Source organism: Malus domestica, chromosome 04, assembly GCF_042453785.1.
Source record: "Malus domestica chromosome 04, GDT2T_hap1".
NCBI classification, from domain to species: domain Eukaryota; kingdom Viridiplantae; phylum Streptophyta; class Magnoliopsida; order Rosales; family Rosaceae; genus Malus; species Malus domestica.
In genome coordinates, this window is record NC_091664.1 from 4,074,067 (window position 1) to 4,211,374 (window position 137,308).

Genomic DNA, 137,308 nt, shown 5'->3' on the forward strand with positions numbered 1-137,308 from the left:
GGACTTTGTAAATTTTGTACTGTTATTCTATGATCTCACCCATGAGCGGTAGGTCTCGGGTTCGAGACTTGGAAGCAGCCTCTGCATAAATGGGGCTAAGGCTAGCCGACATTCACCTCTCCCAGACCCTGCGTAAAGCGGGAGTCTTGTGCACTGGGTACGACCATTCTATGATCTTGTTTAAAAAGATAAGAGTCCTTTCAATCAAGATTCTAAAAAACGTTAGCCACTAGTCGGACAACGGGTTAGGGCCTAGCACCTAGGCGGATTTAAGTAAATCTATTGCATTTCGTAAAAATAAGTGTCTACTTATACTTAATATATATATATATATATATATATATATATATATATATTCATCATAAACTACAAAACAGAATGACATATATATTATGAAATATTAGAACATAATGAAAACTTGGGGAACAATATAATGTGTGTTTATTTAAGTATGCAACAAGTCTCTTACAATTTACTGAAAAAAAATAAAATGCAAACATAAAGTTATCTATTTTCTGTTTAAGTGAGTTACGACCAAGGTAGGTCTAGGCGGGATCCCTCAGCAAGTCTAGGCGCTCTCTCTTAATTTTCAAACGCATAGGCATTAATCGGGACAGTGACTAGCCGCCTAGGTGGGGATTTTTAGAACAGTGCTTTCAATAAGGATCATCGATATTTCTCAGTTTTACTAATACATATGTTTGTGCATGCACAAGTATGTGATTTAATTTGAGATCACATTTTTTTTTAGAAGAAACTATAACAGTTTATTAAAATAGAAAAGTGGAATTACACTGAAGTGGATAAGAAATCCACAAAAAACAAAACAAGAAAATCTCTCAAGAGGATCTGATTACAAGTAGCAAAACCTCAACCAAAATCACTTTACGGCAGCTTCACAATATGTGAGAAAGAGAGTAATTCTTAAAATCATTTGAAACTAAAGCCCAGAGGGCTGCCCAATATCTTACTCTTCCCCATAGATCTGCTACCCCCACACCGTATAATCCTCAAAAATTCTTTTGTTACGCTCCAACCAAATGTTTCAAAAAACTGCTGACACCAGACAACCCCACAAAGCTTTGGCTTTCCTCCCAATTCCTAGATCCTCAAAATTGGTGCTTAGAAGCTCGAAACAACCATTTGGAATGTCCCAACTAACTCTAACCTCCTGAAACAATTTCCACCACAGTGGAATTGTGCAAGAACAATGGAGAAAAATGTGGTTAACATTCTCCTCCTTAGCTTTACACAAACTGCACCAATGGGGAGATAAACAAATAAAAGGGCTTCTCCTTTAAATTTGATCACAAGTGTTGAGCTTCCCATCCAATTTTGAGATCACATTAGATCAATGTATAGGTTTTGTGCTCAACTTGGAAGGATGATGGATCCACTGTGTTCTCTGGTGGTTGTGACAAGCAAGTTAAGAGTGGCCTTTGGCTGCTAACCAACCAGTGACCATTACATACATGATGCACCCATAAAAGAGGTTGCTTGGGATCCCGGAGGAATGAACTACTTAGTTATAATTAAAAACTATAGTTACAATCAAGATATTCGCCGATTTCTCCCTGAACTTGTAAGGAGCTATCAAATTTTTACCTGAACTTTAATTTTAATTGATTATCCTTTAAATTGTTATAATTGGCTAATTTCTCTTTGAATTGTAATTTTAGCCTTACTCCTTGAATGTTTATAATTGGCCAGTTTATAGTAATAAGGTTGTTGAGATGAGTAATTACTTTCTTATTTGAATTGGAGTCTTGAATTGAAATTGGTGAATCGAAATGGTTATGTGAATCAAATGACAAAGAAGGCTAATGAAATGAAATCACAACCTCAACATGTTGGTGAAAAAGCAATGGCATCACAATCCCAACACAGTGGTGAAAAAGCAAGACCGTGGAGAAGATTCTTTGATGTCCGCATTAGAGGTACAATTCAAACAAAAAATGTATGGAGTAAATTAGCAGAAGGGGAGAAGAAGAAAATAAAAATGATAAGTTGTCCATATTAGGGATAGAATTACTTTTTTGCCCTCAAGAATGTGCCGTGCACATGATCAAAGTGGATGAAAATTTTCAAAATCTAAACGCTTGGGGCGAAATTGGTCAATTATAAAAATTCAAATGTGTAATTGATTACAATTAAAATCCAGGACAAAAATAAACCGCTTTATACAAGTTTTGGTGAGGAATCGACAACTACCTCTTTGATTAAAGTGTTGGAAATTGAACTGAATATACTTACCAAACTTCAAATTAATTCACATAGCTTTCAACTTTTTACTCTTACCTACTTTGACCACAATCAAATCAAAACCAAATCAAACCTCAAAATCTCCATTCTTTTGTCTTCGGTTTTTTTAATTTCTCACATGTAATAAATAATAATGATGCGAACAAAGCCTACTTTAAGAGTACAACAAATTGAAGCGAAAGAAACGTCCAACCCGAAAAAAGAATAAACCAAAACAAAATATTAACTCACGAGCATTGATCCGCTTACCCATCTCAATTCTTCACCCACTTTTCACTTCCCATATTTCCCCAAAAGGATACACATCTTTTTTCTGGGGATCATAGGAATTCCATGATCATCACCGTTCATTGTACACAGAGTGTTTAACTTTCTTTAGGGACTAATTACATTTAATTTTAAATTTTAAATTTTAAAATGATTTATAACCATGTAATGTACGATGAACGATCCTTATCACAGAATCCTTAGAATCCCCACCCAACCCCGGCATCTGATTGGCCCGTCACCATGGGCTTGTTGTCGGTCGGTGACAGCCCCCAGCGCACAAGTTCCGTGTTTGTGTAATCTCAAAGCAATAAAATAAACAAAAATTAATTTAATTAATTAATTAATTTAGAAAATAATCAAAAATTAATTTAATTAATTAATTAAAAAGATACATTTCCACATAGAGACGAGAAAGTTAAACAAGCTCGCTCTTTCTTTCCAAACATTCCCCGCAGAATTCATCTTCTCTTCTGTGTGCGTTGCATATTCCTGGCATCTTTGGGAAGTTCGGATTCCCATCGAAGCACGAAAAGGAAGGTTCCGGAATTCGAATTCTCCTTAAATTCCCAAGATTTCTGTATTGTTTCGATCAGATTCTGAGAGTGGTGGGAATTTGCTGTGCTGCCGTGACTGTGGATCTGACCCAATCGAAGCCTCAGATCAATGCTCTGTTCGGAGGCAGTTTAGGTCCGTTCGTTGCTGCAATTCGGTTAGTAACGCTCGAATTTTTCCGTTTTATTGCAGCTCAATTTTTGGTTGAGAGTTCAGCAAGATCTGAGCTCTGTCTGCGTTTGTATTGTTTCTGGTTTTATTTTAATTGATTCGATTTAGGGTTTCTGTGAGGATCTTAGCTGGTTTTGAGGTTTGTGTATGGTTCTGGTTGTTCTAAAGGCAAGATCTGGTTGAATTATGCTGATTTGTGAGTGGTGGATGAGTTTGTTGAGGTGTTTGATCGGATTGAGCTGCCATTTGCCTTCTGTTTGGTTGCAAAGAAAGTGTAGGATAGGATAAAGAAACGAAAGGTATATTATAAACATGGATTAATAATATGGTCTTATTGGGGATTGGAAGGCATGTTGATTTGGTAGGCCTGAACTCTGAAGTATGCATTTTGAGAGTTTTATCTTTTCGCGTGTAGCTCGTTATGAATGGTTATGATAAGATGAATATTTCACCAAGAATGCTTGTTAGTGTTTAAGAGGGCATGTGATTATGGGATGTTTGTGTTAAATTCTGGATTTTTTTGGTTTCTTTTTTGTAGATTTTGCTTGTTGTGTAGAGTGTGACTGAGGGCGGGGCAAACTGATGAATAAAGGGATGATAGAATGTAGTGTATGCCATTCAAAGATTGTTGCCCCGAACAGTAAAACTTTCTCCAGGGCCTATGACCGCCACAAGAGCAGGGTGTCGTCCAAGCAACGTGTTCTCAATGTCCTCTTGGTCGTTGGTGATTGTATGCTTGTCGGTTTACAGGTTCGTTTTCATATTTGGACTTATTTTTCTCATCTTTCATGGAAATCAAATGATTGGTTACAAGGAGATATACGCAAATTCAAGTATAGAAGTTTATTACATGGTAGCTCGTAGCTGTATGTTCTGGTACATGATTTTATGCTTATAAGAAATGATGTGTGAAATCCGGAATTTTTAAAACATATAAGTGATATTTCTGCATGATTGAACATGTTTGAGCATGTTTTCTCAACTACTAAGGCTGCTACCAATGTCTACAGTATTCTTCTACTCAAACTAGCATGAACACTGCCACTACCATCATCATTCCCATAGAGGCCACGATATTACTATTGATTACATTTCCATCTATCTTTTTTTTATCTCCGTTACATTAATGGCTCCTGTAATTTTGTTGAATTTGATCTCCTGATTCAACATATCAGTTTAATTTGCTTGTTTTGGACTATGAAGATGAGTACCGTTGTTTGGAAGCATATTAAAATTGAAATCAAGTTGATCATTCATATTGCAGAGATAGTAGCACTAACAACTGTTTCAAAAAGTCCTTCAGGAAATGTATTCTTGCTTGTGAAAACTTGATTTGAGTTTATGAATGAACCTGCAAGCTGTTGCTATAAAGTTTTTGGGCAGTTCTTCATTCCAATGTCATTATTACCTGACATGCTTACATTTTTACTTTTGAATCAGCCTATTCTGGTTTATATGTCCAAGGTCGATGGAAAATTCGAGTTTAGCCCGATTAGTGTAAACTTTTTGACAGAGGCTGCAAAGGTTCTATTTGCTGTCGTTATGCTATTGTTGCAGGTATGTCAATGACTCTTTTCTCTCCCTTACTTAAATGTGCGCGAAAATAGTCAAAGACCTTTTGATTTTCCACTTTTCTTAGGAGATATATGAGGTAAATTAATAAAATTTAATTTTTATTAAGAGAAGGAAGATAAGATTGAGTTATTGTTATTCCTTGGTGCTGTTAAGTTCCAGCACCTTCTAACAATTCTGGTTAACCCGGAATAAGGTGCCATATGAAGTTTACACAAAATTTAAAATCTTGTCATTGGCATCAACTTCTGTGTTGTGTGCCGAGGTTCTGAGATGAGGCTAGTAAATACCTTAGTGCCATGCGAAGCACCTTCACTTGGGTGAGTGCCCTTTTTATGCTTGGGTGAGAACTTAGGAGCTTTCACCTTTTGAAGAACGTAGAATTAATTATGCCCAAAGGACAAACTTGCTTGTGTGTTTTTTGCAAGTTTAAAATCGAGGGGTATGGAGGGAGAGGATATCTGATGGTTGGTAATAGCTCTCACATTCTAGATTATATTAGTGGAATTTCGCAAAGTACTTGTGATGTATTTCTTGATGGGCGTACTTTTCTTTTTTTTTTTCTTTTTCTTATTGACATCTTTGTTGATTCTGCAGGCTAGGAATCAGAAAGTAGGGGAGAAACCTCTTCTCTCAATTTCCACATTCACGCAGGTTGTCTTTTAACTGCATTACAATCGTTAATTTCTTTAAGCTCTTGTTTTTATAACGTCTATCTGTTCATGATATCGTAATAAATGGAATTTGGGCACTCCATTAGTTTGTTCTGCATGGTCTGTAGGAGGACACTGTATGTGCTCCAGTCTGTTTTCTTCATTAACTAATTTCTTGGCATCCATGTTTGAGTTATATTGCTTAGCTTATAAGATAAGCGTGCTCTTATTTTGGAGTTTATACGTTTAAAAGGCAAACATGGTCATTGATGATCCAACAATATTTGTGTTTTTTCTTTGCAGGCAGCTCGGAATAATGTGCTTCTTGCTGTTCCAGCATTTCTTTATGCTATTAATAACTATTTAAAGTTCACCATGCAGGTATAGTTCTTTCATAGATCCTCTTAGCATGCATCTCTGTAATCGGGTGGTGTATATGGTTAACTTTCCAAATTTTAGTATGAGTGATGGACTCGTGCTATACCTGTAGAGTCAAATTTTGATATAACCAAGATGTTTAGCTCTATGGATTCTCCCCCATGCTCTTATCCCTTCGATTTTTATGTAGTGAATCATGCTGGTCTACTGAGAAGTAGTATTTGCAGTGTTTAGCTTAAGAAAACGATCTCATGGAAAAAAAAAAAACACTAAAAAATGGAGACAAATTATAGAGATATGTTGCCATACACCACTTCGTGTGTGACATGATATGGTTATACCACAACTGCTTAGTTGCTAGCAGTTTTATTGAAATAGTATGGCCTACCAGAATTGGTCATTGCTTAGGCTTCATGTATTACTGAATCATCCAAAGTTTATCCTGTTCTCCAGTGGAGGTTATTCATTGAATTTAGAGAGCTTTTTTACTTGATTAAAGTTCATAAAATAATTGATTAAAGTTCATAAAATAATTTAAGTTTCTTTTTTGCAGCTATATTTCAATCCTGCAACTGTGAAGATGCTGAGCAATTTGAAGGTACTTTTTGTTTCACAGTATTATTATTGGTATCTTATTGATGTTAACGACGATTTCATGATTTGATTAGTGTTGCTTTGTGACTTCTCTCATGTTAATTTTGTCAATCCCCACCCCCGGCCGCGAATGGCTGTATGTAAATTGTGATTTTTCTTCACACAATTCCAAGTTGACGATAATAAAAAACTCAGCTAAACATAACCTAATCAAATTGAAGACCGTTGCCAATTCCTATGTGTTAGGACTTAGGAGCATCATTATTATCTGGAATCTCAATAAACAACTAATGTGATTACTCAGTAAATTAGGGCATACTTTATATAAACAAACAAGCTCAAATCATAATACTTATATGCGCATACACATATGTATCTTCAATGCATGAAGATGGAATGCGCACATTGTCTTAAATGCCACATTTTGAAAACCTTTCTAGATAAACCAAGGGATCTTATCATAATTTAATTTTTTTTTTTTTAAAAAAAAACCTAGAAAGGAAGACGCCCTGAACTCTACAAAGTCAAAAAAGGTCAGAAGCTTATTCAATTACAAAGTTCATCCATACCCGCCTCCAAATAATCCTAAAGAATCTTTCTATTTCACTCGACCCAGAAAACTGCTGACACCCTGCAATCCCAAAAAAATTTGCTTATTCAATTACAAAGTTCATCCATACCAATCCTCCAAATAATCCTAAAGAATCTTTCTATTTCACTCGACCCAGAAAACTGCTGACACCCTGCAATCCCAAAAAAATTTTCCTTTCTTGTTTAATTGTTTCTGATTTGTGTCTGATCCCCTTTTGGATTTATCAAATGGGATCCCTCTTTATATACTCTCTCTCTCTCTCTCTCTCTACACACCAAATAGTCTGAACGACTGGTGTTGCTTCCATGGAAGCAGCTCCAGATGCATATTTGCATCCAGCATGAAAAGATAAGCTAACATAGTTTTGTCTAGTTCACTTAGTTTCACCTGTAGAAATTCTGCAGGTCTCCTTTTTAAGGAATTAGACATGTCATTGTTTTAATTCATCACCATTTAATTTATAAAGTTTTGATTGTGGACATGCAGGTGTTGGTGATTGCTGTTTTGTTGAAAATGATAATGAAGCGCCGGTTTTCAATAATTCAGGTTAGTACCCTTTCTGTTTGTTCATCTCTTTAGCCAAGTAAAAGATTACTCCAGCTTTTCTGTTCTTTTCCTGTTTCTACAAATGGGGAGTAGTCAGTTAGAACTTTGGATCATCTTATTTAAACACATTCCTGTGGATGCTATGATTGCTATATCTTATCACACTGATATTACTTTGATACAGTGGGAAGCCCTTGCTTTGTTGCTCATCGGGATTAGTGTAAATCAGTTACGATCTTTACCCGAGGGTACTATTGCTTTAGGTCTTCCAGTTTCAACAGGCGCATACATCTACACATTGATCTTTGTAAGTGATTAATGATATTTGTTGTTTCTACTGGTGATGTCCTCCTGTTTAACACGCACCTTTAGGTTCATAACTTTTTTCGCTGGCTTGAATAGAGTATTCTTGAAAATTATGTTCCAAGACGTTTATATGCATGTTGGACACTTATCTCAGATTCATCTTACAGGTAACAGTTCCATCGTTGGCCTCTGTCTATAATGAGTATGCTCTGAAGAGCCAATATGACACAAGCATATACCTCCAGGTGAGAAATAGGACTTGTATGACTTGTTTCTTTGCTACAGCATGAAAGTAACTGAGTTTATTATTCAAGGATGTTGAGGAATGGTTTTCTAAAGGTAGCACATAGTTATTTGCTTCTGTACTTGTAATCAGTGTCACTACTTACCCGATTTGGCCTAATCTAGCATCAACATGGATCTTGATTACTCGTGTTGTGATTTTATTTTTGGTGGAGCTATCTGTTTGGTTTCTCTAAATTTACCCAAGTGATGTATGGATATGGTTGTAACTTGTATTTGGGTTGGAATTTGAAAATGATGAGCATGCCATTGTCTCTTGGTACTTAGTTTAGTCCATGAAGTTGAAATGCTGCCAGAGTTTCTCTGGATTTTTGGTTGTTTAAGGAAAATAAGACAGTTTGCCGCAATTTTCTTGTATTCCACTGACGTTGAAGCGTATTACATACCGACAACATATCCCCGAGATGTCGGCAACAAGGTGGAAGGATACGCCTTTACCCTTAAACACGGACTATTTTAAATAATTGGTTCATCAGGGCCATTTTTCACTTTGTTTTAGATGCCTGGCTTCATCTGTGACCAATTTGCTTAAGTCTGAACCTAGACTTTCTTAACCATATCTTAGCAACTCGTGTCTCATTGTATATGCTTTGTTAAATTCAAGTTTGGACAGTTATTGAAAAATGACAAATATAAGTCAGTCCCATTGTATATGCGTTGTTAAATTCAAGTTTGGACGGTTATTGAAAAATGACAAATATAAGTCAACAATTTATCGTCTTCATTTTAAGTCGTCTTCTTTTGGCTATGCAGAACTTATTTTTATACGGGTATGGTGCGATATTCAACTTTCTAGGAATATTGGTAATGGCCATTATCAAAGGTATGAACAACATTATTTTTATTGTTTCTGCAGAGAAATAAAATGTTTAAATTTTTTTATATATATAAACATTCTAAAAGATAGAGGTCGCACTTGGTGCGATGGCAAGTGCCTTCGCCCATGAGCGGTAGGTCTCGGGTTCGAGACTTGGGAGCAGCCTCTCCATAAATGGGGGTAAGGCTAGCCGACATTCACCTCTCCCAGACCCTGCGTAAAGCGGGAGCCTTGTGCACTGGGTACGACCTTTTAAACATTCTAAAAGATAGTCCCATGTACAGAAGTAGTACACAACATTTTGAGTCCATAAAGCAAGTATAGAATCCAAATGCTTTGAAAGAGAATTTCATTACTGCTCTTAGGGTGCCACCTTTAAAATTTATCTTCAGATATTTAAGATGGCTTTAATAGTTGGTTGGTTTGATTTTCTATTTAACCACGTGGTTAAGGAAAAAATGGGTTTATTTGCAAAAAAAATCTTTATTAGTTGCTTTCAAAAATCTGGTCCAGATATCACAGCAGTAATAGAAGAAGCAATGAGCCCCAAACAGAGAAAATAAATCCTCACCTTTTCAAAGCTTAAGGGCATTTTTGTAAAGGATGAACCATGCTCTTGTACATATATCATCTCTTTACCAATACCTCTGCTCTCTGAATTAAACTATTCACTAAATTTATCATAAACAGTAGTTTGGATAGGAATGTCACCTGACCTCCTTGGGGCATTTTATTCTCCGAACTTCCTTCCAGGGGGAACCATATGCATACAAATCTTAATTGGAAAAATTAAGATCACTGGTTGACTACTCTCATTTTTCACATATAATATTCAATGTACAGATTCAAATTTATTGACTCTAGTAGCACCAGTACTTATATCCTTAGCTATATTTTACGAATCAATATGGTTTTGGATAGGGTTATTGTTCAATATAGTTAAATGGTATAGGAGGGTCCAATTTACAGATAAGAACTTCTTCATTGAGCTTTTGCACAGTGGTATTCTGTTGAGGAAATTTTATGAAATTTCGAAATAGGTCTTTTGAGTCATAACTTCATGTTGTTTGAATGTTTCAGGTCCAGGTAGCTTTGATATCCTTCATGGTCATTCAAGAGCTACAATGTTTCTGATAGCTAACAACGCAGCACAAGGAATTCTGTCCTCTTTTTTCTTCAAATATGCAGGTTAGTTTTCTGCAATAGCAACTTTAGGTAGGTTTATATGTCATGCCAGTTTGGTACAGAAACACTTGCTGTAGTATGGAGATTGCTCGTAAGTACACTTTAAGGAGAGCGAGATTTTGTTTTCAGCTTATGATTTCATCAACTTTGGCAGTTTTTTGTTAAATTTCATTTTCTCGCCACTCTTTAATCAAAGGATGCCATTCAATTTTTACAGATACAATTCTAAAGAAGTACTCGTCCACAGTGGCCACTATCTTCACAGGCATAGCATCTGCTTTGCTGTTTGGTCACAAATTGACTATGAACTTTGTTTTAGGAATTTCTATTGTCTTCATTTCGATGCACCAGGTAATCTCGATAAATGAGTCTTCTTTTCTCACATTAGTTGTTAATAGAATGAAGATCTATTTTCAAAAGAAAAATAATTGTGTAATTTAGAGAGAGCGTTCTATAGATTTCTATTTGCTTTCTGATCAAATTGTTTGCTGACCATTGTTTGTTTTATTTTTCTGTATAGTTCTTTTCTCCCATTTCAAAACTCAAGGAGGAGGAACAAAATGGGAAGCTGGAAATGATAGATGTCGATGATAAACACAGGTATCTGCTCATTCTTTTCACCCATGGCAGCATTAGTTGGGAGTTTGATGTACAAATTACTGTGTTCCTGTTGTATGCTTGACATAAACACCAAGGCAAGAATCAAATGTTTCATTGTTAGGCGCTAACAAGACTAGGCCACTAAGGATAATGATTTTAAGAATTTTATGTGCTTTCGAGGTTTTGCCTTTTCTATAACACCAGTTATATAGTATACATAAATCAACCAAAAAAGTGGGAACGATGGAACCTCAACTATGGGGATTTAGTGGAGAGGATAAAGGAGAAATTCAGGGAAATCCATCGTGGTTACTAACGTAGGTTGTTTTCTGGATTCAGGTCAAAGGATTCCTTTATTAATATGGCAGCAGGGGCAAATGAAGAGGTTAGAATTGCAAATTACTGTCTTGTAAATAAGATATATTTATCTTATATTTGCCTCACTCTTTTCTTACAAGTTTACCTTTTCCAGGCTAGTCACCGACCAGGCCCTGACGAAAGACAGCCGCTTCTTCCCATCTAAAAGTTAATTGGAGTATGTTATTGCTCTTTCACTACTAGTTGGATACATGCATCTGCTGCATATTTTACTTGACCATGTTGACCGACAAATTACCAACAAAAAAAAAACGCATTGAACAACAATTAAACTGGACTAGTTTTACATTTTGCAGCAATTAAATTAACTGTCACATCCAGTAACCAGCTATATAGATCCCTTTTTTCCCTGTTGTAAAGCTAGAGTGTGCTAACAATGTTTTCCGAGACATGCGAGACATTATTTAGTCGGTCAGAGAAGAAAAATGTTGAGCCTTCCTAAATGCCATGTACTATCAGCTTGAGATCTTCAATTGTAGCTGGTATAGCTGGCTTTGTTCCATGCGTAATCAGACTGTTTGTTATTTTGATGCAGGATTTTTTCTTTTTCTTTGAAGGAATTCTTTGGCAGGAATTGCAATGATACGAGAGATGAAGCAAAAAGCGAGGTTCCTCAAACATTCAATAAATTAATCGGAGAAGAAATACTTTTTTCTACTGTTTTTCGGGGATCCCTCTTCCTGTGTTACGGGGTCTCCCTAAGTTGGTGTGTAAAGCATTTTGTAAACGAATTGGAGGATACACACCGTTAGGTGATCCCAGTTTTTTGATGCAGGAAATTGGGATAGAGAGAGAGAGAGAGAGAGAGAGAGAGAGAGAGAACAGTAATATGTTTGTCGACAAATATTGGAATCCTACATGCACTTTACTTTAGCTTTACCAATGTGATTTGCAATAGCGTTTCTATGTATTCTTTGCCTAGAACCACAGGAGTATTTGACCCCCAATGTCAATTTTTGTATGCTTCTTTTTGTTTCATACGGAATTAGATTTTTCTTCTTAGCAAAATAAAGAAAAATAAATTCCTAGGAAACATTGTTTGTGTACTTTCGACACACTTGTTACAATGAACCGTTAGGTTTTATTTTTCTTCTCTCTTCCAAAGGAATCTTGGAAATCCGTTGTTGCCGGATGGAGGACGTGCATGGAACATGTTCATTAATATGTGGCGTTCTGATCCATACATCGTTATGTGTAAGTTTTGGCATTATTAGACTGTGAAGTTATAGCAACCGTAAACTTGTTCCATGTAAGCTGCTTCCCTTAAGAGGAGCATAAAAAAGATCAAATATCGTTATTCGCATAATCCACCAATTTTCAGGTTTGTTTAAGAACCAAGCAAAAACGGTGAAGGTTGAAAATTTGGGGGAGTCATAGCTAATTGCCTCATTTCAATTTGAGAATGTTACATATATATTTGGACACCATTGCCCGTCGCAACTCGATCTTGAAATCCATATCGAACTCAAACAAGCACTTGAATGTATAAATGGTTGTTCAGTAAGTGAACGAGCGAGCTTGGAATCACCCGGTCGTATTAGATCAACTTTAACAGAATGCCAAATGCTGTATTCTCCACGCCGAAATGCAAGACACCATCTACCGTAACATATCGCTTTTTGGTTCTGCTAGAAATGCTCGACGGTTTCAATTTCATCTTCTAATGCAACAGGAGATGCATCTTCGACGTTCACCTGTGAAAAGTGAGAACAATGTTATGCAAATGACAATCCCGTTCGAGGAACCAAGGAGCACGAACTTCTAATAGGAACAAGCAGTTAACTATCACATCCATAATTGAACGTCACAGAGGGAGCAAAAGGATGCACAACTAAGATGCCCAGTAGTAATAATAGAGTAACAAATCTGAGTCCTTTTTTCCTGTATAATTGTATGAACTAGAGTCAACGCGGAGAAACATGTGAGTCTTCGGGATTTCCTATAGGCAAACTTTTTACGCAAGTTTGTTGACCCATTTCATGTTGCACTTCTAAGATTTATCCTATAGTTCTGAGCATTCATCAGTTTGAATGTACCACAAAACCGAAACAGACAAACTATGCAGATTTCATTAAACAACAGAGTACATAAACATCACAACCGAAGTTTAAAAAAAAGTATCGAAGTAACCATTCTAAACTATCATGCCTGCAATCACTTTATAAAAACTTACACAGCCATGCTAGTGAATATGGTAAACTGAAGAGCATTTGGGAAAGAATGTAAATTTCCGTAGCCACTCTACTTTAAAATTGCATGATCAATGATAGGGCAGTACGACCACCAGCCATGTTAGTCCTTCTACATTGTTGGGAATGGAATATCGAGCACCCCCTTCGATATGTTTTAAAATTATAAAAAAGGGAACACACATACGCAAGGATACACATAGAAGGAGCAATGCACACTTACTATCTACATGATGCAGACTAAGAACAGTCATCTAAACAGAACAAACCAAAGGAAAACAGGAGCTGGGCTATTTAATTAAGGTTTCCCGTTGCTGGAGAACAATGGGAGAAAAAGTAGAGAGATTTCAAAATTTTGATTTTTTAAGGAAGTGAAGAAAAAATATATTCATAATATCTCTCAATAATGTTTAAGCCAAAACACCTAGATTAAACCAAAAATGTGGAGCAAACACTCGGTGATTAGCAGTACCATGAGGCCCATCTTTGGCGAATTCCTGAAAGGAGGCACTGCAACTTCCCAAGCTTTCTGCTCCAACATAAATTGACCATAATTAATCTAAAACATTGAATAAGGTTTACAAGGGTCGAAAAAACTACAGTATAAAAGCAGCTGCTATGGTAACTAATCTGCAACAAAATTTACACAGATGTGTCAAAAGGCAAACTCACCTATCCAGTGTTTGCAGTAGTAGCCGATGCAGAATCCCTCCGAATAGGGTGGGACGGCTTGTTGACATAAGAGGAATTCCATTCCCCTCCATCCAAAGCATAATAGTCCATGGGATAATCCCCAACAACATCTTCTTCCCCAACCTGATTTCCATTAGCACATGCACAACCACAACAACCAGAATCACTCTTCTTATTTTTGTCCCACCAAGGAGGAATGAAGCCAAGAGCAATGTCAGCCTCAAAAGGATTCAAAAGGGGCTTTGTAAACGCATCACCCCAGTCAATGGACAAGCGAGGACAAGCAATCTGAATCCAAGCATCCACTGAGTCTTCAAACAGAGCAATTCTTGGAGGACTAATCTCTGACATCAAAAACACGGTATAAGAAAACCCTTCGTCCTTCATTTTCTTTTCCAGTCTCTGTAGAATCCTGGGGTTGCCTTGCCTTCCTAAAGTCCCCAACACAACGCCCCAATTCGAGGCTTCCTTTGCTTTCAAAATTGCGCTCTTCCTCGACTCCCTCATCCCCTTGTGATCATATTCCTCCAAAAACAGTTTCCCCATATATGGGTCGTACCGAAACGTCTTCAGCCCAGGATTTGCTATCATAATCGCTTCTAAATGAAAACGCCCGTCCGCCACAAACACCACTACGCTCTCCTCTTCCTCCTCCTCGTTGCCTTTGGTTATTTTGCGTGAAATTTTTGGGGCAGTACAACCCAAAACCTCACCGGCAGACAAGGGTTTTGACTGTGGAATGAGGACCTTGAAACCATGGGTTTCTAGCTCAGGTTTGGCCGCTCGGATTGCGGAGGCGAATTGGATTGTTCCAGCAAGCACTAGGTTTTTACAGTGAGAGTTTTGGAGGTTGAGATGGACGGTCTGGATTAATCGGGAGACATCAATTGAGATTTCGACGAAGACGTAGAGACAGGGGATTGAGGTGACGTGGAGGGGGACAAGGCAGCTGTGGCCAAAGTGGATGAGGAGGTCAGCATCGAGTGCCTTGGCAGCAAGGTCGTCTACACAGCACGCACCGTAGGTTGCGTCACCGAGAACAAAGCACTGGGAGACACCGCCGAAGGTGGAGAGGATGTCAGAGAGGACCAGAGAGTACATGAGGAGGCCCTCGGGGAGTTGGAGGGCCACCCGTGAGGCATTGGTGGAGCGCACACGCCAGACGCACTTGTGGACTTCAAAGTTGTAGTTGGAGGGAAGGAGGGCTATTGCAGCATTCAGAGCTGAGTCGTGGAGGATTGAGTCCGGAATTTGGTTCCTCACAAACCGCTTTGGTGGCGCATGCGGCTTCCTTGTCTGCTGAGAATCAGGGAGAGGCAACAGACTAGACTCCTGCACATTGCCAGGCCTCTAAATTAATAACAACAAAATGTATTGTACCAATTCTAGGCTTTATTAATGGATGATTAGATAATTTCCCCTTCATTAGAACAAAGTTCTTCTCAACCAAACAAATGACTACGCTCAAAACACTTCAACAACAACATCCGCCTAAAGAAAATCTGAAATCGCGGATCTACCATTCAGACTAAAAATGATAAGGACGAGCATACTTCGTCCAGAAAAAATTTCAAGAACACAAGTAAATATGGCCACAACATATTGTATAGCAATTCCAAGAACTCTCCTTTATGCCTTCCCGTTAATAAAAGGGAAAATTTCGGAAAATTTTCTCTCCCTTTCCCACTTATTTTCTCAGCACCCAAAGAGAAAACAAAAGTTACAGGTGCCCCTAAATAACCAAAACCCATAAGCCTTAAACCCAAAATGCAAATGGAAAACATATATACATACAATTGTGGCACAGAAGAAGAGATAAGCATGATCAAAGAGCGTGTGAATCCTATATCTAACTCAAGCATCTGATACAGTAGCAAGCAACAAATTGAAGAGGATTGGATGTGGAACCGAGTCATCTCACCTGGCTGGGATCCATATCTTAAAACTCGGAGGGAAAATTGAACTTTAGCTCGTGCCTTACAGGGATGAGCATAACCGAAGGCAAACAGACCTCGGTCCTCTGTCTCAACCCACAAGAAGAATTTCTTAGCTCTGTTCTTATGTTATCACTTCAATGGCTGCCACACGCCTATTCAACTGCAACGCACCATGAAAGATTCTCAATGACGCCCGACTGCTATGGAGGAGGGAGGCGGCATCTGTGAAATGAAGCCCAAACGGAAGAAAAGGACTTTAATGTGGAAGAGAGAGGAGGAGGAGGTGGTGGGGGAGAGGGAGGTCGCTGCGGGAGTTGTTAGGGTTTAGGGAGGGGGTAACTGTTAAGCCTACGAACTAAAGAGGCTTTTTTTTTTTTTTTTTTTAAAGTAGAGTCGGGGTGGGGATATATATATATTTTTTCTTTTTCTTATTTAGTTTTTTTTTAATTCATTTTCTTTGGTTAAAAAAAAGGTAGAAAATTAATGAAAAGCCTAAAAAAACTTAACCCTTTTTTAGGGGGTCATTTCATTTTTGGATATAGACCGAATAGATTCAAGAGATGAGAGAATTAAGGATACCCACTGATGCGAGAATTACTTGACACACAAATTAAACCCTCTTTTTGACAATTGTAGCAAAGTATGTAAGTAGGGATCGTTCTAAACCGGGGATTAGGAGGGCTTGCTAAAACCTCTAAACTGACTCAAAAACAAAAAGAAACAAAGTTAAAAATGTAAACAAAAGATTTTAAAACAAGAAAGTAAAAGGGGGATTTGAGTTTGGTGAAGTTGAAAGTAAAAACGAATAAACTAAAAACTTAAATAGATTTTAAACAAATTTGGGTTGAATGGATAATGGAAGGCTAGCTAAGGGGTTCTTCTCCACACATGTCTTGCTTGCATACAAAATGATTTCCAATTGCTCTTCGATAAGTTATGAATACTCAACGCCCCAAATTAACCGTGAATTGCACTAATTAACTCTCAGTTTTTCAACAAGTTATTAGATTGGATGATTGCATACGACAACCCAAAACACTCCCTACAAGTTCCCTACATGAATTGCATAATAGAGATACAAGCAAGAATCATTAAGTTCTATGAAAAACATAAGCATTGACGAGGCACTCGTTACTATGATTTGCATGAAACTTATGCCAAGAATTTACTTAACGTGATTGTGACTAGCAACCTTCACTACTTGTGAATATAAGTTCATAACGATTAGGTGAAACTCCCTTATATTCTAGCGTCAAATTCATGCATGAAAATTAAGCGTGCACTCTCAACCAACATACACAAATTAGTTTTTATACGAACGGATAAGTAAATTGAATTCACAATTCAAGAAACGCAATTGGAAGTAATCAAATCATATAGCAAGCATAAACATGGTTTTGAATCCCCCCCTAGCCAAGGGGGGGTTTAGTTCCTCATTATTACAAAACAAAGATAAACAAATTTAACCATTGAAAAACAAAGGGAAGAAAGCACCTAAACGTTCCAACGATCCATGTTGGATAGCAAGCGCGTCCAAGGACTTTTTACTTCTCCTTGCCGCCACAACAAGGTTGGAATGATGTTGAAGGGTTGGTTATTTGGAGGAATGGATGGGAAGGGGTTTAGATATGTAGGAGAGGCAAGGAAAGGCTTGGAGAATGGTTAATTTCTGGATGATTTGAATGAGGTTGCTGCCATGGTATTTATAGGAAGAGGATGGACATGTTTAATGCAAAAATCTGGTGGAATGAAGTAGGTAAGGCATGGCAAGGTGGAGAATTGTTGGTGAGGGTAGGTTTTGAGTCATCCACTCACATGTCATGGTGAGTTAAGCATTGCATCATCCACTCAAATGTCATGGTGAGTTAAGCATTACATCATCCACTCAAATGTCATAGTGAGATAGGCATTGCATCATCACTAAAAAATCTGGTGGAAGTAAAACAAAGGGAAGGCCACGGCATTGATGAATTTTATGGGGTATGCATGGTTTTGAGTGAAGTTTTGGCCAATCCTTCTAGAAATTTATCCCTTCTTGCAACTTGTATTTGTTTCACCAGATTTTTAGCATGTTCCTAGCCTCTTTTGTCTTCAAATTCGTCCATCCATCTTGCTCATATCATATGTAATCCATTCCAAGCTCAAAACTGCTCCAAAATGCACCAAAATGCACTTTCTTGCTACCTTAGCCCTTTGGACCTACAAACACACGAAAATGGCTTAAAGTACTAAAATAACTAAGAACTAATAACGTAAATGCAAGAAAACTAGTTAACTAAGTCGCATAAATATGCGTCTATCACCCACCAAAAAGACTAATTCAATTCATAATAATGTGCCGCAAAATAAAACATTTTTGTTATCCTATCAACCCTCAAGAGAAGCAAATACAACATGTACACTAATTAGTAAGATTAATGAAGTTGCAATTAATGCAAAAACAACCAATTGGAAACAATAGTCTCCAATCTACCAACAAAAGAATTATACCATTTGATCCCTTTATTAGCCAAAAAATTATATATATAATTAAAAAAAAGCATCGAATTTTACCATGAATCTTTTTTTTTTTTTTTTTTTTTTTTACTTTACAAATTTTACAAAGGAGCATGCTTGCTGGATCATGCATCTATATGATATGTATTCAGAATAGATAGACCTATAGATTAGGGTTTAGGTAGTAATGATATCAACTCCTCCGTGTTCTTTGGTGTGGAATAAATATATTTTTACACTAAGAGGAGGAGGAGGAGTTCATCATCCACGAGATTCGAACCAAAGACCTCTTACTTTCAAGTAAAAAGGAATTCCACCAGATCGTAGTACTAAGTGACTATTTTTTTTTTAATCTAAAATTACCTAATGAACTTTCTTTTAATCATAAGGACAACAATCGATGGCAGTATGATAATTATATTGAATTTGAGCGCGCTAATACTAGTATCTTAAGACTATCTCTAACCCTTAGGTTAAAAACTACAATTTTTAGCTCATAAAATTTAGGTTTTAGCTCAAAAACAGTTTTTGTTTGATCATTATATTGAATGGAGGGGTCAAATTCGTCATTTCAATTCAAATTACATTGTATGCGGTGAACATCTAGTATGACTTAGGGTTTAACTGAAATTAGATTTTACAAAAAAATAAAAAATAAAAAATAAAATAAAATAAACTTAAACGCAGTGAAACTAAACCTATAAAACCATGTCAATGGCTAGGAGAAGAGATGAATGTGAAGTGGCGCCTAATTTCTTAGGTATGATTTCGTTTGGAAATCCTAATACTTTTAATAAACTTTTTTTTTTTAATACCAACACGCCTTTGATCATGAGTTAGAGACTTAGCCTTATTTGAATTTTAAACCTTCTATCAATTTGTACCAATCTGCATATATGCCTTTTAATTTTGTCTTTAATTCGCAGTGTGGTTTGATGCATGCCATAGTCTTGCAGTACACAACCTTTCAATGCACCTTGGAGACCTCCTAGAATGACCTCTGCAATATCATCAAATGCTAAAAATCCTTGGAGACCTTCTGGAATGGCCCCAATACACAACATGCAAAATCAACGAATGAAAAAGCACAATACCTTGCAAAAAAAAAATGATGAAGTGAAGGGAATTGATTTTGTTTTGTGAAAAACTAGATTATTTGTTTATTTTGTGGAAAACATTTTTAATGAGTTTTTGTTATGAACCAAGATATATTGTGGAAGACATACTTTTGTCTTTGTTTTTTTGTTTTTGTTTTTTTTGTTTTGGGTTGGATATATGTTTTTGTCATTAGTGTGCAAAATACATTATGGTATGAGAAATGATGAAGTTATTTTTTTCTTTCATGAATGGTTAATGTAAATTATCTCCCCTTTGTTTCAATTTGATTTGTACACTGGAATCAGATGCCAACTCACAAGTGAAACAAGTGCATGTCATAACTCACCTAGAAAGAACACATGTATACAGTATACCTAAGTCATGCTATATGTCCATGGAATAGGATGTAATTTGAATTGAAATGATGAATTTGACTCATCCACGTGATAGTCACATGAGTTTATTTAACGGCACACTAACGGAAGTTTAGATTTGGACCTCAATTGCTATTAGGGCTCACCACGGGGGTTTAATTAATAACATTTTCACCACAAGAGTTACATTAAAAGTGCCGTATCACCACAGGGACCAAAAAAAAAAATTTGGCCTAAAAATAATTGTAAACATCAATAAACTTAATCTGAATCATGTACGACACAATCAAACTCTAAAGAACATAATGTTGAATTAAATCGTACCTATCTCTACTAGAATTATTACTCATTTTTGTACCTGTTGTTTTATTTTTCAATTATTTCTTTAATTAAATAAATAAAACAATAAATAGTATGAAAGGGATAATCCGAGAAATCTTCCCAACCCAACTAACAATTAGTTGGATGGGCTGGATTGCCTAAACCCGAAACGAACCGGCCGGCCGGTCGCGCCCGCGAGAAGTAGGGAACCAACCAATAAGGAATACAAAGAAATGAAGCGCGGGAGGGAAATTGGACGGATGAGGAGATTGTCGTTAGTCATCGTAACAAGAAAGTTTCCCAACAATTCTTCCCCCAACTCCACACTCCACCGCTCTTCCTTCATCTAACCATACGCTGTTATACCACCGCCGCCGCCACCGCCACCACCAAATTTACAGACTCCGACAGAGTTAGCAGCTGAGCTCCAATTTCCAAACACAAAATTCATGATATGAACTCCTCCACCCCCGCTCACGCTCTCACCACTCACTCTCCACTCCACCGCTTCACCACCGCCACTGTCGCCGCCCCATGTCAGTCCTCCTTCTCCTGCTCCATGCCCCGTCCCCCCAATCGCAACCGCAGAACTCGCCGCAATCGAAACACCACCCGCCCCACCACCACCACCACCACCACCTCCACCACCATTAAACCCTATTTCTACGCTCCTTCACCATCCAACCCTGATACTCTCCAAGCCACCTTCGACCTCGATTACATCTACCACACCTCCCACTCCACCCTCAACCAATTCCTCTCCGACTCCTCCGACGCCCTCCAAGACTTCCGCACTCTCGTATCTGTCGACGCCGGTAATCGCGTCATCGTCTCCTGTCGCCCTTCCACGCTGCGTTTCGTCGGCAATTTGGTGATTATCACCTTCTCCGTCGTTTTGGGGTTTAGGGTTTTGGTTGCCTTGGTCAGGTTAGGGTTTAGGAGTCAGTCCGGGTATGGCAAGGAGGCGACGGTGGTGAGGCGGGATAGGAGTCTCGGGGGAAAAGAGGTTGTGGTAGGGAGAGTGGAGAAGGAGAGAGTTGATGCGAGGAAAAGAAAGAGTTTTGGGATTTTGGATAATCCGCTGTCAATGCCGAAGAGTAGGATGGTGGATGGTTTGGGGAGGATGTTAAAGAGTCAGGTTCGGTGGGCGAAGAAGCTGCCCAGCTGGTGGCCGAGCTCAGCGCCGCAGCAGAGTCTGGTGGTGGATAAGGAGTACTACCAGGGAGAAGCAGACAGATTGGTTAGAGGTTCCTTTTTCCTTTCATTTCTCACTTTTATATTATGACTTTCTACGGTACTGTTTGCATATAGATTCATGTCGAAATTAATTTGGTTTCGGTGGAGTGGCATATATAACTGCAGTTTACCAAAATCTTCAAACTTTCATTACAGTTGCAACTTAATATTTTCGAGTTGCTTAAATCCCACTTAAGGAGCTCATATTAACTTGATTTCATTTTGGGTTTTCCTTTTGTCGTAGGTAAAAGTTGCACATTTCTCAGAGTTTCATAATGTTTTGATCACAATTTACATCCTAATTGCCAACTCATCCACTTGATTTCCAGTGATCACAGACAATAGAATGAGCGGAAAGGACATTGGAGAGGATGACATTATTCATGTCAGTGCTTTTGTGTATCTAGTTGATTTATGCCTTACTTTTATGAAATTTACAGTCTCATGATTGGTTGATAAATACATAGGTAGGTGCTTTAACATACATGTTTTTGTAGGTTCACACACTTCTTATATGTATACATCATGAGATTTTTATAGATTTCTATGTTGATGTAGCAGTATCACTAATTCAGTTTAGGGCACTCTTTGTGAGGTTTCTGCTGATATGTTAGCCTAAAAAAGTGTAACATAACAATCTTGCTGTTAATAAGTTAATTGTTTGCAAGCATGTTTTACTCACATGGATACAATATTAAACTACTGTGCACCTAATGGAAGAGGAGACGTAGCTCTTGCACCATGTGAGAATGAATGTTTATATTATCTAAAGATTATGCAGAGTGTTACAATGTTTGTTACTATATTTGAAAGTTGTGGTTATTTTAGGGTTTTTACGATATCAATGTTCATATGTGAGAACCTTGTTGATATGGGGAATTAAGAGGTCATGTTGGCATCAATTTTATCATACGGCTTTCTTATTTGAACCTCTGAAACAGTTTTAGCATACAATATTTTATTAAATTGACTCTTAGATTTTACTTGCATTGTCTTTCACTATTTTGACCCTTGCAAGTTAAATTCCTTTTGTCTAAGTCTAACATATTGGCTAACCAAGGACATTTCACAGGTTTTAAAAGTTTCACCAAAATGGTATTCTCCCTATATGTATTGTATATATATATGTAGGATGTTTTGAAAGAATCAATTTGTAGTGCATCAAGTGAAGGTAAAAAAAGTACTAAATACGATTCTATAGGGTTCTCTCTTGAAATATTATGTTCTGAAATTGTTTTGATGAGCATGTTTGGTTCGATGTATTGTTTGTGAATTTCAATAGCTTGTTAAGTTTATATTTTGAGTTTTTTATTTAACATGTGCTCTCTAATGGATTGTTCACTGCTGGTAAACAATCCTGTCTATAAAATCTGAATCATTACCACAATTTCTTTCTTGATGGTTTTATTACAATTTTATGCTGTGTTAACTGATAATTCATAATACATTGTATGTCCTTTGCCTGAGTGGGTGAGCAGTTACGTCAAATATGCAGGACATCTGGAGTACGGGTCTCCTTTGATACAACAAATACACGAGATTCGTTCTACCGTGTGTCTGTTGAATATGTCTTAAATGTTTGCAGCAGGTGTGATTCTCAGATGGAATGCTTGAACATTTCAGTAGTTTCCAATATTTTTCTTTGTTTCGGCTACTTTGCTTTCTCCTGGTGGTATAACTTATCTGGTTATATGGCAGGGCCCCAAGTCATTCTACTTATGTTCAGATTGACGGAGAAGATGTTTGTCAATTCATTGCTGGGCTTGCTGGGAATATTGGGCTTGACAACATTCGTGCTGCAAGAATTATGTGTGCAGCAGTGGCTGCACGTACGCGCTCACGTTTTCTGCAGGCGTGGGTAATTTTTCTACTTTTGTTCTTTTGACCATGTTCGTGTCATAAGCTTGCAAGCAAACTGAAAAAGATGTGAAGTGTCTCTCGTTGCATTGACAATTATTTTGACATCATATTCTCCAAAAGCCAAAGTTAAAAGGAAAACTCGTGCACAATATTTGGTGGAATATTCTGTGAGAATGTAGAAGGTTAAATCAGAAATGAATGCTTTAGGGAATTTTAGATCTCTTTTCTGTTTTAGAGACATTGTGAGTATCAATCTCAGGCAGGTTTAGACCCTCTACAAGACTTACCCATTGAACTTTAATTTTGATTTGGAACAAAAATTAGCATGCCATTAACTTATGCTGTAGAATCTCAATAATTTAGAACTTATAGAATCTAGTAATCTAAGAAAATAAAAATACGAGGCCTCCAATTAAAAAGACATGAAGCCTCAGTTATTTAGCTAACATTTCTGAAAACAATTCATCACTTTGTCAGAAATGATTACTAACTAATTTTAGGCTTCAACTTGTCTGTTTGGAGTCCTGATATTCTTAATCTTTTTATTTATTGGATTCTACTAGTTCTGTATTCATGGGAGTTTTTCAGGCATATGTTACTTTAATGATGAATATTGAGTTTTGGACCTATATTTCGATGTTATCTGTTGTAAATTTTAGGTATATTCTTTTATGGATTTTTCTGGAAATATCCTTTTACCTTTCAGATAACACCTTCTCTACTCCACTTAATTTTTAAAGGTCTTTTCCCCAACTGTTTGATTGCAGGCATTGGTAATGCAAAGTAAACATGCAGAAGCACTAGTCGAACTGTCAAAGATATGCCTGCTTTTGCGGATATTCCCTCCCGAGGAGTCCTCTGTATGTGCATTTTTATTCATAAATTAATATACCATATCTAGATATTTTCTTTATACTTCGTTATTATTTTGGGGATTTCGTCATAATTTTTTGGTTCATAAACTCTAAAAGCATCTATATTGTTTGGTTAATTTTTATTTTGTGCTCGGCGCATGACCACCTAATGACAAATGGGTCATTCTCTATTTTTCCCTACTCTCTGACTCAATCCCGTACCCATCCCTTCTCTTATCATTCAAGAAACCTCTCTCTCCCCATCAATTTGTACTCGCATAAGTTGTTTTGGGCTGGTGATATGAACAATTATTCTAAGTAAACTTCCTTACCAAGTACAAATTCAAAATTCAGGGAGCAACGGGGCACATTTTAAAATTCAGAGGCATTGGTGTTGTTTGCCATTGTATAATGTACCTTGGTTGTTGTGTAAAACAGTTTTCTCCTTGCACGCATTTTCACATCACCGTAATGGTTTTACATTAATGCTAAAAGCTATGTTCTGATCAATCCTATAGCTTGATCTTTAAGACAGTCAATTGTGATCTGGTGTTAGATGTTTTCGTATTACTATAGTCAAATGCCTTTACGCATGTGACAGAACATTTTCTTTGGCCTGCTTTAGTTCCTTTTATTTACATATGCTGCATCACAAAATGAGTGGATTTAATTATGAGTTTATTTTGCAGCCTGAGATGGAGATGGTTGCTCGAGGCTTGGAAAAACATTTGAAATTGGATCAGAGGGAATTTCTAATGAGCATGCTCACCGGCGTTTGCAGTGAAAAAAGCCAAAGAAGAGCAGCAGAAGCTTTGGGTTTGGTGCGTGGCATAATTCTCAATTTGCAACTTTTATTTTACGCAAATAATGCGACAAATCTCTGAGAGTGATTAGTTATAACTTGCGTGAACCAACTAACTTTTACTAAGAAGTTTTAGCTCCATCGATATAGAAATCAGGCATAACACAAGAACTGATTTGCAGAGAATTGGGAATAATTAGGTCACTGATTTTTACTTACTGCAGTATATGTCGCCACATTTTCTGAACAGTTGGCAGCGTAAACTTTAGCAATATCTCAGAGTTGTCTCCAAAAGGGAATCCAGATTCATTTGGGTTAGCTCAAGTCCAGGCTTTGTGGTTTTGGTCTGAAGCAAAAAAATTGAAACAAGTCTTCTAGGATTCTTTGTCTCAATGTCTGATGTCTGGTATTTTGGTCACTTATTTATTTACTCATTTTTATGACAGAACCTCGACCAACAATTTTTGGGGCTGGACGGGGAAATCATGGATGCCGTGTAGACTACCCATACGGGGAGACAGACTAAACTTTCTAGCTGAAAGTGAAAGGTGTTCTTCTTGACCTGCTTATCCACTCGTTTTTCGTTGTGGATGCCGAAACTGTATTATTTTTATGTCATTATGGTTTTCTGTTGACAATTCTGTGCTATAAGTCCGACCGCATCAACTTGATTATCTTTATTTCTTTCCTAATAGTTTTCCTCATTTTCCTTGCAGATGCGATCTTCGAGAGGTCTTGGCGATGATGATGAACAATAAAAGTAGTTACTGGGTAAATAATCATCAGCAAGTAAGGTTGTGTATTTACATCTGTGATTCAATTCGAATCACCCACCAAGAAGAAACACATCGTCGGTGATGATGAACAGTAAAAGTAGTAGACTGAGAAATAGGAATCAAGAAACAACATTTCGTGTGATTTTACTCTGTATTTGCACAAATTTGTTCATTCTGTCATCACATTATCCCAGCAACACAGGTGAAAATCAAACAATTAATCCGAGAAGCGGAAGAAACATATGTTTACGGTTTACGAACGCAGGAAAACCTTCACATTTCGTAGCCTGTCATAACCGTTATTTCGACAGAATTGAGTGGAAGGTATGTTATAATCATCACTTATTTAATCCACAGTGACTGAGATAACGAACCTGATGACACAATCCAAAACATGCACTTATTCTTCAGGTATGAAAAGTCCTAATTCACCATCCCTGTAGGATAGTTAAGACATAAATTTGTCCATAAATATTCTATGCGCCAGATTTTGAGCCCGTTTATGAGATTTTAAGGGTATTCTATATAAGGACCCTTTCAAGGTAGGATAACGTATTAATGCTAGAAAATAATAACTTAAATCAAAATAAATTTTAAAACTTATTGTAAGTTTACAAATGTCATCAACAAAAAAAGCAGTTCATTTGTTGCTAATACGTAACCAATAGCTGACATCATTATCACCATAACTCGTCGAAATTCCCATCACCTCTGCAATCCTCGGCAACGCCATCATTCACGGTAGAAGATTTCAATAATTTCTGGATGAGCTTACGAGAGGTATGAACGTAAAAATGTGTGTGTGAAGAGCATAAATATTTATTTTTTTAATTTTTTTTTGGTGGTTTGAAAAAATATAGTAAGAAAAGTGGTGATGTTGTCTAGCCAATAAAACTGGAATAACGCCTATTGATTTCATCACCCGCGCATTTTAGTGGGACCATTTCTTGTTCGTCTAAAATACGCCATGGCACTGACCTTCACATTACTTAACCTCTCTCCCCTTTCTTCCTTTGTTTTGAAGCAGCAGAAAACCAAGTACGTACGTGTTTGTCACGCGCCATCCTTCTCTCTCTCTCTCTAACAAACCATTTCCGCTCCAACCGTCTCAGTCTGCATCACACTCTCATAGGTTATCTCTCTCGCTCGCTGTAAGACTCGACGCTCTTAAACTCTGTTTGGTTGCCGAGAAAAACCCTCGGAAAATAATAAAAAAATGAAATATTAGGGCTCGATTTTGACTTTCGCTTCCCGGCTTTCTTCCCGGGAACCAATCGGAGCTCTGACTGATCGGAATTTCTCTTCTACAGGTCCTCGTAAGATCGTTGTCGTGAAGCCGTGTTGGTTTGCGTCAGATTTCTTCAAGGTGAGTGTTGCCGCATCCATTTGTTCTGCGATTCTAAGATTCTCAATCGAAGCCCTAATTTTTGTTACCTTCCGATTCGCTTCCATTGATTCGTTTTAATAGATCTGCTAATTTCGGTGTTGGTTTTTGCAGTGAATTTACAGCGAAAATGGTTTCCTTCGAGATGAATGATAGAAAAAGTGAGTAATTTTAGTATTTTTTGCTTCTCGTTGTTTTTCAAGAGATTTGGATACTTTTGATTACGCTGTTTGATCAATATATTCATATGTATCTTGTTTAGTGAACAACTTGTTACATTTGGATGCTTTTAATTACTTTGTTCGATACGTGTATTATGTAATCTTGTTTATGTGATTAGTTTGTTTTTGGTAATACTGATAATTAATTATTTGAAAACTGGAAAGATAATTTAGTGAATCTAAGACACGAGATGTCTGTTACGATATTCTCCAATCTAAATTGTTGTTTGTGCAATTGGAACAGAGATTGGACTAGGATTGACTGGATTCGGTATATTTTTCACGTGCCTGGGAATGGCTTTCTTCTTTGACAAGGGATTGCTTGCAATGGGAAATGTAAGTGTCTTTTATAATTAATACCAAGGCTTCTTGCTCTTTTCTCTCTGGTTGTAGTTGTACCTTTTATTGTTTTAGTCATTGTTCTACTTGATCCGCGTGTTAACACTGCTCATTTGTTTGTGGTATTTAATCAGATCCTCTTCTTGTCAGGGGTGACTTTAACCATTGGATTTAAGCCCACGATGCAATTCTTCATGAAACGTCAAAATTATAAGGTTTATGACGATTAACCTTTCTCTCCATGCGCGCATGTTTGTCCGTACATGTATAACTTTTGTCTTTAACCAGGTTTTTTCCTTTAACTGTACAGGGAACAATTTCTTTTGGTGTTGGCTTCTTCTTTGTGATCATAGGGTGGCCTATTATTGGCATGATTTTGGAGGCATATGGGTTCATCGTACTCTTCAGGTCTCTAGGATTTTTTAATATGATCTTTTTGCATACTAATAAATTGATTTCTTCATATATGAAGTTGCTGATGGAATGTGTTGTGCAGCGGCTTCTGGCCAACACTGGCAGTTTTTATTCAGAAGATTCCAGTTCTTGGCTGGCTGTTTCAACAGCCATATGTTAGATCGGTATGTTTATTTGCTATTAATCATTCATAATAGTGGATTAATTTTATGCAATGTCTGCTCCAATTGCACATTCATGAAAACTATTAAAGTCAAAACTGGGAAGTCCTTGTGTCTTATTTGTTTTAATAACACGATTTACATCTGTATTTGGCATGGGGGTTAGCCTAGCCATTTTTCTGTTCTTAGAACCCTGGTCAATTATTGTTAAGCATGAAGACGAACGTATAGGAATGAGGAGCGCATTGTTCAGTACTAAGAGATTATTTGACGTGACTGATAGATAATGCAAACTTGAGCCTTTTTGCCTTAAGCTGGATAGTAGTTACAAAAGTAAGAGACCGTGTTCATTACACACCCTTCTTTTTCTAATAATCTAAAAACTTCATTGAAAGATAATTTGCTTTCTTTCTTCATTTGTAAAGGAAACTCTTAAAGCACAAAAGACTCGTATTCAACCTTATCTTCATTTCTCATCTTGTGAACAATTCTCAGCTTCTTTTGTTGGCAATTTTCGTAATCATAACTGTTTAGATCATTAGTCATAGTGAATTAGTTTCAAACACAAGTGAAGCACATTTTTTTTTCTCAAAAACAAAGAGTACACTGATATAATTAAGATAAGAGCAGTTCTTGATTTTTATGTATTGTCTTAGGATTATGCTATCATTTTTGTGAAAGCTGTTACTTTTCACTCTTTTTCGTAAGTCGAGAATTGTATTTCTTTTATGTCTTGGTGTTTGACTTGGAGAACTAAAAATGAATGAAATATCAAAAGGCAAAGGGTTAATTGACACATGGTGTTTCAGCAGGTTAATTGGATTTACCTGGAAACAAATTTGAAAGAGCTTTGAACCTTTTTTATAGTAATAAACAGGACATATTTGTCATGTTTCTTAACGTATTTTGTCCGAATCATGTTTAGTTTGACCAGTTGTTGCTTTAGTCCTAAATAGAGTAATGGTTGTAAGATTAATTATGGGGTTAAGTTATTACCTTGTGATTTGCTTAAAATTTCTTAGATTCTTGGAAGAATCACTTGCAATATTCACTTGGCTTAGATCCATGCCTAGTTCCATCTTTGATTTATACAACCTTCCAACAGAGGAGTCGAAGAATTTCGGCATTATGGTCCAAAAGCTTTAATTCCCTTTCTAGCTAGTTGGCCTATTTCATGTCCAATACAAATTTTCCTTGGTACCGTAGAGTCTCTACCCTTTAGGTGGTAGCACTTTATCAATATATATCATATATGACGCTGGCACCTCCTCGCACGACAATAAGTTCAAATAATCGAGGGTATAGTCTGTCTGTCTGTGACTCTATATGTTTATATTAGTATTTCTTCTTGCCTGAATATGAGCTTTATCTGTGCTATTCCCATTGCAATTAGATGACTTGTTTGTGTTTACCCCCTATCCCACTCTGATGTGCAGGTCTTTGACCGATATCGTGGCCGACGGGTGCCTGTGTAAGCAAGGAAACAGAGTGCCACTAATCTGCGGGCTGGCGAACCTGTAATTTCTTGTAAAATACTTTTTAGATGGCGCAGCATAATTCTTTTTATTCAGTTTCCAAAGTGACCGTAGGAAATGATCTCAGTGAATGGGCTTTTATCTTTTACCAAGAAGAAAAAAAAAAAAAAAAAAGTTGAAAGTTACATATGAGCTTTATGTGCACTATTTTGTCTTGGTTTTGCTTATTTTGTTACCTTTGCTAAGTGTAAAATTCTTAGAAAAAACATTTCAAATAACTATCTAATGTTTGGAAACTTGGGAATCTATCATGTCACTAGTGTGTTTAAAATATTAGTATAAGTGGAAATATTGATGGATCGGTATCGATTGTTTTCGATAAAATGGTTAAAATTTAAAATTATACTTTAGGGAATGTTAATTATTGTTGGTTTAAATGAAATATAAAAAACAAATTCGATATTTAATTGATATGTCGAAAATTTCGAAGAAATTTGTTGACTTTACCCCCTCTTGTCATCTCCTTTTCCGATTTTGTCAATATTTTACGGAAATATTAACAAGAAATTCCTAACACTCCATATCACTAGCATGAAGTGATGATGTGAAGAAATACTAAAGCTTTTTCACCCTTACGTGGTCTATGGGACCCTAAATCTCCAAATCAACCCCTTGTACCCAGTAAACTGAAGTTTAACCTGGCTAATAGGGATCCATTTGAAGATTCAGAATACATATTTGGAATGCTCTAGAATTTACTTCTGCTCAAAACACTTTTATTTTTATTAGGCGTGCATAGAAATCTTCAATAAAAATCCAAATGGAAGTGATCCTGAGGAAGCACACGTTAGTACTTCTCAAAAAAGCAATTCCCAGTTCCTTACAAACTATAATCACTTTTAGCTTTATGTCAAAACATTGTCGAAAGGGCTTTTGGTTATTTAGAAGCGCTATAGCCATTCTAATGACACTGATATAGATTACTAATATGCATACAGGATCGTAACGTAACGGACCATCTTTGTAACATCAAGGGTGAGAAGAAAACTCAACTGCGAAGCTTTCGATTTTTTTACAGACGATAGTAAGTGTAGCATTCGTCGAAGGATCAAAATACATTGAAATAGCCCATTCCAGCATTTATTGTGTTTCGCCCTTCGATTTTTTTTCCTTGTTGCGGCGTTGCCTTTGACGGAAAAGCTGGTGGGCTACAGCTTTCTTCTGGTCATGTGTTTTTGTGTAATCTTTCCTTCTTGTCGTTCTTGGGTGGAAAACATTCCCAGTCATGCTTCTTCTAGTCATGCTTCTTGTGAGAACACCTACACTACAGCTAGGCGGAATCTTGCGAATTTTCTTATTTTCTTCTGTCATCGGGTTCTTGTCCTCCTTAACCTTAACCTTCTTATGCTTAGCTGGAGTTTCAGTTGTTCCAGAATCCACATTTGGCACTGGACTACGATTTTCCATCTTTAAACCGATTGGTGATCCGGTATGACCAGAAGCATTGTCCCTGGATGTTTTCAGTATATCACTGAAAATGCTCTTTACTAGTGAACAATAATCAGAGTCTCCAAAATTTAAAATTGACAGATCACGTGCCCTTGTCACTGGTAGATCATCTAAAGAGAATGGTAAAGAGTTACTCTCGTTGGTTCCTGAAGAAACGTTGAACTTTTTATAAGCTGAATTCCTCATTGAAGAAACTATGTCGGTTGAATTGTCACCCGTGACAACAGCAGCATATTCCTCCCAGTCAAAAGGAAATCCAAGAAGAAAGTGATCGTATAGCTGACAGATTAGAAGGCATAATGTTAAGTTCACTAGGAAAGTTGGAAGAAACCTTAACCACTAACTTATATCTTCAGAAGTCCCGACAAAATATTAACTATATCAATTCAATCATAGAGGAGTGCTGACATTTTCATTCGTTTATTTTTATCAAACAGGGTTATGAAGAGTTAGAACATAGTAATCCCCTAGTCAATGACAGTACCTACTTGTGACGGGGCATCTCCTATTTTTTTTCAGTCCCTTGCATTTAGGCCTCGTTTGGTGTCTAGGATTGGATTGTAATGGATAACCCACTATGAAAAATCATTCGTAGTTTGTTGGAGGAAGAAGTTAAAATTATGTCCCGAATCCTGCTTGAAGGTAACCCACTCAAAATGAAAACTCATTCGCCTCCACCTTCAATATACCTTGAATTTTATGAATTAAGAAACTAAGTGGGTTGGTCTTAAGGCAAAGGATCTAGAAAACTCAGGGTTTAAGCTTTGGTATTCGGGCACAAATAGAACGAGAAACGGTATTGGCATCATTGTGGACAAGACCTTGACACAAGATGTTGTAGATGTCAAGAGGGTAGGAGATAGAATCATGGCAATCAAGATTGTAATAGGACAAGAACTCATCAATGTGATTAGTGCGTACGCACCTCAAGTAGAGTTGGATACGAGTTCGAAGGAGAAATTTTGGGAAGACCTTGGAGACTTGGTGCAAGGAATTGCTCAGACGGAGAAGTTATTTATAGGAGAAGATTTAAATGGACAAGTGGGCAGGGAGACAGGCAACTATGGAGGTTTTCATGGTGGCCATGGTTTTGGGGAGAGAAATGAGGATGGGGAAGCTATCTTGGATTTTGCAATGGCATATGATCTCTTTTTAGCCAACACCTTCTTTAAGAAGAGAGAAGAACATGTGATCACCTACAAGAGTGGGTCGTCAAAAACACAAATAGATTTTCTTCTAATGAGGAAAGGGATCGTATAACTTGTAAGGATTGCAAAGTTATACCGGGGGAGAGCTTGGCTAATCAACATCGCTTGTTGGTGATGGATGTACATATCAAAAGAGTGAGAAAAAAGAACAAGACTTGGAAGTGCCCAAAGACTAGATGGTGGAATCTAAAAGGAGAAAAACAAGTCATTTTCAAAGAGCAAATAATCACCCAGTGTGTGGGATAGAGAGGGGGAAGCTAGCCAAATGTGGGATTCCATGGCTAGCTGTATCCGAAAAGTAGCAAAAGAGGTATTAGGAGAGTCCAAGGGCTTTGCTCCACACCAAAAGGAATCTTGGTGGTGGAATAAGGAGGTACAAACAAAGGTGAAGGCTAAGAAGGAATGTTGTAAAGCCTTATATAAGGATAGGACCGATGAAAATGGTGAAAGGTATAGAAGAGCGAAGCAAGAGGCGAAGAAAGCTGTGAGAGAAGCTAAGTTAGCGGCTTATGACGATATGTATAAGCGACTAGATACCAAAGAAGGAGAGTTGAATATCTATAAACTAGCTAGAGCAAGGGAAAAGAAGACAAGGGACCTAAACCAAGTGAGGTGCATCAAGGATGAGGATGGAAAGGTTTTTGCTACAGAGAACGCGGTCAAAGACAGATGGAGAGGTTATTTTCATAATCTTTTCAATGAAGGACATGAAAGGAGTACTCCTTTAGGGGAGTTGAGTAACTCAGAAGAGTGTAGAAACTACTCCTTTTATCGTCGAATCAGGAAGGAAGAAGTGGTTGTAGCTTTGAAGAAGATGAAGCATAGAAAAGCAGTGGGCCCAGACGATATACCGATTGAAGTGTGGAAAGCCTTGGAAGAGACAGGTATAGCATGACTCACTGACCTTTTCAATAGGATTTTGAAAACGAAGAAGATGCCAAACGAGTAGCGAAAGAGCACCTTGGTGCCTATTTACAAGAATAAGGGCGACGTACAAAATTGCATGAACTATAGGGGTATTAAGCTAATGAGTCATACAATGAAGCTCTGGGAGAGAGTCATTGAGCATAGATTGAGGCAAGAGACACGGGTTTCGGACAACCAATTCGGGTTCATGCCAGGGCGCTCAACCATGGAGGCAATCTATCTCTTACGAAGATTGATGGAAAGATATAGAGATAGGAAAAAGGATTTACACATGGTCTTTATAGATTTGGAAAAAACGTATGATAGGGTCCCAAGAGACATTCTTTGGAGAATTTTAGAGAAGAAAGGAGTACGAGTAGCATATATCCAAGCTATAAAGGATATGTATAAAGGAGCAAAGACTGTTATAAGAACTCATGAAGGACAAACCGAAAGCTTCCCCATAACTGTAGGATTACATCAAGGCTCATCCAAATCCTTACCTTTTTGCGTTGGTAATGGATGAGTTAACAGGACATATTCAAGATGATATTCCTTGGTGTATGCTTTTCGCAGACGATATAGTGTTGATAGATGAAACTCAGGAAGGGGTAAATGCGAAGCTTAACCTTTGGAGAGAAGTGTTGGAATCTAAAGGTCTTCGCCTAAGCCGATCAAAGACAGAATATATGGAGTGCAAGTTCAGTGCAAATGGAGGACAAAATGAGTTAGGGGTGAGGATCGGAGATCAGGAAATACCAAAGAGCGACCGTTTTTGCTACCTAGGATCTATCTTGCAAAAGAACGGAGAATTAGATGGAGATCTCAACCATAGAATACAAGCTGGATGGATGAAGTGGAAGAGTGCATCCAGCGTGTTGTGTGATCGTCGTATGCCACTGAAGCTTAAGGGAAAATTTTATAGGACGGGAATAAGGTTGGCGATGCTGTATGGCACAGAATGTTGGGCGGTGAAGCACCAACACGTACACAAAATGGGTGTAGCGGAGATGAGGATGCTTCGTTGGATGTGTGGGCACACGAGAAAGGATAAGATTAGGAATGAGGATATCCGAGGTAAAGTAGGAGTAGCCGAAATTGAAGGAAAACTGAGAGAAAATCGGTTACGGTGGTTTGGACATGTGCAAAGAAGGCCTACTGACGCTCCGGTTAGAAGATGCGACTACGGGATAGAGGTTCAGGGCCGAAGGGGTAGAGGAAGACCTAGGAAAACTTTGGAAGAGACTCTAAGAAAAGACTTAGAGTACTTGGATCTAACGGAGGACATGACACAGGATCGAGCACAATGACGTTCTAAGATTCATATAGTCGACCCGACTCAGTGACTTGGATTTTTCAAGACTCCAATCGAGAAGTTTTCCCCACTCGGGAAATTAAGGGAACACTACCTCAACCTACATGCTCCACTCACAAAGCTTCAACATACAAGCTTCAACAAAAGAAAAATTCAAAGAACTTAGTGAAGAAGGTTTTGGTGTATTTAACACAATACGTTGAAATGAAACAAAGCTTATTTATTGATATCTCTAAGAAGTTACAAATATGTACATATACACGAGTCAAAATAAACAAACAAGAGGAGCCTTCACAAATGTTGCTTAGGAGAAGTCTCAGCAGTCGGCAGAGCCCCAGAAAGAGAAGGCACCGGAAGGGGATCATTCGGAGCCTCAGTACTGGACAGCACCCTAGAAGGAGGAGGCATCGGAGGTTGATCATTTGGAGCTTCATTACGCGGTACAGCCCCAGAAGACGAAGACAATAAATGCCTTTGGAACAAACCCACAAACCTCTGATGATCATGTAAAATCTGACCATCAGATTCCTTCATCTGGTCAAGCTTCCTCTTCATGTTTGTAGCATAGTCATGAGCGAGCCGGTGCAACTGTTTATTCTCATGCTTGAGCCCTCTAATCTCCTGTTTGAGACTCATCATTTCAGCCGCCAATGATTCAACTTGGCGGGTTCGAGCAAATAGGCGTTGTGCCATATTAAACACAGAACCTGCACACTGAACACTGAGAGCCAGAGAATCCTTAACAGCCAACTCATCAGACCGTTTGGAAAGTAGTCTGTTATCTTTGGGAGTGAGAAGGTTCCTGGCCACCACCGCAGCGGTCATATCATTCTTCATCACGGAATCCCCAACGGTAAGAGGACCAGTAGGGGATAAGAAGGATGGGCGCCATATGTTGTTTGGAGAAGGCGTGGCTGCCTCTTTAACAAGGTTCAAGTCAAAACGACGGTCGGAGGGGCCAGACATTTTCAAAGGTGTTGAAGAGAAAAGAGGTCGGACAAATCAAGATCTTAAAAATGCAAGAAGGGAGCTTCTACTGGTGGAGATTCAAGTGTGCTTTGGAACTTAATACCAGCCTCTATAAAAATCCGCACTCGATGGAGCTTCAGAAATCGAAGAGGCGCCTGCTCAGAAATCGAAAGGCGTTTGCTTTCTCAAAAGCTGAGCTGCTCAGAGACCACGAGGGCCGATCTCAGGAATCGAAGAGGCGTTTGCTTTCTCAAAAGCTGGGCTGCTCAAAGACCACGAAGGTCGATCGTAGAAATCGAAGAGGCGCTTGCTTTCTCAAAAGCTGGGCTGCTCAGAGACTACGAGGGCCGATCTCAGAAATCGAAGAGGCACCTGCTTTTTCAGCCTTGTCAGCACCTGTCACATGCACACTCAACTTTGCGGAAATTACGGGCATTCTGTCGAAGATTTCTAGTGAAGTAGAAAGCACGTGAATGTTATTGTTCAATCATTCACTTTCCACACGCAACATCAGCTCACGGGTACTACAGATAACTTTGCCAAAAATCTCTGACAAAGTTTAGACACGTGAAGCTTGCAGCTCCCATTACATCGCTATGACCAAGAAGGGTAAAAGAATAGCAAAGAAACGCACTAACAAAGTTTAGACACATAAATTTTGAAGGTCTAGCTACCATATTATTATCCACAAGGGTAAAGGAACAGGACAATTGCTGGATAATTGGAAAGTCCATGTGGGTCAACCTCTGTGCTCCGTGGCAAGGTAGACTAGCAAACAGGCCTAACCTTTACTCACATTCGAGAAAACACTCCCAACAAGATTGCTTGCTTCAAGATCGAAGAGGCACCGTCCTCCGAATCTCGAGAGCCAGACTCCCAACATGATTACTTTCTCAAAAAGCGACGAGACACCGCTCTCCGAATCTCGAGAGCCAGACTCCTAGCAGGATTGCTTTCTCAAAAATCGAAGAGGCACCGTTCTCCGAATCTCGAGAGACAGATCCCCGACAGGATTGCTTGTTCGAAAACCGAAGAGGCACCGCTTTCTCAACTTCGAGAGCCCTTTAGATAAAGCTTGTCTCTAATCCTCACACCGCTTTCTCAACTTCGAGAGCCAGATCTCCTTGGATAAAGCTTGTCTGTAATCTTCACACGTAACATCAGCTTTCCAGATACCACATACCACATACCACTTTTTCAAAATGCTCTGACAGAGTTAAAACACATGAAGCTGGCAGCTCCCACTACCGTGCTATGACCAAGCAGGGTAAAAGAATAGTATTACTCCTTGTTAGGGAGACTCCTATATATGTCGACCTCCATCCTCAACGGACAGGCGGACCTGCAAAAATGCTCAACCCTTCCTCATATTTGAGAGAGCACTCTCAACGAAGCCTCTCGAAATACTCAGCTTTCTTTCCCCCCGAGAATACCTCTGCAAACAAGCTACACTAGAGCAAGAATATCTCATATCATCAGGGTTAAAAGCAAGAGTATCCCATATCATGCTTTTTCCCTGTCTTTTCCTTTGGCCTTGTTCTTACCTGCAAGACAAGGAGAAAGAGAGCAATCAGTCAGCACTTGGAATCAAGCTTCCAGTCCGGAACTGACTGCCTGGAACCCCATTGCTCTCGAGTACTCATCTTCAACATCTTATGCTTCCCGAGAAGATACCATATTTGCCTGAGGAACAAATAAGGCAAGTGAGAAGGATACAAGGAAGCATGTGGAGACAAGCGCAACAGAACACATGCCGATACATCCACTACTTTGTCAACAACAAAAGTATCCCATATCAGCAGGGTCGAACGTACTCTAGATTTGATGGACTTGTTTTGACCCTCAAATTCTTCAGTCGGCCTTATACTCTGGCGGAAACAAGAAAACCCTCCAGCCCAATTCAAGAATAAGCCTGTGGAAAGTTACTTCTTCAAAAGCAAAAGTATCTCATATCACCTTTTCTCCTTTTTCTTCTCTTTATCCTTCATGCTACTTGCAAGATAAGGAGAAGGATAACAATCAGCCGAAACTCGAAATCAAACTTCTGATCTGGGACTGATTGCTTGGAGCTCTGATTGCTTACCTTGTCTGTCACCTCTTTCAGCAGATCCCCTAGCTCGGCGACTTGGGGGACTCCTACTACATGGTTTGTATCGCGCTTGACCAAGCCTGAAAGTACAAGTAAGCGTAAAGTGAAATTGATACATTACCTTGTGCATCTCCACCAGTTAAAGATACCATCCCTGAAGGGAGGAAGAGTACTTTCAAAGAAGATGCCACATCTACCTATGAGACAGATAAGGCAAGTGAAGACGATACCACACTTCGGTACTTAAAAGTTTCGTGATTACGAGATCATTTTTCTACAATATTTCCTAATGTCATTTGTACTAAATCATTCACTTGTACTCACTAAAGGAGAGCTTGAACCTATATACTGTGTAAACCCTTCACAATTAATGAGAACTCCTTTACTCCGTAGACGTAGCCAATCTGGGTGAACCACGTACATCTTGTGTTTGCTTCCTGTCTCTATCCATTTACATACTTATCCACACTAATAACCGGAGCAATCTAGCGAAGATCACAAACTTAATATTTAAGATGATATTCTTTGGTGTATGCTTTTCGCAAACGATATAGTGTTGATAGATGAAACGCAGGAAGGGGTAAACGCGAAGCTTAACCTTTGGAGAGAAGTGTTGGAATCTAAAGGTCCTCGCCTAAGCCGATCAAAGACAGAATATATGGAGTGCAAGTTCAGTGCAAACGGAGGCCTGGATGGATGAAGTGCATCCGGCGTGTTGTGTGACCGTCGTAGGCCACTGAAGCTCAAGGGAAAATTTTATAGGACGGCAATAAGGCCGGCAATGCTGTATGGCATAGAATGTTGGGCGGTGAAGCATCAACACGTAGGTGTAGTGGAGATGAGGATGCTTCGTTGGATGTGTGGGCACACGAGAAAGGATAAGATTAGGAATGAGGATATCCGAGGTAAAGTAGGAGTAGCCGAAATTAAAGGAAATATGAGAGAAAATCGGTTACGGTGGTTTGGACATGTGCAAAGAAGGCCTACTGACGCTCCGGTTTGAAGATGTGACCACGGAACAGAGGTTCAGGGCCGAAGGGGTAGAGGAAGACCTAGGAAAACTTTGGAAGATACCTTAAGAAAAGACTTAGAGTACTTGGATCTAACGAAGGACATGACACAAAACCGAGCGCAATGGCGTTCTAGGATTCATATAGCCGACCCCACTTAGTGGGAAAAGGCTTTGTTGTTGTTGTTGTACCAATCCATTCCAATCCTAGGCACCAAACGAGCACTTAGGGTTTAGGTTCATTTTTCTTAAGTCGAGAGGTAAGGTATACAAAAGGAAACTACATACCTCGGATGGAAAGCCATTTTGATGCGTGCGAGACCTATTTAAACAACCACTAACTGTGATCATGATCCCATCTACTGTCTCAAGAACAGTGGCCGAATGTCTCTTGGAAATTGCTGCTGAACAAAAAACTCTTACTCCTAGTCTCCTGTCGTACGAAAATACAAAAATGATATTCAGATGAAGAATAATTCTTAAGACATTCATCAGGACAGAAATGAGTTGAGTAACTAAGATGCAACATATTCCTGCACAAATCCAATGCCACAGATCGAACAAGAAAAGTTCAACAGCTGATCAGCGAAGTAATTTTCCATTCTGTATGTTATCCAAAACAACTGTCGCATATAGCAACACCGTCGCTCTATAGTTGGAGCTGGATAGTTTTCAAAATTGAAATACTAGTTTCACTCTCAAATTAGTAGTTTCCCAAGGCCTTTTCGCCACACGAAAGTGTAAGGGGAATCAAAAACTGGTTACACACACATCACAAAACTTATTTCAGAAAATTCTTGTCTTCTCAAACAATCATTAGACCAGGAAGACATAGCACAAAAGTAGGTTGGCTAATTGAACAGAGCAAAAAAAGTAAAATTTCGAAACATTCAAGCTGTCATAAACTGAATTGCTTTTACTTAAACCCCTAATTCTTCAAATTCACACTGAAAAAAACCGGAAACAACTCCGATTCCTTTCTGGGTTCCGTTTAGTTGCCTTAGAATTTTGAAATTCCTCAAGAACAAGCAAACATCTCAAAGCAAAATCAAACAGAAATAATAGAGTGAATAGTTACGAAAGAAAGGGTATTACTCTCTACAAGCAAATCCTCCAACGGCCAAGCCCTTTCCTTTACCCTTTACCAGCCACCAATCTTGCAACAAGACCTGTCAAAAATATCCAAAAAAATAAGAAAAATAATCGAAATCAAAATGTTGAAAAGAAGAAGAAGAATGCGTTGGGAATTCACCGATTTGACTGAGGCGGGTGTGATGGCGGTGCTCGAGAATGGGGTTTTGGGATTTCGGGCAATTGAATGGGGATCCCGATCATTTGCAGGCGTTTTCGGGTCCGGAGTTGCAGAGGCCGCCGCCGCCGCCTTTCTTCTTGTCGTAACCATTGCTGTGTCGGAGTGGCGGCAACTATTCAGTTTCGTCAGTAACAGTCCACTTAGTTTCAACTGAACGAAAAATTTAGACAAATATTAATTTCAATCCAAATATTCGGAAAATATGTTTTTAATTTCAATCCAAATATTCGGAAATAGAGTATTTATCAAATATAGTCAAATATTAATCTCTGATTTCAAAAATATCAGTTTTTATAAAAAAATTAAATATATTTAAAATATCATTTAAATAGACACAAATACCTTCAATTTATACAAATAACTAGTTGTTGATTAAAAGGTTCTTGTGCGATAATCAAGTGGTGGTTTCACTAATTTTTCTAATATGCACCCGAAGAACTTCTATTCCGTAAACCTTAAAATATGCTTTTTGCACTTTCTAAGAATACAATAAATCTCTCGATTCACTAGCACATTCAATGATAACCTTCAAAACAGAATCTGGATGCAGACAACACCCTTAATAATGCAAAGGTGGAAAATTAAATACGAAGCACATATAATCCAAAGGAAAATTGAGATAAATAATGTTACAAAAATTGACAGTTCATTCTTCCATAAATATTCAATCGAAGGGAGAAACTACAACAACAAAGAGAAAACATAGACGAGGAACAGTGCAAAAAATTAACCATCTACAATCATCTTCGTTTAGGGGTGCACAATTTTTCACCAACAATCGATGTCTTCACTAGGTCTCCTCCAATTTTAAGGTTTAGCTGTGAGCACTCTTCATCTAATAGGGTTTTTGTTTTTTAATTTATTAGGTTTAAAGTTTAAGGTATTTGTGTCTATTTAAGTGATATTTTAGATATATTTGAAAGTTTTTATAAAAACTTGTATTTTTAGAATTAGGGGCTAATATTTGACTATATTTGATAAATACTCTCGGAAATGAGTGAATCAATTTCAATTTTTTCGAATCGAAATTTCGGAATCTCGTAAACTCATGCTGATTTGAAATTTTCAGAATTGGGTTAAATTTGGAATTTTAAATTATGGAGTGCATGATCTCCAATTGTGTGAGTGGAATGAGGACCCTCCGGATCTTCTTTGTGGGGTGCCCAGAACACAAGGCAAAACATCACATGTAGTATTCCACCCGTGTTTTGGGCTCACGAAAAAATATCTGGTGGAGATGGAGACTGGTTCAAAAGCAAAACTCACAATCTTTTCTCAGTAAGATTGTTTATGGTACTACATTACTAATACAAAACATTACAGTGATAAAACTACTGAATAAATTAGGCTATTTGTATTGTAATGTGCAACGACTTTGAACCTTCAGGTAGTCTTGCTATAACTTCCAAGAGTACAAGATTTATTTAAAAGATTACAGCAAGCTTCAGTTTTCCGACTGCCCGAAATATCTACCTGAAATCGTGGCAAGAATGTTCAGCATTACTGCCTCGTCGTCAAGTGTAGACTTTGCAGCTCGCAAGGCAGCGCACTTCCTAAGCAGACTCCGAAGAGAAGCGCTGGTATCAGCATCTAGTGGCATATCAACTACCGCACAGAGTGCAAATAGCCACAGGCAATCATTCCTTGACAGAGTAGTCATGTCCTCTACCGCTTTTATGCGTTTTCTCAACATTGACACTCGAGCTACAGAGTCCATTTTTAAGATCACCGACAACAAGGGGGTGTCGCTGGAACTTTGAGTCACACAAAGCTTGGGACTTGAGTTCTCGGCAGGAAGTGAGGCATTATTTTCTGAATTAATTGACAAGGATGGCTGATCTGTGGAGCTCCCAACGATGGAACAGTCCTGAAGCCAGTTGAAGTCAACTTCCTTGGATTCTACATTAAGTAACTTTTCAAATTTTCCATGAAGAATAATGTTTGATTGGGGACCTCGAGACGTGCTTGCATGAGAACCCTCAAAACCAGACAGAGCCTGAAATTCAGATAAAAGTATAAGTCAGAAAATGAAGTCAGCTCTCATTTAAGCAAAGGCATTACCTTGCCGCCTTATGATCCCTAGTTTATCAAACGTTCTCAAATCTTTTTCGATATAAATAAATTCAAGAAAGCTCGGCTCTTAGTTTTGGAAAAGAATGTTGAAAAAGAAAAAAGAATTGCCAACATGTACACCTTTCTTCCAGCTTTATGATGCATTTCCTATTCTTCTGAAGAACACGACTAAAATAAAAATTGTCCTAATCAGCAGACATCACTAAAATGCATTCCCTACCCTCCACATTCATAACGATTTTGGCTCCCGACTGAGTCTACCAAAACTAGAAACATCTTGTGGCAGAAAAACGGAGATATTTCAAAAATATTGAGCAAATTAATACAAAGAATGCAAAGAAGGGGGAAAAAGATTTCCATGCAAAAGGATTTCAACTGTTGTGATCAATAATAAGGGAAGTGAACTAAAAAAAGCAGAGCTGACCAACTTTTAATCAATTTTCATGTTTACTATGCCAATAATTAGTTCTCGTATGGGAAGTGGACGAAGAAAAATTAGGAGGCGAACATACCAGCCTTAGCTCTGAAAATTCCGCAAGAAATGCATCCTCCCACTGTTTCAGGGGCATGAATTGTTCTGGACACTTGGCAATCTCAGGAATCTTGGGCATATAAGCACTCTGCTCCTTGTTAAATTTACTTCTATCAACCTTGGCTATCTTCACTTTCGGAATTTGGGCAGCTTCCCACCTAAGAAAGAGAGACAAATACCATTAGTACAATTATCACTTTCAAACTTACTCAGGATTACCACATGACTACCTAAGCACATCCCCTTATACATTGATCTAAGGACAATGGAATCAAATAAAAAAAAACATTCTGAGTCAAACAGGTTTCTCACAGAAGGAAAAAGTAATTAAACCAACCTATTAAATCTATTTAAAACATTTCAACAATTAGAACTCATAAGAAGCTGAGAGACAGAGAGCGATTCAATAGTTTCATCTCCATCAAGTCTTTCTAATGTGTCAAAATTTTAGTTATAGAGGCTTCTTTATGGTTCAAATATCGCTTCAATGCATTTGATTAACACATAGGCTCACCATATGACATGTTGACTTCGACCTCTACACAATTCCTGACAGCCAAACTTTAACAACTTTTGGCAAAAAGCTCTCAGTGGATGCACCGCATTTCAGATGCTTTAGCTAATAGGTGATCTGGACTGAAGATATGGACCACTGATCTATGTTCTAACACTCTCGCTTAACCTTGGGCTCTCTAGTTATGAAATTGAACATAAATACGAAGAGTGTTGCAGGGATTTAAACACAGAGATCTTCCACTCTAAGACCATGTGAGTTTTATTGGTTTGCAACTGTTTCTAAAATCTTAAGCTTGCCTACATAATGCAGAGAAGGAAACCTTGTTTGAATCTTCCTCCTCAATGGGGTGTATGTGCAAAAGAGATTCTGAATGTCTGAATCATTTAATGCTTTATTGTCCAGCTGCGTATTTTTCGAGGATAACGCTGCTATGGGGGTACAGATTGAGTTGGCAAATCCCAGCTTATTATGCATTACTTTGTGAGAAGAATACTATTTTACGGAGGGGCAAAAAGGGCATGGTGATAGGAAGACGTGGTTCTGTAGTGGCAATATTTTGTTTGTTTGAATGGAGAGAAATAGAACTCTTGAGGGATGTGGACCGTTTGTGGGACACATTTGTTTCTGGACAACTGACGAGCTTCAACTTCCTCAGATTTCAAGGACTTTCATGCTATCTCATGTGTATTAGTTGCCCTTTGTTTTCATTGGTTTTCTGTTTTGCTGTTCTTTAGTTGGGTGTAGTTTAAGGAACTCCTTGTCCCCTGTTTTGTAATTTCCTCATCTTTTCAATGACAATCTTTGTTTCTTATCAATGAAAATCTAAGTTTTTTTAAGATAGGCAACGGTCCTTTAATGGATGAAAAATGAATATGGTGACAAGGGTTGAAAGATGTAACATTAATCCCAAGGATGTACGATCCTTCAGTTGAATCAATAAAATTTGTATTAAGCATCAACGAAGAACATCACAGAAAAGAAGGCAAAGAATAAACAAAACCATACTGAGTTGATCAATATTATAGAGGACAAGAAAGCATGGTAGAAAAGATATTGCTTAAACGAATAAGGCCTTGTGGTTTACGATGAATAAAAGGATTTAAGCAGGGAAACAATAGAACTGTTACCATGACTCCAGAAATCACTCCTAGAGAGAAACATATACTCGCTGAAAATTCTCAAAACGCAATCATGTCATAAAAAAAATTATCAATGACTCCAGAGTCCAGACATACGATTAACCTAAACATACATTGGACTAAAATTAACTCATGACTCCAGACACACAATTATCCAAGATTCAGAGTGGTTCTAATGGTGCCCTTGGTAAACTTTTAAAGGCAGCTGCCACTTATGCCCATCAGAATATATATAACACAAGGAAATCTGATCCTATGATTTTGTATCTTTTGCATGCCAGAAAGACTCCCAAAGACACAGTAATGTAGGATCTACTATAGAAATTATAACAATATGTTCGGACAATAATCTCTGTTGTAACTAGTAATCCCAAGCAACCAATCACCCTTGGCAACCAATGTTCAACCCCTGGCGTATACACCATTTCCATTATCAACTTACACATGTACCAGGTTTGACCAACAGAAATTCATACCTCAATGTTATAAGACGCTTGTCTGTATCATTTCCTATAGCAGCAAGAAAAATTACTCCTATTACTCTTTTTCCCATATTTATTTTTACTCTTTTTCCTATATTTCTATTGGTTTTAAGGCCATGTTAAAGCCTACTTCCTGGAGGCAGTTAGCATTATCAATCAGGAACTGAGGGAAACAGGATTGGATAGACATGACCATACAATTATACCTGACACGCCTAAGATACTCAAGTCCATCTTCTGGTGAACCAGACTCAAAATTGGGTTCTCCATCAACTGCAAAGGCAGGTCTCTGAATGCTAGCATAATCTTCGTCACTGTCATAATCCTCAGTGCACTCTTTTTCTTGAAATGGGTGGCCGTCTTCATCAGTAGCACTGTAACTGCAAAAAGGGTCCAGGGCACTTGCATCTTGAGTTTCATTATTCACCAAGTTTTCTAATTCAATGTCCACATTTTCCGAAAATGATTCCCCTGAAAGTAATCACAAAAACCTTAGCAATCAAACAAATGTAGAAGCAACTGATTTGATCCAGACAAAAGAAGATGGGAACTTTTTATCTTTTAGTCTGACATCGGTAGAAGTAAAGGAAAACAGGTTCAAGAAACTCATTTCATTCAACTATGCAATCGAAGCAATTGTACTTCACATGGGATATCATTTTACTACTGTTCATCTACAGAAAGAATTATGTACCAACATCTAACTATGTTTCACAAACTAGAAGACCAAAAGCAAGAATTTCCGTGTACAAGGACTGCATACAAGTAGTACACAGAACAACTCCCTATCAAGGACCTAAAGTCACAAAAGAAGAAACATATGTCGAGAAAGTGGACATCAAGTCATTTGCAGGTTGCTTTGGGCCATTCTTCAACGTACAAAGATATTCATTTGATTCCACCTTCCCCTTGAAGCAATGGCACCTGTGCACAACAGAAATTGAACCCATCAAATTGACACAATCAGAGCTAAGAAGAACAAGAAAAAAGGCATCCGAAGGAACTCAGAAGTTTCCACAAATGGACTACAAGAACGGAAGAAATTTTTTTTTGTGAAGTTTAAGAGCTGCACTCTTGAAAATAAAGGACTATGAGTGTAACCAGGAACAGAAAGACAAAGATTGAAAATTTCATGGGGAAAAAGAGAAAGGAAAAACTGTTCATATGATCATATCCCTTGCCACTTATTGCCTCTGTGCCTACTAAACTCACCCAAGAAATAACAAAACGGCTAGCTTCCCTTAAAGGGTGAGTTTGTTTGACCTCTATCATTACATTGACAGATACCAAGGCAAGTAAGGTCACACCCAAACAACCCTTTAATGGTAAAAATGCCAACAGGCAGAATAAGCAGTTCAGTAAAATGTTCACTTTATCACAAAGACATGCATTCATGAAGAATGCCTTGCTATAGCAAAACGAACTATATACATAAATTAAGAATGCTTTGCTGCGAAAACTCATTCTGTAAGGTTCTTCCAATGATATGCACTATAATTGAAATTTATAAACGAGTCATGCAAGGACGCGGAGTATAAGCTGCAAGGTTCTAATTACGAAAACAACAAAACAAAACGATTCAATAACTATTTGCAGACCTCCATACTTAGTACAATTACTAGCACATATAAGTTACAAAAAAAATAATTTAAACACAGGCTCACACTGAAAAATAATTAACTCATTAAACAAGTTACTAGTAGATAAAGTTTCTTACATCAAACAACAGAGTTTTAATAACAATTAGGACATAAATTAACAAAAGAAAGCATATCAAGCAACAGTACTTACCAAGAATACCAGGTCCCGCTTCCATCTTCTCAAAGCGTTTGCGATGCTCAAAGTTATTGTGGGTGTTCTTCTGTTGCTTAGCACTTGCCATATCATCATACTCCTTTGCCACGACTGGCCCAAGGCCACTGTATATATCCTTCCACAGTTTCTTCTGTTCCACCACATTGACATACCTCATGGCCTCCAACTCCTTCCTCGAGTAACTGATCTTGGTTCCTTTCCCTTTCTCAAAACTCAGGCTACTAGCTTCAACCAGACAATGCGCCACTTTTTCCTTTTCCCCCACATCGACAAACCGCATGGCCTCCAACTCCTTCCTCGAGTAAATGATCTTGGTTCCTTTCTCTTTCTCTAAACTCAGGCTACGAGCTTCAACCAGACGATTCGCCACCTTTTCCTTTCGCGCTGCAGCTCTTGCTTTTTTCCCATTCATTTCTTGCTTTGCATTCTTGTTTCCATTCCTCTGTGCACAACCCAACTCCTTCCCACGGCCATTGCCAGGGAGTATCATCAATGCAGTATCATCAATTACTTCAATCTTGAAAGAACCAACAGACCCATCAGCAGCAGTTTTCACCTGCGCCTTCTCTGCAGGCGCAAGCATTGCTTCCACTTCCTCCAGTAATTGCTTCTTCTTCGCTTCCAGGGAGCTCTGAGATTCCGCTGCTTTTTCGAAAGACTCAGTTGCAGACTCCGTTTCTTGCATCAACTTTTGAATGCCAGAGAAACCCACTTCGCCTTCACCCTTCTTCTCATCATCCAGAGTCTTTGCAGTCTCAGTTGTCACGAATTCACCATCAGAAACAAGACCCACCTCGCAATTTCCCATGAAATCTTGGGCAACTCCATCAGATGCAGGAAACCCAGAAACGAAACCCAAAGATACGAGCTTTTCATTCGCAGAATTGGGAATTTCTTGAAGTTCTTCAAGATGGGTCTCAGAGACTTGGCCGTGAGGTGAACTCTTGTCCTTCTTGGAGGACTCGGAGACCAAACAAGGAGAGCTCTTTTCGATGAAGTCTGCGTCTTGTTTCAGAGGAGAAACGATCTCAAACGAGTGGCTATCTTGTTCTGGAATTGCAGACGGAGAATCAGAGCGTTGCGGGAGAGTTTGGGTTTCTTCGGAATCTTTGATTGTTCGCTTGAAGCCGACGCATGTATCAGAATCCATATCATCTGCCATAGCTTTGGGGACAGAGAGAAATGGACAGAGAAGGGGAGAAGAGAGTAGCTTTGGGGACGAAGAGAGATGGAGAGAGAGAGAGAGAGTCTGTTAAAAGGTTCGTTTCTGAGGAGCGATGAAGTATGTAATGCTCCTGGACATTTTCTCTTTCTCGAAAAAGGGTTTAGGGTTTAGCGGCAACTCAACCCAGACCCAACCCAAGCCCAAGCCCAATTCATTATGAATTATTCAGACTTCGTATTTTATATTTTTACATTTAGGTTTTTTTTTTTTTAAACAATTTAACTCTTTCATATTTACTAATCTGTTTAATGACCATTGCGTTTTCAGTTTTAAAAACACTCAAGTTGGGGATGAATTTAATCTTCGTATTTTAGATTACAATTTATTCTTTTAGTTTACTAAAGGTACTTGGCGTTCCAATTCAGTCCCAAACATGCACTTTTCAGACTGAGAAAGCAAAACTGCTTGACGTTACTTATCAAAACTCATTAAAGCTCGATTCGCATCATTATGCTCGATAAAAGGAAAAAAAATTTCCAAAGGTAGAATTTATTAAATTCATAGTCAAATAGAAACATTTACAACCTCATCTATTATGTTAAACAAAAACTCAGGCTTAAAGAATCCCACAAGAAGGAATTAGAGAAGGTCTAATAGAAAAATATTAGAAGGGGAAAATACTTCGAAGATGAACTTATTCTCATGCAACAGTCAGGAATCTTATTTCTTTCAATTTTTTATTTTTTTTTTGTTTTTTGGTTTTTCGTTATTTATTTGAAGCAACTTTTTCTTCCATAGTGCGAAGCAATGAGAGGTCTAAAAATTAATAGTTAGATTTTGCATATAGGAATTTAATGGATCTTTAAAGGTTAAATCTTGCATAAAACTCATACTATTGAAGGGTACATACCATTGTAACACAACAACAAAAAAAACAAGTACAAAAAAGCAAGCGAAAGCTAAAAGATCGTCAATTATAAGCATCTGTCATCGGCCATGTTTGGCGAAGATACCATGGCAACCGTACTAGCGTTCAGAAGAAGAAAAAAAAACTTAAGGAAGAAGTAGCAATCGAAAGAGTGGGAAAGTTTGGTGTAACCAAATTTCATTCATTTTCTATTGATGACGTAATAATTACAACTGGGAGTACTTATATATAATAACCAATGACATAATGACAGTTGGCAGAATCCTAGACACTCGTCAACTCTATAAGAGAAGTCATTTTCATGCTTTGGGCAGCTTCTAATAAATTAATTATATGGTTGTTTCTCTTTTCCTTAATTATTTTCAATTTTATATGTCAAGGAATCACTAGTCAATGCACCTCTCACTCTAATTTATAGGGTTGACATTTGAACTTAATATAAAATCTTCAATGCAAACGTGTCTTCTGTTATTAGAAACTAGCATTTACCTACATATTTTGTGTGTACGAACATATTTTTTTAGAAAATGAGAAGAAGAGAGGGAGAGAGAGAGAGAGAGACCGTGGAGGGGGGTGCGAGGTTTTTGTTTTTGGTTTTTTTTTTAATTTAATTTAATTTTTTTTATTGGAGGTATTTTAACATTACCTGTAGGTGAGGTTTTAATAAAAAACAGTAAAATTTGAACCTGTGAAATTACATTATTGCCCATCATTTTTTTGTGTGATAGAAGACTAATTTGTCTTTTCACTCTCTTTTGGTTGACAAAGAAGGTTTTATTAATTAGTAGATATTAGGGTTCATTCAAAATTGGAACTTGTAAAATCAATAATTCAAGTTCATAGAGGCATGCGAGTGAGCAACAAAGAATCTCTAACCTTTGATAAGAGAGAATTATCAATATAATTGGAAAATCTATGGTTTCGATAATGATTTGGGAAGGTGTTTCTAACCATCTCAAGTGAATCATATGAACTAGACACAGTATTAAATTAGACAAAGATCGTACTGCATTGGAATTCTGACCGATCGCCGGAGAAGAAACGATTGCTTGACAGTAATTTACACTTGGGGTACTTTTGAATGGCAGTTTTTTGTGCCACCGGTGGCAAAGAAAAGTAACCTAAAACGTCCGGCTAGGTCGAGGCCGTGTGCACAATCATATCCGCCCTATATTACATTTTCCGTTGCAAAACATACGCTGTGATAGCTCATTAAGATTACAGAAGTCAAAGAAAGCAAACAATATTCAGTGAAAAATATATCCACCTCACAATCCAACCCCCAAGTCAATTCATGGCGAAAAAATTAGACATACAGCACTCAGCAATGACATGAAACTGGCCAAACCAATCCTACACATCCAATCTCATATATGAAATGTAAAAAAATGAAACTATATATAATGTTTACGATGAAATCAGCGGGAGGCAGTTGAAAGCAGAGTGTTTCAAGGACGCAGAAATTCCAGCACAAGGAAAGACTGAGGCCCTTGCCTTCAAGACTCCGGAGCTGCTGCTGGTGGCTTCAGAAGCGGTTGAAGAGCCTTCACAACAATGCTCATATTTGGCCGGAATTCAGATTCATATTGCACACACAGTGCTGCAACGGCTGCCAGCTGCATCAACAAAACAACAAAACATAAAAAGCCCAAAAAAAGTGAGTACACCACTGATGGTTTAAACGTGCACAAATGCATAGGGGCAGGCAGGTGGAGTGTGCGTATGGTTGTGGGGAACGTGTGTGTTCAGAGAGAGAGAGACAGTTTGTGTGTGTAGGTGTATATGGTTGTGGGGATGTGTGTGTAGAGAAGGATACAGAGAGCTGTTCAGAGAGAGAGAGAGAGAGAGACCTTCGCGACCCCCTTAGCAGGATAATCCTTTAGCTTTGGATCAACACATTGTTTAACTTTGTCTTCGCTCAATCTTGGAGTAGCCTAAAGAAAAGCACGGTAAATGTCAGGTAAAATTAAGTCCAACAGAGAATTGGTAGATCAGTTGTTCGAAGAAAAGCAAGTATATAGATTCACCCAAGTAACAAGACTCTGCTGTCCACGAGGCATTGTATGATCAACAGGTTTCCTCCCGGTCAGAAGTTCTAGTAGAACCACTCCAAAGCTGTACACATCACTCTTCTGTGTCAATTGGCCTGTCATTGCATACCTGCAGAATAGTTTTGCAAATTCAAATTAATTTTGATCTATAAACTAATTACACTCCTCAAAGACAGAAGAAAACTGAAGTAATTGATACAGGGATGATTCGGAATAGGATACATTAAGAAAGGTGCTTCTAGAAGAGAAAAAAAGCTTCACAATTCCTCTTTAAAAATATGTACAGCGATCAGACTAGTTGACATCATAAATGTAATATATTCAACTACTTAAACTACTCTTCAATAATAACATGATCCATTGACAGCAACTATCATCATATGCATTTGAGTCATGGACATGTGTTTACCATGTCTGGATCTGGCACAGTTCCAGTTGAATACAATCCCAATTGTCACTTATTATGGCGACAAAGGAAAGGATATCTGAATAGTTCTAATTTCATCTCTGAATAGCACTTTCCTTTTCTTTAATTAAAATTGATTTCTTCTCAGGAAAAAAAGAAACTGATAAAATCATATTAAGAGGAAGGCATGCTTTCAGAAAAAAGTGAAGTAGCAGTTGACCAAACTAAAATGCACTCAAAAAAACATGCTGTGAAAACTTGGAACCAAACACTGAAACAACAAACCCAACAAAAGGAAAAAACAAGGGACCATAAATTATATGAAAATAACCATATAAATGTAGAATGTTCCAGAGCCATACTCTGGGGCATGATAACCAAATGTTCCCAAAACTCGAGTAGAATGAAGACGAGCAGCCATATCAGGAGCCTGATTCGACAGATTAAAATCTGCTATCTTGGCTTTGAAATCTTCAAAGAGAAGCACGTTGCTAGATCTTATATCTCTGTGTATGATAGCTGGTTGAACCTTCTCGTGTAAGTATTCCAACCCCCTAGCTGCCTCAACTGCAATTCTTACCCGCTGCATCCAGTCTAGTGTAGGACCAGGTTGAGCCCCCTGAACTCCCTTTCTACCTATAATTGCACTCACATTCATTAATGTATTCTAGTTTCTACAAGAAAAATTCAAATCAAGTGAAGATGAATTATAAATAAAAAAGGCAAGATGGTTTTACAAACCATGTAATATGTCATGTAGAGATCCCATGGTTGCAAACTCATAAGCCAGAACGCGCAGATTTCCATCAACACAGTAACCAAGCAACTCAACAAGATTTTCGTGCTTCAGTCTTGATACCATGGAAACCTGTAGCAAAATATGTCAAGATACAGTCAGATACAGTGAGAAACAAGAAGTCACATATCAAATAACTAAACTGAGATACAAATATACTTCAAATGATAGAGTTGCAGACAGACCTGGGTCAAAAACTCAACATTTGTCTCAGGTTCAGATGCAACGTCAAGCTTCTTCACTGCCACAGCTTTACCATCGTTCAAGCTTGCATAATATACTCTCCCATATGAACCTTCACCAATCAATGATTTGGATCCAAAATTGTCAGTCTTCTCTTTCAGCTCCTCCACAGATAATTGAGGCACTTCAATAGGTGGAGCAGCCTTCTGTACTTCAGATTTTACAGGAGCTGACACCTTAGATCCCTTTTGGTTCCCTAAACATGCACGAATAGATGAAGAAAAGTAAGTGAAAAGTTAACGGAAACCCAAAAAACAGATATTTTTTTTTAACGAACCCAAAAAACAGATATGGATCGTGGTAGAAATGCATGATGGCAAAGGTCATACAGTAAACGTGGCAATGGAATATAAACATTTTCAAGAAATGTACGTTGTCACTGTGGCATAATGGCAGTTGCCTAGTGGAAGCGAAGAGTAAATTAAGAAAATGACATCCCGGGGATTTAACTTGAACTCAAAATTTAGAACTTTAACAATGATTCTAAAATCACTAGAAACTTCAAGAACTAAAACCGTAGGTTACAAAAATGATTTCCTTTTCTCAATTACATGCAAATCTGCTTAAGGAAAGTCAAAAACGTACCATCTCCATAGTGATTTGGGCTCTTCAGGCGTTCATTTTCGTTTGATGGATAAGACTCTTCGACGTGACAAGCACAACAGAGCCACCTGCGCATCCTGACTTTCTTCCTCAAATACAAATCGTCTTCAGCACTTGTATTCTCTAATCGTACAAACCAACCTGGGGGAGGAGCATGCGCCTGTTGTGCCACAATGATATGAGTGGATTCAGCATCATCACATAGTAATTAAAATCTAAAAGGAGCAAAAGCTTTGATAATTGAACATTTCTGTCTGGTGCCGGCATCATAGTAAAGTGTTAAAGGAGAGATTACATCCTCTAAAGCAAAGATTATAAAGCAGTTCCAGCCATCTTAGGCTTTTGCTTATGGGTTTCTTTTCTTCATGTTTTAAAAAATGAGGAAATTTTAAGTTTATGAAGGACAATTAGGGGGTTGTATTCAATTGAGAATGTGAGAGATTTTAATGGATTTATAAATCCATGAATTTTTATGGAGTTTAATTGATTTGTAGAGATTCCATATAAAATTTTGATTCAATTCCCTCGAAATCTCATGGGAAGAGGTGAGATTTGTGAATGCTTAAAATACACTACGAAATCTCTTCAATTCCCTCTAATTCCTCAACTTTCTCAAATTCTTTAAAATCAATTTCTAATTGAATACACCTGGAATGTTATAAACTTCTTGAAAATCTTAATTGAATACAACTAGATTTATAAGGATTTTAATAAACTATTTTAAAATTCTAATTGAATACACCTAGAATTTCAGAGAATCACTTAAAATCATGATTGAATACCCCTAGATTCATTAAAAGAATTAAAATCCCCTAAAATCCCAATTGAATACACCCCCCTTAATGCTTTTCAAAATATCAAAAAAGTTATTTTCTTTCTTTTATCCAAAATTTATCAATTATTGAATTGCAGTGTTAATACCGGTTCAGCTAGTCTGAATGTACGATCAAACAATATATAAACATTCAAAATATCCGCAATCAATTGAATTGAAAGAACATCAACAATCACGAGAATCGAAACCAATTCGTCTTTTAATTAAACACAAACCAACACAATTGGGTATTGTACCTCCCCAAAAGATCATCAATCAAACAAAACAAAAGCGACCCACTATTCTTACCACTAAACCACGGGGACCGCAATCGGCAGCGTCCATTAAGATTAAACACAAAATTCAAAATTTACAATCACCCCAAAATCAATCAATTGCAGAACACAAACAATAAACCCAGAAATGATTTGATCCCAATTCTCCAAATTAGCCAAAGATCCTCACAATTAACAAACCAATTCAAAACAAGAACAATTACAAAAAAGGAATTGAATTTAGATGCGGGATTTAGGAAATGGGGACAGGTCAAATTGGGGAATGAAAGTTTAGATTGGGAAAATAAAAAATTAGCACGGAGATCGAAACCGTACTTGCATGCAACAAAGAACAATGCCTTCAAGAGAAATTAAAAAATATATAAGGATGAAAACGACTACCTCTTGCTTCGGTCTCTCTCTCTCCCTCTGCGCCTCTCTCTCTCTTTCTTCTGCGCTTCTCTCTCTCTCTTCTGTCTCTTTTTAGGGTTTGTGAAGGTAAAGCGACAGGTAGGATTTGAAAGGGGGCTTCGGCTGTTGCTTTTTGGGAGGGGAGAGAGAGAGACTTGAGAGGTTGGGTTTGTTTTAGAGAGAGAAAGAGACAGATAAATAGGAAAAAGAGAGAGAGGAAAGACAGAGAGGCAACGCGGAGTGGCAAACTGGCGAGGCAAATCAACAAACTGCTCAGATGGACAGATAGATCAGAGATATATCCTCCCCTCCTATTTTCCTTTTTTTTTCTTTTTTTTTTTTTTGGTAAATTTTGTCCCCCACTTTCTCCTCTCTCTACAAGTTAGTTTGTCTAGTTTTCTCTCTCTATAACCATCAATTTTTTTCGTTTCCTTTTTTTTTTAATTTTGTTTAAAATCGACATAAAGTCCAGAATAGAACAACAGTTGCGTTGGAATGTAACCAGATTAAGCGATTTCAGCTATATCAACAACGAACGATCAAGGAAATTAAGTAAGAGTTTGTTAAAAAAAAAATTTGGAAGTTGGACTCTAAGGGCCAATTTGAGATTATTGTACTTTTATATAAAAAAAAAATAGTTATGTTGTATTTTAAGAATAATTAAGTGTAAAATAAAGCAGTTGAACGTTTGATAAACGATATCTTTAAAATTGTAATGAGTACGAAGGGGAGTTGAAAAGCGTTTAATAATATTTTAATGTATAAGTGATATAATTGGATATAGTCACAAAACATGACATAGTAGTGGGGTGGTGGCAACGGTAGCAACGACAGTGATGTCAACAGGAACGGCGAAGTGTGGTGGTTGGAGTGTAGAGGTAGCCGTGATGGTAGTGGTTAGCGGTGATGGTGATGGTGTTGTAAGTGTAATGAGAGCTGCACACTTGTTTAGCATGTGCATGAGGGATTGAGATCGTAAGAGTTTATGTATGACAATACTTGTCGGTTATTAAGGAATGTATAAAGACTAAAATATACCCTAAAGAAGTCTCGGTGCAATTGGTGTTAACCATTCTGATATGAATGTTTTGGATATTAGTGCTAAGGGTAATCAAATTGATGACTTTGATAAGGACTACATGATGAGAAGTATCTTTATCAAAGACCATTGTTTACATTATAAATAAAGGGTCCTTACTCTTGCACAATACACGCAAACAAAAACATCATGCCCCATTGATTGACAGTGCATACATATAGTGTTGAGAGGAGAAGAATCTTTATTTTCTGCTATAATGACTTCGCAAGGTTAGTGGTTAATTGGATATGTTGAGTTCTTTTGTTTCCGCTATATTTAAACTACAGGTGCCACTAGTGGGGGTGGTGCCAATGGTGAGGGGTAGTGAGGGTGCAACTCATGTGGAAGAAGATTCACGCACAATTTTGTCGAGCAAATTCAAGGCACGTTCTAGAGTGGGCAATCTATGTCGAATAGGTACAAACATCTACATCAAGATTTGGAAGACTGACAATAAGCCCTCACAAAAACAGAAGGAATCCATCGAAGCGACGATATCTAGCCAATGAGATAATAACATTTTATTATTAATAAATGTTAAAATGTAATTCAAGTAATTAAAAGTAATCATTTGATTATGTTGTTCTCAATTTTTTTTAGCAACTACAAGCACAAATATAGTTCAATATTGAGCACAAGAAATCACTCAAAGCACGAGTTTCACAATATTGTGAAGTATATTCCAAAGTACAAAGTTCTACTAAGTAATCCCCAAGTTTTGTTGGAGGGAGATTACCTTGCACAAATAAATTACTGAAGAGTCGTCATCAAAGGCCCCAATTCAAGAGGTCACACAAACTCAAGAAACCTCGAGGCTTATTGATAAGAAGGCTATTAAAAAAAAAAGGTAATAGGAAGTTCCTTGAATAATAATATTCAAAATTAGATGACGAATTGGCTTGCTAACTGCATTGAATATGGAGCAAGAAATGTTTTTTTATGAGCAAGAAAAGACTAGAGATGAAATAAAGACGATAAAAAAGAAATTAAATAGGCAAGAGATGCAAGAAGACAAGGATGGAGATATCATGTCTGACGTCTCAAAGTATGTCTCCTAATTCAAAGCATTTTAGAGAAGTGAAAAAATGATTTTCCAAAGACGAGGAAATTTCATACACTACAAGGAAAGGGGGAGCAAGCACCACTGATTTTATACTCTGAATTTAATTAATTATTCTTTTTTTTTTGGTTAAAATTAATTATTCTTATTGTATGATATTATTTTGTCTTGTACTTGAAATAATTTATTAAAATCATAAATTATTTTATTTTCAAAAAATAAACTTTACAAAATTCCCATTTATTTTCAGAAAAATAAAAAAATATTTTTAATAGTAAACGGCGGGACCCTCGCCCTTCCCCTTCCCAAATGTGTCACCACCACAAAAGGGCAAAGCAAAGAGCGAAAGGAAGACGAATCTAAAGCGGTTTCGATAGTCAGAGCTTTATCTGTTGTACTCGGAATCGTATCTCTCGGAGCGAATTCTCACGAAGGTACAGAGTTCTTCTCATCTCTCTCATCTCATCGTTTGGTTTCCGAGAAAATTTGCGAGGAACGAATAGAAACGCAGAATTAACATTTATTTTTGAACATTTATTTCATCCCATGGAAATTTCAAATTTCGCTTGGCAACTTGATTGATTGTTGATCTTGCGGGAAAATTCGAGTAGAATCTGTGAGTATTTTTCCCAATCAGAAGTGGGAAGTCAATTTGGCTAATTGGGTATAAATTGGGGTTCTTTGATATGTGTTGAGCTGGATCACTTTGATTATTTATGTAAAAAATTAGACAAGAAATATGAACTGAAATTTGATCTTAGTCTAGGTGTTAGTTTGTGTGTACCCTAATTATGCAGTAATTGAATGTTTAGCTGAATTATGTGATAATTTAGTTCACTGAGGTTTGTCGGAGGGAAAGTACTCAACGAGGTAGATGCATTATGAATTGGGGTTAAACCCTTTGGTTCTACTGAATCATGCCAGTAAAGGTTACCTATGGATTGCGGTTGATTTTTCTGAAATGGTTTAATAATGATTTTAGCGCAATGGCATTCTAGAATTCATCCAGCCTACTCCACTTAGTGGAAAAAGGCTTTGTTGTTGTTGTTGTTGTTGTTGTTATTGTTATTGTTGTTGGTTTAATATTGATTTTAGAATGGTAAATAGTTGCAGAAGGAGCATGGAATTCAATAGTTGATATTTTGACTATAATTACTTTTTGACGCTTATATACCCAAACATTAGCATCCTATTGTTTATTTGTTAGCATGAGTTTAATTTCTTTCAAATTCTTCCATAAAGTTAAAGTGTGAGATTTCTATTTTGTACTATCGATCATTGATAGCCAGTAATTTGAGATCCAATGAGCTTTGTTTTTTGTTTTATATATTTTATTTTATTAAGAAAATATATTTTTGCAAGAGGCCTTTGTGATAGGTTTTTCCGTTTTTGATCTAATTTATCCTTCTAGTATACTTCTGGGTGGAGCCCTACATGTCTTGTACCATTCAGTAATAGTGATTCTTGAATGTTTGACTCCAGCCATCTTTTTCTAATCTATATGTTGCCTTGTCCATGTTTACTTCTGTATACCTTGTGTTTTCTGTTGCATATAAAATTAAACATTCTTTGTAATCTACAGGTTTTATTGAAAATTTGGAATTTTTTCTGAAGACATGGAACAGTCTCTCACCTCTCTTACATACAAAGGTTCCATACCTGAAGCAATAACTGAAGCAAAGAAGCAGAGGAAACTCTTTGTTGTGTATATTTCGGGTGAATGATTCTTCTTTTGATTTGGTTTGGTTTTTTTTCTTTTGTCTTGTTTTGTTTTTGTATTTACCTGCAGAAAATGTGGTGGTGGTTCATTGCATTAGTTTAGTAGTTCCGAGAGACTTTCACTATTATACGGGATGAAGGGGACTACATTGCTGAATTTTTAGCTGATTAGCTGTAATAATAAACTGTTTAATGCATAAGTCAAGTCTTCTCTTGGTGGACCATTGGGTCGCCGTGTTCATACTGTTTCTACTGAGCTTCATAATTTGTTCTATTTTCTATCAAAAGAAAGAAAGACAGAAAGGTAGTATGAAGGGATGGGCTAGAGTGTTGAAAGAGAGAAAAAAAAAAAAAAAAGAGAGAGGAAACTTATTTCTCAAAATGAAATAGTTTTGTAACTTAAAATTATTTCTTAAAAGTTAAAATAAGGCTGTTTAACTAGGAAAGGATTAAAGTATTCCATAGATTGACATTGCAGTAGCACAGATATTTGTTCACCTAGTATCTTCTCACATTCTCACTTTTATACGTAGTATTAGTAATTCTGTTTATGCTGTATTTTGTGCATTTATAAAGCACCTTCTGTCTTGTCGTGAGTTAGAATATTAATGTAATCGACGGCCACGCGTAATTTATGAAGAATGAATAAACTTGCACATATTACATTTCCTTTTTCCTTTAGTTTTTCATACTGTACAAATATATTTAATTATTGACTTTGTTATGACACTTAATATGTATATTCATTTGTTTTTGTTTTGTGGATCTTCAGGTAAAAATGACGAGTCTAGTCGTTTGGAAAATTCTACATGGACTGATCTAAATGTAAGTTGTTTTCCTTTTCTTTTGGTTTTCTCTTTCCTTATAAATTTGTTTAATTTTTATATTCCTGCTTTGTATGTTTTTCTTATGTTAATGTTTTGATTCAGGTGGCGGACTCAGTAGAAAAGTACTGCATTTTATTGCATATCCCTGAAGAAAGCACTGATGCTGCCAATTTTTCTGCAATATGTATCCTTTTACAAGAAGACGACAGTGCCGAATTCCTTCGGAAGTTGGCCTGCTGAGCTATTGCCATGCTGCCACATGATAATCTGAATCAACTAGAGGGGAAATACATTGTTTGCAGGTTATGCTGACCAAAATCTTAAAGAAACATTGCAGTAATTCATTAGGATTGTAGCTGTCTTTTCTCTTTGTAGGATGATCAAGAAACTGGCCAAGTTGGGCCGTAGTCTCACGGCACCTCGTTCAGAGATATTAGGAACTACTGATATTCCCTATTCTGATTCTAATCTCCCTTATTACTGAGTCCACCACCTTCTTATTTGCAATGGCTTTTCCTTTGTACCTGTCTATCTCATTTTATAAATCCAGAACATTCACCTTCCTGTAGAAAGGAGTGAAGAAAATCCATGAGGTGTCGGAATTAATTGTAACTTGAAGTTGCAGCTTTCGGCTTTCCTGTGTTGTAGTTTTGAGTTGGTAGTTTTAAATTTTGTGGTTATATGTTTATTATTTTCCTTTTTTATTCGCTGTTGCTAGTTTCAGTGACTGGTGAAGCTGTTTTATATGTTGCACATACCAATTGGCACAATTGCAATTTTCTAAATTACATGTTTTGTGTACGGCTTATTATAAGCTCTTTACATTAATTTAAAATAAAAGAGTCTATCCTTGCATCAACATGTTACAGACCCACAGAAATCTGTACCTTGTATAACAGCTATTGGATACAATGGTGTACAACTTTGGCAGAATGGTATGTTTTCTTTCGAATATTTTTAAGAATAATATAGAGGAACACATAAATATAGTTTAAGAATTTGGTTTGTGTTTTTAGAGGGTTTTCTCAGTGCTGAAGCTCTGGCGTCCAGTTTAGAGAAGGCATGGTTGGGTCTCCATATCCAGGTATATTTTCGTTGTTTTTTTAATTGTAAATCATCCTATTTACTGTCAAATTTACTTTGAAAACACATCAATGCTTGGCAAGATGACATTTGTAATGACCTTGTTGTGCAAATGGCTTTGATCCTTTTTTTTATTTTTTATTTTTACAATTTATTGTAAAGGTTAAATTAGGTTTCAATTCTGTGTTTTATTTACGCCATGACATATAGTGACCCCCCTTTGACCGTCTTCAAAACCAAGATTGGGGTCAGTGTACTACGCTTCTCAACTCAGACTTGTCAAGATCAATTAGAATCATATCAAGTAAATTTCCCATTTTTCTCTTCTTTCATCTTTTGTTTACCACACCCTGCAGACACACAACTAGGTATGAGAAAAATACCAAGGAAAAGGGGTAACCTGACTCACCCAGGTCAATCTGGCCTAGTTTTCACTTTTTGAATGGATTAGACCAGGCTGTTCTTTGAATAATATGATTAGTCTGGCTCTGGTTGTGCATTAAGTTTTATGAACAGTAAAAACCGGCTTCAACTGGTTACCATTATATGTCAACATTTTATGAAGTTTGCATGCTGAAGACTTGAACCCGAGACCTGCGATGGCCAGCTTGTGTGCTTCACCCCTGGACAACTGTCAGCTTTGATTTTAAGCTACATTCGCATTGTATTTATTGACTCTAGTGTTCGAGTCTTTTTATAACAATATCTCCAATCCCACAGAGACACACAACCAGTGCATCCATTGGACTCCCGACAATGTTCTGACTGCTGATAGCTTCTTTTGAGATTGAACCTAAATAGTATGGAAACTATATCATGGGGTGATGTTTCAAGAGTGGGGAAGTGGTGAGAGCAAAGGGTCTGAAAAAGTGTCCTGGATATAGCTGGGTTGATGCACCAAGGGTTGTTCTTGAGTCCTTGGAAGAAGATTGCAGGTTGCACATATTAATTGCTCATAGTGAAGCAAAGGTAGCAAAAACATAATTTCGCATATTTAGATGCATTTCTTGATGGGTAAATCTGAAAGCTTGCTTTGGCACGTGCATGTTGCAGTGCAAATGCATGTTGTGTGCCATTAAGAAAGAGATGTCAAGGTAGTTCTCAATATAGGATTTGGGCGTGGCGAAGCAAATCCTTAGAATGCGGAATAATTGGGGATAAACCCAAGAGCCTGCCCCATTACTCCGGTGGTGGATTCTCATGTTATCTCTCATAACAACCTCCCTGCCTGTACTGTCTGGGGTGCACACCGCATATCAACATATGAAAATTTTCACAATAAGGGGTTACACCTGCATTTAACTCCTATATTTCCATTTTTCCATCCAACTGTCACCTTGTGGATTATGAGCTGGTGCATGTTGCTTTGGCCTAGCTAAGTTAGGTGTATTTATCACTTAGGCTTATGCCTTCTTGATCTCAAATTATTGTTTTTGAACACAAAATACTTGTAATTTTTTGAGCCCAATACTAGACAACCTGTCCTGAACTCGAAATCAAATGGGTATGTAGGGTCATTTGTTCCAGCTTTTTATTCGGTTTTAGGTTCTCTGAAAAAGTTCCGGATCAAATCAATTCTACAGCCTGTTAGGGCTTGAACCTGAACCTACCGGATTTGTGCTAACCTATTAGCTACTTTATCATTTAAGCGTTTGCAACATCAACATTATCTCCTCTTTGAAATCACTGTTAATGTTTGATGAATGCACATTAGCTGGGAAGCAGTAGGGATGTCCATGAGACAATACTCTGCAGGTACTCTTGACCTTGGCTATATGCTCCAGAGCCTCGCTCGTTATTTATAGCTGACATGACCAATGACCATGCATTTTCTTACGTTAAATTTAAATGAAACAATGACCAGTATTATCTGATATTCAACTGTAGGAAACAACTGCGACTGTATTGAGTGCAGCTCTTGCTTCAAATAAATCCGAACCATCGACTTCTGGGGTTCCTAATGCTGTCTCAACTGGTGAAGAAAGTTCCTCAAGTAAAGCTGTTATCTCTGATCAAGGAAGTTCCTCAAGTACAGCTGTTGAGTCTCCCTTAATTGACACAAATGTTCAATCTCCAGATGCTGTAGATGCTGCATCTGACACAGTGATGAAACATAAAGGTCGTGGTTGTAAAATTGAGGTACATATTATTACCTGCATTCACTGCTTCATTAGTCATTTAGTATTTGCCAACTTTATTAACTAGGACATGGACCTGTTTTTCTTTGACATAAATACAAGAAAAATAATGATTTAGGATACAAGACATTTTCAATATCTTTTGATGCTAATGGGTTAGAATGTGTTGGGGATGAACAGTCCAGCTCTTCCACCAAATCGGCCCAAGGAGTACATAATGTTGCTATGGAAGACCTGAACAAGTCTGGAGGTGATATTGTTAATCCTGTTGCTGAAGGTAGTTATAGTGGCCCAGAAAAGACCACTGTTAATCATTCAGGTGTCTCAGGTGAAGGTTCACAAGCAGTTAGTAATGTAAAATCTGAAGTTGTACAAGTTGATAAGGGTGAAGCCGAAGATGATAAGAAGGTTGATACCTTTGAGAATTGTACGAGGGTCAGCAGATCAAGTGATGTTAACTTGAATATACGATTGCCCAATGGTGTCAGCCTGAAAGAGAAGTTTTCTATAACAAGCACTATGAGAATGGTTAAAGACTATGTGGATGAAAACCAAGGAAGTGGTATTGGCAACTATGATCTAGCCATCCCTTATCCTCGCAAGATATTCTGTGATCAAGGTAAGAAATTCTGAATCGTTATTACCTATCTTTCTAATTGCGTTATCTGCTGAAAATTTGTATGTGGACTGGTGTCACTTGTGTTCCTTGTATCCTGAAGTTATTGTAAAATAGATGACACTGCCTTCTATCATACTATCCTTCGTTCTCTGGCCTGCTAGATTATGGGTGTTTCTTCTTGTGTTCATTTCTATCTGTTGTCCATGTACTTGCGAGCACAATGTAAATGCATTCTCGAACTAAGTTTGTGTGATGTTAAAATAGAGTTATCCAATGATTTGGTGGTTCGTTTCTTCTTTGCCTGTTTAGATTATCATGTTTTAATATAAACCATAACTTTTTATTGTGTTATGCAGATTTAAGCAAATCGTTATCAGATTTGGGCCTGTTTGACAGGCAAGCATTGATAGTGGTTCCACGTCAGAAAGGGACTAATTATCTGAGTGGGAAATCTGCATTCTCTGACCAAACAGACTCGAGAAATACTGTTAGTTCCTCAGATGGAAGCAATGGGGGATATTTTTCGTATGCGAAAAGATTTTTATCGTACTTCAATCCTCTTTCTTATTTGGGTGGTGGTGCTAGCTCATCAAGTTCGGGACAGCAATCCGAAAATGGCACGTGGGAATATAGTGAGTTTCTGCTCTCTGCTGTGATGTTATAATGTCTCTTTTACATTCTCTTATTCAGCTTAGGAAACCTTTTTTATTAATGACTTTCCAGCATACAGAAATTTAGAACCCCAAAAAAATCAAATAAAAGAAACTCTAATAATCTTGTATAGTTTTGGCTTTGGTCGAATAGTTGCATCTTGAACGGGGAGGACGACTCCATTTAGCTGATATTTACAATAGAAAGTAGAGCAGGGCATGAAATCCTTTAATAGGTCATAGTCTGTCTTCTCCTTTTATAAACCAGTGATGTATAACATCAAACCCTCAGATATTTTATACATGACTGCTAACTACCTGGGTTCACGTGGCTCCTTTCTTTTCCGGTTGGGACATTGGGTTTAATTTAGTTAGTTGGGCTAGTGAAATGATGTCAATTGCTTGTTTGTGGTAGCCAAACGAAGCGTGTTCAAGTCAACACAGTAAGCACTCGCCTACCTGCATGGCAAGATTACCACGAGTGTTTGTTATGCACTTTCTTTCCCAAGTTAACTTGAAGGAAAAGTGAAATATAAATGGAGGATGCTGAAAGAGTTTTTGATTGAAGCTGCAGAGGTTGGCAATCAAAATTTTCTGTTATACTGACAGTTTTGCTTTCCCATATTAGGCCCTAACCCTACACGTCGGAATAGCGTCACTCAAAACGCTTCTACAAGTGGTAAAAGTGAGGAGAAAAAGAGCAGGAAGCCACCAGCATCTGGTTTCGGAAGCAACATTCACACTTTGAAGCGCGACGAAGATGATGAACGGTTCAGCGACAGAAATTCCTTCTGGAATGGTAACTCTACCGAGTATGGCGGCAACGATGATAGTAAATAATATATTCACACCATACTGAGATATTTTAAACTCAACCCTGTGCTTGGCCACAGCTGCTTTACTGTCTACTTTCTGCTCTGTAGATAATAAGTAGAAGTCCACTGTTCGAGTTTTTGTTAACGTTGAGTTGTTATTACCCGTATAGGAACGGTTGTAACAATAACAAGTCCTGTGAAATAATTTTGAACTTGGCAGTGGGCACAAGCCTAGTGGTGTTTTGGAATTCATATAGCCGATCCCATTTAGTAGGATGGCCTGGTGGTGGTTGTTGTAAGGCTTATATTTAGCTACGCCTCCTGGAACACCATTTCAATCTTATTTTGCCTTCTGGAACTCTAAAGTCGTCACTTAACTTTATGAAACTCATAGTTCGCTCCATTATGAGTTTTAGGGGCAAAGTGGAGCGAACTATGAGTTTCAGGGAGTAAAGTAGTGACTTTTAAGTTACAGGAGTAAAATGAAATTTAAAATCGAATTCGAGGGGTCGTAGCTAAAACTAAGCCTTATTGTAATGACCGATACTTAATGGTTGGTTTCGTCAGATGTGGGTTTCGCGCGTATAAATCTCTTTGATAATTTTCAAAAATTTAGAGGCTTTGCGCATCGGACCACCCAACCTCAATACAAAGGCCAAGTTTCGGAGAGATTTTTCAGCGTGATCGTTACACCACGTGTTCCTATATAAATAATGAGTTATGTGTGTTAAAATGTTAATAATTTAAAAATTAAAATTTTCTACCACTTGCATAAGCGGTGTATCATTCGTATTTCCGTCACAACAAAAAATTTCTTCAAATTTTGGGTTGACTCGAGAAATTCTTTTATCCTAAAAGCATTTCTCAACACACCAAGTAATTTACCATCATCGTCTTCGATTCCATGAACAATCAAACCCGCATGCAGACCTTCGTTCCCCCTCTCATTTGCAGATATTTTTTATTTTTTTTATTTTTTATTACATTAATATTTATTCATTAGAGGGAGGGGGAGTTCGGCTAAGCCACACCATGAGCATTCTAATTTGGTATTGAGTTCGTCATTCACGAGATTCGAACTTAAGACCTCTCATTTTCAACTGAAGATAAATACCACCAGATCGTAGTACTAAGTGATTTTTAATCAAAGTTTTAACAACCTAAATTATCACCCAAATATGTTAAGAATGAAGATTTGTTTACCAAACAAAGGATTCAAGTATTGAGTAATAGCGTAATATGTTATGCATCCGTGCTACGAAATGTGTATCAATCGAATAAAAAAAACACATATACCCACATATCTTTTAAGGAAAGGGAAATTCATTTTTTATTTTTTTTTCAAAAAATAGAGATTAGTTGTGAGATCCACTCCACATCAAACTTCAACAATCCGAATCGTTTACTTAGTATTACGGCATAATGATATTCTTCTTCACTTATAAGCTAGAGGTCTTATATTTAATTCTCGTCAAAAGTGAATTTGGATCACATTAATGCTAACACATTGTGAAATTTAGCTTACTCTTCGACTCTAGATAATATCGCTCGTTCAAAAAGGAAAAATGTTAGCGGAGCTTAAACTTGTCCTATTATTATTCTCAAAACCAATGGTAATCCACTAAACATAGTGCAATTACTCCGTGTAATGTTTGTTTATTAGAAAGCATTTTATTTTTTTAAGAGTAAATTGTAGCAATGGTCCCTTAACTTTAATCAAATTGGAGTAATGATCTTTAACTAAAAATCCATTACCATTGGTCCCTCAACTTATCAAAATGTGTAGCTATAATTATTTTCATCAATTTCATCAAAATTTTGTCAAAATAAGTTATATTGGAATGACCATTTATACAATTAGGGTCCCTCAACTCATCAAAGTGTGTAATTATAGTCATTTTCGTCAACTACATCAAAAAATTTGTCAAAATGAGTTATGTTGGAAGGACCATTGCTACAATTGGGTTAGAGTTAAGAGACTATTTCTCCAGTTGAATTAAAGTTGAGGGACCAATGATAATGAATTTTTAGTTGAGAAACTATAGCTGCACATTTTGATGAATTGATGGACGAATAATAATAGATTTTTAGTTGAATGATCGTTGCTCTACTTAAGTTAAAAGTTAAAAGTCGCTACAATTTACTCTTTTTTAAAGATTCTCTTCCTCTCTATTTCGACAAATTTCAAAGAGAGCTGCACTCTCGAAGCGCTGGAGAAGGCATCTGTGCCCCTCTTGCCACCGATCATCGTGTTTCTCCTGCGATTGATCCTATCCAGCTACCTCGGAGCCCAATCGCAACTTATTCAAGAACGGCAATCCAAGCTCCACCGCTGCTCTCATCTTCACCGTTGTTGCGAGCACTGGCAACTTCGTCCGTCAAGCCACAGTCGAACGATTCCGCTGCAGCCACAGCTTCTCTTCCGGAATCGAAAAGAGTGATTCATGCTTCGACGCTGACGACTGCTCTGCCGCTACTCCATACGCACTCGTTCCCCGATACCACGAAAACTGAACCTGAGGTAGTTCTTAATTCGAGTTTCGTTTTAGCAAATTCGGAGGCTAAATTCCCTTCTCTTTTGACTGATAACTATAGTGCATTACTGAAAGATAAATTTGGATGGGTTGATTGGTATTTTGTGGGTAAATTTGTGAAGAAGAATTTCTTTGTTTGATGAAATTTCTACCTTTGGTTTTGAATATGGAAGTACAATTGCATTAGGTAGAGCTTTTGCTTGTTCATCAGGTGTTGGTCAGAAGCCTATGTTCGGAGCATTTGGGTTCAATCTTGCTCAAACAAGTCCTTTTGAAAGTACAACTTAAGCATCACAGCCAGCATTTGGGGGCAGTATAATTGGTTCCTCCACGCCAATTGGTGCCATGTGCTACTGCAATGGCATTTGGGGTAAGGGTGGAGGCTCCAAATTCAACAAAATGAAATTGAAGATGGCGGTAGCTCGAATAAAGTTGTTGTGGAACAAGAGGCGGGCGGTGGTGAAGCAAATGAGGCCTAACATTGCCTTTCTCCTTCAATCTGGTCAAGATGACGCTGCTCGAATCCGAGTTGAACATTTGATTAGAGAACATAACATTTTGGTTGTCAATGAGTTCATTGAGTGAATTAGTAGAATCTAGACCTTCTATCATCACAAAGCGAAGGGAGTGTCCGCCTTATCTCAAAGAAGGAATTGCTAGTTTAATCTTGGCCTCTCCCAGGTGTTCTGAGATTTCTGAACTGATCGCACTAAGGGATATTTTTGAAAAAAAGTACAGTAAAGATTTTGTATATGCGGATGTTGATGTACGTCCCAGCTGTTGTGTGAATCGCATGTTGCTTGACAAGCATTGCTCAACTTTGAGGGTGGAGCAAGGTTCATTGACCTGGGAGAGTGGCAGTGAATAAGACTAACAAGCCGATCTCTGAAGACCCAGATATTCAGGGGAAGAAAAGTATGGTTTTCGCTGGACCGATTGTTTTGAATGGGAATTGCCTATGCTTTGTTGCAGAGACAGGAATGTCGACTGAAATTGGGAAGGTGCAAATGCAAATCCATGTTGCCTCACAGAGCGAAGAAGATACCCCACTTAAGGAGAAGTTTAACGAGTTCAGAGAGATACTTAAGATGATCACTGGAGTAATTTGCGTATTAGTGTGGTTCATCCATATCAAATATTTCCTTACTTGGGATGATAAAACAGGGACCATGACTAAAAATCAGATGGTAGTGGCAAAACTTATAGCTTTGCGTCCTAGGCCTATTATACTACCGAAGTTTAGGATGGATGGAACTACATACAATTGAATCCACTTGATGGTGAAATTCATGACTGGCCAACTGGTCGAATGGATGCTAATCTTCAAATGATCGCATAGGTAGCTGCTGTCTGCAATAATGCTAGCATTACACAGGCAGAACAGAAGTATGTTGCCTATGGAATGCTTACTGAGGCAGCTCCAAAGTTTTTAGTTGAGAAGATGGCCCATTCCCGAAGAATCCAAGGGTGCGGAATCATCAAATGAAAGGGATTTGCTTGGTTGTTGCCAGAAGTGGAATGAATTTGAACGCCGAAGTGCAACCCTTGAGTTTGATCCTGATAAGAAATCCATGGGTGTAATTGTCAACTCTGTTTCAGGGAAGAAGTCATTGCTAGTGAAGGGTGCTGTAGAGAATTTGATTGAGAAAAGCACCAAGGTTCAATTGCTTGATGGCACTGTTGTACCACTGGACAATACCTCAAGGAACTATATCGTGCAAGCTCTTCATGAGATGTCAACTAGTGCTTTGAAACCACTGAATGATGCACCTGTTTTGAAACTTGCTGATATTGGGATTGCAACGGGCATATCTGGAATTGAGAACCATGTCCATCATAAGGGAATGTGCTGCTGCTTTCAAACAAGTTCCCACATCCATTTTTTAAAGTCTTGTGGACAAGGCTAATTTTTAAGGAGGAAGTATTGTTATGAACCTAAAATAGGTCTCAATTGTGATTGTCTTAATCGGTGATTAAGAGAGTTAATTGAAAGTTTTATGCTTTAGTTTATTAACAAGGAGTCTGTATAAAAGAAGCAAAAAAACTAATAAAAAATGCTTGAAAACTTTGAGTTTTAACGATAAAGACCAAATAAAGGGCAAAGTGAATAATATCATGATTGATTTTTTAGTGTAAAAATGTGATTTTTCGTTAAAATGAACAGTATTAGGAGCTTTTCGTTAAAATTCCCTGAAGCCCAGGTCCCAGAAAACAGATGAGATCAGTTTTTACAAAGAAATCAAATACAAAAAAAATATTAAAAAAAAAATCTTACGTATCTGGTATTGTCTAGGAAAATTTCTGGAGCATAGTTATTGCCTCTTAGTTATGCAAGCGTCATTAAACATAAAAAAAATAAAATAAAAAATAAGTACACAAGCACTCCTCCTCTTCCTCTTCACTTATAAAGTGATCCAACCAGCAAATGGCCAGAACACAACTTCAATTCCACGGGATGGATATTGCCAGCCACAGTTTTACTTGGGAGCAATGTAGTCAAGATAACTGCGCGTCTGCGGGTACCTCTGCTGCAGCTGTTCAAAGGACATGTTGAGCAGCATCTCCGGCGGAATCTCCTCAACAAGGACTTGTCTGCGGAACTCCTTGATTTCATCCAGGATCAGGAAGTGTATTATAGCTTCATACTTATCATAATTCGACTCATCGCGAAAACCCCAGTTATCAAAGAGCACAGATTCCACTTGAGCAGCAACTTTACGAGGGTCAAATGCATTGACAGAATCCCTAAAGCTTTCACCAACTTCCTTCGATACCCTGGACAAAGCACCGGCAATCATTCTCCTTACACTAAGCCGTTCGGTTTTTTCATCTGTTGTCACAGTTTAACAACTAGTATAAGTACTCCCTTGCTATTAGCAGAGTATGTGTGATTGTCTGACTAACACTTCGTTTGGACGACGGAAATAAATTTGAAATTTGGATAAAAGTCAGAATTTATATTATTTAGATTCATAAACATAAAAATTTAGAATTTCCAAATGAAAAATAAACTTAGAATTTGGGACCTCCAATTCTCTACCACAAATTCTATGATTGAGAGTTCAAAAAATTACAAATTCCGTATTCAGTTTTATTATTTTTTTATATTAACCAAACAAAAATATCCACAAATTTTAGAAAATGAAATTCCATCGTCCAACACCATAATATATTCAACTGCAAACAACGTGGCACTTACTCTTAGTGATTAAAAATGTTTTTCTTCTGTAATATTAGCATGTAAATTATGAACAAAATAGCATGAAAACCAAATAAATGTAAAAAAAAAAAAAAATGAGAGAGAGGGAGAGAGAGAGGGTCGAATCAATCACCATAGAGGGCATCGGCAAGCGATGGCTGCGGTCCAACTGGTAAAGAGGCATCCTGCCACCAAGGAACATCCGCCCCGGGCAATATCGGCGGCAGCCCCGTTTCCCTCCAATTCTGAAAATTAGGGTTTTCAGTTATGCACACAGAGACAGGTGCGTCAGGGCCTGCCTCGAGGTAGCAGCCTTCAGGTGCATACAGAGGTTCGTCTGACTCTGGCTTTGAGAGTGAGGTCTTAAAGCGGAAGCGTGACCCTGACGCCGTGGCGGAGGCTGAGATTGCAGATCGAGATCGCGAGCGATTGGGACTTCTAGAATCAGGGATTTGATAATCGATTGTTGGACGCTGGGATGGGGGGTCTGGGTTCCTTTTATTTATAGTGGGATCGCCCCGATTCCGGTTAGGGCTGGGATTGGCCAAAACACAGTACAAGTACGTGTTAGAAGTTGTTAGGATTTCCTAGCCGTTAGGGTTAGGTCTCCTAGTTTGTAGGGTTGTTTTCAGTAGTTAATAATCCCTATTCTTTAGGGACAAGTTATTGAGTTTGATTCTGATTTAATCGTGTACCACGTTGTTAGGATTCTAAAACGTGGGCTGCATATTTTCAGCGTTCAGTTTTCTTTGTAAGGCTATTTAATGCCTTTGTTGCTCTTTGAAATTTTGTACATGAAGGAGGGGGAATCAGTGAATGAGTACTTCGCACAAACTCTCACCATAGCCAACAAGATGAGGATTCATGGGGAAAAGATGGAAGATGTGGTGGTCATCGAAAAGATCCATTGAAGAGTCTAATGATCTCGACATCTTGTCCATCGATGAACTGCAAAGCAGCTTGTTGGTACACAAGCAAAGAATGGGGAGACACATGGTGGATGAGCAAGCTCTAAAGGTGACTCATGATGTCCAACAAGGCAGGAGAGATGGACACAACAGTTTCAGAGGGAGAGGACGAGGGAGGGGTAGAAATGGACCTGACAAGTCTACCATTGAATGTTACAATTGTCATGAACTTGGGCATTTTCAGTGGGAATGCTCTAAGAATGGAAGGATTCAAAAGGTTTCTATGTAGAAACAAGTGAAGAAATGTTGTTGATGACTTATGTGGATATCGAGGAGGTTGACCGAGAGGAATTATGGTTCTTGGACTCATAATGCAACAATCACATGTGTGGCAAGAAGGAGATGTTCACAGACAAGGATGAAACCTTTAGTAATTCTATGAAGTGGGGAACAATTCAAGCTTGGTTGTGCTGGGGAAGGGAAATGTTCATATGGAAGTCAATGGAATCATGTAGGTCATCATTGGGATATTGAAGAAAGATACCGCGAAAGACATCTAGGACTCCTTGAAGCAGAAGTACTAGGGCACATCACGATTTAAACGTGCACAATTACAATCTATTCGCAAAGAGTTTGAAATTCTACACATGAAGGAGGGGGAATAAGTGAATGAGTACTTCGCACAAACTCTCACCATAGCCAACAAGATGAGAAGTCATGGGGAAAAGATGGAAGACATGGTGGTCATTGAAAAAATCCATTGAAGAGTCTAATGATCTCGACATCTTGTCCATCGATGAACTACAAGGTAGCTTGTTGGTACACGAGCAAAGAATGGGGAGACACACGGTGGATGAGCAAGCTCTAAAGGTGACTCATGATGTCAACAAGGCGGGAGAGGTGGACGCAGCAGTTTCAGAGGAAGAGGACGATGGAGGGGTATATATGGACCTAACAAGTCTACCCTTGAATGTTACAATTATCATGAACTGGGGCATTTTCAGTGGGAATTCCATAAGAATGGGAAGGATTCAAAAGGTTTCTATGCAAAAACAAGTAAAGAAATGTTGTTGATGGCTTATGTGGATATCGAGGAGGTTGACAGAGAGGAATTATGGTTCTTGGACTCGGGATGCAACAATCACATGTGTGGCAAGAAGGAGATGTTCACAAACTTGGATGAAAATTTCAGGAAATCTGTGAAGTTAGGGAACAATTCAAGCTTGGCTATGCTAGGGAAGGGAAATGTTCATATGGAAGTCAATGGAATCATGTAGGTCATCATTGGGGTATTCTATGTGTCGGATTTAAAGAATAATTTAATGAGCATTGGACAGTTGCAAGAGAATGGCCTTGCCATTTTTATAAAAAAGTGGCAAGTGCAAGATTTATCATCCAGAGAGATGATTGATTTGGGAGACCTCAATGGCGGCAAATCAAATGTTTATCTTATTGGCTCGCACACAATCATAAGAACAGAAGTGTTTCAACACTGTTGCAGACGATCAACCCCAATTGTGGCATTGCAAATATGGACTTTTGAGTTGGAGCGGTTTAAAAATCCTTTAACAAAACTAAAGAATATGGTGAAGGGCTTACAAAGTTCAAAGCTCACACGAAAGTTTGTGAAAAGTGTTTGGTGGGGAAGCAACAACGAGATCCATTTCCAAAGGATAGTACATGGAGGGCATCTTCTTCAACTTGTGCATACAGACGTATGTGGGCCCATTAATCTGATCTCTAACAGTAAGAAAAGGTATCTCATTACCTTTATCGATGATTATAGTAGAAAAGCATGGGTATATTTCTTGGTTGACAAGTTAGAAACCTTTAGTACTTTCAAAAGTTTCAAGGCTAGGGTTGAAAAAGAAACTGGTTCAAGCATAAGGAGTCTGCGTACAGATCGTGAGGGTGAATTCACTTCACTCGAGTTCACAGATTTTTGCAACATGCATGGAATTCAAAGGCAGTTGACTATTGCTTATACTCCCCAATAGAATGGTGTCGCGAAGAAGAAGAATCGAACTATTATGAACATGGTTTGAAGCAAGCTTACAAAGAAGAAAATTTCAAGAACTTTCTGGCTAGAAGCAATCAACTGGACCATTCATGTACTCAACTGAAGTCCAACTCTAGCAGTGAGAAACATGAAGCCAGAAGAAGCTTCGAGTGGCTCCAAACCATCAAGTGTCTAGCACACGTGCATGTTTATGACAGTAAGAGGATTAAACTTGATGACAAGAGTAAGAACTGCATCCTACTTTGAGTCAATGAGGAATCCAAGGCTTATCATTTATTCAATCCAGCTTCTAAGAAGATAGTGATAAGCCGAGATGTGATTTTTGAAGAAGATAAAGCTTGGGACTGGAATGACAATCACCGAGAAACAATCATGGCTGATCTTGAGTGGGAAATGAATGAAGAAGAAAGCCCAGGAAATGATAACAACGTAGAAGAATCCGAGACTAATGAAACAACAGTAGAGAGTGAGAAACCTGTTCATGATAACAATACACAAGACACTGCCATTGAAGAACGAGTTAGAAGACAACCAGTTTGGATGAGAGACTATGTAAGTGGAGAAGGTCTCTCTGAGGAGGAAGACATGGCTCACTTAGCCTTATTTGCCGAGCTTGATCCCATCACTTATGAGGAAGCGGTGAATAGTGAAAAATGGAAGAAGGCTATAGATTCAGAAATTGAGGCTATAGAAAGAAATAATATGTGGGAGTTGATAGAGATGCCATTAGGAGGAAAAGTGATTGGGGCGAAATGGATTTACAAAAAAAAGCTCAATGAGAATGGTAAAGTGGACAAATATAAAGCCCACTTGGTTGCAAAAAGGGTACAATCAGCAATATGGAGTAGATTATGCCGAAGTGTTTGCACCTCTGGCTCGCTTGGATACAGTCCATGTCATCTTATCACTTGCAGCTCAGAATGATTGGACAGTTTATCAGTTGGATGTTAAGTCGGTGTTCCTCCATGGTGAATTAAATGAAGAAGTGTTCGTTGCACAACTTCCTAGCTATGAACAAAAGGGGCAGGAACACAGGATATATAAGCTTAAAAAGGCTTTATATGGTTTTAAACAGGCTCTTCGAGCATGGTACAGCCGCATTGAGTCTTATTTCATGAATGAAGGTTTCGAGAAGTGCCCACATGAACACACATTGTTTGCCAAAAGAATGAATGGAGGTAAAATGTTAATTGTTTGCCTTTATGTTGATCTTATATTTACTGGGAATGATGAGTCTATGTTCGAAGAGTTCAAGCATTCTATGATGACTGAGTTTGATATGATTGACCTTGGGAGAATGAGCTATTTTCTTGGCTTAGAAGTGCTTCAAAGGTTGGAAGGTATCTATGTTAGTCTACGAAAATATGCTCAAGAAGTGTTGGAGAGGTTTAACATGGACCAATGTAATACAGTTCATAATCATATTGTTCCTGGTTTCAAAATGATGAAGGATGAAGGATGACTAAAAATTGATAGCACTCTGTAAAAACAAATTATGGGCAGTCTTATGTACCTCACTAAAACGCAACCGGATATGATGTATGTTATCAGTTTGATTAGCAGGTTTATGGAATGACCTACCGAGTTGCATCTTAAAGCAACAAAAATAGTGTTGAGGTACTTGAAGGGCACAGTGAGTTTTGGGTTATTCTATAAGAATAGGGGAGGAAAAGAACTTGTTGGGTACACTGACAGTGATTATGTTAGAGATCAGGATGATAGGAAGAGCACTTATGGATATGTTTTTATGTTGAGTTCAGGGGCAGTTTCATGGTCCTCGAAGAAACAACCCATCGTCACTTTATCTACCACTGAAGCCGAGTTTATAGTTGCAGCTTCGAGTGCATGTCAAGAAATATGGTTAAGAAGGATCATGCAGCAGCTCAATCATGAACCACGCAAGTTCACAATGATTTATTGTGATAATAGTTCTACCATTAAGCTCTCAAGGAATCCAGTGATGCATAGGGGTAGCAAACACATAGATGTTCGTTTCCATTTTCTTCGAGAGCTCACCAAAAATGAAGTTGTGGGATTAGTTCAATGTTCTACGCAGAAGCAAGTAGCAAATATCATGACCAAGCCTTTGAAGTTGGACGTGTTTTAGAAATTGCGAGAGTTAATGGGTGTTTGTTCACTAGTGGATATAAACTAACTGCTGATAGCATTTAGTTTAAGGGATGATGTTGAAGTTGTTAGGATTTCCTAACCGTTTGGGTTAGGTCTCCTAGTTTGTAGGGTTGTTTTTAGTAGTTGTTAATAATCCCTATTCTTTAGGGACAAGTTATTGAGTTTGATTCTAATTTAGTCGTGTACCACATTGTTAGGATTGTAAAACGTGGGCTGCATATTTTCAGCGTTCAGTTTTCTTTGTAAAGCTATTTAATGCCATTGTTACTCTTTGAATGAATAACAGATATTCTCCCAGCTATTGAGTACAAAAGCAAACATACATTTACGTGTTCTTCGCGAGTGTTCAACATAGGGTTCTAATAGTACGACCCACTTGTATATAAGGCACATCATGCCTAAGTTTATTTTTTTATTTTTGTTATACAAACGATATGATAATCTTTATTAAATTACAGGGAGAATAATTTAAACATGAAACCTAGGATGTGAGGGCAAATATTAAACAAATCGCTATAAAACCCCGTATGTGCCAAATTCATGTTACATATAGTATGAAAAACCAAGCAATGAAGTAGAAACAATTATTCCAAACCAACAAGAAGGATCCAACAGGTGGATATCACAAATCCCACAGTACTTCATTGTCAAACCGTAAGAAATAAGAGAATAGTCCCTTGGCATTAGTGAAAAGCTTGTAAATCACATCATCAATTAAACAAATAGGGAATGCTCATCAAACAATGCAGACACACAAGCTCATGTAAAGATATTATGACATGAAACATGCTAGGTGTATAAGGTTTACGTTCTAATACTACATACACATGAAGTTGGTGCAAAATGCTCACATATGAATGCTTGTTGTCTAGTGCAATCTAGAACAGGCTAACACCTACACTTGATCCAATGCGAACTTAACGATGCATGTGAAGATACACGTGAAGCCCGTCCTTGGGCAAGACAATACTATGCTATGGATATTGTGGGACCATGATTTTCTAGGGCCGAAGTAAGGCGGATTGGAATACAAGTACCTTAGACGTCTAGTCATGGACTCAACAGCTATGAACGGAGCAGTGGTGCCAACATCGTCCTATTCCGGAGCAGTGACCAAAGTTTGAACGACTATGCTCAGATTGACCATGCTTGATCCGCAAGATACGGGAACCTGATCCAACATGAAATCAGCCAGATTTCCTATATTATTTGGAGTTCCTACAATCTAGTAATTGGTGTACGCCGCAAGTAATCACATTCTTAAGAGGATGAAATATTTACTCCTAGATATCATTTGGGATTTTTCCAGTTTAATATAGGATTCTATCCTAAAAAGTTCTCTCTCCCAACCAATATAAATGCACCCTTCTAGGGTTCATCTCTAGTAAAACAATCATCACACTCTTACTTTCTTGCCCACTGCTTGAGTTTTATTATTGCTTACTAATTTGACTGTTGGAGAGCCCTTGACCAGCACACCTCCCCACAAGTCTTTGGCTTGCTCACAATTGTTTACTCTTTTACAAGTTATTCGGATTTGTGCATCTTCACCACCTGCAGCGGCGCATGATTTGATTCCAACAATAGGTGTTTTCATTTAGAGTGATCTCATATTCCTCTCGACCAAAGACTATACCCCTATGGCTGCGACTGTGCCACCACCTGGCATGATGCCGCCCTCGAGCACGAGCATATTTCTACAATGGATCGTATATGGGGGAGTATGTTGCAGATATATGTGTCAATAAAGAATCTTTGAAGAATTTCTCTAGCTATGGAACAAGTAAGGATGACAATTCAAAATGTTAAACCCGATAATTGTAGATAACCGCCCGAATGGAGCAGATGCGGGTATGAAAATTTTGTTATATTATGGATATGAGAAAGAAAAAAACCGTGAACTTTAATCGGTTATGGTTTTGGATATGGTTATAGGGATCCCTGATCCGTCTCCGAATCCGAATCGATAATATATAATATAATAGTATTATGCAATATATATATATATATTATTTGAGTGAAGCTATACCATTATTACCATATTCATTATTCACCGCATAATATATTTAGTATATAATATAATAGTATTTCGCTCAAAAAATATAACAGTATTCAATGAATCCTATACTATATTCCTTATGCATCAAACCTTATACGATATTCATTATTCACCAAACATAATACTTATGGGAGATATCAATAGATCACATCATCGATGTTTTATTCAATACTCTTATTTTTATACTCTACAAAATTCATTTATTGTTATGTTTTTTTATTATTAGACGTGGCTATTTAATGACGAAATCTACTAAATCTTGTGCGTCAATTTGATGAATATAATTTTTTGTTTTTGATGAAGATAGATATAACCGTTAACCCATAGAAAATCTGTTATCCAGTGAGTATAGTTATGGATAATCCCCCACGGTTATTTTGTGGTTATGGATATAATTAATTTTCGTAGTTATGAGGGTGAATATAACATTTCCGTCCTCAAACCGAACCGTTGCCATCCCTAAGAACGGGCGAGACTCGCTGACCTCGACATAAGAGTAAAAGCCCTTAAAGATGTCGTCTCCTGTTTTAAGGAGATAATGGCCCAGGCAACACCTGCTCAGATCCCAATGGGAACCTTTGATCTGAGCCCATCCGCACTGCCCCAACGGCCTACTCCGAAAACACAACGCAAAAAAGTCTTGAAAGAGCCGGGACCTTCGCCCAATCTAGTGCTCTGGAAAAGAATCAATTGAATATATAGAGAACATGAGTAACTGGGAAAGACTCAAAAGGAAATGAATGAAGCATGTTAGAAGCCTCGAATGGTGGTTTCGATCAATAAACAATTGCCCAACGATTCTAACATCCTGATGTTCAACTGAGGCTTAGAAAATGTTTACTCTCCATACAATGACGCTCTTGTCGTCAAGGTACATCTCTAACGCTATGGTTAGTCGATATTTGGTGGATTACGGATGAGTAGTCAATGTCCTCTTCAGAGACACAGCCGAGAAGATGGAAGTCATCGACAATATCAACAAGGAAAGAAAAAAAACCCCTCCACACTTTCAACGGGACCCCTGTCCGGTCTCTGGAACGGTGAAGCTAACGGTTCAGGCAGAGCGATATAACCATCTGGTGACCTTCCATGTTATGTACTGCCCGACTTCTCACAACGCCATTCTTACCACCAGCTGCTTCATGGTTGAAGAATGTGGCAATCAAGGAAGTCCGCCCCATGAAATGGATAAAATTTCCGAAGACCGTCTCTTTCCTTTTCATTACAAACAAAGCGAAGGTGCTACTTAGCCCTAACATGCAACACTCGACATTAATAATACTCCAAAATCTGAAAATGCTAACCACAGTTTCAATGGTAATGGGAATACGCCTGATGGCTAAAACATATAAAGATAACGACGCTTCCAGCACCACATACATGATAAAAAAACACCCCTCAACCGATAGGTTAAAGACATAGACATAGTACCAGTTACATCTCTAATATTTCATAAGGGGTCTTTTCCACATAATAGTGTCAACCAACGACGAGAGCATTGTTGAGCAAAAATTGCAAATGACAAATAATTCACTCGACACAATTTCACCACTCACTGCGTCTGTTAATTACAACCCTTCTTTTGGAAAAGGAATACCATTTGATTCTAATATGAAAAATATGAATTTTGGGGATTAGTATGTTTGTTTGATTTTGCGACTACACTTAGGTCGAGCCCTATATTGCCCACGTACTCTTTTAGAATCAAGTCACTCATAGTTCTTTTGATTTGGTTTGGGGATTTTTTAGTGAGTGAATGACTCACTAAAAAGGATTTGGTGTTCGGTTTATTTGAATGAATTTGGTTGAATGAACTAGAGATTCGATTTGCATTTTGTTTTTGGTTTTGTGCGACTGCATCTAGATTGAGTCTCTAGATTGCCTACATATCCTTGGTGGAATCAAACTAGCGTAGTTCTAGAATGATTTGGATTTTATTGAGGTAATGACCAACTAAAGAAATGTATTTGCATTTGGGAATTTGCAGTTGTGTCTAGAATATAGTACTAGACTGCCTCCGTACGTTTGGCGAGATCAAACCGGCGTAGTTCACACAATTTGATTGGTTTTTTACCATTTGGAATTTGAAATGGCTTTGCGCCATTTTGGATTTTCGAATCGGCTTTGCGCCATTTTGGAATTTGAATGATTTTGTATTTTTGAGATTTGGAACGTCTTCGTGCCATTGGAAATTTTTCGTGGTTTTATGCCATTTGAAAATACGGAATTGAATTTGGAATGATTTTATATCGTTTGGACTCTTTTGAGATGGCTTTGTGCCACTGAAAATTTTTCGTGGTTTTATACCATTCGAAAATTCCACATTGAATTTGAAACAATTTTATATCGTTTGGATTTTTTTGGGGACAACTTTGTGCCATTGACCATTTCGGGAATTTGACCCATCTTTTTAATAAAGGTGTGAAATAGAAACCAGAAATTTTCCGAAGTGACATCAGTGCAATCTAATAATCTACGGCCGAAGTTAAAATATTAGGAAAACTAATGAAAAGGGCTTGAAAACTTTGAGTTTTAATGATAAGGACAAAATAAAGGGTAAAGTGAATAGTACCAGGATTGACTTTTTAGTGTAAAAATGTAGTTTTTCGTTAAAGTGAACAGTACTAGGTGCTTTTCGTTAAAGTTCCCTAAAATATTACACATTCCTAACAAAATTAAGACTGCAACAAACCTCATATTTAGCCATGCTTTTAAATTTATTATAATTATAACCAAAAGTTGATATGAAGGTACTAAACGGGTTTGAATTTTGACCCTAATCGTGTTAGTGTCAATAATTGGATTGACCGTCTAATAAGCTAACAATCTTATCTGAGAAAATGATTGGACGGTACCAAGCTTATAAAACTCAATGCGCGTGTGTAAATATTTGCAGATTTGTAGAGTGAGATTGAACTGTTGTTGTGAATGGTTTGCCAGTCATGATAATCTTTATCTCTTTTTAGACATCAACAGAGTTAAGAACTTGAATAGTTTGTGTTATGTGGTAGGATGACTAGCTTTAATTAGGAAAAGAACTGTATAACTTATCGTTCATGCTACATTTCAGGACTAGCTAAATAAACAGCATGCAGAGATGACCTTTTCCATTCCTGCAATTCGAAAAGAGATGCTTCATTTCTTTTTCTTTTTCACTTCCCTTCGTTCCTCCAATTCCAGTAAGGACAGACACACACGGTCTCTCACCTCTTCCATGACTAAGTCAAGACCCGAGAGTGAGAATCTTAGATTCATTTGTTTGCCAAGGCACCTTCAATGCGTCTTGGAGAGTTGTATGGCATGTTTAGGGTTTAGACATCTTTAATATATTTTTGGATTTTGTCATAAATGGTCCTTGAGATTGACCAAACTCATCATTTTGATCCCTCACTTTCAAAATGTCCCTGAGATTGACCAAACTCATCATTTTGATTCCTCACTTTCAAAATCAATCAATGCCATTCCTGACATTCACTACCTCACATCAATTTGATCATTCCGTTAAAATTCTGTCAACTACTCTATTAGTTTGTATGTGGGACTCACAAATCCAATCAAATGGTGGCACATAAATTACACAAAATAAGGGTTTTTATCGCAAATGGTCCCTGAGTTTCAAAAATTGATACATTTGGTCCCTGACTTCCACTACTGCACATCAATTTATTCCCTCCATTAATGTGGTCCCACTAATCCAATTATGGCTCAACGTGGATTAACTATAAAAAACTATTTTTTTAAGAGTGAACCAAAAGAACAGTATTCCGCACTGACATTTTTCTCGCATCCCACAACCCCAATTGGAAAAAAAAATCAATCTAAATTCAATAAAATCAAATCCAAATTCAATTCAAATTTGTTAGGATTTAGGATTATAACCAACTAGAGAAAATGAAGAGTGAGTTCAGGAGGCCAAGTACTTTAGTGGTGTCATGGTGCCTTCATTTTCCTTTTGAGCATACCCTGATGGAGACGACAATGACTTTTTTTTTTCTTTTAGTTTTGGTTTTTACTTTCTTATTATACTTTTAGTTTTAAATCTTAAAAAAAAATCTTATAGTTAATCCACGTGGTGCCATATGATTGGATTAGTGGGACAAAAAATATTGACAAAACTTTAATGGAAGGATTAAATTGATGTGCGGTATTGAAAGTCAGGGACCAAATTTATCGATTTTTGAAACTCAGGGACCATAATGAGGAGTTAAATTAATGTCAGAGACCATTTGCGATAAAAATCCTTATTTTATGTAATCCACGTGTCACCATTTCATTGGATTTGTAGATCCCACATACAAACTAATAGAATAGTTGACGGAATCTTAACGGAATGACCAAACTGATGTGCGGTAGTGAATGTCAGGGACGACATTGATTGATTTTGAGAGTGCGGGACCAAAATGATGAGATTGATCAATCTCAATGACCATTTGTGATAAAAACCCTATATTTTTAAGGAAAACTTAGTATTCGGTCCCTACTTATTAATGTTCATTGACTAAGACCTTATTAGCTTTTAGATTTTAATCAAAGTCCCTAGCATTGATGAATTTACATGTTTTTTTTTTAATTTACATTTTTTTTGTTAAATGATAGATCTTATAGTTAATCCACGTGGTGCCATATGATTGGATTAGTGGGACAAAAAATATTGACAAAACTTTAATGGAATGATTAAATTGATGTGCGGTATTGAAAGTCAGGGACCAAATTTATCGATTTTTGAAACTCAGGGACCATAATGAGGAGTTAAATTAATGTCAGAGACCATTTGCGATAAAAATCCTTATTTTATGTAATTCACGTGTCACCATTTCATTGGATTTGTAGATCCCACATACAAACTAATAGAATAGTTGACGGAATCTTAACGGAATGACCAAACTGATGTGCGGTAGTGAATGTCAGGGACGACATTGATTGATTTTGAGAGTGCGGGACCAAAATGATGAGATTGATCAATCTCAATGACCATTTGTGATAAAAACCCTATATTTTTAAGGAAAACTTAGTATTCGGTCCCTACTTATTAATGTTCATTGACTAAGACCTTATTAGCTTTTAGATTTTAATCAAAGTCCCTAGCATTGATGAATTTACATGTTTTTTTTTTAATTTACATTTTTTTGTTAAATGATAGATCTTATAGTTAATCCACGTGGTGCCATATGATTGGATTAGTAGGACAAAAAATATTGACAAAACTTTAATGGAAGGATTAAATTGATGTGCGGTATTGAAAGTCAGGGACCAAATTTATCGATTTTTGAAACTCAGGGACCATAATGAGGAGTTAAATTAATGTCAGAGACCATTTGCGATAAAAATCCTTATTTTATGTAATCCACGTGTCACCATTTCATTGGATTTGTAGATCTCACATACAAACTAATAGAATAGTTGACGGAATCTTAACGGAATGACCAAACTGATGTGCGGTAGTGAATGTCAGGGACGACATTGATTGATTTTGAGATTGCGGGACCAAAATGATGAGATTGATCAATCTCAATGACCATTTGTGATAAAACCCCTATATTTTTAAGGAAAACTTAGTATTCGGTCCCTACTTATTAATGTTCATTGACTAAGACCTTATTAGCTTTTAGATTTTAATCAAAGTCCCTAGCATTGATGAATTTACATGTTTTTTTTTAATTTACATTTTTTTTGTTAAATGATAGATCTTGTTAGATTAGTCACCAACGGAGTTCGAACCCACGCCATCATGCAAAGGCTCAACTCCTTTCTATCACTGTGGTAAAGGGCCACTTGCGATGAATTTACATGTTAGTTACATAATTTTTAAAACGAAAATTAGTAATTGATTTAGGGTTTTAATACTCACACCCTTATTAAACTCCAAATTAATTTTCAATTCAAAATATTTAAAATAAGATAAAAACTAGAATAAGTTTGTACCCGTTAAATTATTTTAAAAAAAAATTGACTAACAAGCTGGTCTTCCTTACTACTTCTAGGAGCCTCGAAAACTGGTTAATACCGATGTTCTCCAAGTACACCATGTAGTCAGCGATAATGTTATTGATATAGATTTCCACAAGCGCTTCCTCATCCTTCTAGTCATAGTAGTCAAGGGCGAGGTCTCGGAAACGTTTGACAAAAGTCACCAGATCTTCCCCGTGCTTTTGATATGTATTGTTGAGCTAAGTTGTCGTAATCCTTTCCTCATACTGGAAGAACTTTTTACAAAACTTGCTTACCAGCTCTTCCCCAGGTTCATATGGAACCCGGTGCGAAGATGGTGTACCAAGTATAAGCAAGGTCAGTTAGGCTTTTCGATTGTTAAGAACCACTACAGTTTCCCCTCAAAATCTTTGCGAAAAAAACAAAAATTATAGGGTGCATCGAATGCACCAAGTGACAAGTCAATGTGATAAGTAACGTGAATGAACAGAATTTTGGTGTAGAAGGCACGCAGCACAAACGTGACGTGCCAAAACATATTTTAACACATTTTACGTAACGTTCACAACAATGACTCAATCACCAAATATGGAAATGCACCTATATTTCTTATATGCGTATATTTTTATTTTATTTTGAATAAAAGGGTAAATCCTTTGGCGAAGAAGAGTCGTAGATCGACTATCCAATGATTTTTTTTTTTGTTGAGTACATTGATATTTTTACATTAAGGAGAAAAAAAATTTGACAAAGCCACACAATGAGCAACCTAATTTGGTATCGAATTCGTCATCTACGAGATTCGAACTTAAGATCTCTCATTTTCAAGTGAAGAAGAATAATAGAAATGAAAAATATCTTCATTTTGATCTTCTCTTGGATTTTAGTTGAGTGATGTATTCTATGAATAATAAATATATATGAAGAATACTCTTTCAATCAAAGAAATATTTCAATTATTTTCGTGTTCATATTTTGAAAGTAAAAAAAGTAAAAGGAATACAAATGGTAGGAAATTTATTCCAACTGAATTCTTCATAAATTTTCTATTTCGATGAACTGACTTTACCAAAGTTAGATATGGACCATGAGGAAGAATGAAACTTTTTTTATATTTTATTTACCTCTTTACTATTGAGAAGAATACCATCAGACCGTAGTACTGAATGACATCCAATAATTTAAGAAGCAAGTAAAGCCAAAATTAGATCAACTATGACTTGCCGTAAGTTGCTTGGAGAGAGATGTAAAGGGAGGGAGGCCTATTTATTCTTTAAAAAAATGCTTTATTTCGACAGGCTCATATGGTGACAGATGATTCTATTAATTTAAAATTTATTTTCGGTGATGCAATGGATTAAAAAGAAACTTCCAACTTCTTTTGTTTTTTGGGTCAAATCTCCAACCAACAACAATAGCCTTTTTCCCACTAAGTGGGGTTGGCTATATGAATCCTAGAATGTTATTGCGTTCGGTTTTGTGTCACGTCTTTCGTTAGATCCAAGTACTCTTAAGTATTTTCTTAGAGTTTCTTCCAAAGTTTTCCTAGGTCTTATTCTATCCCTTCGGCCCTGAACCTTTGTCCCGTAATCTCATCTTCTAACCGAAGCGTCAGTAGGCCTTCGTTTCACATGTCCAAACCACTGTAACTGATTTTCTCTCATCTTTCCTTTAATTTCGACTACTTCTAATTTACCTTGGATATCCTTATTCATAATCTTATCCTTTCTCATGTGCCCACACATCCAACAAAGCATTATCATCTTCGCTACATCCATTTTATATACGTGTTAATGTTTCACTGCCCAACATTCTATGTCATAAAGCATTGTCGGCTTTATTGCCGTCCTATAAAAATTTTCCTTGAGCTTTAGTAGCATACGACGATCACATAACACACCAAATGCACTCTTCAATTTCATCCATCTAGCTTGTATTCTATGCTTGAGGTCATACTCATATATCATCTCCAACTGAATGAACTAAACATAGCCCTCCTAATAATTTATTAGTTTTAAGTTTATAATTTAAATTTAGGGTTTAGGCTATACTCATATTGACACACCCCAACCCGGAATGTCCACTAGAACTCTGAATCAAGTTGTGATGGCCGACACCTGGAAGGTGACGAAGTCAAAAAGTGTGATGGTGTGGAAAATTGTGAATAAATTTAAACCTAAGAGTGCCTAAATACCAGAGTGCACTGGGGAGCGGGAATGAACCCACTTCACACGTGATGTTAGAGTATAAGCAAGTATAGAAAAATGATATAAGAATCGTACCCTCGAAATAGATTCTGATACTAAGAATCGCCGCGAGTCTTTGGTGAGAATAAAACTCAGCTAATAATACCTGGAGGGTGAAGACAAGACAAGTGTGAGTGACCATATAAGTAAATTACTAATAGAAAACATATAACACATGTAATCCCTTGTTACAACACATGTATAATTTCCAAGGAAATCATAATGTACCACAACACAGCATCTCAACAATAATATCAAATAATCATGCGATTAATATCTCATAATAGTACGCAAGTCGGAGTCACCTCTAGTGACCTATACGACATATTCATATCTCATTACATATCTCATCAATTATGGCTAGCATATAAGTCGGAGTCACCTTTAGTGACCTATACGACATATTCATATCTCATCAATCATGGCTAGCATATAAGTCGGAGTCACCTCTAGTGACCTATACGACATATTCATATCTCATCACATATCTCATCACTTATGGCTAGCATGTAATAGTCGAAGTCACCTCTAGTGACCTATACGACATATTGATATCTCATCACATATCTCATCAGTTATGACTAGCATGTAATAGTCGGAGTCACCTCTAGTGGCCTATACGACATATTGATATCTCATCATATATCTCATTGGTTATGGCTAGCATATATCTCATCACATATCGCATCAGTTATGGCTACCATGTAATAGTCAGAGTCGCCTCTAGTGACCTATACGACATATTGATATCTCATCACATATCTCATCAGTTATGGCTAGCATATAATAGTCGGAGTCACCTCTAGTGACCTATACGACATATAGATATCTCATCACATATCTCATCAGTTATGGCTAGCATGTAATAGTCGAAGTCACCTCTAGTGACCTATACGACATATTGATATCTCATCACATATCTCATCGGTTATGGCTAACATATATGTCATCACATATCCCATCAGTTATGGCTAACATGTAATAGTCGGAGTCACCTCTAGTGACCTATACGACATATTGATATCTCATCTCATATCTCATCGGTTATGGCTAGCATATAATAGTCTTATCAGTTATGGCTAGCATATAATAGTCGGAGTCACCTTTAGTGACCTATACGATATATTGATATCTCATCACATATCCCATCAGTTATGGCTAGCATGTAATAGTCGGAGTCACCTCTAGGTCATCGGTTATGGCTAGCATATAATAGTCGGAGTCACCTCTAGTGACCTATACGACATATTGATATCTCATCACATATCTCATTGGTTATGGCTAGCATGTAATAGTCGGAGTCACCTCTAGTGACCTATACGACATATTGATATCTCATCACATATCTCATTAGTTATGGCTAGCATATAATAGTCGGAGTCACCTTTAGTGACCTATACGACATATTGGTATCTCATCAATCTTGGCTAACACCGTATACTTACTTGAATTTACGTAAACGTACCTGAACTTACCTGAATGTCCTACATTCACCTTTGCACTTCAGAGCACTCACAGTAACACAATTTTATATATATATATATAATGCATCATATACCAATTCATATACGAATTATAAACTTATATGCATGGCATTCAAGGCATAATCTCGTTTAAACATATTTTTGGAAAAATATCAAGTATATAAATATATACTGAAAACCAAAAGCTCACACACATTGCTCTATTCCTTAAACAAGGATATGGTCTCGATTATTTAATCTCATTTCTTATATGGCTGCATCTAACGTACGTACCCTAAACATGGATCAAACCATTCGTAGTTCACATTAATCATTTATAGTAATACGCATATGGATAGATCACGATGAAATCTAACTCAACCATCTCATAGTATTTTATAACTTACAAATATATATATATATATATATATATATATATATGTCATGGCATAAGTTTCTTAGTTTTATTTAAAAGCATCTATAGAATTATCAATCATGAAACATAAGATGAGCAAGGAAAGATCCACTCACCTGGAGTACGTGCTACAACCTCCTAGCATGAACATCGAGGCGTCATAAACTATCGGCGCCTACGACCAATTATCAAACCATATCTCAGAATTCTCGTTGATATAATACATAACTTACATCGCATATAAGTCTATGCAATTCGGTCCAAAAGATCCACAAATCAGATCTCTGATCCGTAACTTCTAAGGATACACATTATACTTCTAAAATAACATACTAAAGTTTCAGAACGATCCAACGGTCGGATCTCCGCCAATTGCCAAAACCAAGTGGCGGTTAGTATTTTATTTTACGAACTTACAAATCCAATTCAAGGAGATCCATATGTCGGATTCCCAATCTGTAAGTTCCTATATTCCTCAAATATTATGAATAATAATATATCAAAGTTTGATGACGATCCAACGGTCGGATCATCGATTCATGTAATGGCCTATTAACGTATCTTAGAGAATTTTGGCTCTAACGATCAATCTATGTCATTCACTTCTCAAAACTGAATTCAAGACATCACATATAGTCTAAAAATAGCATTGGCGGCCCTCAGGCCAATCGCCGCCGCACCCGCCGCCGCTGGTGGCGGTCGACCGTCCTGGCTTACCGAAAAATTCAACTATTTTTAAAAAATCTCAAAAATTGCAGAATTGAAGATCTCAAAGAGAGGAACAACTTTCATACCTTTGGCTAAGGCCAATATGGCCTAGAAGGGCTCCAATTTCACCAAAACCGTACGAAACCCTTGATTTTGGGTGTTTTCAATCCGCTTCCAAAACAACTCCGTCGTCCCAACCATTGCTTGGGCTTTGTTCTAGGCCTCAAGATGAAACTATGGGTGGTGGCAATTGAAAGAAATTTCTTCAAAAATGGAAGAATTTCGAACACCCATCCACCGCACCACCGGTGCGTTTTTCTCAGTTTCTAACTCTAAACTTTCCAAATTTTGGGATGTAATAGGTAGAGGAAAGGCTAAGTAGTTGATTGGTAGAGGTGGAAGGTTGTAAAACGCCGAAAAATTGGACGGAAATTCGTTGAAATTGGGTGTGGACACCGCCGGGTTGAAACAGGTCACAGGTTTTCCCAACCTGTTTCTCCTATTTTCCTCCGCTTCTCACCCTCTCTCATTTCCTCCTTTCCCTATTCCGATTGGTCAGTCTCACTCTCTCTCTTCTCCCAATTCGGCCCTTCTCTCTCGGAGCTCTTCCTCGTCTCTAGTTGGGCAGTTCTGCCCAATCTCTTCTTCTTCCTTTCTTTCTTCCACCAACCACGCACACACACACGTAACCTCCTTTCTTCTCATCCCAGCCATCCATTTATTTCTTCATTAAATCTGGGCCGTCCACTTTCATAAAAGAAATTCCAGATTTTACTAAAATAATAATTCCTAAAATGCCTAAACTTCAAACGTTAATAACTTATTCGATATAGCTCCAAATCACGAACCGTCCGTGCCCACGCGTCCGTAGCGACGAGTAATACGAGGATATTCCAAGAAAACCAATCTTAGGTGGCACGACATAGCAATTAACCTCGAACAAAGCATGTACCTCAAAGGGCATTTTCGTAAATTCACGCTTCTATAATTTATAAAATAATAAAATTTGGGACAGGTTGTCACACATATATCATCTCCAACCGAAGGAATAAACATAGCCCTTCTAATAATTTATTAGTTTTAAGTTTATAATTTAAATTTATTGGTTAATTTAGTTAAACTACTGTTGGGTAATCTAGTCATTGAATTTGAATTAATTATTGATACTGAGGAGCTAGATCTCAAAAAAAAAAAAAGACTAAGAGGGGATTTACATTTAACCAGCCTGATGCTTCTTGGCCAAATAATAGCATGATTGGCTCTATAGAATTATAGCCAGCTATTGATTGGAGATGAATTTTTGGGCAAACCAATTTAATATTTGGCTTTTGAACCTTTAGTCGTTTCCATCGGAGATGGCCTTAGAACTTTATTTATACCCATTTTTCTCTCTAAAGCCATGTGCCCTTCTCTCTTCCAAAAACCTGAATTCTGCAAGCTAGCCTCCTGGCCGTCGGCCCTTGGTTCTGGCTTAGGGTTGACGGCTAGCCTGCCTTCCACCCTTTCAAGACTCCTAACCCTCATCCATGTTGGCATCCTTCCTTTCCTACCATCTTCCCCTGTGATAGCTTCCTGTTTTTCCTTCCAACCCCTATTTCCTCTATTTCTTTGCTTCCCTATTTCCCCTTTTGTTTTTTGGCTTCTGCATGCCCTTTTGTTTGGGCCTTTAATTTCTAGCTTCCTGGAGTTTTGTCTCAACATCCCGGCGCTTGTTTTGGATTTGGGTTATGTCCCTTTTTACCCTTGATGTTTTTCCTCGTCATCAATTCTCTACTGCTGACTTCTGCTACTCAGCTTATCACGTCTCTTTGTTTATGTGCTTTTAGCACTATTTGGTAGGATTATGGGAGCATTTTTTTGCGTGGGTGGCTCGCTCACTTCCATTTTCTGTTCATCCAGTATGTTTGTGGGTTCTTTTTCTTTATGGTGGTGACGGATAGGCGATGGCAGTTTGTGGGTTCTTTTTCTTTATGGTGGTGACGGATAGGCGATGGCAGCGCAGCTGGCATGGTGGAGTCTGCATTCTTCTAGATTTAAGGTTTTTGTTTTTTTAGGCTTTTCAATTGTATTTACTTTTGAACTGTGGTTGTATTTGGATTGCATTTGGCTTGCTATTTCTTGTATTAGTTTTTTAATTAGTGAAAGCTATATGTTTGACCCAAAAAAAAGAAGTTGGAAGTTTCTTGTTAATCCATTGCGTCACCGAAAATAAATTTTAAATTAATAGGATCATCTGTCACCATATGAGCTTGTCGAAAAAAAGCATTTTTTAAAAGAATAAATAGGCCTCCCTCCCTTTACATCTCTTTCCAAGCAACTTACGATAAGTCATAGTTGATCTAATTTTGGCTGTACTTGCTTCTTAAATCATCATTGGATGTCATTCAGTACTACGGTCTGATGGTATTCTTCTCAACAGTAAAGTTTTAAGGCCATCTCCAATAGAAACAACTAAAGGGTCAAAAGCCAAATATTGAATTGGTTTGCCCAAAAATTCATTTCCAATCAATAGCTGGACTATAATTCTATAGCCAATCATGCTATTATTTGGCCAAGAAGCATCAAGCTAGTTAAATGTAAACCCCCATGTCATTTTTTTGAGATCTAGCTCCTCAGTAGCAATAATTAATTCAAATTCAAATTCAATGGCTAGATTACCCAACAGTAGTTTAACTAAATTAACCAATAAATTTAAATTATAAACTTAAAACCAATAAATTATTAGGAGGGATATGTTTAATTCCTTCAATTGGAGATGATATATGAGTATAGCCTAAACCCTAAATTTAAATTATAAACTTAAAACTAATAAATTATTAGGAGGGCTATGTTTAGTTCCTTCATTTGGAGATGATATATGAGTATGACCTCAACCATAGAATACAAGATGGATGGATAAAATGGAAGAGCGCATCTGACGTGTTGTGTGATCGTAGTATGCCATTAAAGTTCAAAAGAAAATTTTATAGGACGGCTATAAAGCCGACAAATGTTGGGCAGTGAAGCATTAACACGTACATAAAATGGATGTAGCAGAGATGAGAATGCTTCGTTGGATGTATGGGCACACGAGAAAGGATACGATTAGGAATGAGGATATCCAAAGTAAAGTAGAAGTAACCGAAATTAAAGGGAAAATAAGAGAAAATCAATTAAGATGGTTTGGACATATGAAACGAAGGTCTGCTGACACTTCGGATAGAAGATGCGATTACGGAATAGAAGTTCATGGTCGAAGAGATAGAGGAAAACCTAAGAAAACTTTGGAAGAAACTCTTAAGAAAAAACTTAAGAGTACTTGGATCTAACGGAAGACGTGACACAAAACCGAGCGCAATAACATTCTAGGATTCATATAACCAACCCCACTTAGTAAGAAAAGGCTATTGTTGTGGGTTGGAGACAGCCTAACTAACAAAGAAATTCACCCGTTGCAGTTATGTCCCAAGTCAAAATAATAATAATAGAACAAGGCCAATATATAATAAAATTTGACTTGTACCGATAAAAAAATTTCCCCAAGTGGTGAATTTTCCATGGTTAAGATCGACCTTTTCAAACCCCTGCGTTCATGGTTCAAATTCGAATCTCCCTATCATGTAGAGTCTATTTCCGGTAGTATAAATTAGTGTAGAATATCGTTTGTAATATGAAAAAATGAAAAGTAATCCAATCCTTGCTTCATATTTTAAGTTCAAACAACATTCAGTGCCAGCCGTTCCAAACACCAGAACTAGAATTATATTCCACAGAATAATGAAAAGATAATCCTACAGAACAAGTTAAAAAGATTCCAAAACTCCAACTCAACCAAACAGGTCATTGCTCAGGAACAAGTTAAAACAGGCTGCAAAATCACATCCTAAACTCTTCAAACACAAGGTTGCCCAGTCAAATATGCATCTAAACCATCGAACACGTCTACGGCGGCATACGGTCCTATTCCATACGTAATGTAATCCCAAACACTTCAAGTTTTACAAATCTAACATGCATTGTGTTACCTGTACTTACAAATCTAATCTGAATTATGAAGTCTGTGTTTATAATTCGCTACCGAAAATAACAGCCTACTGAAGTTTCCGAAATGAAAATCATCGTTTCACTGCTCTGTTGCAACAATTATAACTCAATTAGAACAGCAAGAATGTATCGATAACGTTAGACATCAATACGAAAATCCAGTTCTTCGTACAATCACGAGAAACTATTGTCATGAAAACAAATCAGAGAAACAAAGTTGCGAGTTTACGAATGAAATTTCATGGTCAGTCAGGACAAAGGCATCCAATCCTCTCTCCCTCCAACTGCGTCTGTAATTCCAGCCGAAAGGGTATAAATCTATCCATAGGACAGAAACACACTTTAAGAGTTAGTCAGCACAGTTAAGCATTGTTTGCATCAGACAACTGCAACTTCCGTATTAGGGTCATAACCGTGAGAACCAGAAAAACGCACAATGTTAAGACTCAGTTAGGTTAGTTACCTCAGCAAAGAAAGAGGTGAGCAAGTGATTGGTGAAGCTCTAATGGAGACTCACCGCTGCATAAAAACCGACAACTAAGGTTGGAATTCATAGACACCGAAACATCGACTAGAAATAAATTTAAGGGCAAGTTTATTCATTTCATGAATTATTCTCATTCTGAATACAATGATCATAAACAATGTTTTAGCCTCCGAACAGTTAAGACTCGGGTTTTCGGTTCATCTCAAACCTGAAAGATTCTTCATCTTCCTCTTCCTCAATATACATCCATCATCAACAGCTTCTAGAACAGCAGGAACATTCATTCCTGATAGGAGCCATAACAGAGTAAAACAATTAAGCACAATCTCAAGATCAAGGTCGATGACATAGGTGTTTGACCTCGAGGAAGTTGTCCATCAATTCTTTAAATTTCCTCAAAGGGTTAATCCATTAAGTCGAAATCTTTCTCAGTTGCATAATTTGACAGTGCACGCCACGGCCTGTGCCCAGTATTTGAGCCTTTCTTTCACATCCTCGGGATGGTCACCTGGACAAGCAAAATTTTACCAAGAGGTCAGAAGTTTGAAGCTTTATAGCGTATTGACGTTGCACCAATTGAACTAATCGGGGGCAAATTCAAAAGAATTTTTGTTTTTTTGTTTGTTACAAGCTACAACAATGGTGGGGTGGAGGACCGAGGAGGGATAGGTCAGCCATAATAAGCTATCGATAGGTCAGCCAGATCACTCACCAGGACTAGAGATCTTCCAATTGGCAATTTGAGTCGAAACCGAATCCACCGCGGCCGGAGAGTTCTCCGGCGACTTCTGGTGCTCGTCCATGAACTTCTGGCTCATAGAGTAACAAAGCTCGAGAGCCGGCAAGGTGTTACAGAGCTCGGGAATCTCTTCGTAGCTGAACCCAAATCCCAGATCCAAACACCCTTTAAGCTCGTCGAGATCCTCGTCCGTCAAGCTCTTGGTCCTCGACAGATCATCGTCGTCCGCCGCCTCTACATACCCTTCAAGCAAAACCTGCTTCTTCTTCTTCTTCTTGCTCTTCAACCTGTTCAACTTCGGCCATTCTTCCTCGTCGGTTTCCTGGGTGAATCCGGAAGATGAAGACGATGTTCGAATCAATTGATTGGTTTGCTCATCTGGGATTTCATTGATTGAAGAAACCCATGATTCTGTTTCGCAAACGAAGGCCTCCATTTCTCTCTCTTTCTCTCTCAAACTTTCTCGAGCTTTCTCTCTCTAGGACTTTTCTTTTCTCGTGAGTGTTTGAGAGAGGCGCAGAGAGACGTCTTTTTAAAGCTGTACTCAGACGGAAACAACCAATTATTTGCCTTCGTCTTTTTTTTTTGTTTTTGTTTTTTTTGAAATTTCCATATCGGGATGCATGTCACGTGTAGACATGATATATACATACATACATACATACATGACATGTCATCATCAATGTCTTTTTTTTTTCTTTTTTTTTTTTTGAAATTTCCATATCTGGATGCATGTCACGTGTACACATGATACATACATACATACATACATATATACATGACATGTCATCATCAATGTCTGTGGTTGTGTGACCTGGACGGGACAGCTGTAGCGAGAGGTTAAGAGGGGTTGATGACGACAAAAATGAGAAGTGGACACGTGGTGGACGGTTGGACACGAAAAGTAGGATAGGACAATAGGAGAGAGGGTGGGGCCCAAAGGGAACTGTGGGGTTGTATGGGTCCATCATGTTGTTGGGTGGAGATTTGTTTGCATGTGAATGATAGAGAAGCATGTGGAAGAGAAAGACTTGTATACAACGGATACATTCTAATGTTATTCATACTATATTTTTATACTACATTTTCATATCATTTTAGATACAGCCATATTATTTGAATTAATCAGATTTTTAAATTTAGTTTATTATTTAATAAACTAATAATTAAGAAAAACGAATTAATTAAATAATTATTGTAGTATACGATGAGTCTTTTTCCTTCATTTCTTTGGGTTTTGCAAATTTTTCAAATGATGTGCCTGTCCACATCAGATGCCACTTAAGTTGGTATAGAAATGTAGTATAAAATCATGATATGAATAGCATTACTCTTTCAATTATGTTTTTTTGAACTCGACTTTGATTTCTTTTTTACTCTTAAAACTCAAAAGTAAATATTCTATTCTTTAAAAGTCAATATTCGTTCCACTTTAATTTGATTCTGTATATTTCATAAAAAAATTGTTATGCTTAGGTTTATAGCAATATTTTTTGAAACTCGATTTTAATCTCTTTTCATCTCGAAACTTAAAAGTCGTAGACTTTATTTATTAGTTGGAACTCAATATTTGCTTCACATTCTCTTGTTATGTTATTTCCGACTTCGATGATGCCACGCCTTCATCTCCTCATGATCCTCTGTCTCTCCTCATCTCCCTTTTCCCATAAACGAAATCCAGATCCTCATATGTCATGGCCCGTTTGACACCTCTACGATGTGTCCAGGAATTATTATGAAAAAATAATAAAAAAACCCATGGATTGTTTATGCTATTTTTCCAATTAAGAACATAAGAAATAAAGAAATCAATGGAACTAACGATGAGGTGGATGGAGATGAAGGAATAAGGGATGATTGTATGCACAATAATTAGAGAGGAGGAGGAGTAGAAGAGTTATTTAACGGAATACACATAAACAAGCTAAAGTGAAGTGGGTATTAACTTTCAAGAGTAAAGCGGCAATTTTTAAGTTTCAAAGGACAAAGTGTGATCAAAATCGAGTCCGGATTTTCACCGTATCCTTTTTGTGAGGATTCTAAGAATCCATAAATCATGTCCATTCATCGTACATAGTGCGGTCAGAAATCATTTTAAATATTTTTATTTAAAAATAAACATAAACAGTACTTGACAAAAACTGACCACACGCTGTACAATGAACGGACACGATTCACGGATTTCTAAGATCCTAACCAAAAGGATCCGGAGAGGATCCTGATGGATCAAAATCGAGTTGTAGAAAGGAAAACTTGAAAGAAAGAAAAAATTATTCGAAAAATGTATTTTTAATCCACATCAGCATATTTGTTGGTTTTAGATGAAAATAAAATAAACAAGTTATTGTAGAGCGAATTTTGAGTTTCAAAAAGTAAAGTAACTACTTTTGAATTTTAGTAGGTAAAGTGAGGTTAAAATCGAGTTCCATAAATGGTAACTAAAAATGAGCCGACATTTCTTTTCTATGGACATTTTTTGTTAATAATATAATTATATGTATTAAATTTTTTGTACATATTTTCTATTAATACAGAACGCTATTGCGATGGTTTACCTGTGTTATAAAAATTTCTCACACGTGGGAGATGTGTTATTTCTTTTTGTAAGGAAAAGTTAGGAAAAGGGCGGTTTGGTAAATTTGGTGGGGCAAGTGTTTATAATAGCCCCAAGGGAGAAGCTCTGACCACGTCCACACACCCCCTTGAAATCGTGTTTGGATAATGATAGGTATGGACAAAAAAACCTTCATTTGTGGATGAGATGGTCGTGGTCTTTACTATTTAGTGTTTATCTACTTCTTGCGGTATTATCCCATCCATTCCTTTTTGTTTTCTTTTTTAACATCACTCTCATAATAGTTGATTATCTCTCTATAAAGGCGGATCGGTCTCTCATATATAATTGGAATTTAGCTACACTATTTGAAATTCGATTTTGATCTCATTTTACCTTCTGAAACTCAAATATTCGCTTCACATTGCCTTGTTTCTGTTCTCAAATATTCGCTTCACATTGCCTTGTTTCTGTTATTTCCGACGATGCCACGCCTTCATCTCTTCATGATCCTCATGATCCTCCGTCTCTTCTCATCTCCCTATTCCCATAAACGAAATCCAATTCCTCATTTGTCATGGCCCGTTTAACACCTCTACTGTGTCTAGGAATTATTATGAGTAAATAAATAAATAAACCCATGGATTGTTTATGCTATTTTTCGAATTAAAAACATAAGAAATAACGAAATTAATGATAAGGTGGCTGGAGATGGAGGGAGAAGGGATAAATGTATGGACAATAATTCGATAGAGAGGGCGAGGGGTATGATAGTTATTTAACATAATACATATAAACAAGCCAAGGTAGAGTGAATATTGAATTTCAGTAAGTAAAGTGACGACTTTTGAGTTTTAGGGGCAAAGTGTGATCGGAATCGAGTTTTAGAGAGTAACTGAAAGAAAAAAAATTATTTTAAAAATGTATTTTTAATCCACATCAGCATATTTAATGGTTTTTAGACGAAAATAACATAAACAAGGAGATGCGAAGCGAATTTTGAGTTTCAACGCGTAAAGTAACGACTTTTAAGTTTTAAAGGGTAAAATAGGATCAAAACCGAGTTCTAAAAAAGATAGCTTAAAATAAGCCGACATTTATATTCACATTTTTTTGTTAATAATACAATTATATGTATTTAATTTCTTTCACATATTTTCTATTATTAATATAAAACACTACTATGATAGTCTACCTGTGTTATAAAAGTTTCTCTCATGTGGGAGACGTGTTGTTTTTATTTTGTGAGAAAATGTTAGAAAAGGGGCAGTTTGGTAAATTTGGTGGTGCATTCACATTTCACACACCCATTTGAATTCATGTTTGGATAATATTTTAGGTATGGACAAAAAAACCTTCATTGATGGATGGGATGGTCGTGATCTTTATTCTTTAGAGTTTATCTATTACATGCTCATTATCTTTAGAGTTTATCTACTTCTTGCGGTATTATCCATTCATCCATTATTTTTGTTTTCATTTTTAACATCACTCTCACAATAGCTGATTATCTCTCTATTTAGAGGCGGGTCGGTCTCTCATATATGATTGGAATTTACGTCTATTACAGAAATAGTCTGTAAATGTAGTACAAATACAATCATTTATCTTTGATTTTAACGTTGATTGTCCAATTAACAATCCATATTTGAGTTCAATTCTCGAAATTAGGGTTCAAATTCTTTCACATTGAATCTCATCCATTTGACATGTGTCCAATTCACGCTTTTTGTTTGATTTATTGTCTAATCAACCGTAACTTTTTATGTGACATAACAGAATTCACTTACAAACAGACTAATCATGTCACATAGAACACACCAAGGACATTTCAGAGGCAACCTAGAGGCAAGCCAAACAGAGCTTACGCCTTGAGCCTCACTTCAGTTTGCTTTCCATGCTATTAATGGTGATTAACATCGCAAATGGTGTGAATCGATTGATGTCAAAACGTGGGGAGCAATATCAAAAGAAAAAAAAACTGAAATGTCAACTCACTTTGAAACTAATTTAAAACTTCAATGGTGTAAAATATAACCCTTAAGCATAAAGTATATCATTAAAAAATAAAACGTTACTATCAAATATCAAGAATTTACATGTAAAAAATCCTTATAATATGGTCGGAGATGGGAACAAGTTTTGGGCCTTCTTAATTTTTCTCCTAGTTCTTAATAATATGAACAATTCACACTTAGAGAAAAGTTAAGTCGAATTTATCAAAGTGAGATGCTTTATAGCCTTACTGTTTAATATTAATTTTCGTACTAGTATCATAAATTATTGTATAAAAACATGAGATAACAAAGAATACCGCTTTAAGAGAATTTCTTTATCATTTCTCAATTGATGTGAAAACCCCAATGGACAAATGCTAAGAAAACTCTTTTAAAAATAAGACTCTTTATAGACTATTTGTTCCTTCATGATTTTTTACACAATATACTATGTTGATGCACAAAACCGGAGAGGTCTTGGAACAACGTAAATCCGACCGTGAATCTGCAAGAAAGTAAAGAACACAAGATGTATCGTGGTTCATCCCAATGTTTGGGCTACGTCCACACTGATATTGTTATTCTTTGTTTGTGAGAGGATGAGCTTTGTAATGTGAGAGTGAGGCCTTCCTAATTGTGAGGGTGAGGAGTTCCTTTTATAGAATAAGGGCTCCTCACTTATTACATATTTGCCCCTTCCTTTATTACATAATTACATTTGAGTCTCCCGAGTATTTATACGAGATCTAAATACAGAGGCCCTAAGTATGGTACAAACAATAGTCCCCCAAATCTTCGGTCAAGAGAGTCTTTTGGTTGGAGACTTGAAATTTAGTCCATGTGTGGGCCGAAGTAACTAGATGTCGTCTAGAACTGATACTCGATATGAGGCGGTGCCCAGTCTGAAATGATGTTCAGCTAGAAGTAGCACATGTTGCGAGGCTGCTCTGCTTATGGCTTATGTTGCCTTGGTTGGATCGGCTTGTGGTGTTGAAGGTGAGTGAATCCCTTTTATAGAATAAGGGCTCGCTCATCAATACATAAGTGATGGGCTAAGAGTTGATGCTCGCGGCGAGGCGGTTGCTCAGCAGGCGGCAATGCTTTCTAATGATGGTGAGGGAGTCCATTTTATAGAATAAGAGCTCGCTCATCAATACATAAGTGATGGGTTAAGAGTGATGTTCGCGGCGAGGCGGTTGCTCAACTGGCGGCGATGCTCTCTAATGAAAGTGAGGAAGTCCCTTTTATAAAATAAGGGTTCACTCCTCAGTACATAAATAATGGGTGCTCTCTAATGAAAGTGAGAGAGTCCCTTTTATAGAATAAAGGTTCGCTCATCAGTACATAAATAATGGGCTAGAGTCCCCCAAGTATTTTTCATGAGGCGCAGTTGCGCAAGCCTAATATATGGTACATAGTGTAGTCCCCCAAGTCTTCAGTCAATAGAGGCTGTTGGCTGGAGACTTCAAATTTAATCCATGTATGGGCCGAAGTGGTGATTGTCTGCATTGAAGCTTGATATGAGGCTTTGAAACTGGAGCTTTTGTAAATGAAGCTTTTGAAGCTGGAGCTATGTGAATGAAGCTTTCGAAGCTGATTGACATAAGTGATGCTCATGAATGTTGACATGAATAATGGTCATGATGTTTATGTATGATTGACATAAGTGATGCTCATGGATGTTGACATGAGTGATGCTCATGAATGTTGACATGAATAATGGTCATGTATGTTTATGTATGATTGACATGAGTGATGCTCATGTATAATTTTGGAGTACTGGACGTACTTTTGATCACCTGGTTGGTGATAATAGTAGCAGGCTGCTGAATAATTTTTGGAGTACTGGGCGTACTTTTGATCACCTGGTTGGTGATAATAGCGGTAGACTGCCGAATAATTTTGGAGTATTGGGCGTAAGTCTGATCATCTGGTTGGTGATAATAGCGGCAGGCTGCCGAATAATTTTGGAGTACTCGACGTACTTTTGATCACCTGGTTGGTGATAATAGCGACAGGCCGCCGAATAATTTTTGGAGTACTTGGCGTACTTTTGATCATCTGGTTGGTGATAATAGCGGCAGGCTGCCGAATAATTTTAGAGTGCTGAACGTACTTTTGATCATCTGGTTGGTGATAATAGCGGCAGGCTGCCGAATAATTTTTGGAGTCATAGAGTTTGGCTTTTTTGGGCATATAGGCCTTGGCCCTCCCCATAACATTCCAGCCCATTATTTTGGGCTTGCGGTTTTTTTTTTAATTTTTTTTATGACCATTTGGGGTTATACAGATATCTGCGAAAGATAAGAAAAATAAATTACTTCATTCAAAACAAAGGTTTCGACACAAAAGCTTCGATAGTTGTAGAACCTTGGTGCGTACTGGGTTGTTGCAGATCTTTTTCCATGTGCGTATTACGCCTACTGAACTTTTTACCTTTTCCTTTCTCTTTATTTTTCTTTCTTTTGGCATATGACAGACAATGGAATAATGCTATTTCATTTTTCTTTTTTTTTTTTGGCTTTTGCTTTTGCTTTTGTTTTTTGCTTTGCTTTTGCTTTCTTCTTTTCTCTTTTCCCTGCGCATCTCCAAAAACCAAACCAAGGATGCTTTGTGAGCCTGAGGAACATCAGAAGCAGATTTGCTTTTGCTTTTGCTTTTTCTTTTCACTTTCCTCACTTTCTGTCTCTGAGCTGTCATGCATGTGCACCCTGTACTAAAGTAGGTATTGGAAAAGAACACCGGCATCCATGGGGAACGCCAGACCGAGACGCTGTTATCGTCGAGCTATCATCCATGGTTTCTTTAACTTCAAGATGGAATGCAGAGCTCGAAGACCTTTGGCTGCTGGAAGGCAGAGAGCTCGCAGCGAGGGAGCTTGTCTCCTGCTCTTGCATTTCTATCTCGGTGATAGACCAGCTGATGACCAAAGAGCACACTAGCATATGACTCCGAGTCTCAGGAAAACTTTATAGGATTCCCCATGTCAGATACAATCTTGAATCGATTTGCGGCAGTGTTGTTGTTACTGGATATCTCACCAAACCCACTAGCCCATGAACAATCTCCAAAACGACGGCGGACTGGGCGAGAAGAAAATGGCATTCGACGGCATTGTAAACATGTTGATGGGCGGATTCACTGAGAGTCTTGAGAGCAAGATGCAGTACCTGAAACCACCCGAGGAAGACAGTCCAGTTGTAGAGGGAGAGGTATAGGCGCCTGAGAGCGGATAATAGTCCTGCCATTGATGGTGGGTTTACAGCGGGTGGATTGGAGGAGGGAGGTGGCTGGATCCGTTTCTGAAATGGGTTGGGTGAATTGGGTTCTAGGTCTGCTCCATTTCATGTGCTCTGCTCCTGCTGTTGAGCTATCACTCCGAGATGGAGAGGAGGAAGAGGAGAAGGAGCGGGAACGGGAGGATGAGCCGACTGCACCATCCTCGTCCGTCTACGGCAACTCCAACCCGAGAAAGGTGAAGACAATGCCGTCACAACCCACGGAAGAACAGACCCTGCGATGACAACGGGTTTCGTGTTTCGAAATTGCTCGATCAACGGCACGGAAGAGTAAATGAAGTTGTACCAGAGCAAGCTGGAGGTGCACAATAACTACTTGGGGAGGCCGTGGAAGGAGTATTCGAGGACGGTTTTTATAAATTGTGGTATGGAAGCTCTTATTACACCATAAGGGTGGATGCCTTGGAGTGGGGATTTTGCTCTCATCACCCTTTTTTATGGGGAGTTTGGGAATTCCGGACCGGGTTCTGATTTGTCCTAGAGATGGAACTGGACTAGCAAAATGCTGTCTCCCCCGCCAAAACCGCCACCAACGGCAGGATCCACCATTTTTCTTTTGAAATAAGAAACAGGGTATTTTGCAAGTCTGGAAAAATGGTGTTCAGTGAAAAATCGCAGAGATTTATAATGGAAACAGAGAAAATGATGTACCGAGAGGCAGAGATTTCTTTTTAATTTGGGGTTTTCTTACAGATTCACGGTGGATGTGAAAAAATGAAAGAGAACCGACACAACTTTTCGTATCGTTTCCCACAGACAGCGTCAAATGTTGATGCACAAAACCGGAGGGGTCTTGAAACAACGTAAATCCAACCGTGAATCTACAAGAAAGTAAAGAATACAAGATGTATCGTGGTTCACCCCAATGTTTGGGTTACGTCCACATTGATATTGTATTTCTCTATTTGTGAGAGGATGAGAGCTTTGTAATGTGAGAGTGAGGCCCTCCTAATTGTGAGGGTGAGAAGTCCTTTTTATAGAATAAGAGCTCTTCACTTATTACATATTTGCCCCTTCATTTATTACATAATTACATTTGAGTCCCTCGAATATTTATATGAGATCTAAATACGGAAGCTCTAAATATGGTACAAACATACTATAATACCAACACGAGAATTGACATTAAACAATGAACTAACAAGGATTCTATAAAACATTCTACTTTGAAAGGATATTCCTGTCATTTCACAACTCCAATAACATAAGATGTAAAATCCACTAATGTGATCCACGCCAGAATAGAAAAATGAGAAAAATGAGAAAATGGAGATGGTAGGTCTTCGTTGTGCAGTGTGCACCAAACTTTTGTCACATAATATAACATTTCTTTTCGGCGGATAATTGTCATATCGCACAGCTAAGCGTAGCTCAACTAACACAAATATTATTTATTTGTTTTGTTGCTTTCCAAATTACACACTCATATATATAACGCTATCTCCAATGGCGGGAATCAAGATCCGTCTAAAAACTCTTCTGCTGTAATAATTGATACTTACGGTATTATAATTAAATGAATTAATAAATTAATTATATAAATTTAAAGTTAATAAATTAGTGGAGAGATATGTGTAGTCCATTCGATATATAAATATAATATAACATTATTTAAAAAATAATAATTTATTACAAGACTATAATTTTACACGAAATTATATTTAATTTTTTCAGTCAGAGATGACATAAATAAGTTCTCTCTTGTGCGCAGGCACTAAAAAGAAAGTTCAAATTAAAAATAAAAACATAATGCCCTCAACTGTACAGGTGGCGTACATAAATTGGACCAAATTGTTCACCAGCATAGCAATCATGCGGTGGCTACGCAGGCAAGTAGGGTGCTGTGGGCCCTCCTAATCCTACCTGTTTGTTCGTATTGATTCTGTTCACCGGAAATGCTGACTCGAGCATCCCGCGTAATTATTAATGATTGCGACAGGCAACGTGGGTTGTTCGCCTGTTCTTGTCTTTATTATATCACCCACCGAATGGTGCATGAACGCGTGGCATGTCGTGTAACACGCAATGCATGCATGATCATACGACGTGTACATACCTGCACGTTGTTATTCACCCATCTTTTGTTCGTGTTGAATTAATTTTTAACGTTTGTTAGCGTTGAATTAAGATTTAACAGTGAGTGAGTGACTATGTTTTTTTTGCTCCCGAATGGCGCATGATCACATGACATGTCGTTTAACACGGAATGTATGTATGACCATACAACGTATATGTATATACCTGTATGTTGTCATCATTTCTCTAAAATGTAAAGGTGAGTGACTATGATTTTCTCGAATCAAGAAATATATAGAAGATTAAGTTGTGTGTGTATATATCTATATATATCATGCATACATGATGCATCATGCATGTTATGTGGGTCATGACATATAATTTGGGTTGTGGGACCCACTGAGCCACCAAGCTAATAGTAGTGCATACAAGTCATAAGGTTCGGCTGGTGGCTTATAAGATGAGATTTAGATTTGGAATTTGTGATTGATTGATAATTAATTTAAATCTTATACATATTTTTTTTGTTGTAAGTTGGATATACGGGTGAGCAATCGAATATGCTCAAGCAACCATATAATATTGTTTCCTAAGATGATTTAACAATGATTACCATAACGTTAGGATTGATTTAGTGCCTCAGACTAGATTGAATATCTTGTAAAATTAAAGGTATATCATAGTAAGAAAATGAAAGTAGAGACGAAGTTCTTTACCAGAGTACTGGAGGTAGGTGCTAGTTGAGTTCGTCGATCTATTGCCAAATTATGCTTTAAGATCATGAGGTGGTTGGAGAAGTGATGTGCTTATATGTTGTGTCCAGATAAAAGGAATATGTTTTCCGGTACCACGATTTTGAGAGTTTTCATCTTTCACACGATCTTGCAACACTAGATGTACTGTATACTATGAACTATCGGCCTCTTTGCGGGAATATTTTTAAAGGACCACACGTGAAGAGAAGTTCCACATCAAGAAAAATAGACAAGCACGTAAATTTAGTACTTGGCTTACAAACACAATATTCAGGCACAAACAAAACTTGCTTAGATATCGTGTTAAAGTTTCTAAGAGATGGGCCAAATGGTTCAACACCGATATTGTGCAAACCATGTGTGCCCACAAGGAGTGAGTTTTATTCTAAAAGATCACGGGTAGGAATAAAAACTATTTGTATATAAGTAGTAATTTATTCTGTCAAATTTTCGATGTGGATTATCTAAAATTTGGGTAGGTTAATAAAAAAAATTCATCTCCAACTAAGGGAAATGTTATCCCCTTTATTGGTACCCATTCTAACATTTCTCTTCATTAAGACCACATGAAATGTTGATTACACAATTTTAGTGTTGAACTAATATTATCGATATGTCTGAAATATTGCCGAAATCTGTCAATTTTAATTGAAATTGAAGAATTTCTCCTATTTTCATATCTTTCTTTGATTTTTCATATATTTTTACGGATGTATTAACTGTATCAAACATAAAAGAACCAAAGAAAAAATCATCAGAGAATCCAGATTCTGAGATCTTGTATTAAATTTCCTTTTTTGTATGCAGCATATGAGGGAAGGGCCGGCTCACCAAATGAACAGTAAAAGCTAGAGCTGGTAGCATAAACAATATATGATGCATTGGCATCCCAAGATTTTAGCCAAGTGGGAGATGAATTAAAAATTAATAAAAACATAATGATTGATTGGCTGACAAACAATATCTAAATTAATTAGTGTATTATATATATATTATATAATAGTGTAAACTAAAAGATTTATAATTCAAATGGAGCAAAAGACAAGTTGACGATGGCTTGGAACATGGGATATAGATACCGGATCCCAAGGACCAATTAGTCCTAATTTATAAACCTTGTAGACGAGAGGGACGACCAAATGATGAAGGATATTTGGATGTAAAATGCCATTGACAATTCAAGCCAAAAGCTCGCTTACGTTATGCATACTACTTAGGCTGCTGAAAGTTTAGCCGTCACTTCTGTTAATATTTAATTATATTTGGACATATATTTAATTTGTATTTACAATTTTAATTATCTGAATATGTGTCATAATATTAATGGGTATTAGCATGAGTGGTTGTTGAACTTTCAGTAACCAAGTAGTACTCATATATTATAGCAAGAGTTTGAACTCCTTGTCTCCAAGGGGTGGGAAACAAAATAATTCTAAAGTTTGGGTCGAGAACTTTGGAATTTTCGGTTTGGGGGTGGGAATTTGTGATTGGCATCCATCCCGAACGAATAAGATTGCAAGTGGACCGAGTGACCCATCCACAGAAATTCGCGTTATTGCACCTCAATTTGCCTTGTTTTGATCAAGATTTCTCCTGAGCAAATGGTAAGGATCCTCATGATCAGGCCCATCGGACCGTTCAAATTTTATCCAACGGTTACAATTATTATAATTTTAGAGGGACCCCCTGTTTGTAACGTTGGATAAAATTTAAACGGCCCGATGGATCTGATCATGAAGATCCTCACCATTTGCTTAGGTGAGGATCCTGATCCTTGAATAAAAATCACTTCTAGTCACTTCTAGTCTTTTTTTGTTTTAATTTTATAACTAGAATGTTCCTAATTTTATTATTATTATTATTATTATTATTATTATTTTTTATAATTAGACTTGTCAAAAGAGAGAGCAGCCGGGAGAGAGATAATTGAATGTTAGAGCATCTCTAACGGCCTCATTTAACTGATTGTTTAGCAATTTTACATGTTGAGAACTACTGATAGTTTCAAATAGTTATTTTTTTATAAATAATAAAAAGTGAATAACTGGTGGCAAACCACAATTATCCATCCATTTTATGGCTGAGAAGACTCATAGAGACACCAGCAAAGGGTTTCGAACCCAAAACCTTCAATTTTTAGTTGGGAACTTTAACGAAAAAAACTCTTGTTAGTGTTTACTTTAACGAAAAACCATATTTTTACACAAAAAATCAATCCTTGTATTATTCACTTTACCCTTTATTTTGTCATTTTCGTTAAAACTCAAAGTTTTCAAGCCCTTTTCATTAGTTTTCTCTTTTTAGTTTGACAATCTGTCATTTACGACTGGACCACTAGCCCCGGTTAATTTTCAAACAGTAGTTCGATTAAAATTGAAATAGGTTGACTTTGAACTTCTTACTTCAGTTCCTCGAGAGTTTATGGTTGGTGGAAAAATGTTACATCAAATAATACAAACAATAAAATGATACTGGGTCCAAAATTGAAGAAATTTTTCAGTATATCGAAAACGCGTCCTGATGCATCAAATCTCATAAAGTGGATCATTTATTTATTTTTTAAATATCCAACAATTTGTATTATGACACTCAGTGTACCGGACAATATTCTCGAGATATTTAAAATCTCTCCACAACTAGGCACAACTCTACTTAAAGACTAGTCCAAACAACTTAAGACTTGACCAATGTAGGACTAGAAATACATTTCAACTCAAACTACTTAAAACTACAGCATTTATGACTGAACTTGCTAATAGTAAATCTTAGTTTGTTAGAACCAGAACTTGATAGGGATACAGTCCCTCATCAATCTCTGTTGGTTTTTGGAACCCCCAGAAGTTCCAGTTGTACCAACACTCCACAATTTTCGACCTCGGTTGTCAACGAAAACGGAAAGAAAGAAAAAAGACAGCAAGGTAGCGATCTTCATGCAAAATATTGAGAACACGAGAGGATGTAAACATATAGATTGAGCAAAGAAACATGACACAAAGTTGGTCTTGTACAACATTCTTGGCAGTTCTATCAAAATACGAAAAATGTTGGTACCTAAGACTCATCTCCTTGCTCAAGAAGGCTCTGAGTGTTGCAACCACTGCTGCCCCAAGCTCTCTCCTTCCATATCCTTTCCACTTCCTCAAATGTCAAGCCCTTTGTCTCCGGAAGGTACACGATCACAAAAATAAACGCAATGACGGCCACAACCGCAAGGATCAAGAAAGTTGCACCAGTTCCCACAGATTCAGCGACCGAAAGGAATGTTTGGGCCACAATCAAATTTGATACCCAATTAACAGTAGCTGACATGCCCCCACATATCCCTCTATATGCTTCGGGATATATCTCCGAGTTCACGGTCCATGGCACAGGTCCCATCCCCGGTGCAAAGAAAGCAATGTATAGGGCTAAACCTATAACTGCTATATACCCATAGATTACACTTGTAGAACCAGACGACTGAAAGAAAAAAGCACCCGAGAGGATGACAAGTGATACAATAACACCACTTAAGCTCGAGAGGGCCAGCTTCTTTCGGCCAAAATGGTCAATAAGATAAATCCCAAGAACTGTTCCGGCAGCGTTCATGGCGGCCACAATTAGAGACAGTAAAATAGCTAACTGGTTGGATTGGATGCCAGCCATCTGTACGATTGTTGGGCTGTAGTACATGACCGTGTTGATACCCGTGAATTGCTGAAATGCCTGAAAAAGCACAAATTTGTAACATATGAGATTATACACTTTATTGTCTTGATTTTGTTGCATGAATTCATGCGATGAAACAATGCCAAGGATTACAACACAAAAGTATGCATAACCAGCAGAAGCAGTTAATTTCAAATTTAGGGAAATTGAGTTTAAAACAATCCCAACTAGCTCATTTATGTCAAGATAAAATTTAACTTTAAGCAGACTATCTTGTAAAATTGGCACATTGAAAAGTCGACAGAAAGTGATACTATCTCCAACAGGGAGACAGTTAGAAATGCTGCAGCTGTCACACATCCCTACTAGAAATTCAACACCAAATAATCCAAAAAACCTAAGGATGCTACGTGGTTTGTCCACCATCATGAGCTTAATGGACACAAAAATTGGGAGATCAGAAGATAGAGGCAAATGAAATTAAATACTCTACTTACTGAACCCTGCCTCATTCCTTGCTCTCTTTAGGTGATGAGTTGCCACTTTACTCTAACCAGATTGAAACAAATTACTAGTATACGTACATCTTAAATGCAATGGAAATCTGCCAACTTAAACTAGCAACATATAGTGAAAAATTAGTGTTCCACGGAACCCTAGAAACAAGAAGGATATCCTAGTTTGATAACGTGAAAGTATTTCAACCAAACACTTAGTCCTACCTGAAGTCCAGCACCAGCCACAAACGCAAGTCTAATTTCTTTTGATCTGAAAACATTTAAGTAGCTAACACTCTTCTTCTTACGTTGCTCTTCCTCTGCTTGAGAAGAAAGGTAATCTATTTCGTCCTCTAGGCGCGCCACATCATATATTTTGGACATCACATCAACGGCTTTATCTTTATCATCCTGCAAATTAAGACCTAGATTTGTTATGATGAAGAAAGAAACACATGGAGAAAATAGAGCATAAAAATGCTTTTAGCTTTATAAATCCAAGTTCCATCCTGCTTCCGGACAGCTTCACAACAAGCTGGCCTCACACAGTTTTTTTCACAAATTTTCCTTTACCAGGCTTTTTTCACAAATTTATTGTCTGTAGTCAACTATTCACTAATTTTTGTCTGTGGAAACTCAATACCCTGTCAATTTAAGCTAGACTAGTGAAGACGTTGATCATATTCAAAAAAATTCATGGCTGAAAATCGTACGGAAAACTAATTCAAAACAGTAGCAAAAATCCTACTTTCTTCATCTTTCACGTTTTTTGATTTTAAATTTTTATACTTTTAAGTTCTTAGTGGGTGTTGTTGTTGGCACCCCACAATAATCATCGTGCACTCCTCGTAAGTGTATTTTTCTTTCTACGTATAGAAAGTTTGGAGTGCACAATGAGTTTTTTGGAGTGCCAATAATAGCACCTTCTTAATTATATTGACGAGTTAATGTAACAAGTTGAGCATGATCAACAATTCTCCAGCTTGAGAAGGATTGTTCAATCATGAAGCATGGTAATTAGGATGCTAAGAAAAGTTGATTTCCGAGTTTGTAATCGAATGGCATTTGGTGAAGATATAGTGTTCTATAGCGATTAATGTACTGTGAATAAGTATATATAGAAATAGGAATATCGTTAATGTCTCTACACTCTCCCTAATCTTTTAATGAATGGAATGATACTACCTTCAGAAAAAGCCATCTGGGAGACTCTGGCAGAAACAGCATAAGAGTGAACTGAATGACAGCTGGAACAGCTGATACTCCAAGCATCCATCGCCATGTCCCAGGGACCTGCATTTTGGCACAAACATGTTAAACAAAATATGAGAAGGTGTGACATATCATACCACAGAAGCTACACATACTAAACTAACCCATGCACCAATGCCAAAAATACTAGGGTAAACAAATGAACTATGATAAGAAAATTTTATAAGGCAGTGATCAAACTCCCCAAGCACATGGCATAAACTAAATTAATGTCATTCAGGTTATCAACTAAAAATAAACTTTAAAAATTTCAGGGTTGTTCATACTTATGTTACTTTTACTCGTTCAGATAATGAACAGTTTATACAAATACCACAGGAAGCGAAGAAAAGCCAAGTAAATAACTTTCGTTCATGCAGAGAGTAGAATTTAATAAATTCTTTTTAAACCTTCAACATTTCAACAAGGATAGATCATTTTCTTTCTTTAAAAATGGCTTATTTTTTGAAGTAAAAAGATGAAAATAACATTCCATCTTTTTCTTATTTCCAGACAAAGAAAATGAGTTGAACTACACTAGAGGGAAAAAAAAAACTGTTGCTACTAACTATAAGTGAAGAAAAATAAACTGCTCAGACATGCAGTTCCTTGATCAGATACGCTACACTAAGTACTAGCATGCTTTCAACAATGAGAGCACCATGCATTATCTAACTTAGGCAGGAAAGAACAGACGAGATTCCTTCAGTAAAGTTTCTCAGCCCCAAACGCTTATTTTGATGCTGCCCCTTCAAAACGGAAAAAGTGGAAACCCTTGATGCCAGCAACATCAGCAACATAACGGTAATAAGATTTACATAACACAATTTCTCCTGCAATAACTTGTGTATTAAAGGCAAGTACAATTAACCCAAAAGCTTGTTATATGAGGAGACAAAAAAAAGCAGTTTGAAACTCTACTACGGTTAAGGGTTTAAAGAAAAATTATACAGAAAATGAATGATGGAAGAGATTCATACCCTCAACATCTCATGATATAAAATCAGATACTCTTTCAAGTACATCTTCACTGTCCTGTCAGTCAGTCATTTTAATAGGGAAAAATCTCATTTCCATTTCAGATTCTAGAAATGCAGGAGCCTACTTTGACCAAGTGACTGAGACCAACATACATAATCACCACCCATTTCAAACAATATATTCCAATTCCTCTAAAGTCAACTTCTTTACTTGTTTAGTTATTATTTTCGTCTCTTTTTTATGGGAAAAAAAGTTCTTCAGTTGTCTATCCTCTTGCACAATTGGGCATGTTGACTAAAATTATGAAAATACCTTGAATAATAAATTTTATAATCTTCAAACATTGCCAGAAACATTCGCAACAACAATAACTGCAAGATAAAAAAAGTTGCTTTTCTAAATATGAGTGATGCAATCAGCCACATCCCAGGTACTTAAATAATGAAGTGATAAAATAAAATGAAACAAAATGGCTCACTGAACACAGCCAGTTGGTAACCACACCTCCCCACATGTTGTAACTAAAAACAAACACACTTCCCTGAAAAACTATTTGAAATAATACTGTGATAAAACATAAATGTTTAGCAAAAAATAAACAAGTGATTCAATAAGCAGAAAAGAATGATGAAAGCACATGAATAAGTAAGATTAGTCTAACCTCTGTAAAACCAAGATTTACGAGGTAGGAAAGAAATTGTCCTCCAGTTATCATAAGAACATTCGTGCTCACTAGTCCTCCCCTTATTTCTGATGGTGATGCTTCTGCAATATAAACAGGAGCAGTAACAGATGCCACACCAACACCGAGGCCAACCAGTAGTCGCCCCAGTATAAGAACATATGGATCTGGAGCAGCAGCCATGACAACAGCCCCAATAGCAAAGACAACATCAGCAAGAAGAGTAGCCTTCTTACGTCCATAAGAATCGTTAATCCAACCCCCAGCAGCAGCTCCAATAATAGCACCAACCAAGGCCATGCTTACAATTGTTTCCTGTCAACTTAAAGAATCAGAGAGTTGCAAAACAGAAAATGCTCACATAAGCACACTTTTCTTTTGTTTGCTTATGTAAGGAAATTAACATTAAAAATCAGGTGGCACGGGAGCCATTGCCTCTAAAAGAATTTCACCACAATCATGAATCATCCCAAAAATCCAGGTGGGAGACCCCACCATTAGAAATTTAGAATATGGACATCAAGCTACTTCTCAATCTCCATTCTGATCCCTGCTCAACCATATAGGAAAAAGAAAAGGTTCTTCCCTTTCCAAAACTCTTTTTGCTGATGACAAAAATCAAAATAATGCAATATCTCCACCCCAAGAGCTTTATCAGAACACTAAAGTTATTTGTACCTGAAGGAAACTACTGTCCTTGACAACCTCAAAATCGTCTTTGATATACAGAAGGGCCCCTGAAATCACACCTGAAACCAATATCCGCAAATATGGTGACAATTCAGAGGAAAAAGAAACCGGAAGCAAGACCTGTATAATTTAAAAGTAAGCAGGACAGCCTCTAAACCTTGTCTATATTAGGATCAAACTTCTTATGATTCTGAAAGAAGGCAACATTCTTGCGTGCAAGGGAAGGCGTGACATAAAATTTAAACCTTGATATTCCATATACAAATAATGGTTAATTATATTGTTCAGCCTCAAAATATGGGTGAGATTCCAATTTGGTCCTTGACTTGCAAAACGTTGAAACATAGCAAAATTTACACTCCATCAGGTCAACAGTTTCTACCTACATAGAAGTGTTGGTCTCAAATTTATGTAGATGTGAATGCCAAACTGTGTGCCACGTGGACAAGTTGAAGATAAAAATACATATGAGAAGTGAATACTCCTAAGCCAGTGGTTTGCCTTGCCCATTAAAAATTGTTGTATAAAGGGGTGTACAATGCTCCTCTCATAAAAACTGGCAAGGTGAACACTAACTGAGGGATGAGAATGAGAGGGGTGGTGTATACACCTGTTGTATGCAAGAACTTCGACTTAGACAAGGCATGCTAAATTTGAAAGAAAAGAAGAAATGCTACGCAACAGAAATTTATTTGAGCTCATCTCAATAATAAAATACTCCAAAACTTAGTGCTTTGGCATTGAAAATAAATCAACTGTCCCTTGACAAAATATTATTCAGCTTGATTCACATTTTACTGCTTGACTAATACTTGACAAATAAAAATCTCCTGATAGTGATAGCCAAAATGTTCAAAAGCTGCATTATTTCAGTTAATCATAATATATAACAACTGCCAGAGCACTACTAGTTTAATAACCAAGGCATGAGAAGCCGGAAGCCCACTGCTGCGTCTGGCTTTGCCACCAAATTCAGCTAATGTATTGGGACGAAAAGAAAACTCAACAAGATTTTTGTCCAATTTCCTCATAAACCGATAAACCGGTTAATTTGGGGAGAAATATGGACATAACTTTGCTTCCACATTCATATAAAAAACCAACAAGAAAAATTTTCAGCCCAAAATTTGCTCTTTATGGCCAACCCAAAATGTGAAAATTTAATTAGAAACCTTGTAATACATCTGCAATGCTTTTTTTATCTTGAAATAAAAAGCAACAGCAACATGAACCACAAATTATGCTCTTCCCCTGTGCCAATGCGATCAAATGATTCAAACCCAACCTTTTTCCTTTCTAACTTTTTCACTAATTACTGCAGCGGCGGAAAGCAATCATGCCTACCGATTCTCTTTCCCATAACAACTAACTATCAAACCTACTACCGCTATCACTCAAATACTTTTTCACTAATTACACGTACAGTGTATACATACATATACAGGTGTGTGTGTGTGTGTATGAGGAATAATTAAAGGTAAGAATTGGGTGAAAAATAGTACCGGTGTCGTAGCCAAAGAGGAGCCCGCCAATCCCAGCCACCACAGTCAGACCCAGAATGTATGGATTCTTGAAGTAAAACATTTTCCTCTCCGGATGCAAATCCAAATATCCAGAGCTCCCTGGCATCGACGAATCCAGCGTCATCTCCTTCCCCCTCTCTTTCTCTCTCTCTCTCCCTCACTGAGCTGCCACTGGCCAGATCAAACCGGAGCCAAACGACGACACCCACGAATTCGAATGAGAAAATTCAAGCAAAAAAGATCGAGAATTTCCTTCCACTGTTAGGAAACGATTCGAGAATTCGATTCTCCAGCGCTGTAATGCAAAAGCTCGTGGCTAGATTTTCCCGAGAAAAAAGAGGGAAAGATTTTCCCGAGAAAATTTAGGCGGTGTGCTGTCGATGCCAAGTAAGAAAGTTTAAAGACGGGATAACGCTGGCAATTTTGGAAACGGAAATTTCCGGCGGCGGACAAGCGTTCTATACTATCAGCCGGCTGTGCATCACGGACCAATAGGATAAGAGAGTTTATTGGAAAAGCTGGAGGCTTAAGCTTACGTGTACTAGTGGATGATACAGATTTAGAAATTGCTCATGTGATATAATCCCATTTATAATATAAAAACCAAATTGGAGAAAGATAATGCCATTTTTCTGGGTTTGGTGAATGGCATGGCCTCCCTTTTTTGTTTTCTAGGCCTTCATTTGGCAATTATTGAGGATGCTCTTATCCGAATATTGTAGATAGTGCTAGAGGTTAGTCATTCTTGGAGCACTCTCGAGGAGAGGTTTTTCGGTTTTTCGGAAACACGGTCTACCAAATGAAACAATTAGTAAAAATTTAGAAATTTAACTAATTATATTATTATATTTAGCATAATAGACCATATTCCCGACGTACATAAGAGCAATTCCACCGGGGACCAAATGTCCCAGCCTTCAGTCCAAAAACCAAGCCAGACCTCTGTCAATCAAGTCCACCCCAACAAACTGACTGGTACCCAGCCCGAGCTGGGCAAGAGCCCAGCCCAAAAGAGACTGAGATAGAAGCCGGGGAAGAAGCCTGGCGCGTGCACTTCACGCAGCCGTTTGGCGAGTGCCCGACAAGCTTTCAGACGCCGGGGCCCGCGTGCAGGCGTTGTCAGTCCCCCCCTCCCCGAGTTGCGACGTGGCTACCTCTCTGCCGTTGGATTTCCAACGGCTAGTTTTCTAGACCGTTGGATTTCCAACGGTAAAAAATTTTTAAATTTTACTTTTAAACTAGACCGTCGGATCAAAGATCAACGGTCCACGTTTTTTTCACAAAAAGTAAATTAAAAAAAAAAAAAAGGGCCCAACGGTCAGAAATATGACCGTTGGCCACGTGGCAACTCCCTAGCTCTTGGATTTGAATATTTTTCAAATCCAACGGTCCAGATTAATTAACTATATTAAAATTCATTAAAAATTATTAAAAAATACAGAAAAATTATTAAAAAAATACAGAAAATTTTAAAAAAATTACAGAAAATTTTGAAAAATGTTAATTTTTTTTCCTATAAATACCTAACCCTCATCTTCTACCTTTACACCACATTCCAATATTTTCTACACTTTCTATACTATCTACATTTCAATATTTTCTACACTTTAAGAGAAAAAAATGTCTTCGTGGAAGCTCATTGAAGATGTTACGTTGTGTGAATGTTGGGTTCACACTACTCATGATCCGATTACGGGTAATGAGATGGATAAGCGAGAGATGTGGAGTAAAATTACGAAAGCGTTTTGTGATGTACCTCGTTTTTCCCTTTTTCTATCGAGGTTTGCAACACGTCTTGGTTTGGCTATCTGACCCACGACTTCCATGACACGGCGGGAATGTGAGGCCTTCTGCCTTCTATGGTGATCATCCTCATCCTCTTCCATGAAGAAAACCTCATCTCCACCTCCACCTTCCTCGAGATTGGCCAATTCTGCCTGTTGTGCCAACAACCTTTGTTGTTGCTCTTGCAACTGCTTATACACCCTTCTTGAAGAAGACATTGTAATAAGAACTCAAGATTTGAAAATGATGAACAAGGATTCTGAGCTAAAAAGAAGGATTGAGCTTGGTGTGAGGATGGATGTAGGGATGTAGGGTTTATATGGACAAAAAAAGAAAGGATGAGGTTATGGACAATGCCACGTGGCACTACGTGATTTGTTGAAAATCTTATCGAAATCTTGGCTAAATTATTGTAAACCGGAAGTGACACGTGGCGTGTCAGGATTGGTCGAGAATATTATCGAAAATCTATCCACAAAATAGTACGTTCGGATAATGACACGTGGCATGACGTGATTGGTTGAAAATCTTATCGAAATCTTGGCTAAATTATTGTACCATGGAAGTGACACGTGGCGTGTCGGGATTGGTTGAAAATAATATCGGAAATCTATTCACAAAATAGTACGTTCAGATAATGACACGTGGCGTGACGAGATTGGTTAAAAATCCTATCCGAAATTAAAACTATTTTATTTTTTTATTCTTTATTTTAAATGGGTTAAAAATCTTATCTGAAATAAACTTAAAAAAAAAACACACCAAATAAATGCGCTGGGTGCCAGCGCATTTTTTTAGGGGTAGAGATGCCTTGGCCTATTACTGTTCACTCCAGTCTATTACTGTTCATTTGAGTGGATAAATGCGCTGGGTGCTGGCGCAAAGTCCACAGGGTGGATTTGCTCTAAAAGTTTACTCATTCTTGAGTGCACTATACTTGCTTTTGGTCCCTATTTTAGGCCTTGAATGTAGTGTCTCAAGGGTGGTTTGGGGATTTGAATAAATATTGTAAGCTGTCTAGCCCCCGGTGCTTGGCCTTTTGCTACTCATAACATAAGTGAAAAGGTATCGTGTTGCTTCCTAGCAGCAAAAAATTACCTTTTTATTTGCATTTTTTCACATTTTTTTCTTGTAAAAAATGCGTCTAAAGCAAGCACAGGCACAAGACAGCAAGCGCATCCTTGTCGGTGCTTCTATGCTTTACCATCAATCGGGGGAAGCAAAAGAATCCAGAAACTCCACTTTGAAACGAATATGTAATTTACCTTTAGTGCATTAGAGATTTTTTAGTGTCACGAAATAGTACATTAAATGTCATTAAACAAATAAACGGATATTAAAATATATAACTTTCTTTTACTTATAAAATTACACATAGTGTACTTTGGCACATTGAAAACTCACTTAAGAGTGCGGCCTCTCGTACATTTGCATGCCCTTGTCATTTACGAGCTTGAATTGATCCCTATAAGTGGGTATTATAATAGAAGGGCAATTTAGACATTTTCCAATAAAAATAATATTGATAAAGCAATTTCATATAAAATAGATCATTTTTTTAGCAAACAATATTATTTATACTAAGAGAGAGAGAGTTAAACCTCACAATAGACTAATAATAATGTAGTTCACGCTCGTCTTTTGCGAGAATTAAACTTAAGACGTTTTACTTACAAATAAAGAAGAATACTACTACACCGTAATACTAAATGACAAACAAATTATTTTAACAATAGTAAAAAAAAATATTTAAAATTAATTAATTACTACAAACTCAACGTCTACAAAATTCGAATTTAAAGCTCTTAGTTACAAGAAGAAGAAAAAATCGTACCGTAGACTTACAAAAAAATGGTATCATAAATCCTTCAATCACATTCATTCATTGTACATCATGGGATCAATTTTAATCAGGTACCATTTATATTCAATTTTAAATTAAAAAATTAATAATAAATTTTGATATCTATAACAAACGGATATGATATGAGGATTCATCACAACCCACTACCGCAGAATAATCAAAACTGCAAATTATTTAAATAATAAAATTATCTTAAAACCGAAAATAAAAGAGAAATTTGGAAAAATAAAAACCCCTTTTAGGTGAACCGAGTCGGAGACGGAGTCTACTGAGTAAAAAGCTTTCCCCGATCGATCAAGGGAAATGACGATAGCAGCAGGGATCGGCTACGCCTTGCTAGCGCTAGGCCCCTCCCTCTCCCTCTTCGTCTCTGTCATCTCCAAGAAACCCTTTCTGGTTCTTACCGTCCTTTCAAGGTCAGCTTGCACCTAATTCTCTCTCCCCCTTTTGTTGGTGTGTTTCCTTTTAGGGTAAATTTTCCTTCTTGGGTAGCTTTGGAACATTGAAACTTTCAATTTAAGCTTACGTTGTAGCTGTGCTAATAATCAAGCTCATATTTTTACGATGGAATTTGGAAAATGTGGCAGTGATTTGTTCAGTGTTTGCAGAATTCTTAAAATTAAGCAAATTGGAAGTCGAATTTGATTATTAGGAAAGGGATTAATTCACATTTTGTTTATGGTGTATGAATACAATGTAATTTGGGCTCATAATATTGCTTTTTAATCATGTGTGCAGTACATTGTTATGGCTTATAAGTCTCATCGTGTTGTCGGGATTGTGGAGGGCATTCCTACCTCTGAAATCATCGGCATGGTGGCCGTATGGCATTCTCATATTCACATCGGTTGTGTTTCAAGAAGGGCTTCGGGTTCTCTTCTGGAAGGTCTACAAGTAAGTTGGTTTCTTGGGGCTTTGTCCTTAATTGTTTTTGGGGCTCAACAAAGTTAAAGCCTGTTAAAGGTTCGCTAGCATTTCTTATAATTTATAAGTAATGGGAAGAAGTGAAAAAATTTCTCTCTTTTAATGTAAGCTAAGGCATAATAAAAAGTTGGGATAGTTTATTATGAAACATTTCATAATTATTTCGACTCGAGTAGAGGATAGTTCATGGAGTAGCAAATAGTTTTGGGGTATTCTTTGTGGAAGACTTTTGAAAAGGGTCTCACTCGTGAACTTAGTGTGGTTTTAGGATTAGGGTTAGGCAGTGTTCAAAGAACTCCCATTACTCTGTAACTTGTATTGGTAAATGTGTATTATCCAGCTGAGGACCTGAGGTTAAAGAATCTCTATGTAAGGCTTCCTTACAGAATGTTCTGACTTTGTTTTATCTCAGAATGTCATGAGCATGTTATCTTCTAGTTATACCTCAATGCTTTGCCCTGTTGTTTTTACTCATAATCGAAATGACACTCTTACTCTTTCAATGTCTAAGATGCTCTGCAATATTCTTGTGCCCTAGCTTTGTTGATCTTTCTGTTGACTTATTCAACTTCATAATATCACCGCATTCACTGAATGTCATTTTCTTGATTTTCCCACGCATCACTGCTTCTGAGTTTTCTAATACTAAAATTCTTGCTGGTTTCTGCATCAAGTAAATCAGTTTTCTCGATCATAGAAGTTTAGAAACTTTCTGCCATCTGTGGAAGCCCACAACAACCTTTATACTTGGATGTTATGTTTTCTATTTAAGAGTAGGTTCTCTCTGTGTAGAAGTTTTTGTGTAATTCTTTTGCCCCTCTACACTTTGTATATGTGACGCATATGATCTATAGTTTGGGTTGTTTATGGTTGATTAAGGTATATAACATCTCTTGTTTTGCATATTATGGTAGGAAGTTGGAAGATACATTGGATGCTTTTGCTGATAGAGTCTCTAAACCACGGCTATATTTAACTGATAAGATGCAAATCGCTCTGGGTAAGCTTTACGAGGTTCTCAGATTTGTTACATTTGTAGTCATCATATATCAAGAAGAGGGGAGAGGGGGGTGGTGGTGGTAGTTGGTGGGCTTCCACCTTTAAGAACTTTGTGATTGAGTTTATAGGGTGATGTGCTTTTGAGTTCTGTATATTTTGTTGTTGTTATCATTCTATTAGGTTTGTGTTCTTCCATGCAACTCTCCAATTATTTTCTGGTGGATACCAACTGTACAGTGGTAGTCCAAGTAGTCCAACAATAAAAGTTTTGAACCTTCTTGTATATCTGTTTGCCTTGTGATGCTGCTGCTGCTGCATAGTATCACGTTTACTGGTTCACATAATCCCTTCTAAGCCTCTGTAAAGGACAATTCAAACAATTTTAATCTTTTTTGTCATACTAGACTGATTCTATCAGTTTGATCATGCAGCTGGAGGTCTGGGTCATGGTGTGGCACATGCTGTGTTTTTCTGTCTCAGCCTATTAACACCAGCATTTGGTCCAGCAACCTTCTTCGTTGACAGGTGCTCGAAGATACCATTTTTTCTCCTCTCTGGTGAGTCAAACCTTAAAATAGGTGCTTGCGAGGAATTAGTTTTTTTCTTCAGTTATAGGAGTTAGATTTTTTGAGCATGTTTGTAGATATAGGTGATTGCGAGGTTGTGTAGTTTCTTGACCATCTTAGTTTCCACCTGTACATTCAGAACAAGCAAGGGAAACTGAAATCGAATTTCCTGAAACTTTTGCAACAGCATTTTGGTAGTTGGCTGGTGTTTAGAAAAGTTCATTCTTTCTGTCAGCTTTATCCGTCCGACAATTTGTGTCTTGTTTTTTTTCGCAGCACTCATCGCCCTTGCGTTTGTAACAATTCATACTTTCTCCATGGTCATTGCATTCAATGGATATGCAGAAGGGAACAAGGTGGACCAGATTTTTGTTCCTGTAGTTCATCTTGTAGCAGGCCTGGTGGTAATTGTCTCTCTAACCTCACCTATTCAGGAAAACAGACAGAGTCACACACAGACACACGTCAGTGCTTATGCACTTTGTCCAACTGTTTTCTTGACATTCCATTGATGTTTTAATGTGCTTTTAACTTGGTAGTTCTGAAGTTTCTATATATATATATATCTATATTCTGGTGGGTTTGAACAAAAACACATTCACGATAAATAAGAAACGGAAACTTGCCATTCTATGACATGACATAGTGGCACATACACATAATATATGATGGATTGGTAGATATACAATTAGCAACTAATTTGCATTATGTAAGGCTCAAGATATGCAAAAGGTGCATACATGAGGTGGCGTTCTATTAAATAAAAGTCCACAAGTTCCAGTAAAATGGTAAAGAAAGGAGAGCTTATCTATTTGTTTATTTCATAAATTTTATGGAAATTGAGCAATTGTTAGGGTATGCGAAGAAGGCATAATTTGAGTATCTAATTCCGTTAGGGTGTGGAAATTGACTCCTATAATGTTTATTTGTTTGTTTAGGCATTTCGGCTATCTCCATTTTTCTTCTTACAAGCTCTTTCCATTTAAGTACAGTGTTTAATGGTTCATCTACTATTTGAAGAATTGTTTGCATTGCTTTTACTTTTCTTTAGTTACTTGAGGATTTATTTATTTATTTATTTATTATCTTGTATTTTATGATTAGGACCTGTTATTGGCACTCCAAAAAAGTCACCTGACACTCCAAATTTGTAAACATACAAGGAAAAGTTGTTTTAGGGAAGAGTGCAGGATGACATTGTCGGATTGCCAATAACATTACATTTTATTATTGTGTTTATTGTTTTCCATAACTTAATGCTACACTAGACCTGCTTGACTTTTGCCTTCAACTTCTCAGACACTTGTTAATTTTGCATCTGGGGGTTGTATCATCGGTATTCCGCTCCTTTTCTTCATCGCAATCCTGACGTTATTGCATTGTGGGAAGATGGTGTGGAGGAGGTTGACAGAGAACCGACACAGACAGGGTAGCATGTAGAATCCAGAGACTCGTTTCTAAGTATTGATGTGCAGTTCCCTCACGCTGTATCTTCTCCTTTGGCCGTTCTCTTGCCCTGCGTCTGTTGCTCCAAAAGATCAAGATAGCATCAACGGACTTTGCCACCCGCAGAAATGTTTTGTTCACATCACGAGGCCACTTCATCTTCAGTAAAGAAGTAGACGTTTTAGTTCGGATATTCAGGGATGTTGTACTTGTGTCAAACAGCAATACAATCGACTTTATCTTTCAGAGGCAAACTCTATGTACCTTTTAGACTTCTTGGATGTTTTTACCTTTCACACAGACCCAATTGAAGCATTAAAAAAAATTAAGTTCTCTGTATAGTCCACCCTTCCCGCCTGTATTCATTAAAATTTTACATATAGATATTAACATTTTATGTATAGTTTTGTAAGGGGGATCGATCTTTGCACCTCTTTCTCGCCCAGCACACCTTTATTTATCTTTAATTGTTGGATCGAATAAACTAAGGAGAATCAAAAGTTCGACGTAAAAAGAGGTGGACACCAAGAGAAATGGAGTGTGAGGAAATTGTTTTTATTTTTTTTATTTTTTTTATTTTTTATTTTTTATTTTTTTAGAAGGCCATATTTCCAACCAGTTAATTGATCACATGGTATAACATAGAATGCATCTTTTACCATTTTAGATTTTGAAGTTACTTGACCAAATCTCTTTCCTAAATAATTTTGAACTGCAAAGTGGCCAAACAAACCGCTAGCAAAAAAGAGCAACCCTAAACCAACAAGGCTCTCAGTTTTGCGAGGGTTGCTTTGCAAGAAGGTTGTTTTCACAACTCGAACTCATGACCTTTTGGTCACAGAAGAGCAACCTTATCATCGCGCAAGGCGCCCCTACACCACGAGCAAGTACTATTATATTATTTAGATTTCAAAAAATATGATCTAACACAGAGATTACAGTGTCCTAATTTACACTATACAACAACAACAACAACAACAAAGCCTTTTCCCACTAAGTGGGGTCGGCTATATGAATCCTAGAACGCCATTGCGCTCGGTTTTGTGTCATGTCCTCCGTTAGATCCAAGTACTCTAAGTCTTTTCTTAGAGTCTCTTCCAAAGTTTTCCTAGGTCTTCCTCTACCCCTTCGGCCCTGAACCTCTGTCCCGTAGTCACATCTTCGAACCGGAGCGTCAGTCGGCCTTCTTTGCACATGTCCAAATCACCGGAGCCGATTTTCTCTCATCTTTCCTACAATTTTGGCTACTCCTACTTTACCTCAGATATCCTCATTCCCAATCTTATCCTTTCTCGTGTGCCCACACATCCCACGAAGCATCCTCATCTCCGCTACACCCATTTTGTGTACGTGTTGATGCTTCACCGCCCAACATTCTGTGCCAAAAACATCGCTGGCCTTATTGCCGTCCTATAAAATTTTCTCTTGAGCTTCAGTGGCCTACGACGGTCACACAACACGCCGGATGCACTCTTACACTTCATCCATCCAGCTCGTATTCTATGGTTGAGATCTCCATCTAATTCTCCGTTCTCTTGCAAGATAGATCCTAGGTAGCGAAAACGGTCGCTTTTTGTGATCTTCGCTAGATTGCTCCGGTCATTAGTGTGGATAAGTATATAAATGGATAGAGATAGGAAAGCAAACACAAGATGTACGTGGTTCACCCAGATTGGCTACGTCCACGGAATAGAAGAGTTCTCATTAATTGTGAAGGGTTTACACAAGTACATAGGTTCAAGCTCTCCTTTAGTGAGTACAAGTGAATGATTTAGTACAAATGACATTAGGAAATATTGTGGGAGAATGATCTCGTAATCACGAAACTTCTAAGTATCGGAGTGTGGTGTCATCTTGACTTGCCTTATCTGTCTCATAGGTAGATGTGGCATCTTCTCTGGAAGTACTCTTCCTCCATCCAGGGGTGGTATCTTTAACTGGTGGAGATGCACAAGGTAATGTATCAATTTCACTTGAAGCTTACTTGTAGTTTCAGGCTTGGTCAAGCGCGATACAAACCATGTAGTAAGAGTCCCCCAAGTCGCCGAGCTAGGGGGTCTGCTGAAAGAGGTGACAGACAAGGTAAGCAATCAGAGCTCCGACTGATTGTTCACCTTCTCCCCATCTTGCAGCAGCATGAAGGATAAAGAGAAGAAAAATGAGAAGAGATGATATGAGATACTTTTGCTTTTGAAGAAGTAACTTTCCACAGGCTTATTCTTGAACTGAGCTGGAGGGTTTTCTGGTTTCCTCCAGAGTATAAGGCCGACTGAAGAATTTGAGGGTCAAAACAAGTCCATCAAATCTAGAGTACGTTCCACCCTGCTGATATGGGATACTTTTTCTTTTGACAGAGTAATGGATGTATCGGCACGTGTGCTGTTACGCTTGTCTCCACATGCTTCCTTGTATCCTTCGCACTTGCCCTATCTGTTCCTCAAACAGATGCGGAATCTTCCCTGGAAACATAACATGTTGAAGATGAGTACTCGAGAGCAATGCCAGGTAAGTAATCAGGTAAGGGGTTCCAGGCAGTCAGTTCCTGGCTGGAAGCTTGATTCCAAGTGCTGACTGATTGCTCTCTTTCTCCTTGTCTTGCAGGTAAAAACAAGGCCAAAGGAAAAGACAGGGAAAAAGCATGATATGGGATACTCTTGCTTTTAACCCTGATGATATGAGATATTCTTGCTCTAGTATAGCTTGTTTGCAGAGGTATTATCGGGGGGAAAGAAAGCTGAATATTTCGAAAGGCTTCGTTGGGAGTGCCCTCTCAGATATGATGAAGGGTTGAGCATTTTTGCAGGTCTGCCTGTCCGTTGGGGATGGAGGTCGACATATATAGGAGTCTCTCTAACAACAAGTAGTAATGCTATTCCTTTACCCTGCTTGGTCATAGCACGGTAGTGGGAGCTGCCAGTTTCACATGTCTTAACTCTGTCAGAGCACTTTGAAAAAGTGGTCTGTGGTATCTGGCTCTCGAGATTCGGAAAACGATGCCTCTTCGATTTTTGAGAAAGCAATCATGCTGGGGGTCTGGCTCTCGAGATTCGGAGAGCAGTGTCTCTTCGATTTTTGAGGAAGTAATCATGTTGGGAGTCTGGCTCTTGAGATTCGGAGGGCGGTGCCTCTTCGATTTTGGAGCAAGCAATCCTGTTGGGAGTGTTGTCTCGAATGTGAGTAAAGGTTGGGCATGTTTGCTAGTCTACCTTGCCACGAAGCACAAAGGTTGACACACAGGGACTTTCCAATTATCCAGCAATGGTACTGTTCCTTTACCCTCTCTTCGCTTTTGAGAAAGTAGTCATGTTGGGAGTCTGGCTCTCGAGATTCGGAGGACGGTGCCTCTTCGATTTTGGAGCAAGCAATCTTATTGGGAGTGTTTTCTCGAATGTGAGTAAAGGTTGGGCATGTTTGCTAGTCTACCTTGCCACGAAGCACAGAGGTTGACACACAGGGACTTTCCAATTATCCAGCAGTGGTACTGTTCCTTTACCCTTATGGGTAATAATATGGTAGCTAGACCTTCAAAATTTATGTGTCTAAACTTTGTTAGTGCTGTTTCTTTGCTATTCTTTTACCTTTCTTGGTCAGAGCGATGTAGTGGGAGCTGCAAGCTTCACGTGCTCAACTTTGGCAGAGAACTTTGGCAAAGTTATCTGTGGTACCCATGAGCTATTGTTGCGTGTGACAGGTGCTGACAAGGCTAGAAAAGTAGGTGCCTCTTCGATTTCTGAGATCGGCCCTCGTGGTCTCTGAGCAGCCCAGCTTTTGAGAAAGCGAGCGCCTCTTCGATTGATTCGGAGAACGATGCCTCATCGATTTTTGAGAAAGCAATCATGCTGGGGGTCTGGCTCTCGAAGATTCGGGAAGCAGTGTCTCTTCGATTTTTGAGAAAGTAATCATGTTGGGAGTCTGGCTCTCGAGATTCGGAGGGCGGTGCCTCTTCGATTTTGGAGCAAGCAATCTTGTTGGGAGTTTTCTCGAATGTGAGTAAAGGTTGGGCATGTTTGCTAGTCTACCTTGCCACGAAGCACAGAGGTTGACACACAGGGACTTTCCAATTATCCAGCAATGGTACTGTTCCTTTACCCTCTCTTCGATTTTTAAGAAAGTAGTCATGTTGGGAGTCTGGCTCTCGAGATTTGGAGGACGGTGCCTCTTCGATTTTGGAGCAAGCAATCTTATTGGGAGTGTTTTCTCGAATGTGAGTAAAGGTTGGGCATGTTTGCTAGTCTACCTTGCCACGAAGCACAGAGGTTGACACACAGGGACTTTCCAATTATCCAGCAGTGGTACTGTTCCTTTACCCTTGTGGGTAATAATATGGTAGCTAGACCTTCAAAAATTATGGGTCTAAACTTTGTTAGTGTTGTTTCTTTGCTATTCTTTTACCCTTCTTGGTCAGAGCGATGTAGTAGGAGCTGCAAGCTTCACGTGCTCAACTTTGGCAGAGAACTTTGGCAAAGTTATCTGTGGTACCCGTGAGCTATTGTTGCGTGTGGGAAGTGGGTGATTGAACAGTAAGATTCATGTGTTTTCTACTTCCCCAAAAGTCTTCGACAGAATGCCCATAATTTCCGCAAAGCTGAGTGTGCGTGTGACAGGTGCTGACAAGGCTGGAAAAGTAGGTGCCTCTTCGATTTCTGAGATCGGCCCTCGTGGTCTCTGGGGAGCCCAGCTTTTGAGAAAGCGAGCGCCTCTTCGATTTCTAAGATCGGCCTTCGTGGTCTTTGAGCAGCCCAACTTTTGAGAAAGCAAACGCCTCTTCGATTTCTGAGATCAACCCTCGTGATCTCTAAGCAGCCCAACTTTTGAGAAAGCAAACGCCTCTTCGATTTCTGAGCAGGCGCCTCTTCGATTTCTGAAGCTCCGTCGAGTGCAGATTTTTATAGGGGCTGGCATTAAGTTCCAAAGCACACTTGAATCTCCACCAATAGAAGCTTCATTCTTGCACTTCTAAGATCTTGATTTGCCCGACCTCTTCTCTCTTCAACACCTTTGAAAATGTCTGGCCCCTCCGACCGTCGTTTTGACTTGAACCTTGTTGAAGAGGCAGCCCCGCCTTCTCCAGACAACATATGGCGCCCATCCTTCGTCTCCCTTACTGGTCCTCTTACCGTTGGGGATTCCGTGATGAAGAATGATATGACCGCTGCGGTGGTGGCCAGGAACCTTCTCACTCCCAAAGATAACAGACTACTTTCCAAACGGTCTGATGAGTTAGCTGTTAAGGATTCGCTGGCTCTCAGTGTTCAGTGTGCAGGTTCTGTGTCTAATATGACCCAACGCCTATTTGCTCGAACCCGCCAAGTTGAATCATTGGCGGCTGAAGTGATGAGTCTCAAACAGGAGATTAGGGGGCTCAAGCATGAGAATAAACAGTTGCACCGGCTCGCACATGACTATGCTACAAACATGAAGAGGAAGCTTGACCAGATGAAGGAAACTGATGGTCAGGTTTTACTTGATCATCAGAGATTTGTGGGTTTGTTCCAAAGGCATTTATTGCCTTCGTCTTCTGGGGCTGTACCGCATAATGAAGCTCCGAATGATCAACCTCTGATGCCTCCTCCTTCTAGGGTTCTGTCCAGTACTGAGGCTCCAAATGATCCCCCTCCGGTGCCTTCTCTTTCTGGGGCTCTACCGACTGCTGAGACTTCTCCTAAGCAACCTTTGTGAAGGCTCCCTCTTGTGTGTTTATTTTGACTCATGCATATGTACATATTTGTAGCTTATCGGGGATATCAATAAATAAGCTTTCCTTCATTTCAACGTATTGTGTTAAATACACCAAAGCCTTCTTCGCTAAGTTCTTTGAATTTTCTTTTGTTGAAGCTTGTATGTTGAAGCTTTCTGAGTGGAGCATGTAGGTTGGGGTAGTGTTCCCTTAATTTCCCGAGTGAGGAAAACTTCTCGGTTGGAGACTTGGAAAATCCAAGTCACTGAGTGGGATCGGCTATATGAATCTTAGAACGCCATTGTGCTCGATCCTGTGTCATGTCCTTCGTTAGATCCAAGTACTCTAAGTCTTTTCTTAGAGTCTCTTCCAAAGTTTTCCTAGGTCTTCCTCTACCCCTTCGGCCCTGAACCTCTGTCCCACAGTCGCATCTTCTAATCGGAACGTCAGTAGGCCTTCTTTGCACATGTCCAAACCACCGTAACCGATTTTCTCTCATCTTTCCTTCAATTTCGGCTACTCCTACTTTACCCCGGATATCCTCATTCCTAATCTTATCCTTTCTCGTGTGCCCACACATCCAACGAAGCATCCTCATCTCCGCTACACCCATTTTGTGTACGTGTTGATGTTTCACCGCCCAACATTCTGTGCCATACAGCATCGCCGGCCTTATTGCCGTCCTATAAAATTTTCCCTTGAGCTTCAGTGGCATACGGCGGTCACACAACACGCCGGATGCACTCTTCCACTTCATCCATCCAGCTTGTATTCTATGGTTGAGATCTCCATCTAATTCTCCGTTCTTTTGCAAGATAGATCCTAGGTAACGAAAATGGTCGCTCTTTGGTATTTCTTGATCTCCGATCCTCACCCCTAACTCGTTTTGGCCTCCATTTGCACTGAACTTGCACTCCATATATTCTGTCTTTGATCGGCTTAGGCGAAGACCTTTAGATTCCAACACTTCTCTCCAAAGGTTAAGCTTTGCATTTACCCCTTCCTGAGTTTCATCTATCAACACTATATCGTCTGCGAAAAGCATACACCAAGGAATATCATCTTGAATATGTCCTGTTAACTCATCCATTACCAACGCAAAAAGGTAAGGACTTAAGGATGAGCCTTGATGTAATCCTACAGTTATGGGAAAGCTTTCGGTTTGTCCTTCATGAGTTCTTACGGCAGTCTTTGCTCCTTCATACATATCCTTTATAGCTTGGATATATGCTACTCGTACTCCTTTCTTCTCTAAAATCCTCCAAAGAATGTCTCTTGGGACCCTATCATACGCTTTTTCCAAATCTATAAAGACCATGTGTAAATCCTTTTTCCCATCTCTATATCTTTCCATCAATCTTCGTAAGAGATAGATTGCCTCCATGGTTGAGCGCCCTGGCATGAACCCGAATTGGTTGTCCGAAACCCGTGTCTCTTGCCTCAATCTATGCTCAATGACTCTCTCCCAGAGCTTCATTGTATGACTCATTAGCTTAATACCCCTATAGTTCATGCAATTTTGTACGTCGCCCTTATTCTTGTAGATAGGCACCAAAGTGCTCGTTCGCCACTCATTTGGCATCTTCTTCGTTTTCAAAATCCTATTGAAAAGGTCAGTGAGCCATGTTATACCTGTCTCTCCCAAAAGTTTCCACACTTCAATTGGTATATTGTCTGGGCCTATTGCTTTTTTATGCTTCATCTTCTTCAAAGCTACAACCACTTCTTCCTTCCGGATTCGACGATAAAAAGAGTAGTTTCTACACTCTTCTGAGTTACTCAACTCCCCTAAAGAAGCACTCATTTCATGTCCTTCATTGAAAAGATTATGAAAATAACCTCTCCATCTGTCTTTAACCGCGTTCTCTGTAGCAAGAACATTTCCATCTTCATCCTTGATGCACCTCACTTGGTTTAGGTCCCTTGTCTTCTTTTCCCTTGCTCTAGATAGTTTATAGATATCCAACTCTCCTTCTTTGGTATCTAGTCGTTTATACATATCGTCGTAAGCCGCTAACTTAGCTTCTCTGACAGCTTTCTTCGCCTCTTGCTTCGCTTTTCTATACCTTTCACCATTTTCATCGGTCCTCTCCTTGTATAAGGCTTTACAGCATTCCTTCTTAGCCTTCACCTTTGTTTGTACCTCCTCATTCCACCACCAAGATTCCTTTTGATGTGGGGCAAAGCCCTTGGACTCTCCTAATACCTCTTTTGCTACTTTTCGGATACAACTAGCCATGGAATCCCACATTTGGCTAGCTTCCCCCTCTCTATCCCACACACATTGGGTGATTACCTTCTCTTTGAAAATGACTTGTTTTTCTTCTTTTAGATTCCACCATCTAGTCCTTGGGCACTTCCAAGTCTTGTTCTTTTGTCTTACTCTTTTGATATGTACATCCATCACCAACAAGCGATGTTGATTAGCCACGCTCTCTCCTGGTATAACTTTGCAATCCTTACAAGTTATACGATCCCCTTTCCTCATTAGAAGAAAATCTATTTGTGTTTTTGACGACCCACTCTTGTAGGTGATCACATGTTCTTCTCTCTTCTTAAAGAAGGTGTTGGCTAAGAAGAGATCATATGCCATTGCAAAATCCAAGATAGCTTCCCCATCCTCGTTTCTCTCCCCAAAACCATGGCCACCATGAAAACCTCCATAGTTGCCTGTCTCCCTGCCCACGTGTCCATTTAAATCTCCTCCTATAAATAACTTCTCCGTCTGAGCAATTCCTTGCACCAAGTCTCCAAGATCTTCCCAAAATTTCTCCTTCGAACTCGTATCCAACCCTACTTGAGGTGCGTACGCACTAATCACATTGATAAGTTCTTGTCCTATTACAATCTTGATTGCCATGATTCTATCTCCTACCCTCTTGACATCTACAACATCTTGTACCAAGGTCTTGTCCACGATGATGCCAACACCGTTTCTCGTTCTATTTGTGCCCGAATACCAAAGTTTAAACCCTGAGTTTTCTAGATCCTTTGCCTTACTACCAACCCACTTAGTTTCTTGTAGGCACATAATATTTATCCTTCTCCTCACCATAACTTCCACTACTTCCATAGATTTTCCCGTTAAGGTTCCTATATTCCACGTTCCTAAACGCATTTTGCTCTCTTGAACTCTACCCTTCTGTCCTAGCTTCTTCACCCTCCCCCGTCTAATAGGATCAAAGTACTTCTTTTGTGTGTCCCGGGTAAAGTTGATAGGAGCATATGCTCCCAAACAACTTTGAGTGGAGTCGTTCGAAAAGAAGTTTCTATGGCCCCCTTGCTCATTTAACACTGCATCCGGATGCCGATGGAGATACAGCGACCCTTGCTCACTTATCACTGTGCTCGGGCCACACAGCGCGCCACTTACGGGTGACGCCCTAGCTTTAGCGCGATTTTGTTCTGGATTCATTTTCATAAGGATTCGACGTGATCATGGAGTGCCGGCTGTCGACTACCTGACGCCCTCCCCCTCCTCCTTTATCCGGGCTTGGGACCGGCCATGTAAGACATGGGCGGAGTTGTCCTAATTTACACTATATTAAAGAATAAATGTATTTTCTTCAAACAAATAAATGTATTTAAAAAAAAAGGAAGAAAACATTAGACACTTGTCGGCTAATCTTGGATGAGGATCCTCTCCGAATCCCCTTTGTGAGGATCCTAAGAATTAATTCATCTTACCCGTTCATTATACATCGTGCGGTCGTTAGGTACTGTTTGTGTTCAATTTTAAATAAAAACTTCAAAATGATTTCTGACTGCAGGATAACTAATAAACAGATAGGATGAACTTATCCCTAAGATCCTCACAAAGAGGTTCCGGATACGATCCTATTCCGCTTATCTTTAATATTTTGACTTCCTTATTACTGACTTCTGTACTTTTAGTTCACTTGGAAAAAAACTTCCATACATCTCTATCAGCCATCTCCTTCACTAGATGGGCTCCGAAAATGCCTTCTTCATCTACCAGGCTTCTGAGATGCCGAGCTCCGCTATTGAAGCCAACGTAGTTCCTTTTTGTGGCCAAGTACAGCACTCCATATGGGGGCCTCAAACACTGATAATTTCAAAGCAAAAATAAAACAGCATAAATAGTTTGTTCGTATGAAAAATTGGAAGAATACATAACAAACATGTTGCTTCAATGTCTTCACGTAAAATGTAGAAAGGGGCAAAGAAACTGACCTTCTTTATGAGTGCATAAAGTTTCTTCAACGAGGTCAAAGAATATGGGATCTCTGTCAGCAAGATAATATCATATCCGCCTCCTTGTTCTGTCTCGCTAGCCCTCTCCCATGCCCGGCTTCCTGAAAGCTTCCTCGATCGCCTTGAGGAGGATTCTCGTGCCAAGATGCTACCGTCTTGGCTGCTACATCCATCCATAAAATCCTCCTCAGAGAAGCTGAGATTCATTCCTGTTGATGCTTCACCATCATTCCTTACAATAGACAAGACTGTGGGAAGTTCTTCCCAGTCACCAGCATAAAAATGCACTGACTGGGTCACAGTTTGTCTTGATGGAGTCAGAGGGCTTTCTGTCTGCCGGCTCTGCCTGTCTCGAGCCTGCTCAAGATTGGCTAGGACATTTGGTATAGTTGTGCATCTAATGGTTTCTGCATTCAGGTCTTGAAAGTGCACCGTGGAAGCTCCCTATGAATAAATGAGTCAGATTAGACAAACATTATAAATCAACTTCTTCAAATATGTTCCAAAGCCTATAGAGGTCGCACTTGGTGCGATGGCAAGTGCCTTCGCCCATGAGCGGTAGGTCTCGGGTTCGAGACTTGGGAGCAGCCTCTCCATAAAATGGGGGTAAGGCTAGCCGACATTTACCTCTCCCAGACCTTGCGTAAAGCGGGAGTCTTGTGCACTGGGTACGACCTTTTACCGAATTGTTTTTCACCCGTTATTTCATTTTCTTTTGGTTTAATTGTTTCACGTATTTGGCTGGGAATTTATTAGACCTTGAACGAAGCTGCTATGAAGACGTATGCACTCATATTTTATCCCAATGACATTGAAATTAACATAAAACCCCATCCAAATAATCCCATCTATGGGAAATTTTAACCACCAACATTTCACGTGAGCAAAATGGTTAATATTCTTGCAACAGGAAATGTTATGTCATCACTCAAGCAATTTTCTTCCCAAAGCGCCGTATTTGAAAAAAATTTAGACATCGGTTATTTAAAGAAAAGGAATGATATCAGCATGGGGTGAAATCAAAAGAAAATGGGACAAAAAAAGCCATAAATAATAGCATACCTTTAGGCATGCAAAAATCCCTGGAAGGCCATAGCCGCAACCCAACTGCAAGAATCAGCAGGTAAAAAGATTAAGCCACTGATCAATTAGTAACTGATTAGCGAAAGGAAGTTTAACGATGGAGTAGCAAAGGAGTGTTGAGGCTTATTACAACCACATACTTGCAGGAAGTGACAATGGCAAACTTTATCAACATAATTCAATAGAAATAGAGTACACATTTAAGCACATTTTAGTTGCTTATCTGGATCCGTAATATTTACCCAAGAAAAAGTAATTTAGAGAACATTTCGGCGAACATAATTAGATGTAGCACTGTTTTAGATGTGGTCTCTTGTAGAGAACAAATTGCAAAACTTTCAGGCCTCTGGGAAAACATGAGAACAAATGATTATTCAAATTAAGCACTATTATAATAGTGTCATTTTTAATATCGACCAAACCTTGATTACAAATAGTCACCGGGTGAAATTTAATGATATATCAAGAGATACAAAGTTATAATCACGGCACTCGGAGCAAAGTTTAAAAGTCAAGAACAAGTAAAAAGAAAACTGAACTGAAGCATGAAAGAGCAAGATATACTACCTCAAGCACCCTTTTTCCTCGAAAGCTCACTTGCCCATCTCGAATCTCATGCTTAAGGACATTAACAAGATCAATGGAGCTATCCCAAGATTTCAGATGCCCTGCGCAGTAAATGAATATCCAGTTTTAATCTCAGATAAAGTAAGTAGATAGTTCTTTAGATCTAAAGAGACTGCTCTTGGGACTTTATCATATGACGACAGCCAAATTTGAATTGAAATCTTCACTTTATTGGAATGCAATGTCCGGTGTCCATACCATATGGTTTTATGGATATCATCTCTGAACCATTGAAGCCGATGATATCAGAAACACTAACTCTCCCCTATTAAAGATTGAGAAAGCCATCAATCAACTTATCAACATACTTTTCAACAACAATAATGCAAAATGCTCCATGATTTGTTAGCTATGCTGCTTTTCCATGATAATTAATCCATCCAGACATTAATGCGTCCAGTAAGGTAATACAAGCCAAATTCCACAAGCCATATAATTTAATATTCATCTTTTAAAAAAGCAGGTCGCAGGGAAAAATCAAAAGGATCGAGCACCAAAATAAAAGAGACTTCTAGAAGAGACAAGGAACCATGGCAAAAGATTGCGACTTTCCATAGCAAAAGGTTTAATTGGAAACAGAAATGTCTAATCGGGATAGTTAATTTATAATCAATTTCAGTCTGCAACTAATCTTCCATAAACTAATGACCTAACGATGCTTTTCTACCAAGCCAAGGTATAAAGACCAGACCAAATAGGAGAAGAAAGACATACCTTGAAGACATTGAGTCCTTGCAAGTCAATATTCTCACCAGCATACTTGTACGGGTGAGCAGTCTGCGGTGTATAAATGGAACAATGTCACAATACAAATATAACTTATTAGCCCCCTCTCTTCCAACAAAATTTCGAACAACAAACCCTTACCTTTTCAAACCGAACAAAAACTGACAATAACGTTTATATTTCTTGGGTCATACATGTAGAATTACGATCACAAATGGTTGAAGGGTTCGATAGGATCATACCTTCGAAGGGATAATCTCAACAGCTGGTGAAGGGAGGTGCGAATCCCTCTCCGAAATAGAGGACACGCTTTGACTTCCTTTGTCTTGAGGCACCAAGCCGGGCAAACATTGTGCAAGCAATGATGGTGCACGCATTGTACCCGGATATCCGGAACAAAGGTTTGGAAACAAAACCTTGCAATTACCAACACGTTAAATTAGTCCATGAAGCATTCCTCAATGAATCAGTAGAAAACCAATTCTTTCATTCAGGCCCTTCCCTTTCCTCTTTCTTGTTCAACCAATCCCACCAACTTAACAACATTAATAATTAATCGGATCGGCTAACCTAACACAATGTCATAAACTTGCATTCACTAACCAAAAATTAAATTACCAAAAAAAAAAGTAGAAAATCAAATAATCTCACAATTTCAGCGATTATTTTTGAAAAATCCCAAATAAAGAGTAACAATTAAAAATTAAAATGAGAGTTTTCCAATTTGCAGAAAATCAAATTAAGCCAAACCCATATCTCCAATTACACCAAAAATTAAAAGAAAAACAAGATTGAATTAGAGAAATTAGAGAAAAATACATAAACAAATACCTGTATTTGGGTACAGAGTGTCAAATTATGAATTGCTTGGCAAATAATTTCAGCACGAGAATCTGAGTCCGAGGAATACTCTTTATAAATCGCAATCCGGAAGATCAGAATCGCTCTGCAATTTCAGCGAAACAGAGGTAGCTGTGGCTCTGATCAAAGTCAAAAAGCCCAATACCAACAGCTTCTTCAGAGATGGAGGAAAAGCAAGGAAGCTTCGGTTTCAGACCCCAACTGTAAAATAAACCGAATTCCCGAAACTGCCACTGAAAGTCGACTGTAATTGGCGGGGATGACACTGTGACTATGGCGTTAGTAACGTGTCACTTTTGCAAATAAAAGAGAGTTGAAGGGTAAATGCGGAAGTCAAGTCCTCGTAGAATTTGGAGAAAGTAACCACACTAGCCGGATTCTCGAAATCCGTAAATGATGTCCGTTTATTGTACATCGTACGATTAGAAATCATTTTAAATATTTTTATTTAAAATTAAATCCAAATAATATTTTGACAAAAATTAATCGTAAGGTGTACGATAAATACGATTTACAAGTTCCAAAATCCGAAGAGAATCCCGTTGGGAGTTAAAAAAAAAAAAAAACCAAAAGGGATAGGGAGCGGCGGATTTGGTCAGTTTTGTCGTGTTTGATTCCCCCCGTGTAGAACGGAGTTTTGGTCAACTGGGGCCACATGGTTGACGCGTGTACGTGGTAGGTGATAGAAAATTGTTCCTCATGTGATGAACACGCTAGTGTTTGGTTGCTAGGTAAGATCTAGGATTAGGTGAAAGATTAGGACGGGGATTGACTTTTAATAACAAGAGAATGAGTTGCGAACTTTAATTATCTTACGAGAGATTCTCTCATATCATTGATCGCCTGCAGTTTTCTAACAATTAACAAGTATTTATTGAATGATGGCTTTATTTGTATTTAGACTAGATTATATGAGAAAATTTCTCCTTTTTAACTCGTCATCTTAGGGCTAATATTCTAATCAACTCATGTGTTGCCAAAGGCAGATGCATGTACAGATCCGAGTGGTACTGGGAGCACTAAAAAATTTGAAGAAGTGTTTGTGAGAACCTTTGAGGACCACTCAACGGACTGAGTAGGTGGTGGAAGAGAGAAAATCACTATAGTTGTGCAGATGTTGTGCAACATAAGCTTTGAAGACCACCATAACTTTGCTATTCTTGCACCTTGGTTCCAATGAAGGAGAAAGATTTTCTCTCTCTGTTTTCTAAGTGACCAACTCCTCATTTTTTTAATTGTTTTCCAATTAGCTTGTGATACCTAGCATTTTAATTAATAAAAAGATGATGTATTAATCAACCAATACTTTTATACAATATGTTTGACACCGTTATTTATTTTAAAGTTCACTCTAAATTCATATGACATCTCAAGTACTACGATCTTATAATCACTTGAACTTTCATCCTGTAAATAAGCACTTATTTATATGATTATATGATAAATAATAAATTAACTTAAATCTGCCTAGCCCGTCTAGACCCCGTCTAGGCTCTAGGCCCAAGCATGCCGCCCAACTAGCGCCTAGTGTACATTGATTATGACCACTTAGTGTTAGAATCCTAGATTTGCCAGTGTGTGCTACTGCTACTAAGGGGTGGAAACTTGGTACATAAAATCTAAAAGGTTAGCTTAGTAACTACTTTTCTTTCTTCGAGTTGTGCTATATTTACTATTTATTTGTACCATTGTTCTAATAGGGGCAGGACTTACAAAATGTGTGGGTTCCATCTCTATTGAGAGATGATACACATGTGAATACAAACCGATGGTAAAAATAATATTTTTGTTTGTTTTCAGGGTACATTTTTATTTCTAAGAATAAAACATTTGTGTTGGACTATGACCGTGTAGGCTCGCTCAGTTCATTGATTGTCAAGAAAAACTTATAATTTTCAATCAAGAAAAATTAAAACTGAGTAGGAAATAATGAATTCTTGTCTGAAATTGCTTGCGAATATGAGTTGAATAGTAAAGTAAATAGCAAATTATATTCTTAATTACAGGCTTCTCGGTCACGAGAGATTTTTCAATGTGACAGGTACAAGGGATGGTACACCACGTGTCACTAAATAAATGATGAGATATGTGTGTTAAAAAGTTAATAACTTAAAAAATAAAAATTTCCACTATTTATATAAAAACACTGTGATGTACAATCCGTAATCCGGTCACAGTGAAAAATTTCTCCTCCGCTACGTCGAACATAGGATTGTCTCCTTCCTCTCCAAATCTCAACAGCCAGAACTGCTTTCACATTCACACTACAACACAACAGAAGACAGTTCGACACAACAATCTGTTAACTAGGAAGTCGGGAGGGGTAGAATAACACCGTAGTGTTGTGTCGAGTCCGGTGATCAGAAATTCTAGGGCGTCGAGGTCATGATAGGATGCTGTTAGTAATTGAGTAATTGATTGAGTGTTAGTGTTTTTCTCTGTTAGTAGTTGTTGTTTGTTAGTTTCAATAATAATCTGTTGGTTAGAGATAAGATTTGGGAAATACCTTGTAACCGCCTTAGCTTGCAGTTTGGTATAAATACTGAACACTTGTGCAAATGCAGGGCATGTATCTTGTTAAAGAAGTTGTTGAATAATATAGAGAGGGATATACATGGTTGTTTCATTGGCGGACTGAAACCGGAGTTACGTCATGACGTCAAATTGCTTCGCCCATCTGATGTACATGAAGCAATTGCGCTGGCCTTCCAATTGGACATCAAACTATCAGATACCAAGGTTCGAAATTTCTCCAGCAATTCTGCTTCTTCTTTCAGTAATGCTACCAACTCAAAATCTGTGCCTCTGTTATCTGGTAGTAATTCTTATTCTAGCACATCTAGGGCTAGTAATGTGAGAAAAATGTCCTTTGAAGAACTTCAAGATCGTTGGAAAAAGGGGTTGTGTTATTCTTGTCCAGAGAAATGGGTTCGGGGGCATGTTTGTGCTACTCAACAACTACTGTTATTAGATGTCTCTGCTAATAGGATTGAAGATTTCGATGGTGAGGACCATGATGACCAACAGGTGGAAATCACAGCTTGTGCAGTTTTTGGCTCATCGGCTCCTCAACATATTCAGACTATGAAGGTCTCTGGATTAATCAAGAATTGCCCAGTTATTGTATTGTTGGATTCGGGTAGCTCACACAACTTTATTAGTTTGTCTATTGCCAAACAATTGGGGTGGAAGGTTGACTCAAAACATTCTTTTGAGGTGATGATTGCAAATGGGGGTACTATTTCCAGTAAAGGTTGTTGTCCTCAAATTAAGTTGCAGATTCAACAATATGAGTATATTTCTGATTTCTATGTACTACAATTGGGTGGTTGTGATGTGGTTTTGGGAGCTCAGTGGTTAAGAACCTTAGGTCCTATTCTTTGGGATTTTGACAAACTCAAAATGGAATTTACATTGG

General features: G+C 37.9%; 13 protein-coding genes and 2 long non-coding RNA genes across 22 annotated transcripts; 7 read left to right on the forward strand and 8 right to left on the reverse strand.

Moving 5' to 3' along the window:
- Positions 1-2,934: 2,934 nt before the first annotated feature.
- On the forward strand, positions 2,935-12,089 carry LOC103435442 (CMP-sialic acid transporter 3). Of its 2 annotated transcripts, none has more exons than XM_008373838.4 (16): positions 2,935-3,241; positions 3,794-4,005; positions 4,696-4,812; positions 5,425-5,481; positions 5,784-5,861; positions 6,412-6,456; positions 7,531-7,590; positions 7,775-7,897; positions 8,064-8,141; positions 8,953-9,022; positions 10,097-10,204; positions 10,419-10,552; positions 10,722-10,801; positions 11,141-11,186; positions 11,274-11,336; positions 11,715-12,089. In XM_008373838.4, exons 2-15 carry the CDS (start codon positions 3,838-3,840, stop codon positions 11,322-11,324), a joined length of 1,215 nt encoding a protein of 404 aa, XP_008372060.1. In that variant the 5' UTR covers positions 2,935-3,241; positions 3,794-3,837; the 3' UTR covers positions 11,325-11,336; positions 11,715-12,089. The 2 variants fall into 2 exon arrangements, with proteins under 2 accessions (XP_008372060.1, XP_008372061.1); XM_008373839.4 differs by having other exon boundaries at positions 2,943-3,241; positions 11,737-12,089.
- Positions 12,090-12,540: 451 nt separating this feature from the next.
- Positions 12,541-17,673, reverse strand: LOC103435443 (uncharacterized). 2 transcript variants are annotated; one of them, XR_003772559.2, is made up of 4 exons: positions 15,983-17,673; positions 14,041-15,393; positions 13,841-13,897; positions 12,541-12,873 (listed from the first exon to the last, which is right to left on the reverse strand). XR_003772559.2 is itself a non-coding variant. In XM_008373841.4 (3 exons), exons 1-2 carry the CDS (start codon positions 15,995-15,997, stop codon positions 14,041-14,043), a joined length of 1,368 nt encoding a protein of 455 aa, XP_008372063.1. In that variant the 5' UTR covers positions 15,998-17,673; the 3' UTR covers positions 12,541-12,873. The 2 variants fall into 2 exon arrangements, 1 of the variants encoding a protein (XP_008372063.1); XM_008373841.4 differs by lacking the exon at positions 13,841-13,897.
- Positions 17,674-20,514: 2,841 nt separating this feature from the next.
- LOC103435444 (uncharacterized) lies at positions 20,515-25,957 on the forward strand. The gene is made up of 8 exons (XM_008373842.4): positions 20,515-21,534; positions 21,853-21,908; positions 23,002-23,111; positions 23,222-23,381; positions 24,151-24,243; positions 24,927-25,058; positions 25,486-25,587; positions 25,756-25,957. The coding sequence occupies exons 1-7, from the start codon at positions 20,742-20,744 to the stop codon at positions 25,537-25,539; spliced, it is 1,398 nt and encodes a 465-aa protein (XP_008372064.1). The 5' UTR covers positions 20,515-20,741; the 3' UTR covers positions 25,540-25,587; positions 25,756-25,957.
- An 830-nt stretch (positions 25,958-26,787) lies between these two features.
- On the forward strand, positions 26,788-30,105 carry LOC103435446 (vesicle transport protein GOT1-like). 2 transcript variants are annotated; one of them, XM_070819910.1, is made up of 8 exons: positions 26,788-26,966; positions 27,126-27,181; positions 27,314-27,360; positions 27,665-27,756; positions 27,894-27,974; positions 28,070-28,167; positions 28,256-28,337; positions 29,771-30,105. In XM_070819910.1, exons 3-8 carry the CDS (start codon positions 27,330-27,332, stop codon positions 29,807-29,809), a joined length of 423 nt encoding a protein of 140 aa, XP_070676011.1. In that variant the 5' UTR covers positions 26,788-26,966; positions 27,126-27,181; positions 27,314-27,329; the 3' UTR covers positions 29,810-30,105. The 2 variants fall into 2 exon arrangements, with proteins under 2 accessions (XP_070676011.1, XP_070676012.1); XM_070819911.1 differs by having other exon boundaries at positions 26,828-26,947.
- Positions 30,106-30,812: 707 nt separating this feature from the next.
- LOC103435447 (protein EMBRYO DEFECTIVE 1674) lies at positions 30,813-40,332 on the reverse strand. Its single transcript, XM_008373845.4, has 4 exons — positions 40,067-40,332; positions 39,910-39,983; positions 39,103-39,247; positions 30,813-31,597 (listed from the first exon to the last, which is right to left on the reverse strand). Exons 1-4 carry the CDS (start codon positions 40,214-40,216, stop codon positions 30,950-30,952), a joined length of 1,017 nt encoding a protein of 338 aa, XP_008372067.3. The 5' UTR covers positions 40,217-40,332; the 3' UTR covers positions 30,813-30,949.
- Positions 40,333-41,374: 1,042 nt separating this feature from the next.
- LOC103435448 (uncharacterized) lies at positions 41,375-47,967 on the reverse strand. Its single transcript, XM_008373847.4, has 4 exons — positions 46,661-47,967; positions 45,076-45,340; positions 42,712-42,889; positions 41,375-42,122 (listed from the first exon to the last, which is right to left on the reverse strand). Exons 1-4 carry the CDS (start codon positions 47,844-47,846, stop codon positions 41,571-41,573), a joined length of 2,181 nt encoding a protein of 726 aa, XP_008372069.1. The 5' UTR covers positions 47,847-47,967; the 3' UTR covers positions 41,375-41,570.
- A 2,037-nt stretch (positions 47,968-50,004) lies between these two features.
- LOC103435449 (PTI1-like tyrosine-protein kinase 3) lies at positions 50,005-54,791 on the reverse strand. Of its 2 annotated transcripts, none has more exons than XM_008373849.4 (8): positions 54,368-54,791; positions 52,859-53,036; positions 52,216-52,469; positions 51,976-52,102; positions 51,597-51,870; positions 50,805-50,937; positions 50,628-50,711; positions 50,005-50,393 (listed from the first exon to the last, which is right to left on the reverse strand). In XM_008373849.4, the coding sequence occupies exons 2-8, from the start codon at positions 52,950-52,952 to the stop codon at positions 50,274-50,276; spliced, it is 1,086 nt and encodes a 361-aa protein (XP_008372071.1). In that variant the 5' UTR covers positions 52,953-53,036; positions 54,368-54,791; the 3' UTR covers positions 50,005-50,273. The 2 variants fall into 2 exon arrangements, with proteins under 2 accessions (XP_008372071.1, XP_008372070.1); XM_008373848.4 differs by lacking the exon at positions 54,368-54,791 and adding an exon at positions 54,000-54,322.
- A 2,021-nt stretch (positions 54,792-56,812) lies between these two features.
- LOC103435450 (plant UBX domain-containing protein 11) lies at positions 56,813-64,584 on the forward strand. The gene is made up of 10 exons (XM_008373850.4): positions 56,813-56,948; positions 58,097-58,230; positions 59,006-59,058; positions 59,163-59,244; positions 59,930-59,995; positions 60,077-60,144; positions 62,031-62,282; positions 62,462-62,900; positions 63,257-63,532; positions 64,179-64,584. Exons 2-10 carry the CDS (start codon positions 58,131-58,133, stop codon positions 64,388-64,390), a joined length of 1,548 nt encoding a protein of 515 aa, XP_008372072.1. The 5' UTR covers positions 56,813-56,948; positions 58,097-58,130; the 3' UTR covers positions 64,391-64,584.
- A 1,945-nt stretch (positions 64,585-66,529) lies between these two features.
- LOC103435451 (uncharacterized) lies at positions 66,530-68,891 on the forward strand. The gene is made up of 2 exons (XR_529422.4): positions 66,530-66,886; positions 67,111-68,891. It is a non-coding gene; the product is annotated as an uncharacterized lncRNA (long non-coding RNA).
- Positions 68,892-69,156: 265 nt separating this feature from the next.
- LOC103435576 (uncharacterized) lies at positions 69,157-71,039 on the reverse strand. Its single transcript, XM_008373965.3, has 3 exons — positions 70,923-71,039; positions 70,232-70,685; positions 69,157-69,729 (listed from the first exon to the last, which is right to left on the reverse strand). The coding sequence occupies exons 1-3, from the start codon at positions 71,037-71,039 to the stop codon at positions 69,377-69,379; spliced, it is 924 nt and encodes a 307-aa protein (XP_008372187.1). The 3' UTR covers positions 69,157-69,376.
- Positions 71,040-92,054: 21,015 nt separating this feature from the next.
- Positions 92,055-93,811, reverse strand: LOC103435452 (uncharacterized). 3 transcript variants are annotated; one of them, XR_529424.4, is made up of 4 exons: positions 93,198-93,804; positions 92,694-92,993; positions 92,462-92,517; positions 92,055-92,316 (listed from the first exon to the last, which is right to left on the reverse strand). XR_529424.4 is itself a non-coding variant. In XM_008373851.4 (2 exons), exons 1-2 carry the CDS (start codon positions 93,658-93,660, stop codon positions 92,914-92,916), a joined length of 543 nt encoding a protein of 180 aa, XP_008372073.2. In that variant the 5' UTR covers positions 93,661-93,739; the 3' UTR covers positions 92,577-92,913. The 3 variants fall into 3 exon arrangements, 1 of the variants encoding a protein (XP_008372073.2); XR_529423.4 differs by having other exon boundaries at positions 92,055-92,517; positions 93,198-93,811; XM_008373851.4 differs by lacking the exons at positions 92,055-92,316; positions 92,462-92,517 and having other exon boundaries at positions 92,577-92,993; positions 93,198-93,739.
- A 12,988-nt stretch (positions 93,812-106,799) lies between these two features.
- LOC103435453 (inositol transporter 1) lies at positions 106,800-113,841 on the reverse strand. Its single transcript, XM_008373852.4, has 6 exons — positions 113,097-113,841; positions 111,583-111,653; positions 110,884-111,219; positions 109,176-109,283; positions 108,216-108,401; positions 106,800-107,550 (listed from the first exon to the last, which is right to left on the reverse strand). Exons 1-6 carry the CDS (start codon positions 113,239-113,241, stop codon positions 106,897-106,899), a joined length of 1,500 nt encoding a protein of 499 aa, XP_008372074.3. The 5' UTR covers positions 113,242-113,841; the 3' UTR covers positions 106,800-106,896.
- Positions 113,842-116,933: 3,092 nt separating this feature from the next.
- Positions 116,934-121,042, forward strand: LOC103435455 (gamma-secretase subunit APH1-like). Its single transcript, XM_008373853.4, has 6 exons — positions 116,934-117,182; positions 117,505-117,660; positions 118,605-118,690; positions 119,121-119,246; positions 119,532-119,659; positions 120,555-121,042. The coding sequence occupies exons 1-6, from the start codon at positions 117,070-117,072 to the stop codon at positions 120,693-120,695; spliced, it is 750 nt and encodes a 249-aa protein (XP_008372075.1). The 5' UTR covers positions 116,934-117,069; the 3' UTR covers positions 120,696-121,042.
- A 482-nt stretch (positions 121,043-121,524) lies between these two features.
- LOC139195234 (uncharacterized) lies at positions 121,525-130,413 on the forward strand. Its single transcript, XR_011579905.1, has 2 exons — positions 121,525-121,641; positions 129,903-130,413. It is a non-coding gene; the product is annotated as an uncharacterized lncRNA (long non-coding RNA).
- On the reverse strand, positions 130,001-135,138 carry LOC103435456 (uncharacterized). 2 transcript variants are annotated; one of them, XM_008373854.4, is made up of 8 exons: positions 133,861-135,138; positions 133,272-133,445; positions 133,018-133,080; positions 132,502-132,568; positions 132,244-132,344; positions 131,656-131,700; positions 130,573-131,037; positions 130,001-130,444 (listed from the first exon to the last, which is right to left on the reverse strand). In XM_008373854.4, exons 2-8 carry the CDS (start codon positions 133,404-133,406, stop codon positions 130,274-130,276), a joined length of 1,047 nt encoding a protein of 348 aa, XP_008372076.1. In that variant the 5' UTR covers positions 133,407-133,445; positions 133,861-135,138; the 3' UTR covers positions 130,001-130,273. The 2 variants fall into 2 exon arrangements, with proteins under 2 accessions (XP_008372076.1, XP_028956728.1); XM_029100895.2 differs by having other exon boundaries at positions 133,940-134,079.
- Positions 135,139-137,308: the final 2,170 nt, after the last annotated feature.

Bases quoted from the DNA above. Each gene is read 5' to 3' on its own strand.
- LOC103435442 (XM_008373838.4), top strand. From the start codon at position 3,838: ATGAATAAAGGGATGATAGAATGTAGTGTATGCCATTCAAAGATTGTT. The intron at 5,862-6,411 runs GTATAGTTCTTT...TCTTTTTTGCAG, and splicing joins ATTTAAAGTTCACCATGCAG to CTATATTTCAATCCTGCAAC. The intron at 7,898-8,063 runs GTAAGTGATTAA...TTCATCTTACAG, and splicing joins ACATCTACACATTGATCTTT to GTAACAGTTCCATCGTTGGC.
- LOC103435444 (XM_008373842.4), top strand. From the start codon at position 20,742: ATGAACTCCTCCACCCCCGCTCACGCTCTCACCACTCACTCTCCACTC. The intron at 21,909-23,001 runs GTCAGTGCTTTT...GTGGGTGAGCAG, and splicing joins GAGAGGATGACATTATTCAT to TTACGTCAAATATGCAGGAC. The intron at 25,059-25,485 runs GTGCGTGGCATA...TTTTTATGACAG, and splicing joins CAGCAGAAGCTTTGGGTTTG to AACCTCGACCAACAATTTTT.
- LOC103435446 (XM_070819910.1), top strand. From the start codon at position 27,330: ATGGTTTCCTTCGAGATGAATGATAGAAAAA. The intron at 27,975-28,069 runs GTTTATGACGAT...TTAACTGTACAG, and splicing joins TGAAACGTCAAAATTATAAG to GGAACAATTTCTTTTGGTGT. The intron at 28,168-28,255 runs GTCTCTAGGATT...TGTGTTGTGCAG, and splicing joins GGGTTCATCGTACTCTTCAG to CGGCTTCTGGCCAACACTGG.
- LOC103435447 (XM_008373845.4), bottom strand. From the start codon at position 40,216: ATGGTTACGACAAGAAGAAAGGCGGCGGCGGCGGCCTCTGCAACTCCG. The intron at 39,984-40,066 runs GTGAATTCCCAA...TATTTTTGACAG, and splicing joins CACCCGCCTCAGTCAAATCG to GTCTTGTTGCAAGATTGGTG. The intron at 39,248-39,909 runs GTAATACCCTTT...TTCGTACGACAG, and splicing joins GGAGGATTTGCTTGTAGAGA to GAGACTAGGAGTAAGAGTTT.
- LOC103435448 (XM_008373847.4), bottom strand. From the start codon at position 47,846: ATGGCAGATGATATGGATTCTGATACATGCGTCGGCTTCAAGCGAACA. The intron at 42,890-45,075 runs GTATAATTGTAT...TCTCTTTCTTAG, and splicing joins GAGTATCTTAGGCGTGTCAG to GTGGGAAGCTGCCCAAATTC. The intron at 42,123-42,711 runs GTATGTTCGCCT...TCTGAATTTCAG, and splicing joins AATTTTCAGAGCTAAGGCTG to GCTCTGTCTGGTTTTGAGGG.
- LOC103435449 (XM_008373848.4), bottom strand. From the start codon at position 54,035: ATGGACGCTGCCGATTGCGGTCCCCGTGGTTTAGTG. The intron at 51,871-51,975 runs GTTTGTAAAACC...GTGCAATTATAG, and splicing joins TCTACATGACATATTACATG to GTAGAAAGGGAGTTCAGGGG. The intron at 50,394-50,627 runs GTCTCTCTCTCT...TTGTTGATGCAG, and splicing joins CTGCTAAGGGGGTCGCGAAG to CTGGCAGCCGTTGCAGCACT.
- LOC103435450 (XM_008373850.4), top strand. From the start codon at position 58,131: ATGGAACAGTCTCTCACCTCTCTTACATACAAAGGTTCCATACCTGAA. The intron at 59,059-59,162 runs GTAAGTTGTTTT...GTTTTGATTCAG, and splicing joins CTACATGGACTGATCTAAAT to GTGGCGGACTCAGTAGAAAA. The intron at 63,533-64,178 runs GTGAGTTTCTGC...TTCCCATATTAG, and splicing joins AAATGGCACGTGGGAATATA to GCCCTAACCCTACACGTCGG.
- LOC103435576 (XM_008373965.3), bottom strand. From the start codon at position 71,039: ATGGACAAGATGTCGAGATCATTAGACTCTTCAATGGATCTTTTCGAT. The intron at 70,686-70,922 runs GTACTCATTCAC...CCTAACGGCTAG, and splicing joins ATGGTGAGAGTTTGTGCGAA to GAAATCCTAACAACTTCTAA. The intron at 69,730-70,231 runs GTGATTGATTCG...CTGTGACAACAG, and splicing joins GCTTGCCGATGCCCTCTATG to ATGAAAAAACCGAACGGCTT.
- LOC103435452 (XM_008373851.4), bottom strand. From the start codon at position 93,660: ATGGAGGCCTTCGTTTGCGAAACAGAATCATGGGTTTCTTCAATCAAT. The intron at 92,994-93,197 runs GTGAGTGATCTG...TTGCTTGTCCAG, and splicing joins TTGGAAGATCTCTAGTCCTG to GTGACCATCCCGAGGATGTG.
- LOC103435453 (XM_008373852.4), bottom strand. From the start codon at position 113,241: ATGACGCTGGATTCGTCGATGCCAGGGAGCTCTGGATATTTGGATTTG. The intron at 109,284-110,883 runs GTTAGACTAATC...GCCAAAATGCAG, and splicing joins TAAATCTTGGTTTTACAGAG to GTCCCTGGGACATGGCGATG. The intron at 108,402-109,175 runs GTAGTATCATTC...CTTAATTTGCAG, and splicing joins CCAGATGGCTTTTTCTGAAG to GATGATAAAGATAAAGCCGT.
- LOC103435455 (XM_008373853.4), top strand. From the start codon at position 117,070: ATGACGATAGCAGCAGGGATCGGCTACGCCTTGCTAGCGCTAGGCCCC. The intron at 117,183-117,504 runs GTCAGCTTGCAC...TCATGTGTGCAG, and splicing joins GTTCTTACCGTCCTTTCAAG to TACATTGTTATGGCTTATAA. The intron at 117,661-118,604 runs GTAAGTTGGTTT...ATATTATGGTAG, and splicing joins CTCTTCTGGAAGGTCTACAA to GAAGTTGGAAGATACATTGG.
- LOC103435456 (XM_008373854.4), bottom strand. From the start codon at position 133,406: ATGCGTGCACCATCATTGCTTGCACAATGTTTGCCCGGCTTGGTGCCT. The intron at 133,081-133,271 runs GTATGATCCTAT...TATACACCGCAG, and splicing joins TTGAGATTATCCCTTCGAAG to ACTGCTCACCCGTACAAGTA. The intron at 131,701-132,243 runs GTAGTATATCTT...TGATTCTTGCAG, and splicing joins GAGGAAAAAGGGTGCTTGAG to TTGGGTTGCGGCTATGGCCT.